The sequence below is a fragment of the Schistocerca serialis genome, chromosome 5 (genome assembly GCF_023864345.2).
Source record: "Schistocerca serialis cubense isolate TAMUIC-IGC-003099 chromosome 5, iqSchSeri2.2, whole genome shotgun sequence".
Classification (NCBI taxonomy): domain Eukaryota; kingdom Metazoa; phylum Arthropoda; class Insecta; order Orthoptera; family Acrididae; genus Schistocerca; species Schistocerca serialis.
Window position 1 is genome coordinate 483,649,051 of NC_064642.1, and position 144,179 is coordinate 483,793,229.

Below are 144,179 nucleotides of genomic sequence, written 5' to 3' on the forward strand. Positions count from 1 at the left end.
CTCGACGCTATGTTATCTGGAGAAAATAGTTTTCATACAATCTTCTGAAAATTTTTTGTTGTTACACTACATGAAAAAAGACTCTTTTCGATTACTCCTTATTTTCATTTGTTGTCTAAGAACATTCCAATTCACTCGACAACATCGTAAAAATTAACATTTAAAAAATCAGAAAAATGTTGGTATTTAACGCTCAAAAATATTTTCGAAAGCGAAAATATACTCTAAGTCCTCCTACATACATTTGCGTGTTCAACAGTACCATAATTTGAAGTAAAGTACAATGTCGCTCAATTATTCATTTATTTATGTATCACTAAGGACCTTCCAAAACATTCTAAAATATTCGAGAACTTTAAACATTACTCTATAAAACGTTAAAGAATACTCCGGGACAATGCAGAGCTCTTTGAAGCATTACAGAACCTCTAAAATATTTTGGAAGATTCGGAAACATTCGTTAATATTAAAGAATATATGTTACAGCTCTAGATCATTATAGATAGATATCAAATGTTTTCACCTGAAATAGCGAATGATACGAAAGAGACAGATGATTTCTGGTGACCTTCACAATGAACAGCGGCCACTCAATACAGTATGCACAACCACAGCACAACCGCTATAGCGAGCAACAGGGGAATGAAGAGTAGAACCAGACATATAATTTGTTTCATCGCCATTCATTAGCTTATGAATCTGGTTCTACCCTTCAATTCCCTGGCCCTGTCGTGTGCTCTAGTCGTTGCAATGAAGATATATATATATATTAAAAACATTCTTCTCAGATTAAGGCCAATGTTTGCTAAACCCCTAAGAAATCGAAAGTACTGACTGAAGACATTATATCGAGTTGGTGGTATAAACAAACTAAATTAGTAATGCGTAATAGAATCAATTTCAATAAGTTTTTGTGGTCAGAAATAATCGCATAAAATGTGTCAGACATTATTCTGATCCATTTTTGATGTTGAAGTGGAAAGGAAGAGAGAGGCCCTCTTGCTTGGGAACTGCATTACGAATTTTTCTTTTCAAAGTACTGTGCGGCATACAGGTTGGAAGAAGCATTTGTTTATGTGTCCTTGGTGTCACTCTGCTGTGCGTACATCATTGCAAGATCAGACGCAATGTTCTTGTATTCTTGTAACATATGTAAATTGAATATCTGAATACGGACAAGTGAAAACGTATCAGTGAGCGTAATAATCATTCATTTTCGATACAGTGTAGTCTCAACGTCAACAACCTGCCCGGCAGATCGTATGCAGCAAGCTTCGTGAATGTATATCCTAAATGAGAGAGAGAGAGAGAGAGAGAGAGAGAGAGAGAGAGAGAGAGAGAGAGTCGGTGAAGCCGTTGGTAGCTGAGTGGAAGATAGTACTCAGACCCAGATGCAGTGGGGCACCATCGTAAAGAAGCAATCCATGTGCGAATTACATAAGAGGTTGAATGGTTTCAAGCAAAAAGGAAGTGACTTGCAAATACGTCAATAATTCGCTCAATATTTTTAATTTCGAGGCTACAACTACGTATCTATGAACTAGAGATCGGGCAAGAATGCTATGAAGTGTATCAGTCAGCCTAAGGAAGTGAATGGATTATGATGAGGAGGAGGAGGAGGAGGAGGAGGAGGAAAAGAGGACAATGGACCCTACAGAGGTTTTTGCATATCATTTTATTATTATTATTTTCAGTGTACTCTGCTCTGGAAACTTTAAGGACGAAAGTAACTTTCGTAAGGAGTGTGAGTGTCAAGTAACATGTCTCAATGAAACTTACACCACACATAGAAAGAACCGCTACAGTATAGTACAGAAGGTAAGTAAAGGAAATACGCTATGAGACGAACAGAAATGACATTTTTTCTCAGATAGTAAATACACTGTGATCACGGTGGCTTATGATGGTGCCTTGGACAACACAAAAGGTCTTGATAAAATGTGTGATCACCACGGACGTCACTGCATGCTTTGCAACGTGCTCCCATGCTGGCCACAATGATGGTAAGGAGTTCTTTTGGTAGGGTGTTCCATCCTTCCACCAGTGAGGCTGATAACTGCTGGATGGTCATTGGTGCATGTGGACGTCCTGTAGTATGTCTTCCCAAGGTATCCCACAAGTGCTCAATGAGATGTAAGTAAGGGGAAATGGCAGGCCAGCGCATTTACCAAATATTCTGTAGTTTCGACAGCTCCTCCACCTGCACTGTTTAATGCGGTCGCGCATTGTCATCGATAAAAATGAAGTCAGGAAGAAATGCACTCCTGAAAAGAGGGACATGGGAAACGAGTATAGTGCCAAGTACAGTCTCACAATAATGTTGACCAGTGAGTCTACAGTGTTAAAGGATTTGGAGGGCAGATCACCCATGCAACAATATGCCTCCCCTTGCAATAATAGCTGGACCACCAAAAGTCTCAAGTTCGACAATGCTCCTGGGTGCATTTTGTGTTCCGACGTCTCGCCATATGACGGTACGTCCAGAATCACAATTCATACTGAATCAGTGCTCATCAGCGAAGAGCACACATCCTCGCTTTTCGTTGGTGCAGTCCCTAAGCTGGTGGCAACATCGCCGCAGATATACGGGTGTCAATAGAACACAGCATACTGATTGCTGGACAAAGAGACAACCACCATGCAATCACCGTGATACTACAGACCGAGAGACAGCGTGCCTTGCAGACCTGTTAAGTGTCATTGCAAATGTACCTGATGTTTGACGTGGGTCCCTCCTGGCCTGGCCGGCTGGAGTTGCCAAGCGGTTCTAGGCGCTCCAGTCTGGAACCGCGCGACCGCTACGGTCGCAGGTTCGAATCCTGCCTCGGGCCTGGATGTGAGTGCTATCCTTAGGTTAGTTAGGTTTAAGTAGTTCTAAGTTATAGGGGACTGATGACGCTAGAAGTTAGTGCTCCGAGTCATTTTGAATCTTCTAGCCTGTTGCACAATGTGGCGGTCGTTTGCTGCTGTAGTTGACTATGGTCGACTACGTCCTCTCCTTTGGACAACAGTGCCTGTGCTTCAGAACGCTCTCTATGCACGTGAAACATCTCTGACGGCTCCATACTCCAGGGCTACAAACGTCTTCGAACTTCCTGATGATTCTTCCCTATGTGAAGTTATCCAGATGCTGTCTCCGGGTCATGTTGTAATGTAAACACCTCCACAGTGAACTAGAGCGCAGCAAGGGTGAGGCATACCAGCGTGGCGTTTACGCAGCTGCGGTGTGCGAGAGAGTGCGCGAGCGGAAGTTGCCGAAGACGATCGAATCAGCACAGCCTAGTGATGGCAGACTGACACTTGTACGCGGCCACGTGGATGTCGGAACTTGCATTCACTTGTGCACAGGCGGCGAATTTGCAGTGTGCATGTGCGATTCGCTTCGCTTACCAAATTTGGACAAAATTTTATCGAACGACAAATAACGAACACAGATAAAAATTATTATTCGATATTCGTGCATAATAAGTGTTATTCGAAACATTATTCACTTAGACAAATAAAACATTTGTCACCTGTTAATAAGCCGGCCTCTGTGGCCGACCGGTTCTAGCCGCTTCAGTCGGGAACCCTGCTGCTGCTACGGTCGCACGTTCGAATCCTGCCTCGGTGATGGGTGTGTGTGATGTCCTTAGGTTAGTTAGATTTAAGTAGTTCCAAGTCTAGGGGACTGATGACCTCAGATGTTAAGTCCCATAGTGCTTAGAGCCATTTTAACCTGTTAATAAAAAATGTTGTAAATAATAAATAAATTTGAAGTCCAATGACGTTTATTGCTCAAATCCTCTCTCATTTTTTGAACGAATGCACTGTGTGTTGCTTTTTAATTAATGTCTTGAATAGTTCCTTTTTCCGACGTCTAATCAGAAACTTTATTTGATTTTAGAAGATTTGCTGTTGTGATACTGAATAAAATACTTTCTACACACGCAAAGAGGATATCGATGCATTATGCCTCATTAATTTGTTTTTTTTTCGTAACAGCAACATATGATATTCAGCTCCCAATCTTCTTCAGCAAATATTGAGAAATCATCCATTCCGTTGTAGTTTTTTTGCAAATAATTCATTGTGATTCCACGTCAACTTCAGTTCGCAAATTACAACAAAAATAATATTTTCTTTTTACGTCAAAATATCATTCTAAGCTCGTGTTCCTATTTATTCGCCATTTCTTTGGCTGTTAGAAGTCTGTAGTGTGTTGTTACGCTCCCTTCATAATGTTACCTAACTGTTTTTAAATTGTGGGCCCAAGATTGCTGCAGTAACTGCACTTGGTTTAGAGGGAAGTTATAATTAAACATTCGCTACTTGAGCCAGTGTAGACGGAAAACTACACTCCTGGAAATGGAAAAAAGAACACATTGACACCGGTGTGTCAGACCCACCATACTTGCTCCGGACACTGCGAGAGGGCTGTACAAGCAATGATCACACGCACGGCACAGCGGACACACCAGGAACCGCGGTGTTGGCCGTCGAATGGCGCTAGCTGCGCAGCATTTGTGCACCGCCGCCGTCAGTGTCAGGCAGTTTGCCGTGGCATACGGAGCTCCATCGCAGTCTTTAACACTGGTAGCATGCCGCGACAGCGTGGACGTGAACCGTATGTGCAGTTGACGGACTTTGAGCGAGGGCGTATAGTGGGCATGCGGGAGGCCGGGTGGACGTACCGCCGAACTGCTCAACACGTGGGGCGTGAGGTCTCCACAGTACATCGATGTTGTCGCCAGTGGTCGGCGGAAGGTGCACGTGCCCGTCGACCTGGGACCGGACCGCAGCGACGCACGGATGCACGCCAAGACCGTAGGATCCTACGCAGTGCCGTAGGGGATCGCACCGCCACTTCCCAGCAAATTAGGGACACTGTTGCTCCTGGGGTATCGGCGAGGACCATTCGCAACCGTCTCCATGAAGCTGGGCTACGGTCCCGCACACCGTTAGGCCGTCTTCCGCTCACGCCCCAACATCGTGCAGCCCGCCTCCAGTGGTGTCGCGACAGGCGTGAATGGAGGGACGAATGGAGACGTGTCGTCTTCAGCGATGAGAGTCGCTTCTGCCTTGGTGCCAATGATGGTCGTATGCGTGTTTGGCGCCGTGCAGGTGAGCGCCACAATCAGGACTGCATACGACCGAGGCACACAGGGCCAACACCCGGCATCATGGTGTGGGGAGCGATCTCCTACACTGGCCGTACACCACTGGTGATCGTCGAGGGGACACTGAATAGTGCACGGTACATCCAAACCGTCATCGAACCCATCGTTCTACCATTCCTAGACCGGCAAGGGAACTTGCTGTTCCAACAGGACAATGCACGTCCGCATGTATCCCGTGCCACCCAACGTGCTCTAGAAGGTGTAAGTCAACTACCCTGGCCAGCAAGATCTCTGGATCTGTCCCCCATTGAGCATGTTTGGGACTGGATGAAGCGTCGTCTCACGCGGTCTGCACGTCCAGCACGAACGCTGGTCCAACTGAGGCGCCAGGTGGAAATGGCATGGCAAGCCGTTCCACAGGACTACATCCAGCATCTCTACGATCGTCTCCATGGGAGAATAGCAGCCTGCATTGCTGCGAAAGGTGGATATACACTGTACTAGTGCCGACATTGTGCATGCTCTGTTGCCTGTGTCTATGTGCCTGTGGTTCTGTCAGTGTGATCATGTGATGTATCTGACCCCAGGAATGTGTCAATAAAGTTTCCCCTTCCTGGGACAATGAATTCACGGTGTTCTTATTTCAATTTCCAGGAGTGTATTTACCCAAGTTTATACTAATTATGTTCAGACTATGTGCTGCAGGATTTTCGCTGTTAATAGTCTTAGTAATATGATTTGTCGTTAGGACGCGATAATGTTTGCGTTGAAACCAAAGCTGTGACAAGGGTACTGCGGAACTATTGACGCCAGTATGGGAGGACACTAGTGGAAGAAACGGGCATGAGGTGGTTCAAAAACTTTGAAGAAACATCTAGTTTCAAAGATCTTCTTCAAAGTTGACATCTCCCTGCATCTCAAGTACGTGTTAACAGGGCGCAAGTTTCACTTCAATACGTGTCCCGAAAATCAATGCACTATTCATTATGTAAACTGCAGGAAGCAACATCAACTGTCCGTAAGGTTTTATGTTGGCAGTTACGCCTTTTAGAGTACAACGTGCAAAAATCCAAGCATTGCAGCTAAGCAATCGTCCTCTGCGGTACGAATTCGCGCTCCATGCTGGCCCTCATAGATACTGATGATGATTGCCTAAAAAAAATTCTTTTTTTCAGATGAAGAAACGGTCCACATTTGTGGACACGTGAATCACCGCAACATAGCATTTGGGAGACCAAAAACTCACTCAACACACGGGAACATATCCTTGAGTTCCTGAAACTTAATATTTGATGAGCCCTGACGCTCAGTAGGGTCATAGGCCCATTTTTCTTTGCAGCGAAAACTATAACGAGATACGTTTACTTGGGAATGTTCGAACAGCTCCTGCTACCACAGATTGTAGAGTTGCAGCCGATCATCATTTTCCAGCATGGTGGTGCACCCCACACTTGAATTAGAACAAGTGGGATGTGGTGAATGACACGTTTCCAGAGAGGTCGATGGGCCATGATGGTCCCATCGCATGGCGCAGCGCTCTCCCTATGTCACGCCATCATACTTATTTTTGTGGGGTTACGTCAGTGATCGCGCGCACGCAACACCCTGCTAATGACAATGCTACCCTTCGTGCACGAATCAACAAAGCAATCAGAACTGTAGACGCTGCAGTATCGATCCGTACATGGGCGTCACTCGAGGTCTTTTCAAAACATTTCGATCATCAACTTCATTCTCCAAGGGTGAAAATAGATTGTCGGCGCCCACCTACATAGTAAAATAAGAGAAATCGGAGCTCTGTCGGAAAGACTTAATTGTTAGTCTTTCCCGTTGGCTCTTCGAAAGTGGAACGGTCGATAAATATCTTGAAGGTGGTTCGATGAACTCTCTGCCACGTACTTAATTGTGAATTGCAGACTATTCATGCAGACGTAGATGTACGTAGATCGCGGTGACGCGCTATGAACGACGGGTGGGGTACACACTGAAATTCTGGCATAACAGAAAAGAGCTTTGAGAGTTGTTAAATGTTTTACAACAAACCATGATCCTCCATCAATAATAATTTCCAAGTTGTGGTTATCTGAAATGATAGCAGGACATTACCGATATCCTCTGTACTGAATTAAGATACATACAAAGAGGTACAGATCACTATGATAACAGAGAAACTTAATGATTAGCAAACTTATCAAACCCACAGTTAATGTAAGTGAGCTGGAAAGAGTGTCAATCGTATTATTACAGCAAATCAACATGTTTGACTAGTTATGGACCAAATAACTGCAAAATACCAGGCTATGCACGCATCTAGAAGGAAATATTTCATGTAGTCTAGCATAAAATCCCAACAGATTGCATACTTCAAGTTCACTGAAAACTACATAATAAATGTAGAATGTGTAGTAGTATACAGATAGTAGAGAAAGGAAATTTGCCGTAGGAAGAAAATGTAGAGAATGTAAGCACAGCAGGGTGATGGAATACATGGAATACACAGTAACTATGAATACATGGTAAGTGGTAATAAGATTGATTCTTATAAGGAAAGTCAATAACATCGCGTAAGCTGGAAACAAATAAAGGGCTACGTGATTGTACGTCATCAATACAACCAATCTGAAATACGTATAACATCAGCTCTAGGAAATAGTGTACTGTGGCTTTCAAGACATCGTTGTTTACAGATGGGTAGCTACGTCTAAATTGTCAGGAAGCATATTGAAAAGCTAAATGCAGGTAGCCAAGGGTTGAAGTGTGATGATATATTATTAAAATCAGCAGTCTTGATTGTATAAAAACTACGAAGCATATAGTAATAGCAAGTGCAACTGCAAAACACTTGACACGTGTGAAAACGTTTGTACAGAACATCTGCTTGAAGTAATGCAGAGGTACTAAGTACAGCAACACAACTACGTATTAGATAACAGATCTCACGCTCATAAAGTGCTCACTTAACAAAAATAAAAAAAATACCATTCATACAGTACGTACTACTGCAGTTCCCCATTACTGACGAGAGAAAATTCCACTTCGTAGATTGTCGACGCGCTTTTTGGTTAACATGTGGCTCCACCAGAGCATGACATTTGAGAAAAGGAGTCCTCAATGCCCAATGAGGCTACCAAGGTGAACGTATTTGCCTTCTAAAACATTATTGATCTCAGGAAATATTTAACTGAAATGGGACTAGCGGTCCGCAACTTGACGTGCACACTGTAATAACTCAGCAAACACAGACTGCCACACAACCTTAGGAGGAGTTTAATTTTGTTGACGTCCGTGAAACCTACGTCATCCTGAAATATTACTAGCAGAAACAGTAAGACGTTCGCCATCTTTGAGTACAGTGTCTAGAAAGGACGCAGTATTTAGGCATAAACAATGCTACATACATTTAAATCACCACTACGTGGAGCTGTGAAACGTTTTGTATTCCTCTGTAAGGTATTCGGAGTGATGCCAGTATCCTACAGCCCACCTGAGGAGAAATTTAAAGTATCCATACCTGCAAAAATTTACAGCCTTGCTTTAAGCTTAATATTTCTCTTCGTGGCTATTAATTCCGTCTTTGTAGTTATGCCCTCCGCATATAGGGGTGTTTTTGACATAGCGAAGTATGGTGATGCAGTCAACTTAGGTTTTGGTACTGCAGCTGCAGTAGTTTCAATCGCTCTTTGTACTACACTGAAACAGTGTATAGTAGACTCTGTACAGGAAAAACTGGCAGCAGTAAGCGATTTTTTGCACCAAAAGAATAAGAAAGAATGGGAATTCTTCAACATATTTCTCTCAGTCGAACTGATAATTCTAGTTGTGTTTTGGTCTGCTTTCTATGGCTTTATACTGTTCTTACTTGCTGATCAGACAGGCTTAGGATTCTTACTACTGACATTCATCATGCATATTATCCGAACGCTAGTTGTCCTACAGTTCTGCAATTTTAATATAGTTTTAGCAAGGAGATTTAGAGCACTAAATGAATGGTTGATCTCTTCATTCAGCACAGATAACGAGAGAAGTCTTGATGCAGGAATTCTGCAAACACTTAAATATTTCCAATTTGACAACAGCAACAACTCATTAACTTTTTTTGGTGGTAGTAACTTTGTTACACAACGTCATGTTAAGGAGGAGACGCTGAAGGGATTGGGAAAAACTGATTATGTCGGAACTGTCATGCATCTTACGAGCGTCAGATTGGCGCATATGACGTTATGTGATATTTGTAATACCATGAGCAACTCTTACGGCGTCCAGAATCTTCTCGAGGTTGTGAGCTGCTTTGTGGGCACAATCATACATCTATACTTGGCGTTCGTCAGTGTGCTGAACATCAGAGACGTCTGGCCTGGACAGCAGAAATGGCTGGTGGTTGCCATGTACAGCACGTGGAGCCTGTACCAGGGTGTCCGCGTAGGCCTGGTAGCGTGGTCTGTCAGCGCCGTGGTGGGGGAGGCAGCACGCACAAGGCGCTTGGCCCTGAAGCTGCAGCTGCTGACCCGGGACAGAGGCGGCCGAGCGCAGCTGCAGGTGTTGGCCACACAGGTGTACCGCATCTGTCCCCTCTACACCGCCGCCGGGTTCTTCAAGCTGGACCTGGCGCTGCTCTACACGTTTTGTGGTGGCGTCACCGCTTACCTCGTCATCCTGGTGCAGTTCAGCGTGTCTGGTGCCTACCAGCAAGTCATTCCTACTAACATGACGACTTCTGTTGATTGTTAAGGATAGTCGTGATTCAGCGTTTCACTTATATGTATGTCACTATTTTTAATGTCAATGAATTATGCAGAGCACAGTAATGAAAGATTTTATCATTCTCTCTAGATCTACGACAAATGATTGCTATATTGATTCATTTTGAGATTAAAGTTCACTCTTCTGTCTATGTTTGTTCGCAAATATGTTTGTTCCACCTTGAGCAAACACAACATTTTTCTTCTTTTTACCCAAAGATGATTTACTGAAGCTACAGCATCATCAGTTGTTTTTCATTTTCTTTCTGTTGAACAACAGGAAAATTTCTCTTTGCTACTTGTACATATAGAGCTGCAGTTTTTAAGAAGTTTTCATAAATTCAAAAACAGGGGACTTTTTCTTTTAACTTAATTCAACTAAGTATCACGAAAACGATGCATCGTATGACAAAATGTTCTAGGTGAAGAGTTAATGTTACTAAATGTGACATCTGTTTGTGCTACACTACTGCCTACACTATGCTTGTCCATCCTCTTTTAGAATACTGCTGCGTAGTGTGGGATCCTTACCAGATAGGACTGACGGAGTTCATCGAAAAAGTTCAAATAAAGGCAGCACGGATTGATTTATCGCGAAATATGGGAGAGAGTGTCACAGAAATGATACAGGATTTGGGCTGGAAATCACTAAAAGAAAGGCGGTTTTCGCTGCGATGGAATCTTCTCACGAAATTCCAATCACCAACTTTCTCCTCCGAATGCGAAAATATTTTGTTGACACCGGCCTACATAGGGAGGAACGAGCACCACGATAAAAAAAAGGAAAAATCAGAGCTCGTACGGAAAGAAACAGGTGTTCATTCTTTCCACGCGCTATACGAGATTGGAATAATAGAAAACTGTGAAGGTGGTTCGATGAACCTTCTGTCAGGCACTTGAATGTAATTTGCAGAGTATCCATGTAGATGTAGATGTAAAAATGACCACCACCTAATCACCCTTCCTGCGCGGGTGGAGTCAAATTTGTGTTTTGAAACTGAACCCCTACCCTACACTTTAATTACTTTAAAAAAACATGTATGATATATTCAATCATTATTTCCTATTTGTAGTAGATGGCGCTGTAATCGGTATATACCAAATGTGCCTGTTTTTCCATTAAGAACCGGCGCTTTTCATTCAACGTTTCATATACAATGTAAGTGTAAAACGTTGTGTTCTGACGGTTGATACTGATATTCAAACGTTACTTGAGTGTTGCAAATGTGACTGTACAATACAAATAATATGGTTAGACATTGACATTGCTAACAACTAAGCTATTTGTATGATAGCATAGTTTTCTTTTACCCTCGGACTCGATAGTAGCGACTCCCCAAAGTATCGGAATGTTTGATTTCAGTTGCCATCCGAACCTCACCATCGAGGAGACTGATTTCTTTGTGATTCCACCAGGCTACCAGCGGAAACAAACCACAACCACTGAAATAAGATAAACTGTCCATGACATGATGGTGGCAGGCGCACCTGCCTTGGATACTCACCGATTTCAAGCATCCAAATTGTGAGAGGTCAGTGGACTCACCGATAACATGCATCTCGACGTAACCAGAAAATTACTACACCTATGTCCTTGTGTCTTGGATCACGCTAAACGTAGTCTCTAACCAGACATTTAAACAGCTAAGCTTATTGTTTTGTACAACTAAATTTGAATCACTAAAGTAAACTTCTAACATAAACATCAACCGTTAGAACACAAAGATTTACATTTTCATCGAAATTGAAATGTAGAATCAAGTGCGTCGATTGTTAATTGCAAAACAGCACATTCTATATTTGTCAATTACAGTGCCATCTATCACGAATGGAAAACAATGGTTTGAACATAATGTATGTAGTTTTAGGCGTAGAATCCGAATGTGCATTAGAAAGGGGGGTTCCTCATTTGAAAATACAAAGTTGGCCCCACCCATACAGAAGAGGTGGTTAGAAGGTGGCCAGTTGTAGGACAGATGGATGTCTCCTTTACTAACACTGACTTTCCACCTAGAACATTTTTTCGTATGATGCGTATTTTCGAGGTATTTAGTTGTCTCATGTTTACAGCTTGGAATGTTAGACTGTTGTGGTTAACATTGTATTATATGTCTAAGATTGTGTGTCTGTGTTTTGTGTCTCCGTATGCAATGTTTTCACTTATGTGTGTTCCTATTGACGTTGCTGTAAATTCAGCGAAATATGGTTGAGCGAAAACAACAAAATTTGTGTTTTCTATGGAAGACCGTGCATCTGCAAAAACCCATGTGCGCTCGTTACTTCTAAATAATATGCTAATTTTACAAGGCACAGAAGTTAATATCTATGCCTATACAAAGTAGAAACACAAAATATCAAAAATCTAAAACGTCGCTGATAAATTAATTCTATGAAGCTTCGATGCCGCTAGCTGTTTCTTTTTTGTTTTCTGCTTCAAATAAGGTATAACTAAATTAAACCGTATTTAAATTTCTCGCAATTTAATTATAGTGATGGTATTTACAGTAAAAGTATATTACATCATTATGTAATAGGTATTTATTTTTTGATTCGTGAGAAAATTATAATTGTTTAGTCATGCCAAGAACAGTGCTACAAACATATTGTGTGTTCTTATTTTATTTAAGTAAAGAAGTAATTCATCACTAGCGTGACACATAACAACTTTATTTACATTCAAACTGTGAAATGTTTGTGTACTAATCTTCTACTCTCATGTAACAAATACCCAAATGTAAAAGAATGTCATGTAAGTAAAATTCATAGATACTTATAACGATAATTCTCTTCTAGAACTGGATTTCCTCAGTTCGTTTTTAAATTTAAGTGTACCACTGAAAGTGCTGGTATTAAAACCATTCTTAAACGAGACAGAGCAAATTATTGCAAACCAGTGCCTCTAGGAATATCGTCTCAGCTTTCATGTATGTTTGTCAGTTTTGACGTAGTAAAGAAATTCCACTAAGGGCAGCAATTTAACTCCAGAGTTTCTAATTATAGATGCACAACAATTGATTTCCTTCTCGCTAAAGATGCAGAGTTCAATAGCCATACGCTACAAGGGAAGCAATAATCAGGCAAGCAGGGCAGACTGCTCTACAAGTCTGTTGTCAGCAGTACGGCACCAGCCAGCTGGAAGTGGGGAAGAGGGATTTCCCATTGGGAATATCTGGAAGGGGCATTCACCTGACGCACAACTGGTGTGAGTATGAACATATTAATTTCTCTTCATAGACATGTAATTGATAGAAAAGTTATGCTGTTGCTTGAACGTAAAGGTTGTTCCAACATATCACCAAATGTTTATGGGAAGCAACCAAACTACTACCCACATAAAAAAAAGTGTTATGCACTTCTAGTCATAAGGGAAGGGATAGATTTGACGTGGTTAACTGTGATTTCAATGCATTGAGGAATATATTCGTACGTTAGGGGTGCTAGATTCATTTCGTTAACAGCTGCACAATATAGCAATGCAAGGGCTCAACTCGACCTACTATAGTGTATAAACAGGATGGTCAATACGGCTGTAAGGAAACGTCCCCTCATCTTCGCCCTTAAGCATATCTTCGCTTTTTCTTGTTGCACTATCGACAATGATGTTGATTACAGTACACCAACCCATATCGGTGATATCTTTCCAACCCTTTCGTTTGTGGGGGCGTTGTTGGTTATCACATAGTGCCAAACGCCTGTGCTTGTTTGAGAGAGTCTTGGCAGGATGCAGCACCTTCTGGAAGTGCTGACTGGAAGACTTAAACGTCAAACAATTTCCTAGAAGTGAAGAGAATCTAGACATGTAGCTGGTGTGAGAGTGGGGATACCATAAATTTTCTGGGTGCTGTACATATATAAATGACAACTTTACTATTTGTCTGAAATGCGCATATGTCGCAGTGTAAATTTGGTGTTATTCTGGGCTATTTTCGTAAACGGGTCCTGTTAGGACATGAATTTCCAAGCACACAAACTGAGACATAATGAAAGCACCTACAACAACAACAAGAGCGACCGTTAACTATTTCTGTGATACTTTGTGATTTCCAGAAAGGACTGATATGTAATGGACAGGCTGTCCTGTTAGGATCACTAGGAAGTATGTATCCCATGTTATTCTGGGAAGCATTGCAAAAGATTCCTATAGTGCATCCAGAGGAAGACTTGGCTGTTATTTACATAGACATGAGATGTCAGTATAACACTGAAAACCTTTTAGCTGCACTTGCGAGGGTGAGCCACTATCCACACATCTTGCTGAGAGTGATACGATATGCAAACATGTCGCTTGATTGCAGTTGCAAATGCTGTGTGTCATCGCGCCAGCAATGGTGCCAAGGCGAACACGTGTTTCGACAGGTATTTCTCAGGTGTCAAGTATGAAAGGGATGCCACAGCCTCATCCTTGCAGGACCCAAACTGACACTTGCACATGGTTAGGCAGCAGATGGCCGCATAGTCACTTTGCGGGGGCCGCCAGTGCACCCCGACTCCTGTCAATGTGTGCAGTGGTGTTCTGTGCGGTCCATTAGAGAGTGACAATCGAAAGATTTTTACCAGTTTAATTATGTGTGATAGGTGTTTCATGCCAGTATTCCTTGTGTGATCAGAGTAAAAAAGAAGAGTGACTGATTTAATTACTTCTTACAAGATCTGCATTTTTGCAAACAGCAGATAATGGTGAGCAAGAGAAATATAAACCCACAAACTGAGTTTTTTACAAATAAACAATATATCCGTGAATTTGCCTTTGTGAGATTCTTCCTCTCCACCACAGGGCCGCCAATTTCCAGGTATATGAGGGGTGGGGGGGAGAGGGGAGGGGGGAATGAAGTGGTGGTGAGGGGGAATCGATTTCCTGAAAAATTCTTTAAATAAATAGATAAACTATATTCTATACACTGCCTTAAGCCCCATAAATTGTTTAAATAAACAATATTTCACACATTGTCTAAATTCTTTAAACAATATTCTGTACACTGCAATCGATTTCCTGACAAATTCTTTAACTAAATAAATAAACTTTATTTCATACACTGCCATAAATAATTAAGCAATGGCTCTGAGCACTATGGGACTTAACTTCTGAGGTCATCAGTCCCCTAGAACTTAGAACTACTTAAACCTAACTAACCCAAAGACATCACACATATGCATGCCTGAGGCAGGATTCGAACCTGCGACCCTAGCAGTCTCGCTGTTCCAGACTGTGGCGCCTAGAACCGCTCGGCCACAATTAAGCAATGTTCTGTACATTGTCTAACTGACTCTTTTCGCGCCAGTTTCCAGGGGGGGGGGGAGGATTTTTACCACAGGGGGAGGGGTTAATTAATTTATCTATTTAATTGTTGTCAACCTAACTGATAAGAGTGAGAGGGGCTATTCCAATAACTCAGACCTGAAAGTGTGCCTGTAACAGCGAGGGGGAAGGGTGGGTTGGTGGAGGGGAGAGTGGGATGGGGGAGAACAATAGGTTAAGGATCTTTCAATCAAAAGAAAGGATCCTTTCAGCAGAACAATAGGTTAATGACCTGTTAACCAAAGGAGAACGATAGGTTTTCCCCTGAGTGCATACCTGACCCTGATGTAGGCAACCCGCAATGTGGGGTGATGCTCCTGTTGCCCAACTACTCAGGTGTTTTCAGTCAGCACTTGTGGAAAGTGCTGAATCCCGCCAAGTCTCTCCCAAAGAAATGTTGTAAGGCACAGGCGGCTGGCACTATGTGATAACCAACAGCCCTCCTGTGGACGAAAGGGTGGAAAGACATATTTGATGGTGTACTATAATAAACATCGCAGTCGCATATGTTACACAGAATGTGTGAGGATCTGCTTAGGGGAGGCGATGACAGGACATTTTGTATATCCTTGATGTTACAGCCGTATTGCTCGTCCTGCTTGTACTCTATAGTTGATCCAACTAAACCCTTGCATTGGTACATTGTGCAGGTGTTTACGAAATGAATTTACCACCCTTTATGATCGGACGTACTTGTCAATGCGCTGAAATCACAAATCCCCCTGTCAAATATATCGCCCCCTTACGGACAGACAAACGTAATTTTCTTACAAGAAGAGTAGTCCGATCACTTCCTAGAGACGTCTGGTAATATGCCGGAACACTAACCACTGTTGCTTTACGTTGAAACGGTAAAACAGTCCCGACAAGCAGCTTGATTATAATTTATAAGTGCACAACGTCCGAAAAATTATGGTATGTCCACACTCACATCAGCTGGGTGTCGTTTCGCTTGGCCTGCCATAGCTTCCGTGTAGCAAAACCCTTTCGTTACGTCGTCGTTATCACATATTTGTCGAGAAATAAAGGGCGTATTTACAATCAAAAAGCTCTCGCGTCTTTTGTCTTACATACGGTCTTGAACGATAGTCGCGTATGATAGAGGAAGAACTGCTATCCCAGCAAAGTCACAGTCCCCTGCTAATACACTCGAAATCCCATTATGTTGCGACAGCGGTGTTTCATTAATTAGAAGGCCGTGTAGCCGTCTATCATAGCTGGTTATATAGAGAGCTATCACAACGAGAAAAAATAGCAGACTAACTTTCAGGGAGAAATTCACAACGACGCAGATACTCGTGCTCAAATATTTTTTATCACTGGTACTGCTTCTAGTGATCTGTAGTCAATGACGCAAAGAAACACTAATAGGTGTCTTCGGTTACTTCAGATACAATAATTACATTTATTTACATTCAGCTCCAACGCCCACGGATCCTCAGACCTACGCAAATCGCTGTTGCTTACCTGTGTCACAACCCTGCTACAGATAGGAGCCTACATTTAAATACATATTCCACAAACCACTGCACAGCGTGACTACACCGTAGCAGTATGATCGATTTCTTCGCTCGTTTTCCAGTCACACACGAAATGATCGAGTACAAATGAAAATCTTTATGCCTCAGTATATACCGTAACCTCTTCTATCATTCATTGGTTCTAATGACCAATAAAACCCTAGAGCTGCAACCGTAGCAAACGACAAGTGCACAAAGAAAATCTGATAATCTGTCATTCATCATTATGAATGATTGTAAATATGTTCCTGTAGGCGTCCTAGTCTTTTTTATCGTGGTTCTATGATTATTACGCTAGAAATACGACAGTGTAATGGTGTCAGAGTGTTCGTTGACAGCATAATGTTTCTTGAGAAATACATCACCTTTTTTCCAAATGGAGCATATCTTCATAATACGAATCTAACAGTGTCACAGAGTTTCCAATACCCTACCCATTGAATTATTTACTTTGGTGCAACAACCTCACACCTCCACCCATAATTCGGAGGTACTGCAAGAATAGAGGGAGATTCGGAGCTTAATAACAGCTTGGCTCATACAGTTATCGTACATCGAGAACCAATTAACGAACAAGTACAAGCTGGACCAAATCAATGTTAATGTTTCGTCCAGCAACAGTGGCCATCTTACTACCTCTTACACTTCGATCTGAATTGTAGCGCCAAAGTCTCTAGGTGACTTACCAACGGGATTAGCGGCCACTAGCCTCCTAAACCTTCACTGTTTAGCAGCTGGTCCAGCCCCCCCCCCCCCCCTCCCCCCCCCCCCCGGCCCCCTTAAAAGTCCATACAAATGAATATGAGACTGACATATTCTTCTGCTTCAGCTCAACGACTTGCCAGTTGGTAGTGATTGGGTTGACATCCTTAAGATTCCGGCAAATGAATTCGAACTCTACGAATGCATTCTACTGCAGCTCTTCGAGATACTTACTGTTAGGCACTTTACAGCAGTTAACGTCTCCGGTAACAGTGTACGGAATTTCTTGTGCTATTAATGCCTACTACATTTAGTTACGTTTGCTTCAACAACCAACTCCACCACAGATACGCCACCTACTTGCAGACAACTCTATCACCTACGAACATCCCACATCTAAAACAAATACACCACAAATAGCTGTACAGTGCATGGTAGATGGTTCATCCCACCAGTATTATCTGTTACCCTTCTATCCCAATCCCACACGCTGATTGAATAAAAAATGGGATTTCAAGAGTATTAGCAGGGAACTGTGACTTTAATTGGGATATCAGTTCTTCCTGCTCAAGGATATGCGACCATCGTTCAAGACTGTATGTAACATAAAAGACGTTTTGATTGTAATTACGACGCCCTTTATTCCTTCACAAGTATGTGATAATGACGATGTGGTGACAGGGTAGCTATGGTAGACTGTGCAAAACGACAACCAGCTGGTGGGAGTTTGAACATAAAGTAAGTTTTTCGGTTGCTATACACATACAAACGATAACTGCACTGCTTGTATGAAATGTGTATGTGTTGGTGTGCAAAATTAGTATGGCCAGTGTCCCGACATGTGCAAAGAAAATGATGTGAGTCGGAAGTGAACAGACTATGTTAAATCATGAGGAATGTATAGATTCTCAGATTTTTATGTGGAAATTGTGATATCAACGCACGTCGAGCTGTAGAGATATGAAAGATTTTACTTGAAAAAGTTATGTCCAGACGTAAGAAGCATATAGATTTACGTGGGAAATTGATATTTCCAGAGTAATAGTCGTCGTGAGGATGTATTTCCAATACCTCGCTCGTTGTCAAATATCAGCAGATTGACTATGCAATCATAATGTTTAATTGTAATTACATTGTTAAATATGTGGCTGGTTTTCTAGGACGCCTGCAGACGACTAAACTTAGTGTCTTAGCACATGGCGGAGGCAGCCAGTGGCCGGAACGAATGTACATTTTTGGCTTAATCCGCGAACGGCCACTGAGGCTCACAAACCAGTCAGGAAGGCCACTAGGGTGCAGTTGACCTAGCGATGTTGCCCTCTGGGTGGGTGAATACAGAACTAATATTCAGAAGATCTTGGGCACTCTCAGCAATCGCTTGTGTTGCTATTATTCTCCTATTTTTAAGTCTGTATTTGAGAAGATCCATTATGGCGGGTGGTTAATCTGGACTGTTATTCACCTAACAGCAACGTAAATGCTATGATATTCCAGGAAACCATTGAAAACCCATGAAATTCTGGAAATTTTCGTATGCAACACAATGATTTCAGCGTAGTGGTGTCACAAATATCGTCATTTTTGCTGTAAAATCGGATACTGCAGTTGATATCAGCTTCGAGATCCTGTTATTAATTCGCGATTGACGAATCATTTCAAATTAACAGATCACAGAAAGAAAATATTCGCATAATCCCAGAGTTTGTAGAAGTTCGCAACTCGTTGCAGAAACCATGACAGTAAGCAGACTCGACCGGAAATAGTACCGTTAGTGGACGCCTTTGAGCCAAAGTAATAGTCATGATTTGTACACCAGTTCGGAGAGTGATCGATGTCTGCAGAGGCCGCCCCAATCGCTTACCAGGCCAACACGTGCCTTGTGACTGTTGGTTACAGTGGACGATCATTCAGCCTCGCGGGGGATGCCTAGCACTGCTACCATACCCCATATGGTGCACATGCTTCTGTTTTCTGGATCCACGGAATGTGTCTTTGAGGTGTACGTATGAATGTGTGGAGGTTGATAGCTATATGGATGCTGCAGAAGAGATAATTATGTATGGTGCACGATATGAACTGCGTTTACTACAGTGGTATGGTATGGTGGTACAATCGTTTGTGGTTATACAGCTGGTTGGAGATTGGTTTCATGCCAAGAAATTCAAGCTTTCCCCGACAGTAGCAGAGCGATGTAATTGACTAAATGTCTTTGACCATGGTTCCCGTATTTCATGATCTTTAAACCACTTTTGCAGGGCATAACTGTAAGTGCAATATGATTGCAGTATGCTTTTTTTCGATGTGTACGAAAATAATTTTCCCCTGAAATTCTCGTTATTTGTCTATCTGCAGAAAGTATTGGATAGTGCTTCCACACCAGCTGCAGTGAGTAAATTCAGTACGAACCAATCAGGATTCTCCATTCACTTGAAGTTCTGTGATCAGTGAGTCAAAAGACGTTCTTTGTTGGGGCATAGGTGTCTCTACAGACTGCTTTGAACAAGAGGGGGCAGAACGAGGCACCTACAGAAAGTTCAGTGACATCAGATGGTCACGTATTCTTTAAGTGTTCACAGACAAGTCCAGGTAGACCAGTCTCCTCTGGTTCGGACAGGTGGAATGTTGTCCCCCACCTGTCATGGCTTTAGACCATCTGCACACCAACAGTTGTAGGAAATCGAAAATTCATGGAAAACTCCAGCCATTTTTCTCACCTGCAAGACAGTGTTTCGAATTCTGTGAGAATCTTATACATCAGATCTGCTGTGTGTCTTTTTTTTTTTTTTTTTTTTTTTATTATCTGCTGTGGGTTTTGAAATACACCACCAACTTTTAGATATGTAATTAGTTTCATTTCCCCAAGTGTGCTTAGCCACCAGTTGGGTTTGCCATTGTAGAATATTGCTTCAGAAAGTGAGTAAAATAAGTGCCTTAACATCCCTAACTCCAGCAGCGAAAATAAACTAAGCTCACTCAAGGGTTCAGAAAAGTGGTGAGCACTACAGTATCTGTAGGACACTGAAATTTTTTTCTCTCTCACAGTGTCTCCAAATCAGCACCTTAAATTCGAAAACTGGGAAGCGGTGGGTGGCAGAAAGTGGTGGCTGGTTGTAGGACAGTTTTGAGCACACTTTAGTGACAGTATTGTTGCTTAGGGCAGTCTCTCTTTAAACTTAGAGACGAACATAGATACGCATAATCGGAAAAAGTGGCGGGTGTGGGGTGGCAGAATGTGTGGGTGGGAGGTGCTAGAATTTGGAGGACATTTCACCAGCAGGATAACATCACCAAAATATATAAATACACTACGTCATTCCTCTCCTGTAGCTCAGCACAGACTTAGTCTTTTCCCACTAATCCACAAGTGGGGGAGGCGGTGGATGGGGGAGGTTGCTGTCAAAGTGTGGAGGAGCGGTGGGGAGTTAGATTAGTGGAGGGAGCCCAATTGAAGATAGTCCAATTGAACTATTTCCCACCAAAATAATTTCTTGTCATTTCGAGAGGGGGTGAGGGGGCGTGTGACATCAAGAGGGAGGGGGGACCCAGCGGCCAACATGTAAATTTATTTGTCCTCACAACCCCTTTGTTCCACTACTGATCAGAAGTCTTAGCTTTCATTTGGTAAATTGTGATATTTCATGCCTATTTATTTGGTTGAGTAACCAATGTCTGTACAGACCACTGATGTCTAGAAGTTTTGATGAGTGCGTAGTTGACTAATGGATATCTAGCCATATGGGCACTATAGTTGCAAGAGTTAAATTCCACTGTTTTTTATGTTTCTGGCAGTATCATTGCTGATCTGCACTTCTAGTACGGAATAATGCGACTGAGGAGGAACATAATGAGAATAATTCTAGTATCTTGTACATAGTAGGCACAGCCTTTGAGATTTTCATCACATATTCACTTTCCGATACTGAGAAGGAACAATAGAGAACAGCCTTGTACACTGGAACACTTTTTAAACTTCGATGCCTAGCCAAACCACGTAAAAAAAGTGAAATATATTTCCTACTCCATTTTTAAATAGCGGCGTTCATTTTTTCCCCTATTAAATCCTTTTAATTTTTTTTAATTGCAAAAAATACTCCTGAAAAGTAAGTTTTATTCAAACGTGAAAAATCGTTCAAAGATTCATCATGATAATATTTGATTAAATGTAATATTCATCTAGTTGATGATGTTCGAGTTGCATAGGCCCCTTATCGTCTTTCGTCGCATAATATGGTAATTTTGAGGCAGAAGATCAGTTATGTTGCAGAAACGGGAAATTAGTCCTTCCACTTCATCATATGCTTCACGAATATTCCTTGTCCATAAGGCGCAGGGACAGGACTATAGGCCGGTATTTACTTACAGGGTTTCAAGCAAGCAGGTCACTTAGGAATCAGTCCCCTTGCATGATCTCCACAACTGTTTTGCTTGGTTTTCTTGGGATTGTTGCTTCACAGAGCTCGACTTGAGTCAAGCCTACTACCAGATTCCCTTGACCGAAGAATCTAAGCATGTCACTGCCTTTTGCGTGGACTGGAATCTGTATGAGTTTAATAAAGTGCCGTTCGGGGTGGCAACTGTAACCCCTGTTCTTTCTCCTTTATTGGATCGTGTCTTGCGGGATTTGAAATTTGCGTGTGTTTGCAGCTACTTTGATGATGTTGTTGTTTACGGTCGTTTGTTCGAGGACCACCTTTCTAACCTTGTTCGGGTGTTGTCCAGATTTCATTCTGCTTCGTTAATAGTGAAGCCGTCATGGATCACCCTCGCCAGGCGGCAGGCGCCAGATCTCATTTTTTGGATCACCTCGTTTCAGGTGATGGCATCAGTATCGACCAGGAAATAACAATCGATCTGGAAAACATTTCCTCCATCTAGTGGTAATAAGTGTGTTGGTCAGGATTATTGGAATGGCTAGTTAATTTCGTAAATTTATTCCCAGTTTTGCACAATCTGCAGCTTCTCTTAATAATTCGCGCAGGTAGGGAGAGAGCTTTGTATGGAGGGAAAGTTAGCAGCGTGCGTGTGAGGCTATGAAGATCCCTATCGCTAATCCTCCGGTGTTGGCTGCGCCTGATTTCGTCAAGAAGTTTATTGTCCAGACTGATGCTTCGAAGGCTAGGGTCGCCGCGGTTCTTCTCCAGGAGAGTCTGGATGAAAGACGTCCTTTAGCTTTTGCCTGGAGGAGACTGATGGGTTCCCAACTTAGATATTTGGTGTATGAGTCTGAGTGCTTAACCTTTTCTTTCGCTCTTGAAATTTTATCTTCAACATAGAGAATTTAGAAGCCGACAATCAAGCTTTGAGCTGAGTTTTGGCTAGAAGCAGGAAAACTGGTAGGATTGCGAGATAGACTGTCTGCATATCAGCCTCCTGTTTCAAGATATGCCACATTAAAGGCTCCGACAACCAGGTGGGAAGATGCGCTTAGTCGCACGTTTGAAGAGGAGGATCCAGGAACCGAACGTGAAACTGGGGACCCTCATGATATTGTGTGTGGTGAGTTAGCCGAAGTACCGCAATTGTTTGGCAGTCTTAACGTCAGACAGGACTCACTGGAAGGCAATTGTTGTCTTGACAGTGTGTTCCTAAGTAGGGAAGATGCGCTTAGTCGCACGTTTGAAGAGGAGGATCCAGGAACCGAACGTGAAACTGGGGACCCTCATGATATTGTGTGTGGTGTGTTAGCCGAAGTACCGCAATTGTTTGGCAGTCTTAACGTCAGACAGGACTCACTGGAAGGCAATTGTTGTCTTGACAGTGTGTTCCTAAGTATTTGTTAAAGGACTGGACTTTGTGTAAAAAAGTAGGTGAATTCGATAAGCCAAGGATTTGTCTCCCTATTGAGTTAGTTCCCTCCCGCTTTAATCATTTCCGTAATTCTGTGGTGGGTGGGCATTTAGGTCTTTACAAAACCTTGGCGAAGGCACATACTCACCTCACGCGGCCTCCGTTGTAGGATATTCGCCATTCGGTTAATGAGTGAATGTAAACTGAACACCCGCCCAACAAGTTGCTGCATCCTGTGTTTAACTCTTTATCGATTTTGTAGAACCCCTTCCCTGTACTAAGAGGTGCAACCCTTAATCGTAGAACTCGGTGGTCACGAGACAGTAAATTTCAGAGGGATTGATTTCATTATGGGCGCTACAGACTGGTTTTCCAGATTAAGTTGTGTAAGTTTTCTGTGGATTACAGTAAAATTGATTAAGCACGCCATTTGCTCAACAACACATCACAAAATAAATTTGGATAACACAAATATATATTTTAAAGAACGTTACACTTTGTGACAGCCCTGACAAGTAGTTCGCTTTGTGAGTTCTTTGATATTAAAGCAGTCAGATATATATTTTCTGTTATTTCAACCACTCTGTAGCGATAATTGTAATTAAAAGTAATTAGATTTCCATGGCGCAACTTAATTTACTAACTTGTACAAAATTTTATGCACAGTTCATCCGCATTTTTATGCTCTGCCTTGTTTTCCATTGATTTCATTTTAGGGGAGAGTGGGGCAAATTGATACTTGGGCAAGTTGATACAGATGGGACTGTGAGCTAATACACATGCGCAGGGCGGACATGAGTGAGTAGAGGCTGTTGTTTATCGCGACGCAGTGCACACGGCGTCCAGCTGTCGACAGAGTACTCTACGCGTTTTTATTGTTTAAATTGTGTTTTCATGAGTAGAAAGTAATTGTTGGCTAGTGTGTTTGAGTTGGCGTACCAGCAAGAGGATATTCTTCAGAAAGTTCACTGTTGGCACTGTTAAACGCCTGTTTCTTGGTAAGAATTTCATGATAGTTTCATCTTTCTAGACTTTATATTTTAGAGGCTTAAGTTTGACTTAAGAGACACTTATTCAATGGGGCAAGTTGATACGCGTAGCTGAGGCAAATTGATACAGTGTATCAACGTACCCCAATATTGTAACAATTAGAGTTTTGTCTTTTCTTACAGAAACATGGTGCGGAATTACACCAGGAAGACAGATCGAGGGAAAGTCCGAATGAGAGCTTTGAAAAAGCCTATAAAGCAGTCAAGACCAAAACCATGTCTTTACGGGAAGCAGCTGTAGCCTTCGAGATCGACAAAATGACATTATTTAGATTTGAAAGAAAAAAAGATGAATAGCAAGGTCAAACGGTAACAATGGGGTATGCCAAAGCAAGACAAATTTTTCCAGACCAATTAGAATCTCAACTCTTCTAAAATCTACTACGGACTTACACCACAAAACATCAATGTTTTAGCTTACGAACTTGCTGTAGCTAATAGGAATATCATTACATTGCCTGATTCATGGATTAACCATAAAATGGCTACAAAGGACTGGTTTAGCTTATTTATGAACAGACTGTCAATCAGGGAGCCTGAGGCTACGAGCCTTAGTCGCGCTACCAGTTTTAATAAAGCCAATGTTGATCTATTTTTTGACAATTTGAAGAGTACTTTAGATAAATAGAAATTTGAACCTAAGGATACTTGGAATGTCGACGAGGCCGGTGTGCAAACAGTTCAGAGACCAAACAAAATCGTTGCTCAGAAAGGAGTACGCCAAGTAGGGAAAGCTACGTCAGCGGGAAGGGGGCAGACTGTCACTATGGTATTGGCTGTCAGTGCCATCGGCAACTCAGTTCCTCCGATGTTCGTACTTCCAAGAGTATTCTTCAAGGATCACTTCATCATTAACGGACCACCAGGATGTATTGGAACTTCCTACCCATCCGGATGGATCACATCTGAATCGTTTTTGAAGTTCATTAAACATTTTCACGGCCACGTAAGATCTACCAAGGGCAATCAATCCTTGTTGGTTTTGGATAACCATGAATCACATTTATCTATTGAAGTGCTCAACTTCTGCAAAGAAAATGGTATCGTCATGTTGTCGTTTCCCCCGCACACTTCCCACCGCCTGCAACCGCTTGACAGGTCAGTTTATGGTCCTTTCAAGAAATTTTACTTCGCTTCAGTCGACGACTGGATGATCAACAATCCAGGGAAAACTGTAACAATCTACGACATTCCTGGCATAGTAAAGATGGCACTACCTAGAGCAATAAATCCTACAAATATTATATCTGGATTTCAAGCAACAGGAATCGCGCCATACAACAGAGAAGTGTTTACTGATGATGACTTCTTGTCCAGCGCAGTCACGTATAGAGAGACGACTTCACAAGACAGCACTGTCAAGACTTCTCAGGCTGGGACAAGCAACGCTGATGGTCTACAGTCCAAAGTGAACCGAACTGAGACTACAACTGCAGTTCCATCTACAAGTAAAGATGTTTCTCTAGGTGTATTCACTGGAAGACCTCAAGACATCAGCCCCTACCCTAAATCCGGAGAGCGAAAAAATATCAAAAAAGGGAAGAAACCTTTAAAATCCGCTATCCTTACTAGCACACCAGTAAAGGAGAGACTGGAAGAGGAAGCCAAAGAAAAGTAAGCTAAAATGATAGCCAAGTCAGAAAACGCCAAAAAAAGGCTTTTTAAAGTGATAGAGAGTCAGAATAAGGAGAAGAACAAGATGAAGAAAAAGAGATGCATCCCAAAGAATAAAATGAAGGTTGCATCAGAGTCTGAGAAAGAGAACGACGCCTTGTGTCTCATATGTTTGGAGCCATTTTCCGAATCCAAGCCAGGTCAGGACTGGATACAGTGCATGTCTTGAAAAGAATGGGCCCATATAGAATCTGGTAAAGACTGTAAGATGTACATTTGTATTCACTGTACATCTGACTTTGTAATCAGTGATTCTGAGTAGGTTATGGACACAATCTCATGATCTGTGTGTTTCAGATTAGTTAATAATATGTCTTACGTTACCTTTGTACTATATTCTGCTTAATAAATGTTTTCGATTATCTATTGAGTGATTATTTGCTACCTTAATGTCAATTAGCTTATTATTTATACATTTATATCAACTTGCCTCTCGCTAGTATCAACTTGCCCCCCTATGGGGAACATTGATACACTTTGCAGCATTAAGCAAATATTTTAATTTTGGGAGATATATGTGGTTAATCAAAGAGTCAATACCATAGAAAAGTGCACAACTAATTGAAGTATAATATCATGATTTTCCCAATTAAAACAAAAAATGTAAAAAATAAAATCTAAAATTTGTCTCAACATGCCTCGCTCTCCCCTACAATAATTTTTGTCTTTGGCTTTGTTCCCTGTATTTCATATACGATGCCGCGCAAAACTGTCAATTTCCGGCTCGTAATCTCATAATTAAAGATGCCGAAATGGACGCTTCTATGATTTTTGACAACAATGTTGGCAATGTTGAGAATGATAGTGACTATTCTGCGGTGCAACAGTTGCAAAGTACCAGAGAAAACGAGTGTTCCGTTTCCAAAAATAATGTACATTTTCCTGACACTATAATTTCACACAGTAATTTGACTAGTAATTAAACGCTAAATTCCGGTATTGCAGACGCCGCTGATCTGCACATGGCTGATGTGCACAATTCAAAATTTGATTGTTTACTGAATGAGATCAGTGAGTTACCTATTTTTCACACAATTAATCAGATTGCTAACAGTATGTCAGAGGAAACAATAGTGGACAGTAGTGGTAAGTCTGTTCTCAAAAACCTGTCAGATTTTACTAACGGTAATCGTGCAGATAATGCTACAAACGAGACGTCTATGCTTGTTAATGATGTCTCCACACCACATAACACAACACAGGTAACACCCGACGAATCAACTGAAAAGAATACGGAAGCGATGCTTCATGGTTAAACAGAACAATAAATCTGATTAGCTCAACGAACAATTTTCCACAATACGTGACGAGCTTATATCGTACACAGAAATGACGGATAACCTGTTCAAACAGGTAGGTACAGATATTAAGGGCAGTGAAAAACGTTTTTGTGATAAAATTGAAGCGCTAGCCAGGCAGTGCGCAGACAGCACCAAATCCTTGAGAGATGACGTTAATGCAATAAAGCAAATTTTAAAAAGATGAACAAAACTGCACCCAAACTACAGAAGCAGGTCGACGCTTAGGATTCAAATAATTCCACGCACATTCTTACGCTCACGGAAAGATGTGATGATCTATCGGCAAGATTAGAAACACTTGAAAATCGAAACGAAAGTAGATCAGACGCCACAGCTCCCATTCCGTTCACAGAATCTCAAGAATATCAGTACATGCAGCAAAGATTAAACCAGCTTGTTGCACATAACAGTTCACTACATACGAAAGTTAACAGTTTACATCAGGAAGCAGACTTTGTCAGAATATTTTCTCCACGTTATCAGTTTCAAACAAACGTGCCACAGCAATAGTCACCTACTTTTCAGCCTCACAATCATACGAGCAGACTACGAAGAGTGCATAACTTTTATACAAGTCGGTCATCTCACAATCAGTTTTTTTAACGCCGCCGAACCCTCTCAAAATCTACAACACGAGGGTTTCGACTATAATCATTTCCTATCTGTAAAAAAATTCAAGGTATTTAGAAATAACCGCACAGATCTGCATCCCCTTGATTGGGTGCAGCAATTTTCATTTTTGCTGCCGCCGAACTGGCCAGTGACACACAAGCTCGGATTAATCTGTAGCTTTTTAGAGGGACAACCTTCGATGCATATGAGACCCATAGCAAGGCAACGTCACTCCGTCTAAGACTATCAAAATGCTGTTTATTGGTCGGAAACGATTCAACGAGACATTAAAGACCAGCTAATTGGTTTACCCAATTTTGAACACTCCAGTTTTCAAACTATCACCCACTTTTTTGAATATATGGTTCAACAAAACCAGTACCTGACCGAACCGCATAGTATCTCAAAACATCCACGATCATTACGAATTTCCCTTCTCACCGGACAGCAAAAGGAAAGCATTTCAGTTTTCAGGGACTTATTTTAGAAATTCAACAGGGACTTATTAGAAATTCAACAATCGGACTACTCTTTGGACAATAAGAACTTTTACAACGAGCAATCCCGTCCATTCCATAGCAAAATAAATAAAAGATTTGGTACCGATAACGATTTTCATGGACATGCTAACAAGAGACAACATTCTGATAACCAGTGTATTCAGCAGCAGCAACTATATCAGAGTTTCGACACCAACAATCACAGTTTCCTGCCGCAATTCTTGCCGTAGCCGCAGCAGCTTGGAAATGTTGTTGTTGTTGTGCTCTTCAGTCCTGAGACTGGTTTGATGCAGCTCTCCATGCCACTCTATCCTGTGCAAGCTTCTTCATCTGCCAGTGCCTACTGCAACCTACATCGTTCTGAATCTGTTTAGTGTCTTCATCTCTTGGTCTCCCTCTGTTATTTTTACCCTACACGCTGCTCTCCAATACTAAATTGGTGATCCCTTGACGCCGCAGAATATGTCCTACTACCGATCCCTTCTTCTAGTCAAGTTGTGCCACAAATTTCTCTTCTCTCCAATTCTATTCAATACCTCCTCATTAGTTATGTGATCTACCCATGAAATCTTCAGCCACCTTCCGTAGCACCACATTTCGAAAGCTTCTATTCTCTTCTTGTCTAAACTATTTATCGTCCACGTTTCACTTCCATACATGGCTACAAATACTTTCAGAAACGACTTCCCGACACTTAAATCTATACTCGATGTTAACAAATAGCTCTTCTTCAGAAACACTTTCCTTTCCATGGCCAGTCTACATTTTATATCCTCTCTACTTCGACCATCATGAGTTATTTTGCTCGCCAGATAGCAAAACTGATTTACTACTCTAAGCGTCTCATTTCCTAATCTAATTCCTGTAGCACCACCCGATTTAATTCGACTACATTCTATTATCCTCGTTTTGCTTTTGTTGACGTTCATCTTATACCCCCCTTTCAAGACACTGTCCATTCCGTTCAGCTGCTCTTACAGGTTCTTTGCTGTCTCCGACAGAATTACAGTGTCATCGGCGAATCTCAAAGTTTTTATTACTTCTCCATGGATTTTAATACCTACTCCGAATTTTTCTTTTGTTTCCTTTACTGCTTGCTCAATATACAAATCAAATAATAACGGGAATAGGCTACAACCCTGTCTCACTCCCTTCCCAACCACTGCTTCCCTTTCATGTCCCTCGGCTCTTATAACTGCCATTTGGTTTCTGTACAAATTGTAAATGGCCTTTCGCTCCCTGTATTTTACCCCTGCCACCTATAGAATTTGAAAGAGAGTATTCCAATCAACACTGTTTAAAGCTTTCTCTAAGTCTACAAATGCTATAAACGTAGCTTCGCCTTCCCTTAATCTATTCTCTAAGATAAGTCGTAGGGTCAGTATTGCCTCACGTGTTCCAACATTTCTACGGAATCCAAACTGATCTTCCACAAGGTCGGCTCCTACCAGTTTTTCCATTCTTCTGTAAAGAATTCGTCTTAGTATTTTGCAGCCGTGGGTTATTAAACTGACACTTCGGTAATTTTCACATCTGTCAGCACCTGCTTTCTTTGGGATTGGAATTATTATATGCTTCTTGAAGTCTGAGGGTATTTCGCCTGTCTCATACATCTTGCTCACCAGATGGTAGAGTTTTGTCATGGCTGGCTCTCCCAAGGCAATCAGTAGTACTAATGGAATGTTGTCTACTCCCAGGGCCCTGTTTCGACTTAGGTCTTTCAGTGCTCTGTGAAACTCTTCACGCAGTGTCATATCTCCCATTTCATCTTCTTCTATTTCCATAATATTGTCCTCAAGAACATCGCCCTTGTATAGACCCTCTATATACTCCTTCCACCTTTCGGCTTTCCCTTCTTTCCTTAGAACTGGGTTTCCATCTGAGCTCTTGATACTGATGCAAGTGGTTCTTTTTTCTCCGAAGGCCTCTTTAAATTTCCTGTAGGCAGTGATACATGCTTCTACATCCTTACATTTGTCCTCTAGCCAACGCTGCTTAGCCATTTTGCACTTCCTGTCGATCTCATATTTGAGACGTTTGTATTCCTTTTTGCCTGCTTCATTTACTGCATTTTTGTATTTTCTCCATTCCTCAATTAAATTCAATATTTCTTCTGTTACCCAAGGATTTCTATTAGCCCTCGTCTTTTTACCTACTCGATCCTCTGCTGCTTTCACTGTTTCATCTCTCAAAGCTACCCATTCTTCTTCTGCTGTATTTCTTTTCCCCATTCTTGTTAATCGTTCGCTAATGCTCTCCCTGAAACTCTGTACAACCTCTGGTTCTTTCAGTTTATCCAGGTCCCATCTCCTTAAATTCCCACCTTTTTGCAGTTTCTTCAGTTTTAATCTACAGTTCATAACCAATAGATTGTGGTCAGAGTCCACATATGCCCCTGGAAATGTCTTACAATTTAAAACCTGGTTCCTAAATCTCTGACTTACCATTATATAATCTATCTGAAACCTGTCAGTATCTCCAGGCTTCTTCCATGTATACAACCTTCTTTTATGATTCTTAAACCAAGTGTTAGCTATGATTAAGTAATGCTCCGTGAAAAATTCTACCAGGCGGCTTCCTCTTTCATTCCTTAACCCCATTCCATATTCACCTACTACGTTTCCTTCTCTTCCTTTTCCTACTATCGAATTCCAGTCACCCATGACTATTAAATTTTCGTCTTCTTTCACTATCTGAATAATATCTTTTATCTCATCATACATTTGGAACTATCCAACAACAATATAGTCGACAAGCCCAACCGAAGGACAATGTGCCACCGCCCAGCTTCACCACTACAGCCCAGTCCAGAAATTTTACGCAACCGCTACCCACAAAAACCAATGGTCACAGTCACATCGAAACTATCAACAGCAAAGAAATTTTCACCACAAGCATGAAGGGAATAATCACCAGTTCAATCGTAATTTTGGCAACAGCAACCTTCATCACAATCAGCCCCAGCAGTCTCAGCATATTCTTAATGAACCTAATGTTCGTTTCCATCCACCGCGGCATTCTGCAGACCAAAACACCCGTACAGTACATATAACTCACCCATCACAGCAATCTTCTGCCACTAATCAGTCCAATAGTAATGCATGACTAAAATCTACCGACAATGTTCCATTGGGAAAAGTGCAATGCGATTCTTCTACTCATAATAGTGTTCAGCAAAACGTCATAACCTTCGACGATATTAGGGACACATTATTACAAGAGAGACACCAATCCCAAAGAATATTTTTTATCCGGTTATTGAAATTAAAATTGGTTTGTATTTATTTTCTGCAGTGATAGACTCTGGTTCACCAGTAACAGTGGTAAATGAAACAGCATTTCAAACATGTAACGGCGACAGTACCTGTCCCACTTTTCCACTCAGTAAAATGAAAGTTCGAGGCGCAATCTCTAACAATGGAGTAGATGTGACTCTGCAAACCCACCTGTCTTTTATACTTGCTGATCACACATATCACGGTAATTTCTGGATCGTTCCTCTCTTAACAACCGACGTCATCCTTGGTATGGATTTCCTTGTCGAACATGACGCTGTTATCAACTTTTAGAAGTCATTGCTTATACTGAAATCCGATACGCAACAACTGTCACTTTTCAGAATACTTTGTCAGCTGAGGAGCAAGACATTAACAGAGTAGAGGTCATTTCATCATCTAAAAGTACTAATTGGCATACAACACTCTTTAGAGACACGTATTTCCAAAGTAACAATATCACTGAGGAAGTAGATTATGATATTGTGCAGACGATCAACAGTAAGGTTATTGAATGTAAAGCTTCGAACGACGAAGAACTCCGACAGTTGCAGGATATTCTTTTACAGCACTCTGAAGAATTTAACAATGTACCAGGAACTATGTCCTGTTTTGTTTACGAATTTCAAGCACAACCGCATGATACATTCAAGGCAAAACATTATTCCTTTCCGTTTACCTACAGAGATCAAGTGAAGCAAGAACTTAAGACTACGTTAGACCAAGGTACCATTGAACCAGCCATTAGTCAGTGTATTAACACTCTACACGTTGTTAAAAAGAAAGATGGCTCACTTCGTCTTGTGTTGGATTCACGTCAGATCAACGGAATCATCGCTACTGAAACCGATCGTTCGCAAACGCTGGAAGAGCTCTAACAAAAATTTCATGGAACATCAATCTATTCTAGTCTGGACCTAAAATTTGGATTCTGGAAAATCCAACTGCATCCTAATTGCAGAAAATACACATCTTTCCTTTGTTTCGCTAACTGCTATCAATTTTGTAAATTGCCTTTTGGTTTAACAATTAGGTCCGCTGCTTTCATCCGTGCGATGAATACTGTTCTTCCAAATGAATTAAAGGACAGGGTCACCACTTAACATTGACGACATTCTAATTGCTGAACGATCTTGGCCGGAACATAATTCTGTTGTTCGCATGCTATTGCAAACTTTTCTTACAGAAGGTATTAACGTGAACCTCAGTAAATCTCATTTTGGCAAGACTTTCAATAAATTTATAGGTCACGTAATTTCGGCTGACGGCATTACGCCCGATCCCGACAAACTACAAGCCGTCCGTGACATTACAATTCCGTCTACCAAAAATCAACTTCGCAGCTTCCTCGGTTTGATCATTTTTTTTCGCTGTTTCATACACCACTCTGCTATAGATACCCCTAGATGTGTATCTTACTTAACGCCACCCTTCTGTCACATCCTGACCCGCCAAAGAATTGTTCGATTGCTACAGACAGCTCCAAAACTGCTCTTGGTGTCCATGTATTACAAGAAAAAGAGGAAAATGGTACAAATGTTAAAAAGAACATCGCGTTTGCTGGTCACATCCTCATATCGGCTGAAAAAAATTATTCTATAACCGAACTCGAAAAATTATATGTTGTTTCGGCTTTCACGAAATTTCGTCACTTTCTACATGGCAGACACACAACAGTATACACAGATCACAGAGCTATTCAATTTCTTTTATCAGCTAAATTCACACATGACAGACTCAGTCGTTGGAAACTTTATTTACAGGAATTTGATTTTACTATTGGCCACATCGCATGGACCCAGAATGCTGTAGCAAATGCACTTTCTCGCTCACTGTGCAGTAACCAGCAAGAAATCGCCACTAATTTCTGTCTATTTTCAACTTTCTCTATATTAAACAGGTAGCTTTCGAAAATTTTATTTCAGCATCGTTAAAAGACATCTCCAGAGAGCAGAGCAAAGAAGACGTCTGGAGAGAAACCAAACTTCTGTGGCGTGACAAGAGCCAGGCAACGATCAGAAATTACTACACCGCGCACAATAATATTTTGTTTCGCCACGCTCGCCCTGACAGCGATAATTGGACTCTCTGCATACTTGAAGAACTAGTCAATAAATTAATCTGGTATACACACTTGAGTTACGCCCATTATGTTGCTCGCAAATAATTTTTAGTACAACGACATAACTGTTATTTCACAAACATGGAAAAGCGTATTCCACAAACTAATGAAGATTTCTGTCACATTTTCGTTGCTGTAGAACTAACTTCGAAATTTGTATCTTTCACTTCGTTATGAAAAGCCACTGCTACAACTGTTTCTAAAGCTTTTACTAAACATTATTTTGCTCGTGTTGGACATGTTCATAAGGTAATCTCCGACAATGGACCGCAATTTCAATCAGTAATATGAAAACGCACATTGCAAGCGAGAAATATTACACCCATTTTTATCTCCAGAAACCATGCTTCTTCCAACCCTTCAGTGCTCATCATGAAAGAGATTGGAAAACTTTGTCGTATTCATTGTCACAAAAAATATATTGATTGGGACAAGCACATTTCAGATTTTCAGGACGTCATCAATTCAAAACCAAACGACTGTATCAAGCTTTCGCCTCATCTTGTGTTGAAAAATATAAATCCACCTAGCAAAATTCGTGGAATTGTTTGTTTTCCCTCTACAAGAAGATAACGTCACGATGAAATTATAGACATAACACTTAATAATATAAAGCGGACAGCACAAAGCCGCAAATGTCAACAAAAACAAGTGAGTAACCTCCAGGAATTTCGCATAGGCCAGAGTGTGTTGGTACGCACTCACTACCAATCCAACAGAGGAAAACTTTTATATTCTGGACCTTTTAGGATACGTAATATTCTCCATCCCAATGTGGTTCACATTGAACGAGTATATCGTGAGGCAGTCATCACATCAGCAACGCCAAGCACAATAATTTCTCCTTTATTTTATTTCACGTAGCTAGATAGAATTTTGTTGATCACACACCACACCTTGTAGCTTTGTATAAATCTTTGTTCCTATTTTCCAGGAACTCTGCTAACTACCGAATTTTTTTTTACAGATGTACGTATTTACATTGCCAGCTTTTATATGTGCTTATTCTGATTTACATATGAGTGTACATAATAATATGATGCAACACAGATCTTTTTACCTGATGAATTTCCCATGCTTTTACAAATTCTGTTGGTATCTTGTCTTCATGATTCCTTGAATATTCAGCATTTTGTTAGGTGGCGACGAGCCAGGTAGGGAGAATCTTGCAGATCTGTTCTCTTACCGTAAGTATCGGCCTTGCACATTTTTCTGTTTTCATACAGGTGTGCATGAAAGCAACAACTGAAAGAGACAACATTTATTTTGACATGAGTCCAGCAGATCACATTTCTTGGGTGGTCTGACCACTGCAAACTGTAACTCAAACACTGTATATAATACGAATTTGTGTTCTTTTTGTATATAGCCTCTATATCTTATGTTCATTTATTTCTGATGCTATTTGTCTTTACTGATACTATGAAATGTGCTATTTTAATGATGCTATGCTACTTCACTTTGCCATTATTGCACACCCTAGGCAAGATAGTACTATTACTTACATTTATGTTATTGCCTGATGAATTATTATTACATTTTTGTTAGATTAGTCATTCCCTGTAATTTATAATGTTGTCATGTTTCAATTATGCTCAGTCTTGTGCTCTAATTTGCTATTTCTCTTGTACTTGATGATGTCACTAGTTTACCGGCTTTCACCTATGTAGATTTAAGAAAGCAATGTACCCTGTAACTCATGTCCGTAATACGTACTCATCCATTTTGTATATTTTGGAGAAGCAATGTACCAAGTCTCATTGTATTAAAATGAGACATCATGCTCGTAAATAGAGCACGTGAAAGTGCAGGAAATGCAGCACATAGAAAGCACGACATAAGCAGCTTATATGGAATTAAACACCATTGACACTTCTCAACCTGTTTCCTGGAAGGTCTTTATAAACATTTTCCTGTTAGTGTACTAGGTAAATTAGACAGACTGCCTATAAAGATTTAGGATTAAGAATATTTTTCCTCTGCATGTTGTGTTAGGTATAAGAGTATTGTTAGATAAGTGTTCATGCTCTGAGCTGCAATAATTTTTTTGAGTAATGATGGAATGTTGATGTGAAATGAGTGTTCACGCCATGAGCTGCACTCCAGTAATGAGGATTATATTGATATTTATGATTTTTCTATAATGTTATTCTGTGATGTTAACATATATTTTGTGTATGTTGTGTCCTTTCTAAAAAAATCTATCTTACGTTGTGCCACATAATTGGAGGTGAGTGTGGGAAACTGTCACAGAAGCTTTACACCTAAAAAATTTTTGTTCACCATTACTTATGAGATTGGTTATGATACTGCCTTCTTATGTTAGCATGCATGACTACCTTTTTCTGTTTCGAGATTAATAATCACATTTACAGGTTCCACTATTTCTGCCATTCACCCTCATCTTCGTATATTTAACTCTTGATTTCTTGGAATATGTTACATTTATCTAGTCACTAAGGTATACTGCATCTTGTACCCCTGTCTTTTTGCTTACTTATACTATAACCACATTTTTTCTTTGATTTGGTCACAGTGGTTCTTGACTCAAGACGAATGACGATTGACTGTTATCATTTTCTTTACAGATAAAGTGCACTGCCCTTACCAAGCATTCCCATATCCTTTCCTATAAATATGCACATTGTTAGAGATATAGGTCATTTCATACATAGTTTTATGACTCCCCAAGGGTGTTACACAACCAATAAATATTGTGTCTTTACTCACATGGTACCATTCCTTGATTCTATGATTCTATTTGTCTAATATGTACTCATACAGGCCATACAGAGCAATACTTTTATATAATACTGCTCTTTATGCATTTGTTCTTGTAAAGGCCATCTCGACTTACGTATTCTTATTATGAATTATGCATAGGTCTCTGAGTGCCATATAAAGTTATAGGTAAAAGAAATTTTATCATACTTTCTAAGCATTGATATTTATGCTGTGTAAAACTAGGCCACCTTGAGCCAGAAAAATGTTTTCTGTCGCGTTAGCAATCAGAATTTATTTAATGTAAAACCAGGACACTGTGTGCCTCAAAGAAGATTTTGTCACTTTTTTGTTATTAAGGTCAGCAATTATATCTTTGTAAAACTTGGCCACTTTGAGCCCCAAACTGATGTCTGTAACATTTTATAGCCACTAAGATCAGCTTTATGTAAGTAGGAAAGCAACTTGGCACCTCTGATTGACATTTTCTGTTCAACTGTTTTAGATATTAAGATTAGCGTGTATTTCATGAACTAAGGCACTAGGAGCCCCAGTCATTTTATAGCTATTGGGATCATCATTTATATGTGTAGGAAGGCTACATGGAGCTTCTGATTGATATTTTCTCTATAGTTATTTTAGTTATTAAGATGTGCATGTATTCTAAGTAGAAGGCCACCTGGAGCCATTCTATTCATAATTTTACTGTTAGGTTTTCTTAAATAATTATGTCACAATATTGCATAAACAAGACCAGCGAGAGCCAACATTCTAATTTTTATGACACTTCAAGAGGAGATTGTGTAAGCATTTATGTCAAATGGACATTGGGTGCTGGGAACTTTAAATTTACGCTATAAATTTAGGTAGCTATGTACTCATGCATACTCTGTAACGGCCACTTGTAGCCAGCCTATGACCTTCCATTAATATGTACACTTTATATAATGGCCACATGGAGCCATATCATGCGTATTTCTTATTACCTTCTTAAATATTTTGTCAGGATGTTTACTATGTAAAATGAGCTTGTGATCATCTCACTATTTTTCTAATATACCTAACCACTGCTATTCGCATTATGATAGGTATATAGGCCACTGTAGGTCATTATGAAGGATTATCCATTACCATTAATATTGCCTTGCCTTGTTTGCTTAAATCTTTATGTCTTGTTTATTTAGCATGTGTGTTAGTACTGATATACTAACAGACAGACTGATGCCACATTTCTTGTGAATTATTATACTTACAGGCAGAGTGTTGCCACACTTCTCATTATACTGTAAAATATTGACGTGTTTTAATGTACAGCACTACAGCTTACTCCAGTTCATGATTTTATTACGATACTGCATCTTTACTGTTCACTGTTTTCACAGTTATTAGAAGTTTTCATGTTGTAAAACTCAGTGTAGGCTGATTTAGAACTTATATAGACCTTTTGCTCCATTTATTAGGATATGTTCCTCTACCTTACCTGTCTTACTGCTTCACACCTTCCATCATCCAATTTCCTCCCTATACTCATGGCATTTCAGCTATTGGATATCAGCATTCATACTTCAATATGACTATGCAGGATATGGATGGATGAAGAATCTTCAATTTCAAATGTAGTGATGATGATGACTATCACAATATTGATGTACTGAGAATACGGAGAGCAACCAACTTTGGGTGTTTATAAATATGGTGCCAGGTACCAACTGTACTTTTGTACTGGAATGAGACTATGGTGAGTTGTTTAGCTATTTTTGGACACTGGACCAACCTACTACGGCTAATGCTCAGATGTGATACTGCAAAGAGTTGTACTTTATAATGCAGCCACGTCTTCATAGTTATAAGCTTCAATCATGCAACAACCTTTCCTTAACGATTTTCCCATTATTTTCTTGACAATTAGGGATATACTTTACTCTTAGTATTACTAATGTTATGCATCTTCTAGCAAAATTATTTTAGAACATTTTGTATAGGAATGATCAGAGTTTACATTTGCTACTCATGCACCAGAGCACCAGCTTGCATGACAGCTCAATGATTTGTACTGTCTTCAGGATTATATTCTAATGAGTGTATAATACCAATTATTCAGATTGTAAGTTCTGATGTAAAAAAATAATTTGCCCTATATTTGGTATCCATTGAACATCCAAACCATATGGCAAATTTAACAAACCTTGCTGGAAGGTTATGTGAGGGATCCATTTATATGTGGAGCCCAATTTTGTAATATAACTTCATGAAAAATGACATGAAATGGCTATCACATGTAGAAGAGATTGTATCTTTGACACCACTGAACCAAGGATGTTGCCTGAGTGGCAGAATCGATAGTAAGTAGGGGCGAGAGAAGCACAGTAACAGGAGCAGTTGCCATTGCACTCTGTTAAAAGTAGGATGTAAGACTTTAAGCAGGTGGCTAGCTGTGAGAATTTAGCTATTGGCGTATGGATGCAGCGTGATACAGTTTTTGTATATTTAGTTTGAAGTATGTAGCAGTGCAATGTGGATTTTGCTAATTATAATAGTACCATCCCTTGAATGTAGGAACCAAGTATCTTCCATCAGATTTAATGTATAGATTGATTAGGTATGCCTGATTTGTAATTTTGTGTGTTTTGTAATCCTGATACAGACAAGTTAAATTTTGGAATCTGTTTTGTTGAATGATGTTAGACTTTGTCATGTAACAATCCAAGTGTGTTTAATTACATCAGTAAGTGAGAACTGTAGAACAGTTGAGAAGTTCACTGATTTTGAAGTTAATGTAAAATGATTCATGTTAGATTCTGTTAAGGAGAAACTTCATTTTGAATACAATTTTTGAACTGAATCATTTGGTCTTAGCATATCCTGTTATCATTACCTCATCCTCTTCCATGTCGTATTTGTTTAAACCCGATGAGTATTTTTTTAAAGAAAAGATTTCTCAATCAGAGTCAGTAAAATAGTAATGTGCCATAAACAGAAAAGTATTTATGTTTGTAACAGTTGCAATGCAGGCAGCATTACCCAGTGCTAAGCCAAGACTCAAAATTATCACTCTAAATTTGCAAGGTTATTCATTTATCAACTAATCTACTGACATTATTTGTATGAGGCTATTTTACAGCCGGCATTGCACGTCACTGAGCAAAGATTAAATATTTTGTATGCCCACTGTGGAGAGAACAGAATACCAAGATTTTATGTGTTGTGACTCAATATCAAAGATAAATGTAGTTCATTGTTTATTTGCATAGGGAATCAGTTTATTTCACAGGATCATAGAACTCACTGCTCCAGAGACTGAGTAAATTTCAGAGTGATTGATTTCATTATAAGCATTACATACTGGTTTCTCAGATTAAGTTGTTTAATTTTTGTTTGGATTACAGTAAAACTGATTAAACACACCATTTGCTCAACAACACGTCACACAGTAAATTTGGATAACAGATTTATTTTTTAAAGAACGTTACACTTAGATATTAATAAAGAACGTTACAAAGCTTATCGTATGGTACCATATGAATCACTTGCATAATGGGTCAGATTTACGGTTCCAGTTTTATGGCACCAGATGATAAGCTTGTTAATACGAAAATAGCATATGTGGCCTGAAGATGATACTATTGAGTTGCCGAAACTGGTAGCATTTGATATATAAAATAAAATAACCCAGAATATACGGCTGTTGGTAAAGTTCTTTGAATCGAGAAAGCATCCCACTTGTCACTTCACATCGACCTGCTTTTTTTTTGTTGATGAATTTGGTCAGCTGTGGGCCGCATACAACTTAAGACTGGACGTAGTGTTCCTTTTTCTTCCTTTCTTCCTAGTACTTCTTCATTTTCTCTATAACCGCAATCTCTTTGGTCGATGTTTTGGCTTATCTTCTTCATACATTATGTTTTCTGTTAGTAGCCTGAAGTGATTCTTGTCACGTATTATTTCTCCTGTAACACCTACTTTGTTTGTGTCTTTCTTCAGTGCTTGTATCCACCCTAGAGATTTCTTCAGTTTGTTAATCCAATCAAAAATTTTCTTTGTAATCTGCTCATCTTCCTTTCTTTTTAAATGTCCATACAATTTTAACCATATCTTCCTCACTGTGTTTGTGATATTTCTGTATTTTTATATATTCTCTTTTTAATCCTTATATTTTTATTTTTCTCTCAGGACATAGCATTTTTCTTAGTATTTTCCTCTCTTTTTTTCTAGTCTGCCTTTCTTATTCAATGTTAGGCACTCTGATCCATATGTTGTTTCTGTCCTAATAAATCGATTATAATGTCTAATCCTTGCTTGGATTGATGTTGATTTCTTATTGTAGTACTTCTGTGTTAATTTATATGCGAATTCAAAGTTGTTTACTCTTTATTCGTTGTATTTTCCAGTCCGTTGGCGTGGGTCCATTTTCTGGTATTTAAATTTCTCAACTCTTTTAGTTTTTTTATAATTGGTTTTCATAAATTTTTCTCTATTGTCGTTGTATCATACATATTCGGCTTTCTCATAAGATATTTTTAGCCCAGTCTTTTCAACAGTTTCGTGTAATAGATCAAGTATAACAGTTGTGTCTCTTCAGTTTTCAGTTATCAGTGATATATCATCCGCAAAGGATAAAGATATTACTTCAGATTTATTTCTTTGTCCCATGTGTATACCTTCTATGCCTCTGTTTTCCCGATGTGTTTTCCCCTGTTTTTACTATTTTATCTGAAACCAGGTTCAAAAGAATTGGGGACAGTCCATCTCCTGCCCTGTTATGTGAGATCCTTACCGGATAGGATCGACGGAGTACACCGAGAAGGTTAAAAGGAGTACAGCACGGTTTGTATTATCGCGAAATAGGGGAGAGGGTATCACTGAAATGATACATGATTTTAGGTGGACATTATTAACACAAATAAGGGAAATCAGAGCTCACAGGGAAAGATAAAGGTGTTCGTTTTTTCCGCGTGCTGTACGCGATTGGAATAATAAAGAAAAATTGTGAAGATGGTTCGATGAACCCTCTGCTAGGCTCTTAAATGTGATTTGCAGAGTATCCGTGTAGATGTAGATGCGGCCATCATGCATAAATGTCATTCCAAACACTCGTCCAGTCAAGGGTTAAAGTTAATCTTCATTCTATCCACGCCCCTGACGGTTCTTCTTCATGTTCTCCATGAAACTGGATGAGTGAAGGAGAGTTGGATGGTTTGTTATTGAATGACATCTTTGTTTTTAGGGTGGCACAGCCAGTAAACATTTTCTTGGCCTGGCTCTTTTACTTAGGCCACAGTTTTATAACTAATCTCAGATGCACAATTAGTAGAGAGATAGGTCTCTTGCTTTGATTGGCTACATCACCACGTACTGAATGACAGCAACTTAATGTAGTTACAGTTTACTCAAGAACTGCAAGTCATTAATTAATGTAGGATTTTCATTAAAAATTGAGTTTGGCATGCTGATTTGTGAATTAGAGTATGTTCAGGCACAGGATAACATTAGAGCTGCCACCATGACGTCTCTCTTCTTCTCCACTAGCATGGTAATGGGTATTCTATGAAGTTTTATCAAAAATTTATTTACAGATTTATATATGCTTACATTACAATAGTTATAGTACAATTTATCATAATTTAATTGCTATGGTACAAATCGATATTAGAGTTGCAATTTATAAAACTTCTACAATTTCACCATGAACATAAATTTTCATGTCTTGCAAAACAGAAAAAAAGTTTCAACGACAGTGACATCGTTGGGGTAAGGAGATATGTTCTAAACTGACATTCAGCTAAGTTCTAATTGAAATGCAAAAAACCTACTTACACTTTACGAATTGGTACTAAATATCCCACAAACAAGAACTTACACAGTGGATTACAAGTAAGGTACAAGTATTACAATCATCATCGAAAAGTTATGCTAGGTAGGAATATTAGCAGTGGTACATTCAGAGAGAATGTGAACATAACAAGTAATAAGACAATGGAAACATATCACTGAGACATAATCAAGCAGCAGTTTCTTACAACTTGAATAGTTAACAATTTCAATAAAAGATTCTCATACAGGCTCACTTTACACGGCCATCTCGCGCTAAACTCACGTAATTGATGTAGTTTTATGTGTAAATGACTGTACAACAATGAACAGGTGTTTCTAACATGTTAGTATTAGCCTGAAGTACAAACAATTTTAATGAGTGTGTGAAAGGATGAGACTGATAAAGCAAGGAAGCAACAACAGCAGGAAAGTTACTGCAAAGCGATTACTGTTGTTGCAGAGATCACCTTGGCACGTGCCACAGTATATAATAGTGTTTTGTGGATTCTCTCTGGAAACAGCTTCACAGGGATTCGGCTCCTCAGACGTTTCTGGTATACATCTTCGCAATAACAACTTCGCGTCACCGTGTATAATATCTATGAAAACAAAATAGTACCATATGAAAGTAGCTTTCTGAGTAAAGAAATATCTGAAAGCGCATTAAAAAGCACATGGAAATCATTGTATGAGGTCACTGACTGGTTTGGTTTTTTTTCTCTTCTTTCCTTTTTTTTTTAAAAAAAAATTCAGTGTGAAATGATGGCTGTATGCCACTCATCATGAATCTTTTTAGTCTTAATCTACTACAACATTTCATGAATATATCCCAACCACATACATAGTACATATTCAGAAATTCTGCTATTTGGGATATAAGAAGTTGTCAAGTAGAAATGCTTTCAATTTGTTTTTTTAAACACACATCATCAACCACCATCTTTAATTCACAACATAATTGGTCACATATTTTTATAGTTGCATGCCCTGCTTCTTTCCGTGTAAGAGTAGGGTTAAATTTACGATAGTGGGGCTATTTCTGTGCCTCATGGTACATTTACAAATGGTAAAGGCGAAATACGGCTGAAAGCAAGGGGAAACTACAGCCGTAATTTTTCCCGAGGGCATGCAGCTTTACTGTATGATTAAATGATGATGGCGTCCTCTTGGGTAAAATATTCCGGAGGTAAAATAGTCCCCCATTCGGACCTCCGGGCGGGGACTACTCAAGAGGACGTCGTTATCAGGAGAGAGAAAACTGGCGTTCTACGGATCGGAGCGTGGAATGTCAGATCCCTTAATTGGGCAGGTAGGTTAGAAAATTTAAAAAGGGAAATGGATAGGTTGAAGTTAGATATAGTGGGAATTAGTGAAGTTCGGTGGCAGGAGGAACAAGACTTCTGGTCAGGTGACTACAGGGTTATAAACACAAAATCAAATAGGGGTAATGCAGGAGTAGGTTTAATAATGAATAGGAAAATAGGAATGCGGGTAAGCTACTACAAACATCATAGTGAACGCATTATTGTGGCCAAGATAGATACGAAGACCACACCTACTACAGTAGAGCAGGTTTATATGCCAACTAGCTCTGCAGATGACGAAGAAATTGAAGAAATGTATGATGAAATAAAAGAAATTATTCAGATTGTGAAGGGAGACGAAAATTTAATAGTCATGGGTGACAGGAATTCGAGTGTAGGAAAAGGGAGAGAAGGAAACATAGTAGGTGATTATGGATTGGGGGACAGAAATGAAAGAGGAAGCCGCCTGGTAGAATTTTGCACAGAGCACAACATAATCATAACTAACACTTGGTTTAAGAATCATGAAAGAAGGTTGTATACATTGAAGAACCCTGGAGATACTAAAAGGTATCAGATAGATTATATAATGGTAAGACAGAGATTTAGGAAACAGGTTTTAAATTGTAAGACATTTCCAGGGGCAGATGTGGACTCTGACCACAATCTCTTGGTTATGACCTGTAGATTAAAAATGAAGAAACTGCTAAAAGGTGGGAATTTAAGGAGATGGGACCTGGATAAACTGAAAGAACCAGAGGTTGTACAGAGTTTCAGGGAGAGCATAAGGGAACAATTGACAGGAATGGGGGAAAGAAATACAGTAGAAGAAGAATGAGTAGCTTTGAGGGATGAAGTAGCGAAGGCAGCAGAGGATCAAGTAGGTAAAAAGACGAGGGCTAGTAGAAATCCTTGGGTAACAGAAGAAATATTGAATTTAATTGATGAAAGGAGAAAATATAAAAATGCAGTAAATGAAGCAGGCAAAAAGGAATACAAACATCTCAAAAATGAGATCTACAGGAAGTGCAAAATGGCTGAGCAGGGATGGCTAGAGGACAAATGTAAGGATGTAGAGGCCTATCTCACTAGGGGTAAGATAGATACTGCCTACAGGAAAATTAAGGAGACCTTTGGAGATAAGAGAACGACTTGTATGAATATCAAGAGCTCAGATGGAAACCCAGTTCTAAGCAAAGAAGGGAAAGCAGAAAGGTGGAAGGAGTATATAGAGGGTTTATACAAGGGCGATGTACTTGAGGACAATATTATGGAAATGGAAGAGGATGTAGATGAAGATGAAATGGGAGATATGATACTGCGTGAAGACTTTGACAAAGCACTGAAAGACCTGAGTCGAAACAAGGCCCCCGGAGTCGACAACATTCCATTGGAACTACTGACGGCCTTGGGAGAGCCAGTCATGACAAAACTCTACCATCTGGTGAGCAAGATGTATGAAACAGGCGAGATACGGACAGACTTCAAGAAGAATATAATAATTCCAATCACAAAGAAAGCAGGTGTTGACAGATGTGAAAATTACCGAACTATCAGTTTAACAAGTCACAGCTGCAAAATACTAACACGAAGTCTTTACAGACGAATGTAAAAACTAGTAGAAGCCAACCTCGGGGAAGATCAGTTTGGATTCCGTAGAAACACTGGAACACGTGAGGCAATACTGACCTTACGACTTAACTTAGAAGAAAGATTAAGGAAAGGCAAACCTACGTTTCTAGCATTTGTAGACTTAGAGAAAGCTTTTGACAATGTTGACTGGAATACTCTCTTTCAAATTCTAAAGGTGGCAGGGGTAAAATACAGGGAGCGAAAGGCTATTTACAATTTGTACAGAAGCCAGATGGCAGTTATAAGAGTCGAGGGACATGAAAGGGAAGCAGTGGTTGGGAAGGGAGTAAGACAGGGTTGTAGCCTGTCCCCGATGTTGTTCAATCTGTATATTGAGCAAGCAGTAAAGGAAACAAAAGAAAAATTCGGAGTCGGTATTAAAATTCATGGAGAAGAAATAAAAACTTTGAGGTTCGCCAATGACATTGTAATTCTGTCAGAGACAGCAAAGGACTTGGAAGAGCAGTTGAATGGAATGGACAGTGTCTTGAAAGGAGGATATAAGATGAATATCAACAAAAGCAAAACAAGGATAATGGAATGTAGTCTAATTAAGTTGGGTGATGCTGAGGGAATTAGATAGGGAAATGAGGCACTTAAAATAGTAAAGGAGTTTTGCTATTTGGGGAGCAAAATAACTGATGATGGTCGAAGTAGAGAGGATATAAAATGTAGGCTGGCAATTGCAAGGAAAGCGTTTCTGAAGAAGAGAAATTTGTTAACATCCAGTATTGATTTAAGTGTCAGGAAGTCATTTCTGAAAGTATTTGTATGGGGTGTAGCCATGTATGGAAGTGAAACATGGACGATAAATAGTTTGGACAAGAAGAGAATAGAAGCTTTCGAAATGTGGTGCTACAGAAGAATGCTGAAGATTAGATGGGTAGATCACATAACTAATGAGGAAGTATTGAATAGGATTGGGGAGAAGAGAAGTTTGTGGCACAACTTGACCAGAAGAAGGGATCGGTTGGTAGGACATGTTCTGAGGCATCAATGGATCACCAATTTAGTATTGGAGGGCAGCGTGGAGGGTAAAAATCGTAGAGGGAGACCAAGAGATGAATACACTAAGCAGATTCAGAAGGATGTAGGTTGCAGTAGGTACTGGGAGATGAAAAAGCTTGCGCAGGATAAATGGAGAGCTGCATCAAACCAGTCTCAGGACTGAAGACCACAACAACAACAACAAAGGCGAAATCTATGTATAAGATTTAGAAGCAGCGCCAGGACGGAATTAAGCCACAGCTCGCTTGCCAAAGCCCCTGCAAATACAGCAAAGTCAGCAGAGGCGCCACTTCTGCAGTCGACGATTCTATGAGTCGAAGTGTGGGGACGTCACGTAACCATGGCGGGTTGATCGACCTGCTGCCGGTTATGCTACGCCCGGTCATCGCCCCGATGCCTGTTGCGGGCTTTCTATTAATAATGACTGAAATGGTGTGATGTGGTGTGGCTCTCAGCTACGTACCCTCAGACTCAGAGTTGAAATATTAAAAGTTTTGCTGGTTTCGTTGTCTAGGGGCTGGGATACGTAGTTGCCGCAGAACAAGCCAAATACTGCTGAGTCTACAGTATACAATATGAATATACACATGAATCGAATGGTCATAGGTTCTTATCACTCGGCAATTGCGAATGTAATGTAGAAATTTATAAATGAAAGATTGTAGTTAAGTAAAATCTGCAGATACTATCTTAAGGACGTTAAATGATGAGTACGGTAGTACAAGTAGTTCTGAGAATGTGGTATATTTCTGCAAAGACTTATTGGTGTCGATGGTCCAGCAATTAAATAAAATATACGTTAAATAACAGGGAAACAATAGATTCCTACTGCTCGTAATTAGTAATGAACAACAATATAGCTCCCAAGATATTCACTTCTAAACGCATACTACGTCTTCACTGTAGAAAACACCGAAATCACACAAGTCCACAAGTCTGCACTCCGAAGTACGAGGCGTGTTTTTTAAGTAAGTACCGTTTTGAAATTTAAAAAAAGACGTGCAAAGATATCGCAATAATTTTATTTTTACATGAAAGCCTGTACCTTAATCTACGCACTGACGCCATTACTGTCTGTTTCTTCCTTGTTTACGTTGTGTACTCAGTGTTCAAGATGCTTACGGTAATCGTGAGAGCCGCCGACTGTGAAGTACGGGCTGTTATAAGATTTCTTAGTGATAAAGGCCTAAGAGCGTTCGATATTCATCGTGAGATCTGTGCAGTTTACGTAGAGAACATTATGAGTGATGGAATGGTAAGAAAGAGGGTGAGAGCATTTAAAGATGGCCGAACAAATGTGCATGATGAACAACGGAGTGGGCGTCCTTCGGTCGTTAATGAAAGTTTGCTGCAGGAAGTGGACAATAAGGTGAGAGAAGACAGACGCTTTACGATTTCCTCCTTGCGGGATGACTTTCCTAAAGTTTCTCATAGCGTTTTGTACGGCTTTGTGACCGAGCACTTGAATAACCGAAAATTGTGCGCACGTTGGGTACCGAAAATGTTGACGGATGTGCACAAAACCAAACGTTTAGACAATGCATTGACTTTCCTTGAGCGATATCACAACGGCGATAATGATTTATTAAGCCAAATTGTTACGGGCGATGAAAAATGGGTGGCCTACGTCACACCAGAATCAAAGCAACAGTCCATGAAAGTTGAGCAAGGGCATCGTTTTGCTGCAAGACAATGTCCGTCCGCATGTGGCGAATCAGACCAAAGATCTCATCACATCTTTTCGATGGGAAACTCTAGATCATCCTCCATACAGCCCCGATCTTGCGCCCAGTGACTACCATCTGCTTCTGCACTTCAAGAGACACTCTCCAAGTCTCTCTTGCGACTGCGAGTTCGTCGCGCCGTACTGTCCCGCACTTCCCGTGTCCTGTGCCATACTGTCTCTCGCACTGCACCCTTCCGAACTCCTCTCGTGTCCTCTCCCGTACTCCATGCTCCTCCCCCACTTTCATACAGTCTCTCTGTTAACGAACGCTGTGACTGTCTAGAGCACTCCCGTCGTATCTTCAAGCCAACGCACACCCACAAACATATTAAAACACATTCGAAATACTGGATTTACATTTAAATAACTTTAAATTAAATAAATATTTCTACGGCTGAACCATAAACACGCTCTAACACAGATTATTAAATACATAAACAAATTAAATAAATATATATCAAAGTAATAGCAAGCGAAAGTAGGCCAGTAGCCTAATTTCTCTGTGCTTTATAAAACACAGTAAATATTTGACCAATTTCTTCACGAATAGCATATATCGGATATAAACCAAGACATAGATGAATAAATATGTTTATAATCATGTACTATTCAAGTTACATGCCTGTAATTCATACCAATTTCGGTTTACACTAACAGCGTTCTAAAGACATGTCGATTGACAAAATCGGATGAACAATTTAGATTTTGGAAATCCATTGCTGGTGTTGCTTGTATAATTTACAGTAGATATTAAACTTTAAACTAAGAAAGATATTGAAAATCTGATTACACCATCAGAATCGTCATGCAAATAATGGTAATGTACATGTTTCTTTTTGAGATATCATGATTCATCTGGCTACTATTAATTTCTATACTAACTGTGAAAAGTCTACCCTTACAGTTTCACAAAGTCCGCCATCTTTGGCTCTCCTGGCGTATCTCCTTCATCGACACAGCATCACCATGGAATTCCGACCATGCCTAACGTTCGGCACCACGTGGCCGCCGACGAGCCGCGGCCCACCAAGAGGCCCCAGTGCGGCCACGCCAACTCCAAACATAGAATATTTCCAGGGCGCCTCAACTAGCCTGTTACCTCACACAGTCCTTTAGACACAACCCTGAATCAAGGCTGTCTCACAACAGTCAGCACTGACCAACAGTTTGGTCGGATGGTTGATTTGCGGGACGGGATGAAACAGTGAGGTCATTGGTCCTATCAGATTAGGGAAGATGAGGAAGGACGTCAGCTATGCCCTTTCAAAGGAACCATCCCAGCATTTGCTGACCAGTAGGTTCTAAACCACAAGGTCCTGTCAGTTATCATTCAACAATTATGTGACGCCCAATCTGTATCAATTGGAGCTATTGTCGTAAGACTGCAGCTGCCGGGCCGTGGACGGCGACCCTGTCTGTCTGCCGAGGCCGTGCTGCTGACACTGTACCAGCTGCCTGCAATTGCTCTTCAGCATCGATCCAGACTTCGACCACGGGCAACATCATTGCCTTGTAGCTGGGACACCACACCCTTTCACTAGAATGGTCAATCTCGCCAGCCACGTCCACCACTGGAAGCCACGACAGGCACTTGCCTTCTGTTGTCAGCACGATAATGGCACACTGGAGATAATAACACAGCACGCTGTCTCTCGAGCAGCACATATCCACTGTATCCTTTGCTACCTTTCCTGCCCCTAATATACCAGAATAGTACAAGACGACAGAAATGCACTCAAATATCTGTATGAGTTGGCTGGAGTGGTCAAAGACTTATTGTGTTCATCCTCATGCCTGCCCACAGCCCCTCCAAACTAGCTGCATAGAGGAGTCCGAGCTGCGTAAATTAGTAAAGGATTAATAAAGAAGTTTTTGGTCCTCATCAGGTCCTTCCTCTGTTGCTGCTCGTCCATCCCATCTTTGGCAGAACGACGCCCATGGCCACCGAAACCTTTCTCCTGTGCAGAGGGGTACCTAGTTTAAAATCATACCTAATTCTTCAAAACAAAATTGAGTCAACGTATTGTTAGGCTGTTGTTAGCATGCCATTATTTTAAGCGGTTGCCTCGTTACATACAAGAATAGACACCAGGCGTTGTCCTGACGGCACAAATCTGTGCAATGAACATTTTGGATCTATGTGTGGAATTCCACATAAGATTATTTCGTATGGCATCAGTGAATACAAGTAAGCAAAGCAAGCTAATCATGCTTCGATCACCAAAATAAGCCAATCACAGAGAGGAAATGTTGGGGAACTCAGTCATTCTCGAAGATTTGCGACATGTAATCTCTAAATCAAGTTCTGATAAAAATGCAGACTCAAAAATTTTTAGCACTCAGTTTTACGAATTTCTTCATCCCTATGCTGTGTTGTCATTGATTATGATATGTTTCCCCTTGTAGAGAATTGTTTGTATTCATTTATGGGTTTGTATTTATTATGACTCCAACCACAGCACAAAAATCATTAGATGTAATATATTTTTACTTTGTAATTAACTATCAAATCTTCAAAAGGGTTGTGACACTAAACCTGTCTCATGCAGATTTGCTATTATGGCAGCAGAAAACAGCTCAGTTCCAGATTCTTGGTTATTAATGGAGTTATGAGAATGCAGTGCAATTATTTTCATGATTCTCTGTTCAGTATTCCTCTAGGTGAAACGGAATGCAAATATCTTTGTAGGAGCAAATTAGAAAGGAGGTATTTCACCTCTGAAACGGAGATATTAAACCTCACATACAGCATGGTATACTACAGCTGTTTTAATGGGTCAAAAGTAGCTTGAGGTGAAAAAGTTATCACTTCACGCTGTACACGGCAAGAAAAACAATGGTCCAAGAAGTGAACCCTGAGAAACGCCATTAGCAATGCATTAATGGAGAACAAAGCCTGGCAGCCAACAGAGGTTGTTGAAAGGAAGCATGTCAATAAGGAAAAGGCTTGCTGTCACTGATGAAGTGAGATGTGACAGCTTCCTTTGATGAAGCAATTGGACTCTGTGGAAGTAAAATTAAGTAGTTCACATGATGAACTGACAGTCCAACATGGTACTAATTCTATTATATGTGTACATTTCTTAAAAGAATGTAAGTTATCGCTACATTTTTTGTGAAGAAATTGGAATTTTGGAACTGACTGTTGGATTTACAAATTTGTCATAATCCGCACCTAGTTGCTGTCTTCCAGTCAGGCCGATGGATCACAGGTGACTGTGGGGATGTGGGACATATATTACTGCAAACGTTGAAGATACGTATATCGTTTAGTGCCAAGAGTCATTTCATACAGATATAGGCTTCCAGAATGAGATTTTCACCCTGCAGCGGAGTATGCGCTGATATGAAACTTCCTGGCAGATTAAAACTGTATGCCGGACCTAGACTGGAACTTGGGACTGTTGCCTTTCGCGGGCATGTGCTCTGCCAACTGAGCTACCCAAGCGCGACTCACGCCCCGTCCTCACAGCATAACTTCTGCTAGTACCTCGTCTCCTTCCTTCCAAACTTCACAGAAGCTCTCCCAGGAAACCTTGCAGAACTAGCACTTCCAAAAGAAAGGATTATGCAGAAACATGGCTTGAGTCGTGCTTGGGTAGCTCAGATGGTAGAGCACTTTCCAGCGAAATGCAAAGGTCCCTAGTTCAAGTCTCGGTCTGACACACATTTTTAATCTGCCAGGAAGGTTCGGAAATAGGCTTTCTGTAAAGATCGCAATATACATCAAAATTGTAAACTGATTATTATGACATATATAAACTGGTCTTCATAATTATAGGAACTAAATAAAAACAACATATGAATTAATGTTAAATTAATTATCACTGTACAAAATATTTCAGTTACTATTTTTCCCTGAAGTAGTCTGTGTATTTTCAGCCACCAAATAAAATCAGTGTCAGAACATTATACTGGTGGCTTTCTGCTTGAATGATATCATATTATTTTTTGCCAACGAAGGCGATTTATTATAAAGTAAGCCGCCTAGATGTTTCACTCTGCCGGCCGGGATGGCCGAGCGGTTCTAGGCGCTACAGTCCGGAGCCGCGCGACCGCTACGGTCGCAGGTTCGAATCCTACCTCGGGCATGGATGTGTGTGATGTCCTTAGGTTAGTTAGGTTTAAGTAGTTCTCAGTTCTAGGGGACCGATGACCTTAGAAGTTAAGTCCCATAGTGCATTTTTTTTTTGTTTCACTCTGACACATTATGAACAGTACTCAAAAAGGATTAATTATCACTTAAAAATAATGTTACACAATTAATTTTCGGTTTGTATGCAGGTGCATATCTACAATACTGGTACACATTGAATTCCATTTGCAGCAGTATGCAGTACGCCGTTAGAACAGTGAAAACAGAATCATACAATCTACTTTCATCTTACAACCGACAAGCGCCATTTTCTTTTGACTCCACTAGTGACATATTGTGGAACAGTAGAGCGGAGATTTCAATGAGTACCAGAACTGCAGATGTTAGCTGCAAAGGAAGAATAAATGAACTATGTAACGTCATTATTGGTGGTGATAATTAAAATTTTACGGTTATCCCTTGCATTTAGGCGATCTCCGGATTTACTACTAGCACATGTGTGTTCATCCACCATATCTTCATTTCTTTCAAGCAGATAGAAAGTCTTATTCGAAAATGAAATGCTCCATGATGTAATTATATGAATGGAGTAGGCGAAATCCCAGTTCATTGAAAATTGGTTTTGTGATTGCATGTGATGGGGCCTTCACTATTTGCTTTTGCATGAGAAATACTTTACGTGGGTTCTTCACTAGAAAGGGATACAATATGAAATGAGAGCATTCATCTTAGTGAAGTAAATAATTCTTGTAATAGTCAAGTCACACCTTTCACTGAGCAGTCAAAATGCATAGCTCAATTTACTTAGCAGTTTTTGTATGCAAATATTTCACTGTAATGTGTTGCCTGCCCACAGCACAAGAAATTTAATCTCTGTGCAGTAGCTTTATTTTCATTGACTGTAGGTTCTTCGTCACTGGGTAGAAGATCATATGAGGTGTTTCATCTGTTTTGAGCCAAAGCTTATGACAATAGAGCCAGTGCAGGAGGCTGTCACTGTTGTCAACTAAGTCAGTTCTCATCTGCTGTGGAGAAATATTCAGAGCAAGGAGGTTTGTATCATCAGCATATCATTCAGAAACTGTTAATGTTAAGTTTTCTAGTTTTCTGTTTGAATCTAGAGAAGTGGGCGTTGGATTGATTCTTTTCGGACTCCTGGGGTGACTGGTATCATATCTGAATGAAATTTTCTTCCACCGCATGTTAATTCTATTAACAGCCCTCTGATTGATAGGTATGATGAAATCACTCATTGCAGTCCTCCAATACATTACAATCTGCTACTTTGCTGAGTGCAGAGAGTTGGTGACTTGATCAGTAGTCTTTGGGGAGTCAATAAAATGCTCAGAATCATAGTGTCTGTTATTAAATGAATGTATTATATGAGCAGTAAATGAGAAGAGAGTTTTATCAATACATTTGTTTATCCAAAAATTAAACTACTGGTAGACTGGGAGATGAGGGGGCTGTATGAATGAGTGGTTTCAGCAATCTCAGGCATCTATCAATAACAACTACTAGGATCATGGTTTAGTGTTTCTCAACACATTGCTGTGCGCTCTTTCTTGTAGTAGTATTTGTTGGTGTTACTGTTCTATCACGTGGTAGACCCTTTTCTCCTCTTTCTTCATCCTTATATAGCTGAGAGAACAAAATTTGCAATTCTATAGTGCTTTATAAAATATACTTACCAGTACTGTAGTGGTGAGGAATTCCACAACGATAATGGTATAAATTCACACCGAAAAATTCCAACTATCATTTTATGCATCACCTCTTCCAATCGAGACGTCAAGTTCCCGACCAGTCGATTTATTGTTTCCAATAGTGGTACTGCGAGCATACACATCAATCCAACCCCTCCTCAGAATGTTTAAGGACGTAACATACAACTAAGTTGAAATTTAAAATTCTCAGCTACCTCCGACGTAATCAACTGCCTACCAAACGATGTGACTGTGCCATTATCCGCCAATAGGAGGCAAGGGAAATAAAAGTCTGAAAATGTTTGGAAACCGGCAATTTGGGGTTTCTAATCCCGTCTAATATACCACTCCTAGTATCCTCCAGTAGGATGCAAGGAAAAACCGTCCCACACAGAGGATATCCATTTAATTAATTAATTAATCCATCGGCCTGGTAGAGTGAAGGAATATTAGCAAGACGTCCACAGCTGGTGGTTTACCAGATATTCGCTATATTGTTCAAGACAAAAGAACAGTGATTTACCAGATATTCACTACTTTGTTCCGGACAAAAGGAGGGTTAGTGTGGCACATGAGAGACACTCACTGGGTTGTAGTATTTGTTACGTTCTACTTACAAATGTAAGTAATACACCAAATGAAAGAGCATCTCAAACAGTTTTTATCTGTATACCTGTGCGCAATGGTAAGAGTATGGATGACAAACAGTGACTGAGAAATGTGTTGAACTAATGCGAGTCTTTCACGCTTAGCCCCAACAAACATCCCTGCGGAAAGTTTATGGGCCTGTATTTTTCGGTGAATCAACTGTAACTGATGTTCCTTATCTTGATGTACTACAAATATGTATGGCCCGTGCCTCTATGGGAAGAAGCTGAACAACACATCTTTATTTGGGAGCAAGATGGTGCGCCGCCTCACTGGCATAACTCAGTACAGGACTGGTTAAACGACGTTGTATCCGACCGGTGGATTGGGCGCAAGGGGCCGGTTGACACAGCATTTTATGCACGATATCCACGTTCACACACGATCTGACGCGAGCATGTGTATGTGCCTCCGATACCAGCTGATCCATTCGACTTTAGAAACAGTGTTATCGCAACTGTTACTGCTGACACACTGATCAAGGTTTCGGAACAGCTCGCCTATCGACTCGATGTGTGACAGGTGTTCACACTTAATAATTGTCTGAAAATTGTTTGTCTTTCTCTTTTATTTAGTTCATTATTTATAACTGTAAGAAGTTTGTAATACGTGCTACAAAGCCTTAAAACCAGTATATTCATTTTGAAACACGCTGTATATGTGGCGATATGGAACAACAGTCATCAGTTAAAGGAACGCACACATGTGCCACTCCTATTTACAAACATCTCGCTATTGACCAAAAGGGAAAGTAGCGAAACCTTAGAGTCGTCATTGTCAAACTATTATGAAAATTAATAGGTAGGAGCAGTAGCACTAAAAGGGCACATTGAAAGTGGGGTCAGTTCAAAACCTGCTAACTAAAAGTCGACAACTAATCGAAGCTTACATGACATAAGAGCTGAGGCGCATTTTAAATAATGAAAGATGGGTAAATTTTAAATTAGTAGGGACACAAATAATGACGCGGCAGAATAATGGACCATAGTCACAGGAAAAAATGAGAAACATGCAAAGTTCTGTTGAAAGAGGACCATTTTACAGCTATGTAAAATGAACTGGGTGGACCTTGCAGACCTCACAATAGGAAACAAGCATATGCTTTATATTCCGTAAGCCTAATTAAGGGCCACAAAAGTAATGGCGAAAAACACTGATTCAGTTAAGAAATATGCATGTATGGCGTAAAATAATTAGAAACCAGAAAGAGAAGGAAGTGAGGCTGGACGCTGCTTTAAAAAAGAAAAGTTATTCAGCAGGACTGTGTGCTTAAGCGCAGTTTTCGCTTTCAAAATGCCAGACGGATCACGGTAAATGCTGCTTAAGCATGCAGTCCTGCTGAATAACTTTTCGTTTTTGAAACAGCGCCCAGCCTCATTTCCTTCTCCTTCTGGTTTCTGATTATTGTACGCCATACACGCATATTTCTTAACTGAATCAGTTTTCCGCCATTATTTTTGTGGTCCTCAGTTTGGCTTACCGTATATATGGCATATGCATGTTTACTGTTGTGAGGTCTGCAAGGTCCACCCAGTTCATTTTACAGAGCTATAAAATGGTCCTCTTTCAATAGAAATTTGCACGCTTATCATTTTATCCTATGACTAAGGCGCATTATTGTGTTGCATCATTGTCTGTGTCCCTACTAATTTAAAATTTGCCTATCTTTCGTGATGTAAAATGCGCCTCAGGTCATATCTCATGTAAGCCTCGATTAATTGTCGACTTTTAGTTAGCAGGTTTTAAATTTACCCCACAATTAATGTGTCCTTTTAGAGTTATTGCTCCTAGCTATTAATTGGCATAATAGTTTGACAGTGTGGACTGTAAGGTTTCGATACTTTCCCTTTTGGTCAGTAGCGAGATGCTTGTAAATAGGAGTGGCAAATCTGTATGTTCTTTTATCTGAGACTGTGGCGTGTTGTTCCATGTCGCCACATAGATATATCTCCACTTAAAAAGCTGCATGCCACTCGTGTAAAGGGAAAAGCGTCATTGTGTCTTACGGTTTATGCATAAATTTTATGTTGCTGCTTCCACTCAGTTTTACTATAGTTTTGTACTGCCCTGTTCCACATGTACTTTAACCATGCATAATGCTCTTTTAACGTTTCTCAAGTAATTTTTTTACGTAATGTTTCTTTCTTTATTCTTCATTTTAAATGTTAAACACCAATTCAAATTGTTATCGGCCGGTCTAGAGGCCCCTCATTCTTTTCCCCGTCAACAGATGGCAGTACTTTTGCCACTCTGGTTTACCAGTTTGCTTCCTCCTTCGCTCCCGTTACTCCATGCTCTGCGCTCGTTGGTATCACACCGTGTCTTGCACTCATCCACCGTGGCGCTCGGTGTCACAGCACCAAGTGCAAGTGTCCTGCTGTTCTTTCCATGTTTCTTTACCCAGGCAGTCGCCCATAGTACTGTCTGGTGTCTCTTTGGCATTGACTTAGGTTTCACAGCACCTAGCCCATCCAGCGGTTTTTAAATGTTTTTAAATTTTTTATGGATTTTTTTGTTTCTTATGTGTGCTGTTGCGCGTAAAAATTATCTCTCGTCTCTTTCTATTTTCAGTACGACACTTGAAGATGGGCGTATAAGAGCCTGAAATCGATCGTGTGTTAAACAAAAGAACCTTACAACTGTAGCTGTATTTTCAATCTCTGGCAAAAGAGAACAATAGGTTAAGGGCTGACATGGAGTAGAACTATTTTTGTGCCCCTTTGTATATATGCTTGCCTCAGATGTGGACAACCTGTACTAACAGAACATGCTTGTGCTGTCATTGCCCTACACAACAGAGTCAAATGAACATATAATTTAACAAAACAAAAGACATTTACGTTGATATATTTTCATTATTTTTTTCAGAGGTATATCTTACCAATGGAAAATGTAATTTCGAATTCAAACTTTCCATGATTATAAATTTCAACTAATACAAGGACTTCGTAATTTGATGCATTGCTTATTTCAGATTTATAAAGCTGACAACAGTTTTTGGTTTTGAGATCTTTCAGAAAGTCTCAACTAACAAACCAGTCATTAAAATTGGGAAAAAATATGCATTTAACACATACAGATCTCTGTTTTGTTGTCTCCGAGATCCTGTTTGACAGCTGTACAATTTCGTAAAATGGATGGAGGGAATGGGTAAAACAAAAGTAATAATACATAAAAAGTAGTATTATTGCTAAGTTTTAACTAAAGATATATGCCTTATTGTAAAATTGAGGTTACTGAAAAAATCGTTAACGCAAACTTTGAGCTACCTTGTACTTAAATATTATGTATTATTCATAAGTTCTTATTTTAGTCATGAAAAGAAAAAAGGAAAAAATAGTGCATATGCATTGAACAGATATGCGCTATTTAAATAATAGTAACGTAGAAAAAGTACCTTTATAAATGACCTTAATGCAGACAGGTTTCGCTTTAATCCGGACACCTTCACTGAAGACGTAGTCAGTTATATAATCACAGTTCTCAGTCTTATATGGATGGGTGTCACATGTTTCATCAAAGAGAGAATGACACCTATAACAGTGCAGTCCATCTCCTGCAAAACGAAGAGAATACAGTTAAATAATGTCTGTGCAGTGCTTATCATTCTTTAATGTCAAACTTTAAAGCAATATTGTTATCCAAATAAGAAGATAAATCGTGATTTAAAAGCAGGTTGATATCAACGTCACTAAAAAAAGCTTGTTGTAGCAAATGTCTTCAAATTATTGGAAAAACTATAAGGGGCCATGGAAACAAATCCTTTCTATTAAACTAGGCCCAAGAGTTCAACTGCACAGAAAGCCATTAGGAGGATACCGAATGAATTTTCAGTCTGCAGCGGAGTGTGGGCTGATATGAAACTTCCTGGAAGATTAAAGCAGTGTGCCGGACCGAAACTCTAATTCGGGACCTTTGCCTTTCGCGGGTGCTCTACAACTTGAGCTACCAAAGCACCAGTCATGATCCGCGCTGACAGCTTCCCTTCCGTCAGTATCTCATCTACTACCTTTCAAAGTTCACAGAAGCCCACCTGCGAACCTTGCAAGACTGGCTCTCCTAGAAGATTCGGAGATATGGCTTAGCCACAGCATGGGTGATTGCTTCCAGAATGACTTTTCACTCTACTAGTCTTTCAAGGTCTGCAGAAGAGTTTCTGTGAAGTTTGGACGGTAGAACATTAGGTACTGGCGGAAGTGAAGCTGTGAGTGTGGGTCGGGAGTCGTGCTTGGGTAGCTCAGGCGGTAGAGCACTTGCCCACGAAAGGTATTGGTACCGACTTCGATTATCGGTCCGGCAGACAGTTTTAATCTGCCAGGAAGTTTCATATCAGCGCACATTCCGCTGCAGAGTGAAAATTCATTCTGGAAACAAGCTCCAGGGTGTTGCTACAGTGCTAACCAAAGTCCCCCATCATTCCACATTACATAGTGCAGAAATGGTGGAACGATACACTAGAGTAACTGCCATAAACAGTCAGGATCTAGCATTTTAGAGCCAAAGAATTGTTGCTGAGAGTGACTGATGGAATTCAATGCCAGTGATGGCGAATCATAGTGGGAGCTGGATTGAATACTGTCTGTGGTTCGTGACACTTCACCTGTCACGATAGGGTCCATTACGTAAAATTGTTACGGGTAGCAATTCGTGTGGGTGTCAATTTCCCAACTTTAATCCCTGTTTTAAAACCTCTGAAGTAATTGTGACTTACCATTCTTGGACGTCTTAGTCAGAAGCAGAGCTGATGGTACACTGGGACACAGCGTCTATCGCAAATCAACTCATACACAGCTATATTTGCAGGCTACAAGTTGCCATCATTCTGCGCAACGCGGTAGTGTCCTATGCTCTTTGGTGCGTAGAGCACATGTAGTCTCAGATGCTGACAGTCTACCTGGTGAGCTAAAACACCTGAGAACGGTATTCCAAGAGAATGGCTATTCCGATAGGCAGATACGCCATGCATTCCGTTCCAAGCAAACTCAAAGCAGGGATGTAAATGAAGTAACAGAGGCACCCACTGCAACAGCGTTCTTTGCCCTATTTTGGCGGCATGTGTTCGAGGATAGAAAGAATCCTCAAAAAGCACGACGTCAAGAGTGTTTTTCGGCCACCAGCAAATCTGAGGAATTTATTGTTCTCGGTCAAAGACGACCTTGGCCTCAGGAAGCGTGGCGTGTATAAAATCCCATGCCAATATGGAAAATCTTATACTGGACAGACATGCCGAACCGTGCAAGAACGTTGCGTCGAACATCATCGTCATACGCGCCTGGGGCAACCTGATAAATCAGGGGTAGTGGAGCATTGCCTGGACACGGGTCATCGTATGCTTTACGAACAGACGGAAATTTTATCCCCAGCGTCATCTTTCTGGGATTGCGTTATTAAGGACGCCATACATATCCGCACGGCGGACAATCTTATCAACAGGGATGCAGGTTTTCATCTGAGCGCCGCCTGGAATCTAGCACTGGCTGCCATTAAATCAAAAACAGTGAAAACGAGAACTTCCGTTTCCTCAAGTGACGCAGGAGCGCCCGCAGCACTGTTATTGCCCATAGCGCACGCGCGGGTGGCGTTTCTGCGGCTCCCAGCAGGGGGCACCAAGAGCGCCGCTTTCCTCCAACTTACGAGCGTCATCTTGCGCACGCGTATTGCCTGCTCCCGTCATGATAAATTCCGAGGCCGCCGCGCGATTATCATCAGTCGCCCGTTGCAGCAGTGACAGCAGCAGCTACCACCACCTGATGATGTCGAGCAGTTGCATCGAAGAAATATTGTGCGATTTACACAGTACGATCCGGCGGCAAACCCGAGAAGCGTATTTGCTCTGAAGTAGTTACAGTAGCGCTGTCCTTGTTGAGTATGTAGGGCTGCCCCCTGCATATTCGGGCGTCCACATTTACATGTATGTTTCGCTAGCCAGGTGAGGCCGCTGCCTCATCTAGGAGATTATTTGTAAACAGAAGAGACAAGATAATGCCTACACGCAAGCCGCCAGCAGTCACCACAGCGTCCGGGGGCGCCAGTCTCGCCTCTACGTGGTGTGTAAGTCACCACACACACCACTGCAGTCGCGGGCACTAATTTTCTTCCACACGGTCACATGCTCAAGTGATATTAAGCATGTATCCTTCCGCAAGCGTGTACTTGTGTCGGCGTTCCGTCCACGGAGAGCTGGTTAAGTCCTGAGCTCCGATCCACCAACAACCGCCTCATGCCTCCGCTGCGGACAACGCCTGCTGCTGCCACTTCGCTGGCCGCCACCGTGCCGTGTCGCCCTCTTCCTGAGCCACGTCCGACGCCGCGTTTCCGTCAGCCGCTCCGAGGGCACCGGTCCGTTCTGTTTGTTGTGACTGCCCACGTCTCATTCCCTTGTGGGACCTTGTAGTTATCAGTAGACTGACTACGAGCTCTCAGACTCATAGGACGGTGTCGTCACAGCACCTACTGCTTGTCAGGAGGCTGTCTGCGAGTTATCAGCCTCATGGGACAGTGTCGTTGTTAATCTTCTCTCCTCCTCAATACACTGCTGTTCTCCAGTAACGTAGACAGTTTAGTTTAGTAATATCATGTTTCGCAGATCATTTTAACGATTGTTTTATCGATATGATGTGGAAAAAGTCAGATTACAAGATATATATACACACATGAACAGTGCTAATATTAATATCATTGAAATTTCTAGTTCTACACATGCAACAGCATTTAGAGGTAGAATTTTTTTTCCAGTTCTGAAACAGAAACTCGTCCATGGTATAAAAGGAGTTGTCCAAAAGAAATGATTTTAAGGTAGATTTAAAACTTGATCTGCTACCTGTCAGACACTTTATGTTGTTGGGCAAATGATCAAAGATTTTTGTTGCTGAATAATGTACTTCTTTTTCAGCAACTGACAGCTTCAATAACAGATAGTAAAGGTCATTTTTCTCTCTAGTGTTGTACATGTGAACATCACTGTTCTTCGCGAACTGAGATGGATTATTTGTAACGAATTTCATTAGCGTATATATGTACTCTGACGGTGCAGATAAAATACCTAACTCCTTGAATAGGTGCCTACATTACGTCCTTGGATGAAAACCATCAATTATTCTCACTGTTCTCTTTCGTGCTATCAATACTTTGTGTCTAAGTGGTGAGTCACCCCAGAAAACTATTCCATAAGACATTATTGAGTGGAAATGTGCAAAGTACGTTAAGAGGCTGATCTGTTTATTACCAAGACTAACGAGTATACGAAGATCAAAAGTAGCTGAACTTAATTGTTTGAGCTCAGTAATATGCTTCTTCCAGTTCAAGTTATCATCAATGTGAACACCCAAAAATTTGGGGAAATCTACCTTGTTAACTGAGCCCTGTTCATATGCTACATCAATTGTCAATATGACTCTATTCGGTGTACAGAACTGGATATAGTGAGTTTTTCAAACTTAAGGGGGAGTCCATTTTCTGAGAACCACTTAATAATTCTGTGAAAGTCATCCAAAACAATATCTTCAGCTGTTCTTCTGGAATGGGATTTATTATAACACTCATGTCATCTGCAAAAAGTACTGGTTCTGCTTGCTGAACGTTAAGTGAGAGGTCATTCACATGAATAAGGAACAGCAGAGGACCAAAAATTGAACCCTGTGGGACTCCCTTTGTAATAACTCCCCATTCACTAGAATTTACCACCCTCCCAACATTATTTGAGTTATTTAGAACAGCTTTTTGCTTTCTTTTCGTTAAGTATGATTCAAATCAGTTGTATGTGTAGCCTTCAATTCCGTAAAACCTGAGTTTTTCTAAGAGTGTAACATGATCCACACAGTCAAATGCCTTGGAAAGATCACAAAAAATGCTAACTGGGGATAATTTGTTATATAGGGCTTGTACTATTTGACGGGTAAATGTGTAGATAACATTCTCAGTCGAGTAACCCTTCCGGAATCTGAACTGTGACATGCTGAGTACATTATTTTCACTTAAATGTGTGACTGCTCTTGAATGCATAACTTTTTCGAATATTTTAGAAAATGAAGTTAGCAATGAGATTGGTCTATAATTATTCAAGTCACTCTTGTCCCCTTTCTTATGAAGAGGTTTGACAATTGCGTATTTCAGTCTGTCTGGAAAAATTCCCTGTGTCAGCGAAGCATTACATATATCACCAAGCACCCCACATATCTGTTAGAGACTCCATCAACACCACATGAGCCATTGTTTTTCAGCATATTTATAATTCCCTTAATTTCAGTGGGGGGTGTTGGTGCTATTTCTAAAGGCCTAAAGTCCTGGGAATGACATTTTTAACACATTTTCTTGCTTCTTCAACTGAACCCTTTAATTCTATTTTTGCTGCTACATACAGAAAATGATTGTTAAAAATACTTGCAACTTATGAATTATCACTCATAACATCATTGTTTCACTTTATTGATATGGTATACTGTGCAATGTGAGGCTGCCCCGTCTCCTGTTTGACAATATTCCATATAGTTTTAATCTTATTATCTGCATTATTAATTTCTGTCAGAATACATAAGCTTCTCGATTTCTTAATGACTTTCCTTAAAATATTACAGTATCTTTTGCAGTAAGCAAGTAATGTCCTGAATAAATATTTCCCTCTTCCTCTTACACAATATCTTAATTTTCTTGGTAATCCATGGCTTACTTGACTTTGTAATGTTTTTTTGGGGGGGGGGGGGGGGTATGTTTCAGGAAAGCAGCTCTCAAATATTGAGACAAATGTACGGTGGAATAAACATATATTTACACACTTGTAGTTAGAGACAATCATTAGATTTACTCCTGGTATACAATACTTTTTTTACAAATAACTTAGTAAATAATGTAATGCCACACTGTTCACTCATATCTCACTATCACTCACTGCACACACTATACACACATTGTTTTATAACACTTCACTCACTACACACACACACACACACACACACACACACACACACACACACACACACACACACACACACACACACACATGCACACATACACAAACACACACATTACTATAGAAGTATATTGCAGTAGCAAGTCACAAGCACATGCTTCATGGATCTGATCTACACGAAAACTATTTGTTTCAATATTTTTGACTTTGTGTCAAGTTTTTATATAAGTAGCAACTCCACCTTTTTCCATGTTGACTCTACATGAATAAGATACTAATCTGTAATCCCTTAAATTTAACTTCTCCATCCCTGTGGTTACACAGTATTCAGAGAGACACAAAACATCTATACCTTCAGAATTTACCTCATTTTCTAGGCATACAAAAAGCTCAACTACCTTATTCTTCAATCCTCTAATGTTCTGATGAAACACACAAGTTTTATTTCTTTGGATACTGCTGCAGACATTATGGCACTGTTCTATTTTATCCCTTTCCATGCTCTCTATCTGTAACCTGACTCTAGCCTAAAAAATGTGTCCCTCTGACTCCAGTAATCACAGGTATTTTGTCTTGTGTGCATGTGCACCCCCTTACACTTTCTGCAAGAAGATCAACTAATCTATCCTTCCCACTCCTATTTAGGTGCAAGTCATGACTAGTGTAATACCTCCCAATTGCATCAAAAGGAACAGCACAGGTATGAGATTTAGTTTCTGCCAACAGATAACCCCCTCCCCCCCCCCCCCCAACCAGCTCTCTGTTAACACAGTTAACAGCTGTATTAACCCAGGGCTGGTCATGGCGCTGTAAAACATCCACAAGCCCCGCAAGAGCGTGAGCTGTTGCTCTTCCTATTACATCTAGGTCACACCTAACACTATAGTCCGAATTGCTAGCCAGGGCGTTTCCTGCTCCTCCTACTATAGGAACATAGTCCTCACCATCAAAATCTTTGCACAAGGCCCCTAGGCTTTCTGTAACCTAGCTCTAAGCTTAGCACCAGGTTCCACAATGATTGTGAACTGGTACTCGACTTGTAAACTATCCTGTAGCAACTGGCCTACACCTCTCCCATGACTGCTACCTAACAGCAGGACTCTTGTCTTTCTGCTTGACTTTACTCCCGACCTAGCATTGCAATTGTTACTACGAGTCTGCTGCACCCTACTTTGCTCAAAAACTGTTCGAGGCTCTTCTGCTTCAGGTAATAAATCAAACTGATTGCTCACTGGAATCTGAAAAATGATTTCTGAGGTTTTCTCCTTCCGACTACGACTTATTACCTGTTCCCGGCTCCCATTGTCTCGTTCTCCCTTCAACCTATCTAATTCGAAGTACGCCATTTCTAATTCAGCCTGAAGGGCACCAATCTTTCTTCCCTGTTCCACGATTTTCTTGTCACGGCTACATAATATACAACTCCATTGGCGAGCCTCATCTGGCACTATAACAGCTTCCCCGCTATAATTACCCCAGTGAAACACCAACCCACAATCCTGACATTTCACTCCCGTGTTCACTAACCTACAACAACATCCACATTTGTCACACATGACGGCAGAATAAGCAATACAAATTACACTACAAACAATTCTGCTACACCAAGGAATAATTATTAGGAAGGAACTTACCTTCTGGTGAGATGAATAGAGAACTTCTGGACGTCAGGGGAATGTAGCAGCAAGCGAATGTAAACAGCATGAAGTTAATTGCCGGCGTAGGTTATAGTGGCGGAAATCATGAAACGAGTAAGAAACTGAAGAGGCTCGATATGTTCTAAAGACAAATTGAACAGGCGCTATCACTGAATTATGTATAAATACTCTAATGGAAACAGAAACACCATTTAACGACTTTACTGCAAATTGACGTTCCCCTTGGAATGTGAACACAATACGGAAAATTAACTGTACGGAAGTATAGAAACACAGAAAACACAAACCGAATGCAAACTACACACGCACGATACTCTTCACAATAAAGCTACACAGACACTACCCGGAAATTATTGAATAATCACATAACTTGCTGCGGACGATAACGAAAACAAACCCACGCCAGCAACTTGCACTCTAGAACAGTTATCTTTTCACGAAAACTACGCAAGTAAAAGCGAAACTTTCAATATATAGATCACAATACATATTAATTTACTTATTTAAGCTACGATGTTGCCTTAATAAATTGTTTTTCCCCAAGTAAACACTTATATTTAAAAGGGCACTGAGTAAACACTCACGCCTGCTCCAAAGAGCTTTATGTAATGAGTTGCATCTACAGTCGTTAATGTGAGGTAACCTATTTGCCTGAGTACTGAGAGTGAGGGTAATATGAAGCGGTGTAGCACACAATTTTGACTTTGCGATCAGTTGGGTTCCCCGCTACGTCGGCAACCCCGTCCAGGAGGCAATGTTCGCTAAGCTGCTGTCGTCGCCCCGCCTGCGGCTAGGCTTTCGCCACGCATGCGCCTCGACTGCGGGAAACGCGTCCCGGTTTCCGCATGTCATGAGGGGCTGCTTGCGCAGTTCGCAGAAACGTGCGGTTTACGCGCAGCCTGTGACCAACAGCGACATTATTCTCAGAGGTTGTCTTTAGCTTAGTTAATATTATAAACAGTGATACTGCAAAGCATATGTATCACTTCAGCGAGTCTTGCTCCTGTAGGAGAGGATAGAACAGTCCTCACCAGTTGTGTAGGGAAGACATTGGATAGTTAAACCCCCTTGTGTGGATGTTAGATCGTTCGCCTCCACTCTACAGGATACGCCTAAGTAGCTGGCTTTCTTGTGCAGGCTTCGTCTAATAGGCTGACATTGAGAAGACCTATACTGCATGGAAGCATAATACCCTCAGGCACCTCTATGAATGGAGCTCCTGACAATGTCCTCCTACCCTTATACGTATTTCCTCTCCAGACTGAATTTTCAATATCGAACCGGTGATATCTAATTGCGTCAACCGTAAGCATTGCTACTCTGAGTGTTCAGTATTTGTGGACGAGTCTTTGGTGGTTTGTTTCTCTTCGAATCTTTCAGAAATCCAATAAACACAACTAACAGTTAGAAGGTACGAAGAATGGACGGGAAGAAAAGATTTTAAATTTTTTATATTGGAACACGTGAGGCAATACTGACCCTACGACTTATCTTAGAAGCTAGATTAAGGAAAGGCAAACCTACGTTTCTAGCATTTGTAGACTTACAGAAAGCTTTTGACAATTTGAATACTCTTTTTCAAATTCTGAAGGTGACAGGGGTAAAACACTGGGAGCGAAAGACTATTTACAATTTGTACAGAAACCAGGTGGCATTTATAAGAGTCGAGGGACACGAAAGGGAAGCAGTGGTTGGGAAGGAAGTGAGACAGAGTTGTAGCCTCTGCCCGATGTTATTTAATCTGTATATTGAGCAAGCAGTGAAGGAAACAAACGAAAAATTCGGAGTAGGTATTAAAATTCATGGAGAAGAAATAAAAACTTTGAGTTTCGCCGATGACATTGTAATTCTGTCAGAGACAGCAAAGGATTTGGAAGAGCAGTTGAACGGAATGGATAGTGTCTTGAAAGGAGGATATAAGATGAACATAAACAAAAGCAAAACGAGGATAATGGAATGAAGTCGGGTGATGCTGAGGGAATTAGATTAGGAAATGAGACACTTAAAGTAGTAAAGGAGTTTTGCTATTTGGCGAGCAAAAAAACTGATGATGGTCGGAGTAGAGAGGATATAAAATGTAGACTGGCAATGGCAAGGAAAGCATTTCTGAAGAAGAGAAATTTGTTAACATCGAGTATAGATTTAAGTGTCAGGAAGTTATTTCTGAAAGTATTTGTATGGAGTGTAGCCATGTATGGAAGTGAAAAGTGGGTGATAAATAGTTTGGACAAGAAGAGAATAGAAACTTTTGAAATGTCGTGCTACAGAAGAATGCTGAAGATTAGATGGGTAGATCACATAACTAATGAGGAGGTATTGAATAGAATTGGGGAGAAGAGGAGCTTGTGGCACAACTTGACTAGAAGAAGGGATCGGTTGGTAGGACATGTTCTGCAAGGGATCACCAATTTAGTATTGGAGGGCAGTGTGGAGGGTAAAAATCGTAGAGGGAGACCAAGAGACGAATACACTAAGCAGATTCAGAAGGATGTAAGTTGCAGTAGTTACTGGGAGATGAAGAAGCTTGCACAAGATAGAGTAGCATGGAGAGCTGCATCAAACCAGTCTCAGGACTGAAGACCACAACAACAACAACAACAATGAGAAACCTGCGCGTGTCACTTCTAACTGATCCGGCTTTGCTTTTAACGATCCAGAACGGATAATGATGGACACTTCATAATTTTAAAGATACGTGATTTATTGACAAATTATACAGTAAACAGATCCTAACACAAGTATTAAAATTATTGTATGTAAAACTGGATGTAAAGTCCAGTATTTAATAAGGCTAATACCTGTATTAAAAAATTGTCTTCTGTGTGAATTGTTAATCAGTTGTGTGCAACTATTTTGGCTGTGGTTGTCCTAGTTTTAGAGTTATCTGCAATTTTAAAGAAACAGCAACATTTCTAGGCCTTACACCTGATTTTAAGCTTTTCTGCTTGCCACGACTTATGAAACTGGAGGCATAATCCCTAAAAGCGCTAAGTATTTTGAAGTGCATGTGTTACGGTTCATGGGGAGCAGACCAAGTCTGTAGGCTCAGGATTTACAGAGACTTCATTCGATCCCGAACTGATTCAAATGGTTCAAATGGCTTTGAGCACTATGCGACTTAACTTCTGAGGTCATCAGTCGCCTAGAACTTAGAACTAATTAAACTTAACTAACCTAAGGACATCACACACATCCATGCTCGACGCAGGATTCGAACCTGCTACCGTAGCGGTCGCTCGGCTCCAGACTGTAGCGCCTAGAACCGCTCGGCCACACCGGCCGACCCCCGAACTGATAATGGGTGCATAGTGTGTGGGTCAGCAAGACCCTTCTGGTTAAGAAATGTTGGACTTGGCACACCACTATGGAGTCTATCTGGCCATTTGCACCTTTAGGACTAGTCCTGTTCTGGAGCTCCGTCCTAAGCCTGGTGAGCCTTAATATCAAAAGACGGCTCCCTACATACAAAACAATATCCACGTGAAGGAGCCTGAATACCATATCTTTGTGTGCTCGTGCACCAGTGAAGAGATTTTCCAACAGTCGACTGCAAATAACAAGGCCCTCTTGGCGTTCACAAGAAGTTATGCTTCTTAGAAGCAGATGTGGCTGGTTTTCAAGTTTTACACTAATGTTAGAGGAAATATCCTTCTTCTCTTGTTAAGATGGTCCAGACCACTCATAATTTTGGTAAATGTTAAAGAAAAATGCATCCCAGAATTTACTTTAATGTCCTTACTTTGTAACATTTTCGACATATGCAGGTGCTAATGTCAGCAGTTTTGACGTCTACAGTATAATGATGATACGTTGATAATAGATTTATTTTTTGGTCTCATAGTTCAAACAGTATCTATGAGCAACTTCTGCATCATAGCTTCATATACCCTATCAAAACATAATATTTACCACAGAGAAGGAGAACTATGGTTGTTTGTTGGTTTTGCATGCCTTAAGGTGACGTAAATTGACAGTACTCTCAGACGTCGATGTATTAAAAGATCACTCACATGGCTCCGTATTTACGAACAGTTACCACCACCAGATGCAGACGACTGGCGTCCTCGTGATTCTGACCGACTGAGGCCACATCGTCTTAGATGCAGTAGTCTCCAGATGGAGCTGAAACATGAGCAGACTGTCTTACTACGTAATGGATTTTCGTCTCTTCTTATACAGACGGTGCTACAGACGTGTCAACAACAGAACTAAGGAGAGCAACAGAACTAGGGAGAGTACGAGAGCGTCATGTGACAGATTAGCTGCAATACCATTGAAGGTTACAATATCTGTGTTTTTTTATAGAGTGTCTATCCTTACAGTACAATGTACTTCAGACATGCATGCATGTCTGAAGAAACATAAGCTGTAACTGACGATTCACGCATGTGTGAAGGACACTGTATTGTGAACATACAGGCACTGTATAAAAAAAATACAGATATTGTAACCATAAATGATGTATTAGTGCCTCGACAGGCTAAAATTGCGATATAATATTTGTCTCCTTTTGCAGAAATCATGAACTGTGCGTGTATAAGGCTTTTGACTACGTGGCTTGTGGAAGTTTGGATCGGTCATGGAGGTATGCTCGAATAACTCAAGTTGTTAACGGGATCGCTCACGATAAGTGGGAAATCCGGTTTCGTGACCGATGTTAGACACTGTCTTGTATGAGGGACAACGGCGGTCAGACGTAAACATTTTGAACAATAACCGCTTGGCTGCTTTTGTGCATAATTTCCTTAACGACACATGGAAGTTTACTGAGGACCAGTTTCGTAGCCTAGTAGCCACATCATCAGGTTTAATACGATGAATCATAGCATTAAAGTTGCAACTTTTGAAGATTTCTTGCGTTATTTACTCATAGACGAGGAATGTTCGTTCCCATCCATGTTGCATCTTTAATGCCATGGTTCACCATATTTAACCTGATGATGTGGCTTCTAGGCTACGGAACATGTCGTTAAATAATTTTTATATTTCGCAAACTGCTAATGTCAGTGCATTGTCCGGGATGCAGTCTGGTTCGTGACAGCTGCAATGTATTGGAAATGTTTACGTGAAAATAAGGTGAGTACTGAGGAAACTTCATGTCAGGCGCTATTCAGTTACAATCTCTCGGGCGGAGCCACCTCAGGGAATATACACTGATCAGCCAGGACGTTATGAGCACCTATCTAACAGCCCGTATGTCCGATTTTGGCACGGATAACACTGGCGACACGTCGTTGCATGCAAGTAATGAGGCCTTGGTAGATCGTTGCACACACAAGTCGCCTAATTCCCGTAAATTCCGAGAAGGGGGTCGATGAGTCTGACGCCACGTTCAGTCACGTCTCAGATGTGTTCTATCGGGTTCTAATCTAGGGATTTGGGAGAGGGGGGGTGCGAATAACAATTGGAACTCGCCACTGTGTTCCTCGAACCACTCTATCACACTCCTGGCCTGTGACATGGTGCAATATCTTCTTGTAAAATACCACTGCCATTGGGGAAACGATCATTATAAAGAGGTGAACGTGGTCTGCAACCAGTGTACGACACTCCTTGGCCGACATGTATGCCGTCTAGAAGGTTCAAAATAGTTCAAATGGCTCTGAGTACTATGCGACTTAACTTCTGAGGTCATCAGTCGCCTAGAATTTAGAACTAATTAAACCTAACTAACCTAAGGACATCACACACATCCATGGCCGAGGTAGGATTCTAACCTGCGAGCGTAGCAGTCGCTCGGCTCCAGACTGTAGCACCTAGAACCGCACGGCCACTCCGACCGGCTTTGAAGGTTCCCCAGAGTATAATGGGGCCGCCGCCAGCATATCTCTGTGCTGCATTATAGGTGTCAAGGGAATGTTCCTCAGGAAGATGACAGATTCGTGCCCTCCAATTGGCATCATGAAGGAGGTATTGCGATTCATCAGACCGTACAAAGTTCTGCCGCTACATCAACGTCCACTGCCGATTGTCAAGTGGCCATTTCACTTATAGTTGCCGATGTCACAATGTTAACACTGACAGATGCTTGTGTCGTCGGCTGCGAAGGCGTATCGTTAGCTGTATTCGGTGGACTGAGGGTTCACACAGAATTGTGCTGTGCCTAGCATTGAAGTCTGACGTTAGTTCCGCAACGCTTCGCTTATTGTCTTGATTTACCTGTTTACCCAGCCTACGACGTCCGGCATTTGTTATGAGCGATAGCTTTCCACCCCACGGCGTCTGGAAGTGGTTTCACCTTGGTTTTGCAACATGTTGAAGACACTCACCACAGCACTCCTCGACCACCCGACAAATCCTACAGTTTCGGAAACGCTCGTGCCGAGCGTCCCGACCATGGAAATCTGCCCTCGGTCAAACTCAGCTCGATCGCGCCCCATCCCCATACTACATACTGACAGGACGTTCACTGAAACTACATGCACCGTGTGTGTATCTGACTAGCAGTGTTTCCTCGCCAAGTGACGGTGCTATCACGTGGACGGGTTTGTGTAGATAGTAGGTATCCTTAAATAGTGGATTACAGACTTCAAATTATCAGGAGCATTTCGAACATTTCCCATATGAACATTCAGATAATGACGATCAACGTTTCTGGAACTGTTGATATCGAGTGACGTTTGGAAGTTCCTTGAAATGATGGTTAGTACCTTAAAACAGAGGTTTTAAGACGTGGTTTCTAGAGAGTGCAGCCCTTACAGGCCTCCCTAAGCCTTAGTCTCCTCCGCCTAGCTGTCTACGTCATGGCAGAGCGATTCTAGGCGCTTCAGTCTTGGAACCGCGCGACCGCTACGGTCGCAGGTTCGAATCCTGCCTTGGGCATGGATCAGTGTGATGTCCTTAGGTTAGTTAGGTTTAAGTAGTTCTAAGTTCTAGGGGACTGATGACCTCAGATGTTAAGTCCTACAGTGCTCAGAGCTATTTGAACAATTTTTTTGTCTACGTTACGTCTATGTCATGACGACGTCACAAGCAGAACTTTGGAGCCGCCGTACCTTATTTCGTACTTATCGGTTGAGGACTACATGAGATGGGTTGGAGGAGGAGGAGATTAGTGTTTAACGGCCTGTCGACAACAGGGTCATTAGAGACGAAGCACAAGCTCGGATTAGGAAAGAACGGGGAAGGAAATCGCCGTGCGCTTTCAAAGGAAGGACCGCAGCACTCGTCTGAAGCGATTTAGGGAAATCACGTAAAACCTAAACCTGAATGGCCAGACGCGGATTTAATCCGTCGTCCTCCAGAATGCGAGTCCAGTGTGCTAATCACTGCGCCAACTCGCTCGATGGTGCGTTGTGTATGAGGGCTGTCCTAGAAGTACCTTTATGTTCCCTTTTCATCTCTAAACACATTTCCCAGCAAAGTTCAATAGCTTCAATAGCCATTTATCGTGAGAACTGATAATCTCTGCAAAATAGCCATCAAGTACTAACCTCCTCCTCTTCATTTTTGGCAAATCTTTTACCATAATTTCCCCAAGTTTGGAAACAGAAAACTAGAGAGGGGGTTAAGTTTGGACAACAGGGTGCTCGAGGTATCAACTGGAAATTATCAATTTTACCCATGATGATAGTGGATATGTAAACTAATGCATTTTCTTTAGGGAGCAAAACTTCCTTTTTCGCTAAATGTGGCTCTTTTTACTTGAATTCATCGCTCAAAGGCGGCAATAAGGGAGCATTATACTCATCACTGATTTTTTCCTGAAGATAATCGGCGAAAGTTAACCCACATAACCGCAAAACACTGACGCCATGAGCTCGCCTGCAGATGAAGCAGCCTTCACCTTGTTTGGTGCCATTCTCCCCCTTCAAAACATGAGATCGACTGCAGATGGAGCTGTCTTCACCTTGTTTGGTGCCATTCTCCCCCTTCAAAACATGAGCTCACCTGCAGATGGAGCTGTCTTCACCTTGTTTGGTGACAATTCTCCCATTTCAAAACATGAGCTCGTCTGCAGATGGAACTGTCTTCACATTTTTTGGCGCCAGTTCTCCCCCTTCAAAACATGAGATGGTCTGCAGATGTAACTGTCTTCACCGTCTTTAGTGCCAAATTTGCTCTCTTAAACGTGATCTCACCTGCAGATGGAACTGTCTTCATCTTCTTTTGTGCCAGTTCTCCCCTTTCAAAACATGAGCTCAGCTGCAGATGTAACTGTCTTCACCTTCTTTGGTGTCAATTCCCCCCTTTCAAAACATGAGCTCGCCTGCGGATGGAACTGTTTTCACTTTCTTTGGTGCCAATTCTTCAAAAAATGAGCTTGCTTGCAGATGGAACTGTTTTCATCTTCTTTGGTGTCAGTTCTTCCCTTTCCAAACATGAGCTCGTCTGCAGATGGAACTGTCTTCAACTTGTTTGGTGCCAGTTATATCCCTTCAAAATATGAGATCGTCTGCAGATCGAACTGTCTTCACCTTCTTTGGTACCAAATCTCCACTCTCAAAACATGATCTCGCCTCAGATGGACCTGTCTTCATTTTATTTGGTGCCAATTCTCCCGTTTCAAAACATGACCTCACCTGCAGATGGAACTGCCTTCTTTCGTGCCAATTCTCCACTTTGTCTGCTGTTCTGACTGTCCCTTCCTCCGAGATGTGAAGTGATGAACCCATGTTCCGTAATATCGTTATTAACTGACATAAAAAGTGACATTATTCCATTGAAACATCGCCAAAACTTAACGGAAATACCCTCACGACGCTGTTTTTCTTCCATTTTGAGTAAACGCAGCACCTAGCTTGCACACAGCTTTCCCACGTCCAAAGTTTTAGTCAGTATGTGACGTACAGCACTTTATGAATTGACTACGATTTGTGCTTGCTTGCAGAATTTCAGTCGACGGTCACGCTACATCATTTTCTTTGCAATTTCTTCTATGGTCACCTGATTTAGTCGACCACTGCAATGTTCCGGCAGCTCGTACGGTTTCAGTCTGTAGTAATACGGTTCTTTATTTAGTTGGAAAATGATTGCTCTTTAACAAAAGTAAGGGAAAGAAGCGTGGAAGCGCCACAGGGGATCATGTTAGCAGCCACGGGTCGGTAGCCGCAAATATGGCAACAGGCAGGTTACAGTAACAGACACATTAGTGGGTTACGCAGCTAGGATAGCCGAGCTGAGCAGTAAGCACGCAGCGAGTGGGCATCTGTTACCACACTGGAGCGAGTCTCTTGTTTTGCCAACGTGACTAGGCGGTAGGTTTTAGTGAACCAAATGGGCACTGGAGAAATGTAAATAAATCTTGATTTTAAGGCAGGTGCACATGTCATTGACGGAAGCCAGCAATAGCAAGACAACACCAGAGCGACGCCGGACAGCGACATGACTGGGCTGCGCCTGTCGTCCGCATCAACACGCCTCTCGCTTAGTAGTATACCTCCAAAGGTGTCCACTCACAAAATTTGTTAAGTGCAAAGCCAGAACTTGCTCACGAAACTAAAAAAAAAAAATGTCTCGAGGAACCTTTCGAAAAGGTCGATGATCATAGCTCATCCGATGAATACAAAGAAGAAAAAAATTGCAAAATTAGAATTGTTAATATCCTGAAGGCTCACTCCACGTGAAAAAAGGATGCCAAAGGTTAAAAAAATGGAATATTTATCCCAATGGAAAGAGGAAATGAGAAATGGAGGCAATCAATTTGATAATTGCGCAGCAATCAATCCTTCGACATATGATCGTTTCGTTGAAGCCTGAGAGAATTATCAATAAGTGACTTATCGGAATTTACACCAGTGGGCTTTAGCAGTATCACAACAATTCACAGCTTTAGCGTTCAAAGCCTCCGACAGCTAGGTTCATAAATCCAAAACTAAAAACATGACATTTGTCAACGAAAAGTAACTAAATCTGTTTCAAAAAAAGAAACAGCAGTCATCGAACAAACCTTGACGGCTCTAGACAGTTTTCGAACCCAGACATTCAAACTGATCCGAATTTCAACAAAGATTTTGTAACCAACACTGACCTGAGAGGCAGAACATTGAAAAACATTTACAAATTAGTTTATCTTCCTATTGTTACGACTCTCTACGGAAATACTTCAGTTTCAGTTGTTTTCTCTTTCCAGGATGTCAGTATTAGTCGGTGTAATACAGGACTGGTTGGCGAAGGAAACAAAAGTATTTTTATCAAAAGGCGCAATACGATTAAAGTAAATGTAAATGTCGTGCGACTAAGGCCTCCCGTCGGGTAGACTGATCGCCAGGTGCAAGTCTTTCGATTTGACGCCACTTCGGCGACTTGCGCGTCGATGGGGGTGAAATGATAATGATAACAATAACACAACACCCAGTCCGTGAGCGGAGAAAATCTCCGACCCAGCCGGGAATCGAATCCGGGCCCTGAGAATTGACGTTCCATCGCGCTGACCACTTTTTTTAAATCTCATTTTGTTTGGGGTGGACGTATCATGATGCTTGTTTAAATTCGTCGGTGATCGATTAACTCAATTTTTTTATTTCAGAGGGCAGCTAACCCCCACTCAACTACCGGGGAAGGACACGAATAAAGTGATGCATACATATCCCTCTCGGTATGCTCTTACTCTGTCTGGAAAAGTCCTATCTCAAATACTTGTTTGTTTACAAGAAGCAACCGGTAATTTTCGCCCCCAATTCTAAAAACAGTAAATCAGTATCGGTGAAAATATAAAACTGTCTTAATAACGTCTTCTAAGCTAGCGGCAGGACTGTATACTGACTTCCTGAACCGTGTTTATAGTCTTATGTAGGAAAAGAAAAGTTTGTATTAATTATTCAGTCTAGGGATGGGCAGGCAAAGTCTGAATTATTTGAAGAAATCTTTCAGGATGATGATATATCAGCCACATGTAAAATTAAAGTGATAACTCCAAAATTTACTCCTATTGTTCAGTGCTGCAACGTCTATATTTACAGACAGGTAAAAAATCGAATAAAGGGTGCACAAAATTGCGCTTATCTAACTGAAAATGATTGAGAAATAAATTTCCCTGAAGACTGTATAAAAATACAATCAACAGTGCATCATCAACTGCCACCGCCAATTTTTACTGAGGAGAAGTTTTCACGAATATTAACGAAGTACATTTTCCAACAGATCCATTAAAAAGAGGTTGTTCGTGTGAACAATCGTCCTTCATAAACTGTGCAAGAAGCGAAAATAGTTTTCTATTTTCATTGTTTTTATGATAATTATTATTCTGGTGCTCGTAAGTAAAACACGAAATAGACAAATAAAGTTGATATTGTAAAAAAATTATATTATTACAATCCTTCCCGAAATTTTGTTGCAGCTGTAATTAAAAGATTATTATTTAATATCAGTAGGCTATTGAAAACACCCGCTGTGCAGTTCAGTTTTTGCTTGTCCGTTTACTGTGACTCTGTAATATTCATACTGTCCTTTGTTTCTTTCTTCTGCTGGCAAAGAATGCCTTACATTGATACATTCTGGCAGAACCATTTTTCTTATCACATCTTTTCCACCGATACACACTGAAAGTATTTGTACCTGAGTTCAAGCAGTACCAGTTCGAAGGATTCCCCATCGGGACTGAAGCATTTCTTGCTCCCTCTGCACCTAGGTAGTACATTTTGTTCAAATTCAAATGGCTCTGAGCAGTATGGGACTTAACTTCTGAGGTCATCAGTCCCCTAGAACTTATAACTACTTAAACCTAACTAACCGAAGGACATCACACACATCCATGCCCGAGGCAGGATTCGAACGAGTTTTTTAGTATTTAGAGCTGGAATCAGTCAATATTTCATGAGTCCGCCGCATCTCTTATCTTCTGTAATAGATTGAAAATAGGTTTCCCGTTCATTTTCTGGAATGTGGTTATTAAGATGCCTTAATTGTGTGCCACCCTTTGCCTCTGGGCCACTTGCTGCATTTTACAATTATTTTATGGCCTTATTTGAAATTTCAGAAGTAAAGATAATCAGATGCTAACCATCATAAACAGTCCCTGAAAATAAACCGAAAATAAACACTCAATATTGTCTGTTTTCGAGGAAGTCACTGAGAAATGAGCAGGTAGCCGTCTTTTTCCACGCTAACCCCGAAGTCCTAATGCTCCACCACGCAGTACATTTACCTATCTCCGGACAGTCATCCATAGTTCTGTGGTAGTTCATGTCATGTAATTTCTCAATATCGAGTACGGTTCTAATATATATGTGATGCTTCGCAGCCGCCAGCGCTTACCATTATTTTCAATCAGAATCGGGTAGCTCTGTCAGGGGTTGTTTCTGATGGTTAGCATCTGATTATCTTTACTTCTGAAATTTCAAATATGACCACAAAATAATTGTAAAATGCAGCAAGTGGCCCAGAGGCAATGGGTGGCACACAATTAAGGCATCTTAATAGTCACATTTCAGGAAATGAACGGAAAACCTATTTTAAATCTATTACAGAGGATAAGAGACGCGGCGGACTCATGAAATATTGACTGATTCCAGCTCTAAATGCTAAAAAACTCGTTCGAATCCTGCCTCGGGCATGGATGTGAGTGATGTCCTTAGGTTAGTTAGGTTTAAGTAGTTCTAAGTTCTAGGGGACTGATGACCACAGCAGTTAAGTCCCATAGTGCTCAGAGCCAATTCTTCTTCACTTTCACTGAGGGCAGTAACGGCATTAGCCGTTCTGTGTCGTTGAACCAAGTGGACATGGTTCACTGTCGGAGAAGCTGTACTGAAGATATTTTTGGGAACACTTGACCTCACTGACTCCGAACGATAGAATAACGACGGTCACTGTGCTATGTGACTCGTAGAGAACACCCAGGGAGTTCTTAACAACAAAACAATTCAATAACTCATCTAGAGGACAATTTGCTTGTCAATAGCCAACACATCGGGACAGTAGCCATTGCATAAATGGAACAGGCAGAGGGGTTCAAAACCTTTGTTGACAGTAGTTCGTAGCTGGTGCATGGGAAGTCAGTCAGTATCACCGCCATATTGGGAATAACTAAAGCTGCACAAATTATTCTCTATAACACACTTGCGTCTCAGATACATGTCAATTAATTAGGACTGCAACATAAACTCACCTAGTCTGATGTCTGTCGAAGTATTTCTAAACGTCTTAAGTAATATTACCACTCATCTAACAGCTCCGTTGCAAATGCTTTATCGAGTTAGAGAATCTCTTGCTCCACTATCACGTCACAGTTATTCAGTAACTGTCTCTGCATAATAATAAACACAGTGTAAGAATGCGTTTACCCATCACTTGTTGCAAGTGCCTTTGAATGTTTCTAGTTGAACACGTTCACTGTAGCATAGAAAGTCCTGTGTAAACACACCTGTTGTCAAACTCATGATTTTTTAATCATTAGTAATGATCGTCAGACGCACTCAACATTGTTGAAGTACCTCCAGTGCTGCTTTCATGCTAAGAAATACCTTTGTCCTGATATGTTTTTTGAGATGGGAACCCATAGCTGTGAAATTGCTCTCCAGTTAGTCGTAATTTACAAACTGCCATGCTCCCTGGTAGTAACTACAGCGCAAGGTCCAGTATTTATCTTCGTCAGCAATAGTCAGCCGTACACCATACTTACACCACTAACCACGACCGTGATTTGCTATGACCATATTCTTCTTATTAAGTCTTACCACTTCACCGTAACCGAGAATGGTCTATTGTTTAATAGTCCACAGTGTGATATATTGACACCTACTGTTAATCTTCCAACTCAGCTGGAACATACTTTCGGTATAACCACACAGTCCCTTTTTTCTTTACCTGCCTGATTTTCCATTTGAGCTCCATCACCAGGATAAATGGTCAGTGCTGCCCAAACTTACTAATACCCATCTGCTCCAGCCAACAGATCGGTTAATAGCTGATGAAATTGAACAACTCAGTTTTCACTCTTACTGGGGACTGGCACTAACAATACTACATTTCACAGAACACACACTGACTCTATTTATACACTCATATCCAATCTCTTACTAGTAACAATCGTGGGAAACAAGTACAAGAAGGGCTATTGTAAGTGATTCCTAAACTCGCCTAAAGAAGTTGTCCTGCACCGCAACCGGTCGGTGGTTATCGTGAATACAGATCACATGCACATGAAATGTGTAGCTTCAACCATTACCACATACCTAGCAGGTAAGACTCAGTTATCCATATGCCTCTTATTGCGCATTTTGTTAGAAGTCCTATGCCTTAAGATCAAGTCACAACGTGAGCTGCTGCAAAACTGCAGGTATTCCAACTGGAATGTAGTACATACGGTAAATTTCATGTACATTTGTTGCAATGAAAGAACTATACATTGTTGTAAGCTTATTATTCTCTTATTATATTTGTTTAACTATTATGGGTGACACAACAGCGTTCTATGGTTACTGCATTTAGCAGACCAATCTCAGAACAACTGAAGACGAAATTACGATTGAGCATCGTAGGAAATTGTAACGTTAAGCATATATAGGCGATTTACTTTGCTGTCTAATATTGGTAGGAGGTAAGGAGATGAATTTTTTTGTATGACCGTACTCTTAGCTGGGAGGCACAGGGTTTGGTAGGGCCAGCCTGACCGAACATTGGTTGGCCTGTGTACAATGGCTGTCAGCATAGTATGGATGGATGTAGGTAAATCACGGTATGGGGAATTTGGACAGTAGTCGGTCACTTGAAAGAAGAGACTATGCACGAGCAATGAATGAGTGTCACGCAATATGAAAGATGGCTTAATAGAGCACTTAGAAATTCGATAATAATAAAGCAAATCAGCGATCCCAAATAATTTAGACGCATCTACTGGCACCAAAATATTGTATTTCTTTAATGTGGGAAGTAGTCAAGTTGAGTCAGATTATGTTTGTGGAACTTAAGAACGACGGGGTTTTGGCGGGGATGGCCTTCAGCCAATGGAAAAGCAGACAGTGATGGAACACCACTGGAGTCAAGTGAAGATGGACACTTTTTGAGTGAAGAGCAGAAGGTAGTGATTCTGCACAATTTTCGTTTAGATCTTGAAGAAGATTTTATGTGGAGTTCCTCTGTGGTATCATTTGGTATTTTATCATTTGGTGATAGATTCTGTGTGGTGAACGGCTGATACAATATTCTAACTTTTTCCGGTTGGATTATGGAACTGAAAGTAGATGGATTATGTGTTTCTACTCATCATCTAACGTGTGTTAATTTGCGAAGCATCATACTGAACTCTGAAGTATTTTGAACTGGTGAATATTTCGTGTGTTGTGGTCACGAAATGGAATTAGTTTACGTTCATCTTGGATGACTATTTGGCTTAGGGATGCTGCTATTATTCTTGTAATGCTCTCAAAGCAACTTTACTGCGTTTGATTAGGTTTTTTCTGTTTCTAGTTTAATTTGATATTGTAATACCACTTTCCATTTATTTGAGATATAGTTTCTTAAATAAACATAATACAACATAATTTTCTGTAATGCATTGTAACAACAGACATTATAACAGAACCCTTTTTATTAAATTATTCATTTCTTTTATTTTATATTTCTGTGTGTATTACTTATTCGCAATTCTGTCCAATGCATACACTACAGATTATTACGCTGAAGAGCCAAAGTGTAGAGTCCCCACAAGCAGGCAGAAGTGTCGCACAACGATGTGGCATGGACTCGACAAATGTCTGAATTAGTGCTGGAGGAAACTGTCACCGTGAATCCTCCCGGGGTTGTCTATAAATCCGTAAGATGGCGAATGGGTGGAGATCTCTTCTGAACAGCACGTTGCAAGAATACATCCCAGATGTGCTCAATAATGTTCATGAGTGGGGAGTCTGGGGGCCAGCGGAAGTGCTTAAATTCACAACAGTGTTCCTGGAGCCACTCTGTAGGAATTCTGGACGTGTGGGATGTCGCACTGCCCTGCAGAAATTACCCAAGTCCTTTGGAATGCACAATAGACGTAAATGGATGCAGGTGATCATACAGGATGCTTACGTATATGTCACCTGTCAGAGTCCTATATGAACGTATCAGAGGTCCCATAACACTCCAAATGCACGCACACCACGCCATTACAGAGCCTTCACCAGCATGAACAGTCTCCTGTTCACATGCAGGTCCATGGATCATGAGGTTTTCTCCATACCCGTACGCGTCCATCCACTCAATACAATTTGCTACGAGACTCGTCAGACCAGGCAACATCAACAGTCCAATGTCGGTGTTGACGGGCCCAGGAAAGGCGTAAAGGTTTGTGTCGTGCAGTCGTCATGGGTACATGAGTGGGCCTTCGGTTCCGAAAGCCCTCATCGTTGAATGATTTGCGCGCTGATACTTGTTGATGTCCTGCCTTTGCCAGTTTCTTTGGCGCATCAGTGTATTTGCAGGGAGTTAGCTTCTGGGCATGAAATCAGACGTTTGCAGCTCTCCCCCATGACAATATCGAGCTTTTTCTTTTAAACAGGCCTGTGTATTGTCCAGTTACCAATGGCGTGAGCAAATACTGTTCATATTTTATTTTGCTCATTTATTTAATGAAAATTGTTACTCATCCACCTCTTTGATTATAATGTTAATGTTAGAATGCAGTACCACCACACTCTCAAACTGTAGGTTCCCGCAAACACCTTCGTTTTCCTACATTTATTTATTTCTGTTTATATTGCTCAAGTTCCTTATGTATTCTGTAGTTGCACTGATAACTGTCTCTTTAATTGGTTCTGTATCACTCCTCCTGATGCTGCCTTGTCTAGTACTAATTTAATTTTATTTTATTAGTTTTGTTTATTAATAGAAATTGCTATGTAGGCATGCTATTCCCATTTTGTGCTAAAGGTTTTCCTGTCTACTCTATTGTTATTTATGTACTGTTCCGTTTTTACTTTTTCATTGCAAAGATGTTACTTACTGTATGTTTCTACTTCAGTCTAGATGTGTTACTTCTCTTCCAATGTTGTTTGCTAACATTTAACTTCTTTGGTGATATACACAGTGAATGTCTGAAGATGGCCTAGTAAGCCGCAAACCGGTTAACAATAAAAGTAATATTGTAGGACAAAAGCAAACTGGTGCTTTTCATTTATTAAATCACAATTGGTTAGCTTGTATGGACTGCTGGTTCAGAGCAACTACTCAGCAGAAAATCGATAGGGAACGTCGCAAAATGAGCTATTATTGTAATTGCCTTAGATAGGAAACAGGAGATAGTGAAAAAGGAGAAAAAAAGGACGTGTGATTACTTTGGAACCAGAAAGTAGTATAGGTCTCAGTGTTCATGCAAATGTTTCCATAGTTTCCGTTTGTCTCGCCAGAGAAAATACTAATCAAATCAAATGACTCCAAGCACTATGGTACTTAATGTCTCAAATCAAATGACTCCAAGCACTATGGGACTTAACGTCTGAGGTCATCAGTCCCCTAGGCTTAGAATTACGTAAACCTAACTAACCTAAGGACACGACACACATCCATACCCGAGGCAGGATTCGGACCTGCGACCGTAGCAGCAGCGCGGTTTCGGTCTGAAGCGCCTAGAACCGCTCTGCCACAGCGGCCGGCGAAAATACTGAAGAGGCCATCCTAGCCTCATTGTGGATAATTATGAATTATTCTGAACAACTGCTAAAAATGATCTGTAACACAGGCTTAACTAACAGCATTCCACATTGTTCACAAACTTTTCTTAGAATCCAATGTCACAATCACGACTTTGGAAATTATGTGTTAAAACAAATAGGATCTTGACCCTGTCATAGCTCTCAGCTCAGTGAACTAAAGTATCTTTTATCATTCCTTATTTTCATTTACTCTTGATTTCATTTGTTCATTTTAATACTGCTTAGCTACCTGATGTGTAGGTGAGTAAAATATCCAAAATATTGCTGACTGTGGTTTACGCTGCAGTTTCAATACAAAAAATTTATTCGCACATCAATCAAGCTTTTCATTATAAGAAACTCTTGTGACAAAACTGGAAGTTACATTTTATTTTAGCGGTTATTTTAAGTTTGTTTCAAAATATGAAATCTATCATAGTGCTCTTCCCACATCAATCAATGCATATTTATTCTGCCTAACCCACCGAAAGCAGAAAACATGAAATACATAATATAATGTAACATCATTTCAGTTTTCAGGTTAACCGCTTTAAATTGTTTTACAATTTTTTATTAGATCTTCAGCAGTTTTCTAACATGAAAATGAGCATTACTCTTCTGCCTAATCAGTTCAATGTCATTAACTTACTAAAGATATTTAAATGACATGCGTTTTCTTAGTAAAAACTGAAATATTTGGAAAGAGGTGTGCGAAAGGTTCTCTCTAGATTATCTCCCTTCCTTTAAATTGGTACTATTGTTTCAGTAAATAAGTCCACCCTATTGTATCACAAGCTTTCTACACATCCTCTAATGGCTGTTGCAAGCGCTTAACCACCGAGCGAGGTGACGCAGTGGTTAGGACATTGGACTCACATTCGCGGGGACGACGGTTCAAAACCACGTCCGGCCACCCTGATTTAGGTTTTCCGTGATTTCTCTAAATTGCTTCAGGCAGATGCCGATCCCCGACGTTTGGTCCCCTACCCTATGTCAACCAACCAACCAGACGCTTAACCACAACTGTCATTCGTGATATCCTGCTGCTGTGAGATACACTGCCACTTCAGTGCAGTTCCAATACCATGGATCTCCGTGGACCATGTACGCCATCTCAGGAGCACAGCGACAGCTATTCAGTCCAGTCACGCCAAATTGAAGCATTTTTTTGTTATACCTATGATTTTTTGAAATATCGATTGTAAATTACATCTTGAAAGAGGTGAGTATTTCTGACCATTAGCAAAAACCACATAAACATATGAAAACCTCCAGACAATGTCATCGCCTCTTCCACGTAAAGTGAATGGGTTATACAGGCCACCTCCCGTTTGGATTGCTAACAGGAGTAATTCATTGCCAGGTGAATGACAATGTAGAATTTTCTTTCACATTCCGTATTACTGTCTGTAGTAGTACGCTTTCCATGGTCTACGCGTCAGGTAGGGTCGCAGAAAGCCCAAACTTCGGCTAGCAGTGTCCTCAACAACCTATTGAAGGCATGGGAGAAAAGTTATGTGTGGCGCCAAGACGTGACCAGTGTGTGAGGTGAATGTCGTATCGTTCCGAGATCGCAGTGCCACGCCAAATTTGCCAACGTGAATCGATACCACAGACATTCCCGAGGACTTGGTGAATTCTGCAACTACCAGTGGAAGGGACTCCTGAACACCATATAACCCTACCACTACTATTGTTAATTTAGTGCGCTTTTAAATAAATAACAGAAAACCCTGTCACTATGTTGCTACATGTAATCGTTTTACTAAATTTAGATTAGTTTCTAAATAAACTACACTATGGAAGGATAGTCTGTTAATAGGAAAAGCTTATCAGAAGAGTTACCCTTCTTATAGGATTTGACCGTGTGTTGTTTCTAATGGATAAGTAAATCAGAGTATTCAATTCCTTTCTTAATATATTACCCAGCGGTTAGAAAGAAACGCAGGATGAATAGTATTATATTGAAGCAAGGACAACTCAGTTGAAAGATCATTTCGTGGATTAAAATATGTGCTAACGGTCGCCAGCCTATAGAGGCAATGGAACAGTGAAGTACTGGAAAACCAGAAGTATGAATTTTGCCTACTTTCTTGCTACGTTTAAGTCGCTTCTTCAAATAAATTTATTCCACGTAAACAATGTTGGTGCAGATACTGGAATTATTTGAGTACTACACCCTTATACATCACGTTTTTGACAGAAAAAAGACCAGTAGATAAGCTAAAGGAAGCTAAAAAAAATTGGCCACGGCGGACCTTTAGAAAATAATTTTTCATAACTTTTATTGTTTATTTATTTATTTACACTTCAAGTTCCGTAGAATCAAATTGAGGAGCAAATCTCCAAGGTCATGGAACGTGTCAGTACATGAAATTACAACATGAAGGTAATAACAGATAAAAATAAAATGTTTATGAACCCGAAAAAAGTCAATCCATAAGCACTCAACAATACCACAAGAATCAGCTTAATTTTTCAAGGAACTCCTTGACAGAATAGAAGGAGTAACCCATAAGGAAACTCTTCAGTTTCGTTTTGAATGCACGTGGATTACTGCAAAGATTTCTAATTCGAATGGTAGCTTATTGAAAATGGATGCAGCAATATACTGTACACCCGTATGCACAGTTTCTCTATCCAGATGCAGATTTGATTTCTGTCGAGAATTAACTGAGTAAAAGTTGCTTATTCTTGGGAATAAGTTAATATTGTTAACAAGAAATGACAGTAAGGAATACATATATTGAGTGGCCAATGTCAAAATACCAAGACTCGTGAACAGGGGTAGACAAGAGGTTCGTAAACTTACAACACTTATTGCCCGAATCACCCATTTCTGAGCCAATAATATGCATTTAGTATGAGGAGAGTTACCCCAGAATATAATTCCATACGACATAAGAGAATGAAAATAAGCAAAGTAGACTTTTTTGTGTCGAACGATCACTCATATGAGATACTGTTCGAGTAGTAAAAATAGCATCATTAAGTGTTGGAATAAGATCCTGAACGTGGGCTTTCCACGACAGTTTACTATCTATCTGAACACCTGGAAATTTGAACTGTTCAGTTCCACTAATCTTATGCACATTCTATGAAATGAAAACATAAGGTTTTGTTGAATTGTGTTTTACGAACTGTAAAACCTGAGACTTACTATGATTTTGCGTTAGTTTCTTTTCTACAAGCCATGAACTTAGGTCATGTACTGCACTATTTTAAACTGAGCCAATGTTGCACATAACATCCTTAACTACCAAGCTAGTGTCATCAGCAACCAGAAATATTTTAGAGTTACTCGTAATACTAGCGGGCATATCATTTATATAAATAAGGAACAGGAGTGGTCCCAACACTGATCCCTGGGACACCCCCCACTTGACCGTACTCCACTCAGACCCCAAATCAGAGCCATTCTCAACATTGTGAATAATGACCTTTTGCTGTCTGTTGCTAAAGTAAGAGGAGAACCAATTGTGAGCTACTCCCTGAATTCTGTAATGATCCAACTTCTGGAGCAATATTTTCTGATCAACAGAAGCAAACGCCTTAGTTAAATTTAAAAAAAAATATGCCTAGCGTTCGAAACCTTTTGTTTAAATCGCCAGTACCTCACAGAGAAAAGAGAATATCGCATTTTCAGTTGTTAAGCGACTTCTAAAGCCAAACTGTACATTAGATAGCAAATCGTGTGATCAATTATCCTTACATACACAACTTTTTCATTAGCTTTAGCAAGCACAGATTGCATAAAGATAGGTCTAAAATTGTCTACATTATCCCTTTCTCCCTTTTCATAAAGCGGCTTTACTACTGAATACTTTAATCGTTCAGGAAACTTACCATTCCTAAAGGAAAAATTACAAATACGGCTAAATATAGGGCTAACATGTGCATCACAGTACTTTAATATTCTGCCAGGCACTCCATCATAACCATGAGAATCCTTAGTCTTCAGTGATTTAAGTACTGACTCAATCTACCCCTTGTCTGTATCACAGAGGAGTATTTCAGACATAAATCTCGGAAAGGCATATGCCAACAGAGTTATATTACTCCCTGTAGAGTATTTTTTTTTTACTTCGCTAGCAATGCACAGAAAATGATTGTTTAATACTGTACATATATCTGATTTAACAGTAACAGAAATATTTTTAATGCAAACTAACTTTATATTGTTGACCTTGTGCTGCTGACCAGACATTTCCTTCATAGCTGACCATATGGTTTTAATTTTATCCTGAGAATTAACTGTTCTCTTTGCATACCACATACTTAAGCACCTTACAATACCGTTTGCAGCTTTATTGTGACCACTTGTAACATTTTGATATAATACCCACTTTGTTCTACATTATATCCTTATTCCACTAGTCAGCCACCCAGGCTGTCTATTACTGCTAGTACCCCGTTTAGAACGTTCTAATGGAAAGCAAATCTAAAAGAGCATGAGAAATGTGTTAAGAAAAGCATTATATTTATCTATGTAATCGGTGCTATAAACACCATGCCACTATTGTTCCTTGACAAGGTTTAAGAAACTCTCTATTGCTGTTGGATTAACTTTCCTACATAGTCTGTAATTACATGTGACGTTTGTTTGAGTACAAATGCTTTTTAGTGTTGAAACTTGTACATCATGGTCTTAAAGGCCATTCTACATCTACATCTACATCCATACTCCGCAAGCCACCTGACGGTGTGTGGCGGAGGGTACCTTGAGTACCTCTATCGGTTCTCCCTTCTATTCCAGTCTCGTATTGTTCGTGGAAAGGAGGATTGTCGGTATGCTTCTGTGTGGGCTCTAATCTCTCTGATTTTATCTTCATGGTATCTTGGCGAGATATACGTAGGAGGGAGCAATATTCTGCTTTACTCTTCGGTGGAGGTATGTTCTCGAAACTTCAACAAAAGCCCGTACCGAGCTACTGAGCGTCTCTCCTGCAGAGTCTTCCACTGGAGTTTATCTATCATCTCCGTAACTCTTTCGCGATTACTAAATGATCCTGTAACGAAGCGCGCTGCTCTCCGTTGGATCTTCTCTATATCTTCTATCAAACCTATCTGGTACGGATCCCACACTGCTGAGCAGTATTCAAGCAGTGTGCGAACAAGCGTACTGTAACCTACTTCCTTTGTTTTCGGATTGCATTTCCTTACGATTCTTCCAATGAATCTCAGTCTGGCATCTGCTTTACCGACGATCAACATTATATGATCATTCCATTTTAAATCACTCCTAATGCGTACTCCCAGATAATTTATGGTATTAACTGCTTCCAGTTGCTGACCTGCTATTTTGTAGCTAAATGATAAATGATCTATCTTTCTGTGTATTCGCAGCACATTACACTTGTCTACATTGAGATTCAATTGCCATTCCCTGCACCATGCGTCAATTCGCTGCAGATCCTCCTGCAATTCAGTACAATTTTCCATTGTTACAACCTCTCGATACACCACAGCATCATCCGCAAAAAGCCTCAGTGAACTTCCGATGTCATCCACAAGGTCATTTATGTATATTGTGAATAGCAACGGTCCTATGACACTCCCCTGCGGCACACCTGAAATCACTCTCACTTCGGAAGACCTCTCTCCATTGAGAATGACATGCTGCGTCCTGTTATCTAGGAACTCCTCAATCCAATCACACAATTGGTCTGATAGTCCATATGCTCTTACTTTGTTCATTAAACGACTGTGGGGAACTGTATCGAACGCCTTGCGGAAGTCAAGAAACACGGCATCTACCTGTGAACCCGTATCTATGGCCCTCTGAGTCTCGTGGACGAATAGCGCGAGCTGGGTTTCACATGACCGTCTTTTTCGAAACCCATGCTGATTCCTACAGAGTAGATTTCTAGTCTCCAGAAAAGTCATTATACTCGAACACAATACGTGTTCCAAAATTCTACAACTGATCGACGTTAGAGATATAGGTCTATAGTTCTGCACATCTGCTCGACGTCTCTTCTTGAAAACGGGGATGACCTGTGCCCTTTTCCAATCCTTTGAAACGCTACGCTCTTCTAGAGACCTACGGTACACCGCTGCAAGAAGGGGGGCAAGTTCCTTCGCGTACTCTGTGTAAAATTGAACTGGTATCCCATCAGGTCCAGAGGCCTTTCCTCTTTTGAGCGATTTTAATTGTTTCTCTATCCCTCGGTCGTCTATTTCGATATCTACCATTTTGTCATCTGTGCGACAATCTAGAGAAGGAACTACAGTGCAATCTTCCCCTGTGAAACAACTTCGGAAAAAGACATTTAGTATTTCGGCCTTTAGTCTGTCATCCTCTGTTTCAGTACCATTTTGGTCACAGAGTGTCTGGACATTTTGTTTTGATCCACCTACCGCTTTGACATAAGACCAAAATTTCTTAGGATTTTCTGCCAAGTCAGTACATAGAACTTTACTTTCGAATTCATTGAACGCCTTTCGCATAGCCCTCCTCACACTACATTTCGCATCGCGTAATTTTTGTTTGTCTGCAAGGCTTTGGCTATGTTTATGTTTGCTGTGAAGTTCCCTTTGCTTCCGCAGCAGTTTTCTAACTCTGTTGTTGTACCACGGTGGCTCTTTTCCATCTCTTACGATCTTGCTTGGCACATACTCATCTAACGCATTATGTACGACGGTTTTGAACTTTGTCCACTGATCCTCAACACTATCTGTACTTGAGACAAAACTTTTGTGTTGAGCCAACAGGCACTCTGAAATCTGCTTTTTGTCACTTTTTCTAAACAGAAAAATCTTCCTACCCTTTTTAATATTCCTATTTACGGCTGAAATCATCGATGCCGTAACCGCTTTATGATCGCTGATTCCCTGTTCTGCGTTAACTTTTTCAAATAGTTCGGGTCTGTTTGTCACCAGAAGGTCTAATATGTTATCGCCACGAGTCGGTTCTCTGTTTAACTGCTCAAGGTAGTTTTCGGATAAAGCACTTAAACAAATTTCACTGGATTCTTTGTCCCTGCCACTCGTTATGAACGTCTGAGTCTCCCAGTCTATATCCGGCAAATTGAAATCTCCACCCAGAACTATAACATGGTGGGGAAATCTACTCAAAATATTTTCCAAATTATCCTTCAGGTGCTCAGCCACAACAGCTGCTGAGCCAGGGGGCCTATAGAGACATCCAATTACCATGTCTGAGCCTGCTTTAACCGTGACCTTCACCCAAATCATTTCACATTTCGGATCTCCGTCAATTTCCTTCGATACTATTTCACTTCTTATCGCTATAAACACGCCTCCCCCTTCACTGTCCAGCCTGTCTCTGCGGTATACATTCCAATCTGAGTTTAGGATTTCATTACTATTTACATCTGGTTTCAGCCAACTTTCTGTCCCTAGTACTATATGGGCGTTGTGACCGTTTATTAATGAGAGCAGTTCTGGGACCTTTCTGTAGACGCCCCTGCAGTTTACTATTAGCACATTAATATTGTTATTCCCTGTTGCATTTTGCCTACTCCTACCTTGCTGCGTCTCAGGAGGCGTCTTGTCGGGCCTAGGGAGGGGATTCTCTAACCTAAAAAACCCCCATGTGCACTCCACACGTACTCCGCTACCCTTGTAGCCGCTTCCGGCGTGTAGTGCACGCCTGACCTATTCAGGGGGACCCTACATTTCTCCACCCGATAGCGGAGGTCGAGAAATTTGCACCCCAGATCTCCGCAGAATCGTCTGAGCCTCTGGTTTAAGCCTTCCACTCGGCTCCAAACCAGAGGACCGCGATCGGTTCTGGGAATGATACTACAAATAGTTAGCTCTGATTTCACCCCGCGAGCGAGGCTTTCCGCCTTCACCAATTCCGCCAACCGCCTGTACGAACTGAGGATGACCCCTGAACCCAGACGGCAGGAGTCATTGGTGCCGACATGAGAAACAATTTGCAGTCGGGTGCACCCAGTGCTCTCTATCGCCGCCGTCAGAGCCTCCTCCACATCTCGGATGAGACCCCCTGGCAAGCAGACAGAGTGAACACTGGCCTTCTTCCCCGACCTTCCCGCTATTTCCCTAAGGGGCTCCATCACCCGCCTAACGTTGGAGCTCCCAATAACGCTTTTACTAACAGAATGTCCATCTAGTAATGAGGAATGAATAAAGATATTGTCTATGGCTGTGCTACTGTTCCCCTGCACCCTAGTTGGAAACAAACACAGTCTGCATCAGATCATATAAATTTAGAAGGTATATCAACATCATTTTTGTTGTTCCATCATACACGAAATTAATATTGAAGTCACCACATATAACTAACTTCCGGTACTTTCTACAAAGTGAATCAAGAGCCCTCTCTAGCTTGAGCAGAAATGCTCTGAAGAGTTAGGGGATTTAAAAACAACAACAATTAGAAATTTAGTTTCACTAAATTCAACTGCCCCTGCACAACATTCAAATATCTGTTCAGTGCAGTGCCGTGATACGTCTACGGACTCATATTGAATACTGTTTTTTTACGTATATAGCCACTCCCCCATCCCGCAAAGAACTCCTTGAAGAACATCCAGCTAATCTGTGTGCTGGTAATGAAAGCCTCTGAATTGTCAAATTATGTAAATGGTGCTCTGATATACCAATAATTTCAGAGTCAACGTCTTTAAGCAGTTCACTAACTTTATGTCTAATACCCCTCATATTGTGATGAAATATGCTAATTCCTTCCCTACTTGGAAACATTACATCTTCTGAAGGTGAACTGTTACTTAGAGGGACTTCGTTTAAGCAGGTATACCCATCAGCTGACTTCAGTATAAAAAAGTTGCACCTCTAACATCAACTACTACAGGAATTTTTCCATGAGTGATCCCACCACCACGCAGTACACTGCCACCTATAAGGTTTGCCAGCATCCCCTTCCCATATCTATTGGGGTGCAGGCAAAGCCTACTGAAACCTTATGTGCTGACAGAGCAAACTAGCACCACTGAAATGTGATCCATGCCCTCTGCCATCAGTGCCCACTCCAGCCCCATGTTAACGCGCCTAACAGCCGCATTAACATGAGGCCGATCATGACGCTGAATCAGTTGCACGAAATGCACATTAGTGCCACCAGTTTGAGTAGCTATCTTTACCAGGTCACCACCTACATCATATTCCACGTCCCTATCAAGACTGCTCCCTGCTCCACCCACTATCACTACCTGATCCTCCTTTGTAAAATTCCTACATAACTCCCCTATGCTGTCAGTCACCTGAGCGAACCCTACAATAGGCTTCACAATGCTGGTGACCTGGTACTCACTCCCCAACACTTCCTGCAGCTGCTGGCCCACACCTCTACCGTGCAAACTACCTAGCAGCAGAACCTTCTTTTTTCTGTTTGACTTTGCAACTAACCTAGGCCTCCTAACTGCCGAGGACTGCTGGATGTTCCCTACATCTACAACCACAAGAGGCTCCTCTCTACTCAACTCTGACAGTTGGTCAGATCTATCGCATGTGCGCAAAGTATAACTGTCTGAATACCTCCTCCTCCTAGCATCCTTCTTGTTAACTGCCAGTTCCCATTCCCCACCACACTTGGCCCTCCTCAACCTATCTAGTTCTCCTTTGTGCGTTGTAACTGCACCTGAATGGCACAGATTTTACATTCCTTCTCCTCTATCAACTTATTTCAACTACAGATTCTGCATTCCCAGGAGAGGATCTCGCTAGAATGCCCACTGGCTTCCCGACTAGATTCCTCCCAACGAAAATACTTTGAACAAACTCCAGACCGTAATCCACTACTCACAGACGTACGACAGATCCCACACTTTTCACTCACGATAAAATTTTACAGTTACTGAAGAAAACTATACGTCTATGTTACCTAAGTTCAGTTATACCAATAGAAATATTTGTAGAACTAACAATAGCGCTCTCGAAATTCTCTGTGTACTAGAAAGCAACTACTTGTATTAATACCAACAAACTTAGACACTAAAATGCTTAGATACTAAAGCACACTACTTTTACACTATACTAAAAATTGCATCTAGATATATAACACTAATAATGATACAGTGCAACAGTGCAATCCAGTTGCATTACAGCTACAAGAATACATATGATGTCATGATATGTGACTAGTTGTGTTATCATCATGGCTCAATAGAGTGTGCTGTGTAGCAGAGAACTGTTTACAGGTACAGTAAAAGCTGTTTTTTTTTCTTTTTGTAACAATTACTGTTAGTTCAGTATACATATTGCAGAAAGAGAGCTACATCATTTCCCATGGAACCACAATAATATCTATAATGGAATCAAACACATATTAGAAACTATGGAGAAAATGTTGATCTGTTGTATACAGAAAATATAGTACCACTATGCGACAATTTTAGACCTAAGAAAATTATAAGAGTTTAGATATACCATAAACACATAATGTTATAGCAATACCTCCCTCTCAGCGCAGCACCAGCCTCATGCTGAGGTCAATATAGTGTCAGGTATACAAGAGCTCACCCCAGTTCGCGACGTCTTCGGAAAGAGTTAGCACCAGAGTGTAGGATCAAAGTTTCTGATGAACACCTTGTACTTTAGTAAGTTTGGAACGTTGTACCTCAAGGGAGCAGCGTGTCAAGTAATGCTTTGCTAGTCAATGAACTTTTAAATTATACAGCAATCATGTGGCGAAGAAGTATGTCAAAGTCAAGTTGATCTTTTATTCATTTATGATAAATAGTGAACGAATATGTCAAGTGTTCTGGTCTGATGAGCCATCCTCTAGGGCAGTCAAAGAAACCCACAGTTACAGCCAGACGAAAGCATTTTCTTTTGGTCTTAATAGTGAAGAGGCTACGATACCTCTGTTTCCTGTTCAGATAACACGCACCTCACCTTCCTGGTCTTATCCTAAATTCGGTTCGACCCCTTAGATGAGTGGTCAGCACTTCCGATCGCCTCGCAGTGGACCCGGGTTTCATTCGTGGCGGGGTCGGAGATTTTCTCTGCCTGGGAGTGAGTGTTGAGTTGTCCCCATCATCATTTCATCGACACGCAAGTCACCCAGTGTGGCGTCAGCTGAAAAGACCTGCAACTTGGCGGCCAACCTTGCCCAGCTGGGGACTCCTAGCCATCAGTATTATACTTTCATTTTTTCTAATTTTGATCGACCAGAATATCTCCACCAAGTGGGTGGTGGGATGTACGCCATCCTCTGGCACATCCCTAGGAAACCGGATGTCGAATGTATTCATATCAAGCTTTTACCTATTAATGGTGATTTGTTACTTCTAAATTCCTGTGGACAACAACATACTTAATTCCTAACGATTCTTGCATACTTAGCCCTTACACACTGGAACAGGAGAATAGTGGAATCAACTTCATTCAGGTGGATGAAGCTTGTGGATCAGATGCGTGATACGAAAGTAGCTAAAAGGAGTCACAGATTCGGAGTGACCCGAGAACCACATGGATTGATGGATTCTCGAAGGACGTGAAGGTAGTGAGTTATACAGGACGAGATACGCGAGTGGAACCTCATAACCGGTGGGCAACTGTTTTAAGAGACTGAGGTTCACAATGACCTGTATTGTGAAAGAGAAGAAGTCGCCGAGATGATCTCTTCCGTTGTTGTTTGGCGCTTGAATATCGTGCTTCGTCCAGATCGCGTAACGCTCTTGCAATGAATCGAGTGGATGCGGGCGGCGTGTTCTCTGAGGTCATGGCTGAGCCAGCGAGCGCAGGCCTCTTTATCTCTGTGCGGCGGCAGCTGACCGCCGCGCCCGTTGAGCGTAGGAGCCGAGCAGTGCGTCACAGTCAACGCGGAAGAAAACCAGCTGCGCAAAGAAACCCTGCCGAGCTGCGGCCGGCGGGCATGCAGGGGAATTCTGCCGAAGGCTGCCGATTGTCCAGAAATGCGCCAGTAGAGACTGGAGATTAGGTGGGGAGCTGTGCATCGCAGTTGGCACGTAGCAAGTGTTGTCGTAGCAGGGCTGGCCGCGCACCGTGATAGCCAAATAGACAGCTGCTTACAGAAGCTCTGGGGGGCAGCGGCCGGCAGCCGGTCAATGGAACTCTCACATTAACCCAGACGTTATAAATTTTGTTTCTACACCACTGGCCATTAAAACTGCTACATCACTAAGGTGACGTGCTACAGACGCGAAATTTAACCGATAGGAAGAAGATGCTGTGATATGCAAACGATTAGCTTTTCAGAGCATTCACACAAGGTTGGCGCTGGTGGCGACATATACAACGTGCTGGCATGAGGAAAGATTCCAACCGATTTCTCATACACAAACGGCAGTTGACCGGCGTTGCCTGGTGACACGCTGTTGTGATGCCTCGTATAAGGAGGAGAAATGCGTACAGTCACGTTTCCGACTGTGATAAAGGTCGGATTGTAGCCTATCACGATTGCGCTTTATCGTATCGCGACATTGCTGCTCACCTTGGTCGAGATGCAATGACTGTTAGCAGAATATGGAATCGGGTGGTTCAAGAGGGTAATACGGAACGCCGTGCTGGATCCCAACGGCCTCGTATCACTAGCAGTCGAGATGACAGGCATCTTATTCGCATGGCTGTAACGGATCGGATTGTTTTGAAAAGGCACTAATGCCTGCTAGCTTTTTTGATTTGTTCTTGGTCAAGTGGTAAAGAAATGACTCTTAATGGTTGAAGTAATCAATAAAGAAATTGTAAATTGCAACTCGACAGAAACCAACTAATTTTGCCTCGTTCCCCAACTGGGGGTTTTCCTTGATTAATCGTAACACCCGTCTCAGTAATAGGGTCTATTTATGTTCCTGCCTTTTTCCAATTAACCTATGAGAGTTATTTCATGGGACTCCTAGAAGAACAATGACCATCATCTTACCAGCTGACAAAATGGTCTTTGCCTTCTCCAGTGGTCTTACACCAGGCCCTTGTCCATTGTTGTGACTGCCGTATTACTCTTGTGTGTAATGATACATCCAGGTTTCATCAACAGTCACAAATACGTAGGTGCAAAAAGTATTGCGGTTTCCGACTAATCATCGCCAGCCGCAGTGTGAAATGTGTGGGACGCGCTTTTAGTCGACTGTGAGCAATCGCGGCATCCACCTCATACCCACCTTCTACGTCGCTAATTCACCGTGCAAAATACCACGCACTCTCTCAGTTGAAATGCCTACAGCCTCAGCAGTCTTACGAATTTCTGTCTGGCGGTCTTATATTACCATATTACGGATTTTGTCAATGGTTTCTTTTGTGGCGACCTCAACTGGACGCCCGAAGCGCGCTTTGTTTTCGGTGCTTGTCAGATTAAATTCATTAATCCAAAAGTAAACATTCTTCAGAGATTATGCAGAGACCACGTGAACTTATTCAGTTCTGTTTTGGTTTCTGCAGCAATCCAACCCTCCCAATGAAAATGTTTAACAACATCACGAAACTCGGTATTCTCCATTTTCAGTCGCAGTCGATACACAGGCGATCATGGTTATAATTACTGTAGCATAGTACTGTACTGAGCTCAATCTATCGCTTCAAAAAAGTCATACAGTCGGTAAAAATGACTTTTTACTTAAACTGCTGACTTGACGCGTTTCGTATTTATTTCCATCATCAGATATCCAACTGCACAGAGGGTCATAGGATACTAGTGTAACTAGGTGTGTGTGTAACATAGGCTGACAGACTACTACTGTCAACAGAGACTCTCTGGGCAACAGTGAGGGTGTCCTACGAATTCCACAACGCTAGCACCAGGTTATATACAATGATAGCGATTAATTTGGAGTACATTAGAACTATGAAACATGCATCTATTTTTGTATAAGTTGCAAAAAAAATTGCCACTATTACACTCCAACTCACGTACCCAGGGAGCTAGATTACTTCCAACGAAGATGAGATGAATAGGATTTCTAACAGGATCATCAGACAGGACTAAATATTTTTACCTGGAAGGAAAGTGTGGAACGAATGGAACAAACATCGATTTCAAAGATGGTCGTACAATACAGATCCAAAATAAATATCGACACAGGACGCCCATTTAAAAGATGGAACTGGGGTCAGAACAGGTCGGAGGGATAATCTGTGAAAGGCAGAAGAAGAAGAAGAAGAAGAAAAAGAGCAAGAAAACTTATTTATGTTTACCCTACCGCACTTCTCACCCTGTAAACTTTTACGGCAAAGTAGCTTCAGTACAAAAAATTTTAGACTCTTTTGCCGTCTGCCAAGAGGCAATCAGAGAAAGAATACTGGAAAGGTTTGAGAAAGGACGGAGAAAGTATTTGCTCATGGCTTTTGAGAAGATATCGTAGTGAACAACCATAACTTGGTACATTGTATAGTGTTTTCCTGTTTATCCACGCTAGGCAAATAAAATTTTGCTACTTTATTCGTCCCACTACTGTATAATGTCTCGAAATCAAAAAAGAAAGTAATCGATTCAGACCTTTGAGAGCGATACCTTGCTTACTTTTCTTCCACCGTCCGTGTTTGGGCAAAATAGGATACCATGTCTACCAACGTTTTGTTTACAATCAGTAGCAGATGGTTTGTGAATTGAAATCGACAACGGAACGAAGCGCGTAGCAAGCCGTCACTCACCTGGGCGCACGATGGCAGCGACCACCAGCAGCGCAGCCGATAAATGGAGGGCGGAGGTGTTACGAGTCATGTCAAAGGTTTAGGAGCGTCCCGTCACTCCAACGGATGAGAACTGTCTGCCCGTATATTTTCTACAGGCCAGTAGGCCGTTGGCGGCATGCCAGGAACTTGAAGATAAGGTAGTGGGTATGTAGCTTTGCTACAAATTACGCAATAAAAACACGTGACTCATTCTTCTGCGAATGACCAATGTACAATGCAACACAAATCAGCAGCTGCGATCGTCTGAGATGCTTCACTGTCCACGACAGTATTAAAAGTTTATATTTCGTTGCCCTCATATTCATTTCATAAAATGATGTGTGCATTGTATGCACACAGTGTAGAAAAAAGTGGTCCAACTGAAACATTCACATTTCTTTACGTACTACACGAATATGTAATAAAAAAATGGGGGTTCCTATTTTAAAAAATGCAGTTGATATCTGTTTGACCTATGGCAGCGTCATCTAGCGGGCCAACCACATCGCCATCTGGCTTATCCCTTCAAGCTAGACAAGTTGCGTTCATTGTAGTCTTTTGGTTTGACGCTTATTTCGTGAGATATCTGGGCCGGTCACGATCAATGGACCACCCTGTATATACTGAGAGGCAATGTCAAAATACCCAGACTCGTGAACAGGGGTCGACAAGAGGTTCGTGAACTTACAACACTTATTGCCCGAACTACCCGTTTCTGAGCCAAAAATATCCTTTTAGAAAGGGAAAAATTACCCAAAAATATAATACGATACGACATAAGCGAATGAAAATAAGCAAATTAGACTAATTTTCGTGTAGAGCGATCATTCATTTCTGATACCATTCGAATAGTAAAAATGGCAGTATTGAGTCTTTGAACAAGATGCTGAACGGGGGTTTTCCAAGACAGTTTACTACATTTCTGAACACCTGGAAACTTGAACTGTTTAGTTTCACTAATCATAAGCCAGTTCTGTGAAATTGAAACATCAGGTTTCGTTGAATTGTGTGTTATAAACTGTAAAAACTGAGTCTTCCTGTGATTTAGCATTACTTTATTTTCTACACGCCGTGAACTTAGGTCATGTACTGTACTATTTGAAACCGAGCCAATGTTTCACACAACATCCTTTACTGCCGAGCTAGTGTCATGAGTGAATAGAAATATTTTAGAGTTACCAGTAATACTAAAGGACATATCATTTATACGAGTAAGGAACAAGAGTTGCCCCAACACTGATCCCTAGGGCACCCCACCCTTGACTGTATCCCAGTCAGACCCCACATAACAGCCATTCTCGACAATGTGAATAATGACCTTTTGCTGTCTGTTGCTAAAGTAAGAGGTGAACCAATTGTGAGCTACTCCCTGTATTCTGTGATGGTCCAAGTTCTGGAGATGTAGTTTGTGATCAACACAATCAAACGCCTCAGTTAAATAAAAAAATACGCCTAGCATTCGAAACCTTTTGTTTTGCCCATCCAGTACCCCACAGAGAAATGAGAATATAGCACTATCAGTTGTTCATCGACTTTTAAAGCCGAACTGTACTTTTGATAGCAAATCCTGTGATGTAAAATGATCAATTTGATCAATTATCCTTACATACACAGCCTTTTCAATGACTTTTGCAAACACTGATGGCATAGAAATGGATCTAAAATTACCTACATTATTCCTTTCTTCCTTTTTATAAAGCGACTTTACTGCTAGATACTTTAATCACTCAGGAAACTGACCATTCCTAAAGGAAAAATTACAAATATGGCTAAATACAGGGCTAATACGTACAGCACAGTACTTTAATATTCTGCTAGGCACTCCATCATAACCATGAGACTCCTTAGTCTTAAGTGATTTAATTATTGACTCAATCTCCCTCTTGTCTGTATCACAGAGGAGTATTCCAGACATCAATCTCGGAAAGGCATTTGCCAAGAAAGTTATATGATTTCCTGTAGAAACTAAATTTTAATTTAATTCAACAGCAATGCTCAGAAAACGGTTGTTGAACACTGCACATATATTTGATTTATCAGTAACAGATATATTTTTACTACGAACTGACTTTATATGGTCGGCCTTGTGCTGCTGACCAGACACTTCCTTCACATCTGACCTTATGGTTTTAATTTTATCCTACGAATTAGCTATTTTATTTGCATACCACATACTCTTTACCTTCCTAATAACATTTTTAAGCACCTTACAATACCATACCTTGCAATACTGTTTGTAATGGGTTACTGTAGCTTGATTGTGACTACTTCAAACATTTTGATATAATTCGCACTTTGTTCTACAAGATATCCTTATCCAACTAGTCAGGCATCCCGGCTTCTTGTTACCGGTAGTATCCCGTTTAGAACATTCTAATGGAAGGCAACTCTCAAAGAGCATAAGAAATGTGTTAAGTAAAGTATTTTATTTATCATCTATGTTATTGGTACTATAAACATCCTGCCACTCTTTTTCCTTGACAAGGTTTAAAAACTCTCTATTGCTATTGGATTTACTTTCCTACATAGTTTGTAATTAAAAATAACATTAGTTTGAGCACAAAAGCCTTTTAGTGTTAAAATTTGTGCATCATGGTCTGAAATGCCATTCACTCTTTCACTAACAGAATGCCCATGTAGTAACTAAGAATGGATAAAAATATTGTCTATGGCTGTCCTACTGTTCCCCTGCAGCCAAGTTGGAAAAAACACAGTCTGAATCAGATCACACGAATTTAGGAGATCTACCAACATTCCTTTTCTTGCACCATCATATACGAAATTAATATTGAAGTCACCACATATAACTAATTTCTGGTACTTCCTACAAAGTGAATCAAGAGCCCTCTCTAGCTTGAGCAGAAATGCTCTGAAGTCGGAGTTAGGGGGCCTATAAACAACAACAATTAGTAGTTTAGTTTCACTATATTCAACTGTCCCTGCACAACATTCACATATCTGTTCAGTTCAGTGTCGTGATACGTCTATGGACTCAAATGCAATGTTGATTTTTAGGTACATAGCCACTCCCCCAACCTGCAAGGGACTCCTTGAGAAACAGCCAGCAGATGTGTATCCTGGCAAAGGAAGCCTTTGAATTGTCAAATTATTTAAGTAATATCTCTTATATTTTGATGAAACATGCCAATTCCTTCTCTACTTGGAAACCTTACATCCTCTGAAGGTGAGCCGTTAGTTAGAGGAACATCCTTCAGACCTATCAGCTGACTTCAATCTAAAAAAGGTATAGCTCTAACACCAACTACTAGATGAATTTTTCCATGAGTGATTCCACCGCCACCCACTACACTGTCGCCTATAAGCTTAGCCAGCCTCCCCTTCCCATACTTGCTGAGGTGTAGGCCATGCCTAGTGAAACCCGATCCACTGATAGACCCAGCTGGCACCACCGAAATGTGACCCATGCCCTCTGCCAACGGCGCCCTCCCAAGCCCCATGTTAACGCGCCTAACAGCCGCACTAAGGTTGGGTCGATCATGACACTGAAACAGTTGCACCAAATGCACATTACTGCCACTAGTTTGAGTAGCTTTCTTTTCTAGGCCAACACCTACATCATATTCCCAATCCCTATCAAGATTGTTCCCTGCTCCACCCACTATCACTACTTGATCCTCCTTTGTAAAACTCCTAAATAACTTCCCTATACTGTGACTCACTTGAGCCAACCCTGCACTAGGCTTCACAACGCTGGTGACCTGGTACTCACTCTCCAACATTTCCTGCAACTGCTGGCCCACACCTCTACCGTGAGAACTGCCTAGCAGCAGAACCTTCTTGTTTCTGCTAGACTTGGCAACTAACCTAGGCCTCCTAATTGCTGATGACTGCTGGATGTTCCCTACATCTACAGCTGCACGAGGCTCCTCTCCACTCAACTCTGACAGTTGGTCAAATCTACTGCATATGTGCAGTACTCACAAACCTATGACAGAGCCCCCACTTCTCACTCATGGTAAAATTTTACAGTTACTGATAAAAACTATATGTCTACTTTACCAAAGTTAAGTTAGACCTGTAGAACTATTTATGGAACTAACAAGAATGATCTCGAAATTCTCTGCCTACTAAGAAAGCAACTACTTGTTTTAATACTACTACACCACAGCTAATACCAATACCAACAAAACTTCACAAAATTATTAGCTAAAACCAAAAAATTCAAATGACCACTGGAACACTAAACGAAGTTAAAAGACTGAATGAAAATTTCACTGAAATATTTCATTAGAAACTACAAGAAACGTCTGTTGAAAACTAAAGGACGAAATTTTCTAAACAACTTCAACGCACAGAAAACTCTAAAAAACACAGCGAGCGATCGGTTCCAAAAGTTTGTAAAATCGTTATTTCACCACAAACCGAACGAAACATCGCTGAAAACTATTAAATTTAGTAACCGTATAACAGTGCACAAATACGTTTGTCAGTACTTAGCTTTATAACCACTATAGCTGCAGTGCAGTGCACGCCGCAAAATGTCTTCCGCCACTACCTCTACCTGAGTATAACAGAGATAGTGGCGGAGTATGGCAAGGAACACATGTTTTACGTGCGGCAGACTCTGGGAAAACTCACATTGTGTCTACTGACAACTACACAGAAATTTTAATATATTCATTTGAGGACACAGTAGTTTGAGGTGTAAGCAGACTCAGAGACAACCTACATGCATTATGCCCACAGACACCCAAACCGATTGTAGTGTGACACTCCTTTTCATAGTCAAATAAAGATACGAAACACAAGTAAACCTTGTTAGATAGCAAAAAAATTCATGATAAAATCACAAAAATATTGAAGTTGTATCTCTTTGTGAAAACAGGTTCTCGTAATTGACATACAAGATCAGAAGTCTCATATATGACGAAACAAAACGAATGAGTTATACTGAACAAGTTATATAGATTTAAGTATTAAATGTTCATCATATGAACAGGCACATAAGCTCAGCGCCGAGTAAATGACTCAGAATATGTATGGGCACAATGATTACAAAAGTGAGGCAATCTTGTTGAAGTACCATTGTTATATTATTTCCAGGACAACCACACTATGGCAAACGAGCAGTACACAAATACATTTTCTGATGCTACAGTATACAGAGTACCATGAAGCACTTGTTTTGATGCATAACGTGCAAGATGTGTGATATATAACATATATGAATGACATCCAGATTTATCCAATGATGTCAATGGAGACTTATTACGAAAATGTTACAATTAATAGTGGTCCCAGCTTTGTTATGTACTTGGTAATTACATGTAATTCATATTATCATACAAATAGAAAATTATCATTCCTTGAACGTACATTACCAGCCTTGGTGGCCGAGCAGTACTAGGCGCTACAGTCTGGAACTGCGCGACCGCTATGGTCGCAGGTTCGAATCCTGCCTCGGGCATGGATGTGTGTGATGTCCTTAGGTTAGTTAGATTTAAGTAGTTCTAAGTTCTGGGGGACTGATGACCTCAGAAGTTAAGTCCCATAGTGCTCAGAGCCATTTGAACCATGTTTGAACGTGTATTCAGCTACACGGTAAGAATTGCAGATAAACAACCAAAATATGAAGTTCATATAATCTAATTTCTGTGGCACATATTTAAAAGAAATACGTGTAAGTATACACGTAATTTCTTGATATACATTACAAAAGACTAGAGATCAACTAAACCTGTGTTGGATTTAGTAAAGAATACAATCTCTTATTACTGCCTAATAATTTCAGTTTTCATGATTTATTACACATTTAATGATTGAATATTGGGTTACTGATTATCATAAGTTCTTACTTTTTATTACAGCATAAATATTTAATTTCTGAAAAATCATAATAATGTTAACTTAACAAGGTCAATGTTGTCAGATCTCAAATGTGTGTGGAGTCGGAATTGTATTGCCGTAAGTAGTTAATCACACATGCATAATAAATGCATCATTCAAGAGATGTATCTTATAAACAAATTAGTAATTACATAATTTATCCTCAGATACAACATGAAAAATTTTTTTTCTTAAACTGTTCACTAGAAGCTGAAAGAAATGGTTTATTAACCCAAAATAAAGCAAACAACATCTCTTGAGCTTCAGAATTGTTCACTGACAAGGAAAAAATTATCTTCTTACAATCATAAACTTACTGTTCTCGAGTTGGTACTACATCACTACTGTAGCAGAAGCTACATCTTCATTCATCATTCATTCATTCATTCACCATAAGAGAAATTCAGAAAGAAAATTGTTTAGACAGAAAAACGCTGAAGTACTGAAGTAACTTATTTTACACAATTATTTACAACATGCATAAAAATGTAGCTGATCAACTTGCATCAAAGTCTAAAAATACTACAATCTGAAAAGAAAAAATATGTGAAAATGCAAAACGTATTTATATAAAAGTCGTTCATCAATGTTTTTAACATGACTGAGTCTTCTGGAATGTGTAACACTCCGTAACAGACCATTGCAACACATGCATTGTTGGAATGTAATTCACTCACCGCGTATGTGACGCTCTGATATGGAAATACAGATTAGTTCATTTAAAAGCATATAGTTCGAAGTTTTTATTACTTCCATATCAGAGAAAAATTCAATTATGACCACGGCACACGCAAGAAATGAAGTACTGAAAATATAAACGCAATAAACAGAGAAACAAAATTTTTTAACTGAGACAGTTTTACTCCAGACCTCCGCCAAGGTAGAAAATTCATTTCATACATACATCAATAATCAAGCATCAGAGACAAAATATCTTTGTAAACCTGTTCATGCTCATTATTCGACAGATACATCCACATATCGACGCTCATCTCCAAATAGGTGAAAAGAAAATGTATCATCTGCAGGCACTGGTGTTTCACACAGGTAAAAGCTTGGTTTTTTGTGGAGCTTAGAATGGATATAGCAAGTATGATCGGTTTCTCAATCTGTAATTCGTGTTATTTCCCTAATTGACAGCACTTTCACGTCATAACATGTCTCGTCAGTTTCAACATAACTTCAGTAGTGCTGTTCTCGTAGGAATTCATTCATGACAAAAAAATCTCTCTTAAAAATATCACTGTGATTCAATGTTCGAACAAGGTGTGCACAAACTGAACCTCCATGTACCTAGTACAGCTGTGGGTCGCTTCGTTTAAAGAGTGTACATTCCTTACCTTGTCCTGTTCCATAAACAGTTGCAAAAAATCACTTCTTCACTAAATCATATCTAATGCCTCGTATGTCTTCTTTAAAACAACTTCTTTCATTAGCCATCAGCATAACGCCCCACAAATCATAATCCAGTTCACATAATATACCATAATTGCACCAATAATATACCATAGTTACACTACAATGAATAACATCATAACGTTCACACTGCAGTACTTAATCAAAATTAGTCATCATATTCCATATCTAGATGGCGCTGTATTTTCTAGATGCATCATGTGTGTGTATACAACACTGATGTACTTCCTACATAGTAGAACAAGCATTAATAACAAATGTTCCTAGTTAAACTTCTGCCCATCAGAAATTCGTTTCTCAATTCATAACCACTCGTACACAGTCTCTTGTCCAAAATCAAGTCAGCAAGTTGTCTATACCTCTAAAATTCATAATCTACTTCACTAAATGTCATCTATGCATTTTCCTCTAAAATGACAGTTTTCTCTTTGGTAAAGATAAAACAAGAATTCACAAGTTGCCATAAGTCACTAGAAACTTCATTACATGTGCAAACTATCTTCCTGGAGAAAAAAATGATTATCTGAGAACAGCAAAACCAAGTCTACTTTGTTGTACCAAGATCTCAACAGAAAAGTTTCAAACTCAGAAATAAGAGAACGTATTAACTTTCAATCAGATACTTCACCAGTAAACTCAAAATAATACCGGCTGAATACAATTTGTTGGCAGATGGCTTACGATTTTATATTGTGAAAAAATGGATGCAAAATCATTGTCTACTTCTTCTGTATTATCAACCTGTGAGGCTAGGCTTAACAAATTCAGAGAACTTATCTTCAGACAACACAAATCAAAAATAGTAATGTTTTATAAAATTCCTATTAAGTAGGTTACAAGTGAAAAATACATTAACCGATATACAAATTAGTTGAAGAGCATGACACAGTGCTGAAAGCTAAAGTAAGAAAATGCAGTGTAACATCTCGGGCACCTATGCTCTCCATGGTATACGTTTATCAAAGTACAGTAGGCACTACAGGGTAATATTCTTTGTATACCTTAATGTTTGATATATGGTGAAGACTAGTGATTTATGTGTGCATGTGTTTTCAAGTTCCACAGTACGTGCTTGTACGGTTCAGTGTATGCGAAAAGCAACTCTGTACCCCAAGGAAAACTTGCTACTTGAAGACTTTCCTTTATGAGCTAAACGATGCAATTCAAGCAAGACTTTTTGACCAACTATAAGTTCTTGATGTTCACTCGTCGGTTTGTGATGTTACAAAATAGAAGTGATGTTGCTATTCAATGGAAAGTTGGAAATTGAGATTTAGCTTACTGTTTTATCAATCGCAATTGGTGTAAGAATCATGGATTGACCATTGTCATAAAATATTGCATTATGAGATGTGAATAGTTTCTACTTGCAGTTTCGCGTGGCTTGAGGAAGTCTCAACTAGCTTGCTATTGATTAAGAAATTGCGTTATCGTCTTTCTAATTACTTCATGATCGTAGATACGATCATACCCGGTTGTGAAGTTATTGTTATGACAAAACAATTTCCTAAGGGACCAGAAAGTTCTTAAGGGCGCAAAAACAACTGTAACATCACACAAAAGAGAAATTCGATATTAAAGCTGATGCAAGAAGACGATAAAACAGTTTTCTTTTTATCAATGTAACACGCACATTAGACTGCTGATCTTGGTGTCTGTAATATTAGCAAAATGCATAATTAAAATGAAAATAATACTGAGGAGATAATAGGAATGAGCACTGCTAAATGATTCAGTATTCCCAGAACAAATATTTATTATAACTAAAACATATATCGTACCTTAAGCTTAATACAACAACGACGGTAGATTTTTATGTCCGTATCATGTCCATTTAGCGCTCTTTTATATAGCCATTGTCTTCTTTGAGTCGCTCGTGCGTCGTCACGGTAAGTTATAACAGTTCTTTACACTTCACTCAACTCAGACATACACGTTTTTATACATTTAGTAAAAATTAGATCAGACTGCCACAAATCTGCGTCCGTCTTACTTCAGAAAAACAGTACAAGTCTTTTTAGCGCTGAAGGCTTCATTTGTTCTCCAGCGAACAAAATAGTGAAGGATCGTATATCTATCCGTATTTTTCTGTTTTTATTGCCGCCCAAAGACGACAAATTACATCACTAGAAAATTCCACCGTCGCTATGCGACGCCTCATTATACATTAATCATTATTTACAAACAAGTATTTGCCTTCTGGCTGAAAGTATTAACTACTCGTATTTGCTGTTTTAATGAAGTCAAAAATAGCGAATATCTCATTGCCTCCCATGAGGAGAGAGGGAATGCCGAAGGATTACCTCGATCCTCATGTCCTCATGAGATATTCGTGATTTTTGGTGTGACATTTACATAACGTTACTGGCGTACAAAGTACATAAATTGAAATCACATTTATAAACATATATCAGATATTTATCATTTTTCAAAATAAAGTTTTTCATTCTTTGTTCATCAGTCACTTCATTCCATAATACCAAGATTAACATTTATGTGCATATTTAAGTTTGGTCCATATTTGCTTATAACAATAAGTGAACGTTCATTTCGCACTTCAGGGGATAGAATTCAGGAATTACTTTCTCTTGAGCTTAACAACTAATACATGAGTACAGTGAGTGCTTATTTTCACTAAACTAGAGTGGACAATGTTCGAGCATCTGTTGACTCCTTGTGGTTCAATTACAGTTTAATAACGTAGCAGTACACTTCGTGATGCTTTCACTTTCTGTGTTAGCTGTCTACGGCGTTCATTATGCAGTACATCTGTCCTTTCCACTGTGGTGCCAGGAATTCATGCGGCTTCCCGGGTTTTTATTTACAATATGAAACAGAAGAAGTGGAAAATTATTAGTATAACTTATAACCTATTGGATACATTTGTTAAGGATCTGGACTGGTCTGGAGTTTAGGGTCTTCCTATAGTGCACATTCATTTTCTTTGTCCATCAAGAGACAGGATTATAATTCATTTTAGCAGTGTTCAGGAGTGCCGGTATTAATGGCTTTAAGGTCTGAGTAATCTAACAATCTACTTCTCACTCATCTTAACTTCAACACAAGAAAATCGCTTAATTTACATATGAAGATGTAGCCACACAAGTGTACAAATGTCTTTCCTCCAGTATGTACGATGGAAGTCATGGCGGTTAGCAGTTTAAAGTTTGGATTGTTTCGTCACCCACACGTCAGCCACTCACAGCGGCTGCACAGTGTTGCGTGGGCTCCAACACTCAGTATCCGTTCGCGCTCGGGCTGTAACAGAGCTGGTGGTCGTCGAGTGCTCCTTTTTTTTTTTGTGAACTTCGTATCACACGAGTGCATCGATACAAACACCTCGCGCGCGTTTTCCATCGGAGGAGCCAGACACTGAAGCTGCCTCCATACTTCTCTGTCAACTGCCTCCCATGAGGCTCACAGGTAAGTGACGACGAATGTTTTAGCTGTCGCTGCACTTAGAACAACACTGAACTTTGCGTTGCACCTGTTGTCGTAGCCTTGACTTCTTTTTTTACACTTGCAGTACAACACTACCACTAGTATACAGTGAACAGTTATTTTTATTATGCACGTCGCACTTTAGTGTGCATCTTCACACAGCATTCGTGCTTAGTTCCTTCGCCGATGGAGTTCATTTACAAAACAATCAATTTTGCACGTTTCCTCCACTGGTATAGAAAGACTTATATTCTACTATTTACAAAATATCACTTACGAGCTAATATTTACAATTAATGGTCACTCCTTTTGTTAAGTCCAGTGAACAACTGCTTTATGAATGGACTCTTTATATCTCAAGATTTGCTTTCACTAGTGAACCTAAAAATATTCTTTCAAACTTTCTTTTAAGTGCTCATCTCCTCATTATGAAAACTACAGGTTTCGCAACACTCGTTGCATTTATTCTTTAGTGCACCCAAGATCATTTTCTACTGCCACGCAGCATATCTACTACTTAACGAGTACGCATTTAACGCTGAATCTTTTTTTTTTTTGTGCTTGCCAAATTTTTTTTTTTTTTTATAAATTTGAGGGCAGACTGGATAACAATAGGTCTCCCTCTTCGCTTCATGTACTCAGCAATCGTTCTCTGTTAAAAAAAAATAGGGTAACGCGTGTCTACTATTTTTCGCATGAATGGAATTACCGACAGTTCACTGGGTTTACGCAACCGGTCCATAAAAAACATTACCAAAGCTAGCGAAGTTCATCACGCTACATGTCTCATTTCTCATAAGCACTGCTTTGCCTCGAAGCACACGTGCCTTTTACAAGTCGACCCTTGGTCTGGGTTAATGAACAAGGATCAAAAGGAACGGGCACAAGGAAAATGGATTTCATAAGAGTATTGTCTTAGGAGACATTTTTCCAATAAAATCTGCATGTAAATAAAATTATCTTAATAAACATAGGCACATATATAAACTTCAACCTCCTTCCTTACAGCATGCTTTGCTACTTCTACGTCTTACTCAGGTTATAGTCAATATTAAGTTTAAATATCACTGCATTGCTTGTTCTTTAGATTAGCCTTCAATTAGGGTATTGAATGGTCGCTAGATTACACTACAAATCTTCTGAAGATCTTTACTTGGACTTATTTATGATACAGGGGGCTTGCTGTGTGGTTATTTAGTACCTCGATTCTACTGAAATCAATTCGTCAGCTAACATTCCTCATATACTCTTTACATTGGGCTCAGATCACAGGGAAATAGTATACTTTCATAGCAATTAATGGCCTCGTGGAGTACGTAGGCTACATTATTGATGCTTCATGGTTTGCCTCCATTTGTACTGTATTTCACCTTACTTAGTTTACTACAGCTTATTGTCTCCTTGCGTGAACACATGCGGGTTACCACTTGTTTTTCCATTTAACAGCACGCTTTAACTGAACTTTAAGCTATTTCTTCTACTCCTGTCCACTGTCTGGAGTGTTTGAACATGTACCTTTTTTTTTTTCTTTTTAAGCAGGTAATTTGGGCTTTTACAACAGAACTTCAAGTACTTACATTACTAAAAATAAATCTATCTTCTTGTACCTTGAGAGAAGTGCTTATTTACGCATCCTTCTCCATTTCTCATTTACATATTTATATAGCTCCGGGCAATCGCCTCACAAGCACTTTTTTTTTCTTAATACTAACTTAAAATTAAATTGAAATTCTTGGTGCAACCCCAATTTCCTGCTTCAGCTTGTTGAAGAAATATCAGTTCAATGTCCATCACTATAAACAATTTTTCCATACATAGCATTTAATACTTAAAGTTTACATGTAGTAGCCGTTACCATGTAGTCAGTGCGCTGTTCAACACAATACTTATCATTAACAGTTCACACAAGGAAATTTCCAGTACGCAAGAAGCAAGAAACCGAAACAGATTCTATCTGCAGTTGAGGCTGCGTCTGTAAACTAACTCTCTGTTTCAATGGACCAATCGCTCCCAATATGGAGCAGCCCTGAATCGGCAATGAGAAAACTTTTGAAACAGAAGACACCTGTCTGAAGAGACATGATGACATGACATTGATGTTTGCTCCTGTATCAACAATGGCTGTGACAGGAATGTTGGCAATAGAAATCTTAATCGAAGCCTGGACCTGTTCATCATAAATGTCATTAATATCTTGAACTTCTTTGTCACGTGCAAGGTCATCTCGTAAGTCGGTTTCATGGTCGTACCGTATCGCATTAACATACTCAGAATCAGAGTATTCGTTAGTACTCCCACTGGAACCGGCAGCGACCTCTTGGAGGCTGAAAGGCGCTGCCTCTAATTTTCCGCAGGATGTTTAACCTGTTTGTCATTCATGGCCTTAAGTGTTTGTTCCGTTTCATATTGGTGCTGGTTATGTGGTACAAATGCCGGTGTAAAGGGGTCAAATCCACTGGGTGCATTCACTTGTGAATAGAATACTTGAGAAGGCTGATGTCGCCCGATCTTTTGGTTGCCGGCAAAACCATTTCCTTGTGAAGGAAAGTTCGCATTTGGTGCCATTTGAAAATTGTTCCGCGGTCCTCTATCCTGTGAATAGTTGTTCTTATGTTGTGCTGGGTGGCCTCCGCCTTGCCCATGCCACTTGCTATATTTCGACCTATAACTTTGATTGTACACTGGCCCATTTGAAAAATTACCACTAGTTTGTGGAGAATTTCCATACTGCTCAGGCGCAGAATTAAAGGGTGGGTTTCCGTACTGATGTTGTTCCTGGTGGTTGTAAATTGGGTGGTATCTCTGCTGATTACTGTAATTGGTTTTATGCTTCCATTTAAAGTTATTGCCATTTGCGTTTTCATAACGGCTGGCAGGTTGGCAACAGCGGTCGCAGTAGCTCGCTCTCTCCTTCGGCGCATTGTTGTCCGCGTGCGATGCATTCTGCTGGCTGCCAGGGAAGAATTTGCCGCTGCCAACCTTGGAGCGCACATCCTCGCTAATTAAATCTAAGGAATCCAGCACAGAAAGGAATGCATCCGTGTCTTCTTCGGACACATTTACTAGTTTCTCTCTAATAGACACAGGGAGTTTGCTTTTGAGAATCATAATTACGTCCTTGGAAGAAATCGGAGAATCCCAGAATTTAATTTTTGCTAGATACTTCTCGAAGTATCGCCGGAGACTTCCATGCTTCTCATTGAAAATTTCCGCACCATACACCTCCTTCCTTAATCTTTGCTGTACCCCATTACTCCAAAATTTTGCCAAGAACATTTTCTCAAACTCTTCATAATTCCTACACGTGTCTACCATTTCCGTTCCCCATAATGCTGCATCACCAGAAATAAAGCCAGTGACGAACTGAATACGCTGTCTGTCTGTCCAGCTCCTGGGAAATATGCCGGAAAAATTCTTTAGGAACACGATGGGGTGTATTTCTCGCTTCTGCGGATGAAAAACAGGAAAAGTGCGATGCTTAATCACACTTTCCTCTTGCATTAAACTCACGATTGTGGGCGAATCATTTATTTTCCCTACTCGGGACTCAACAGGACTGTTGTTTTGCATGTAATCAGGCGGTGAACAATAAGGAGTTGACTGACATTCGTCACCGTCTAAAGAGTTGTTCCCTATAGTTTGCGTATGCGTGTGCGGATTTTCTACACAGTTTCTCAGCATTCTGACTTCGTCCACTACTTGCTGCTTCCACTCGGGAAGCTCCCGTGTAAGTGTCCTCCGAATCTGTCCCAATTCAGAAACCACTGTGTCTCCAGACTTACCAGGAGCAGCTAAGATTTCATAAGTTACATCCTTGACAGTCTCCCTAAGCTCCTCCCTGACCTTCTTTTCGATAAAAATATCTTTACCCTTTATCCATTCACCGTAGTGTTCCGACAATGCCTCCGTGTGTGCTTTCACAGTGCTCTTAACCTGTTCTTCAATATTGATTGAGTCTATCTGCCTCGACAGATCCTCCACTACACCTTCAATGTCAGATACTGCATTTCTAACTGAGTTTATTTCTTTGGTAGCTGCCTGAATTTTTGTGTTTAATGTTCCAGATACTTCAGCTATTTCACTTTTCACCTGTTTCTGCATTTTCTGAATTTGATCACTGATCTTAGTTTGCACCTCACCCAAATGAGTATTTAATTCAGCCGTAATTTCTTTATGCAGATCTGTTTTGATTGTGCCTAGCTGTGTTTTTAATGATTCGCTTACAGCATCTAATCGGGCGTTAACAGTCTCATTTTGTGTTTTTATAGTCTCATTTTGTGTTTTTACTGATTCGCTTACAGCATCTAATCGGGCGTTAACAGTCTCATTTTGTGTTTTTATAGTCTCATTTACTGCGTCAAACTGTTGTTTCAGCATTTCCATTAACGCACAGAGGTCATTTGTAGCTGCAGCGGGAAAAATTTGGACTTTAGGGTCACTTTCCCCTGTTACAGACATGGTTAGTTCAGTTTCCACACGGGAACCTACCGTTCGCGATCGTAAAGGGTATGGAATACTATTAACGTCTTCACTCCCGTCTCCTGTTGTCACCTGTCTCTGTTTACTATCTGCCATTTTCGTTAGTAAATCACGTGCTACGCAAGGCTTTCGTCGTTTGTCAGTGACGTGGTGAGTCCGCTAAGAGCACCGCTCTCGCGTGAGCAACAAATGAAATTCTATCTTGCGAGAAGACAAGATGGAACCTAAACGTTTCAGACAAATGAATGAAGATGCTCTTCACTGCAAATTGCACACACTATCCACCATGTTGAAAATGTAATACAGCTATACTAACAATGGGGAGAAATAATTTCTATTATCAGACTACGAAGAATTTTACTTTGAAAGATAAAATAAAGCAGATTTTCTATAGCGGGAAGGAGATAGAAAGGATGTGGATCGACTTGGAAAAGCAACGTTGCTACTGAAGCACTACACTGCGTATGCAAAATTCTGACTTACTTTTTGATGGCTTGGTTTGCACTAGGTTGTCTCAGCAAATTCGCGTCTCTTTTCTTTTCCTTTCTCTCGATAATTAAACTGCGTTATCGACCAGCGTATTTTCTGTCTTACTCACAGAGAGATGATGTGTACATGAAACGAGAGAACATTTATTAACACAAGCACATAGAAAATTTTCCAAGAATTTGAACTAATTTTTGGTCAAGTCCCTGTTCGGGCGCCAAGTGTGATGTTACAAAATAGAAGTGATGTTGCTATTCAATGGAAAGTTGGAAATTGAGATTTAGCTTACTGTTTTATCAATCGCAATTGGCGTAAGAATCATGGATTGACCATTGTCATAAAATATTGCATTATGAGATGTGAATAGTTTCTACTTGCAGTTTCGCGTGGCTTGAGGAAGTCTCACCTAGCGTGCTATTGATTAAGAAATTGCGTTATCGTCTTTCTAATTACTTCATGATCGTAGATACGATCATACCCGGTTGTGAAGTTATTGTTATGACAAAACAATTTCCTAAGGGACCAGAAAGTTCTTAAGGGCGCAAAAACAACTGTAACATCACACAAAAGAGAAATTCGATATTAAAGCTGATGCAAGAAGACGATAAAACAGTTTTCTTTTTATCAATGTAACACGCACATTAGACTGCTGATCTTGGTGTCTGTAATATTAGCAAAATGCATAATTAAAATGAAAATAATACTGAGGAGATAATAGGAATGAGCACTGCTAAATGATTCAGTATTCCCAGAACAAATATTTATTATAACTAAAACATATATCGTACCTTAAGCTTAATACAACAATGACGGTAGATTTTTATGTCCGTATCATGTCCATTTAGCGCTCTTTTATATAGCCATTGTCTTCTTTGAGTCGCTCGTGCGTCGTCACGGTAAGTTATAACAGTTCTTTACACTTCACTCAACTCAGACATACACGTTTTTATACATTTAGTAAAAATTAGATCAGACTGCCACAAATCTGCGTCCGTCTTACTTCAGAAAAACAGTACAAGTCTTTTTAGCGCTGAAGGCTTCATTTGTTCTCCAGCGAACAAAATAGTGAAGGATCGTATATCTATCCGTATTTTTCTGTTTTTATTGCCGCCCAAAGACGACAAATTACATCACTAGAAAATTCCACCGTCGCTATGCGACGCCTCATTATACATTAATCATTATTTACAAACAAGTATTTGCCTTCTGGCTGAAAGTATTAACTACTCGTATTTGCTGTTTTAATGAAGTCAAAAATAGCGAATATCTCATTGCCTCCCATGAGGAGAGAGGGAATGCCGAAGGATTACCTCGATCCTCATGTCCTCATGAGATATTCGTGATTTTTGGTGTGACATTTACATAACGTTACTGGCGTACAAAGTACATAAATTGAAATCACATTTATAAACATATATCAGATATTTATCATTTTTCAAAATAAAGTTTTTCATTCTTTGTTCATCAGTCACTTCATTCCATAATACCAAGATTAACATTTATGTGCATATTTAAGTTTGGTCCATATTTGCTTATAACAATAAGTGAACGTTCATTTCGCACTTCAGGGGATAGAATTCAGGAATTACTTTCTCTTGAGCTTAACAACTAATACATGAGTACAGTGAGTGCTTATTTTCACTAAACTAGAGTGGACAATGTTCGAGCATCTGTTGACTCCTTGTGGTTCAATTACAGTTTAATAACGTAGCAGTACACTTCGTGATGCTTTCACTTTCTGTGTTAGCTGTCTACGGCGTTCATTATGCAGTACATCTGTCCTTTCCACTGTGGTGCCAGGAATTCATGCGGCTTCCCGGGTTTTTATTTACAATATGAAACAGAAGAAGTGGAAAATTATTAGTATAACTTATAACCTATTGGATACATTTGTTAAGGATCTGGACTGGTCTGGAGTTTAGGGTCTTCCTATAGTGCACATTCATTTTCTTTGTCCATCAAGAGACAGGATTATAATTCATTTTAGCAGTGTTCAGGAGTGCCGGTATTAATGGCTTTAAGGTCTGAGTAATCTAACAATCTACTTCTCACTCATCTTAACTTCAACACAAGAAAATCGCTTAATTTACATATGAAGATGTAGCCACACAAGTGTACAAATGTCTTTCCTCCAGTATGTACGATGGAAGTCATGGCGGTTAGCAGTTTAAAGTTTGGATTGTTTCGTCACCCACACGTCAGCCACTCACAGCGGCTGCACAGTGTTGCGTGGGCTCCAACACTCAGTATCCGTTCGCGCTCGGGCTGTAACAGAGCTGGTGGTCGTCGAGTGCTCCTTTTTTTTTTTGTGAACTTCGTATCACACGAGTGCATCGATACAAACACCTCGCGCGCGTTTTCCATCGGAGGAGCCAGACACTGAAGCTGCCTCCATACTTCTCTGTCAACTGCCTCCCATGAGGCTCACAGGTAAGTGACGACGAATGTTTTAGCTGTCGCTGCACTTAGAACAACACTGAACTTTGCGTTGCACCTGTTGTCGTAGCCTTGACTTCTTTTTTTACACTTGCAGTACAACACTACCACTAGTATACAGTGAACAGTTATTTTTATTATGCACGTCGCACTTTAGTGTGCATCTTCACACAGCATTCGTGCTTAGTTCCTTCGCCGATGGAGTTCATTTACAAAACAATCAATTTTGCACGTTTCCTCCACTGGTATAGAAAGACTTATATTCTACTATTTACAAAATATCACTTACGAGCTAATATTTACAATTAATGGTCACTCCTTTTGTTAAGTCCAGTGAACAACTGCTTTATGAATGGACTCTTTATATCTCAAGATTTGCTTTCACTAGTGAACCTAAAAATATTCTTTCAAACTTTCTTTTAAGTGCTCATCTCCTCATTATGAAAACTACAGGTTTCGCAACACTCGTTGCATTTATTCTTTAGTGCACCCAAGATCATTTTCTACTGCCACGCAGCATATCTACTACTTAACGAGTACGCATTTAACGCTGAATCTTTTTTTTTTTTGTGCTTGCCAAATTTTTTTTTTTTTTTTATAAATTTGAGGGCAGACTGGATAACAATAGGTCTCCCTCTTCGCTTCATGTACTCAGCAATCGTTCTCTGTTAAAAAAAAATAGGGTAACGCGTGTCTACTATTTTTCGCATGAATGGAATTACCGACAGTTCACTGGGTTTACGCAACCGGTCCATAAAAAACATTACCAAAGCTAGCGAAGTTCATCACGCTACATGTCTCATTTCTCATAAGCACTGCTTTGCCTCGAAGCACACGTGCCTTTTACAAGTCGACCCTTGGTCTGGGTTAATGAACAAGGATCAAAAGGAACGGGCACAAGGAAAATGGATTTCATAAGAGTATTGTCTTAGGAGACATTTTTCCAATAAAATCTGCATGTAAATAAAATTATCTTAATAAACATAGGCACATATATAAACTTCAACCTCCTTCCTTACAGCATGCTTTGCTACTTCTACGTCTTACTCAGGTTATAGTCAATATTAAGTTTAAATATCACTGCATTGCTTGTTCTTTAGATTAGCCTTCAATTAGGGTATTGAATGGTCGCTAGATTACACTACAAATCTTCTGAAGATCTTTACTTGGACTTATTTATGATACAGGGGGCTTGCTGTGTGGTTATTTAGTACCTCGATTCTACTGAAATCAATTCGTCAGCTAACATTCCTCATATACTCTTTACATTGGGCTCAGATCACAGGGAAATAGTATACTTTCATAGCAATTAATGGCCTCGTGGAGTACGTAGGCTACATTATTGATGCTTCATGGTTTGCCTCCATTTGTACTGTATTTCACCTTACTTAGTTTACTACAGCTTATTGTCTCCTTGCGTGAACACATGCGGGTTACCACTTGTTTTTCCATTTAACAGCACGCTTTAACTGAACTTTAAGCTATTTCTTCTACTCCTGTCCACTGTCTGGAGTGTTTGAACATGTACCTTTTTTTTTTTCTTTTTAAGCAGGTAATTTGGGCTTTTACAACAGAACTTCAAGTACTTACATTACTAAAAATAAATCTATCTTCTTGTACCTTGAGAGAAGTGCTTATTTACGCATCCTTCTCCATTTCTCATTTACATATTTATATAGCTCCGGGCAATCGCCTCACAAGCACTTTTTTTTTCTTAATACTAACTTAAAATTAAATTGAAATTCTTGGTGCAACCCCAATTTCCTGCTTCAGCTTGTTGAAGAAATATCAGTTCAATGTCCATCACTATAAACAATTTTTCCATACATAGCATTTAATACTTAAAGTTTACATGTAGTAGCCGTTACCATGTAGTCAGTGCGCTGTTCAACACAATACTTATCATTAACAGTTCACACAAGGAAATTTCCAGTACGCAAGAAGCAAGAAACCGAAACAGATTCTATCTGCAGTTGAGGCTGCGTCTGTAAACTAACTCTCTGTTTCAATGGACCAATCGCTCCCAATATGGAGCAGCCCTGAATCGGCAATGAGAAAACTTTTGAAACAGAAGACACCTGTCTGAAGAGACATGATGACATGACATTGATGTTTGCTCCTGTATCAACAATGGCTGTGACAGGAATGTTGGCAATAGAAATCTTAATCGAAGCCTGGACCTGTTCATCATAAATGTCATTAATATCTTGAACTTCTTTGTCACGTGCAAGGTCATCTCGTAAGTCGGTTTCATGGTCGTACCGTATCGCATTAACATACTCAGAATCAGAGTATTCGTTAGTACTCCCACTGGAACCGGCAGCGACCTCTTGGAGGCTGAAAGGCGCTGCCTCTAATTTTCCGCAGGATGTTTAACCTGTTTGTCATTCATGGCCTTAAGTGTTTGTTCCGTTTCATATTGGTGCTGGTTATGTGGTACAAATGCCGGTGTAAAGGGGTCAAATCCACTGGGTGCATTCACTTGTGAATAGAATACTTGAGAAGGCTGATGTCGCCCGATCTTTTGGTTGCCGGCAAAACCATTTCCTTGTGAAGGAAAGTTCGCATTTGGTGCCATTTGAAAATTGTTCCGCGGTCCTCTATCCTGTGAATAGTTGTTCTTATGTTGTGCTGGGTGGCCTCCGCCTTGCCCATGCCACTTGCTATATTTCGACCTATAACTTTGATTGTACACTGGCCCATTTGAAAAATTACCACTAGTTTGTGGAGAATTTCCATACTGCTCAGGCGCAGAATTAAAGGGTGGGTTTCCGTACTGATGTTGTTCCTGGTGGTTGTAAATTGGGTGGTATCTCTGCTGATTACTGTAATTGGTTTTATGCTTCCATTTAAAGTTATTGCCATTTGCGTTTTCATAACGGCTGGCAGGTTGGCAACAGCGGTCGCAGTAGCTCGCTCTCTCCTTCGGCGCATTGTTGTCCGCGTGCGATGCATTCTGCTGGCTGCCAGGGAAGAATTTGCCGCTGCCAACCTTGGAGCGCACATCCTCGCTAATTAAATCTAAGGAATCCAGCACAGAAAGGAATGCATCCGTGTCTTCTTCGGACACATTTACTAGTTTCTCTCTAATAGACACAGGGAGTTTGCTTTTGAGAATCATAATTACGTCCTTGGAAGAAATCGGAGAATCCCAGAATTTAATTTTTGCTAGATACTTCTCGAAGTATCGCCGGAGACTTCCATGCTTCTCATTGAAAATTTCCGCACCATACACCTCCTTCCTTAATCTTTGCTGTACCCCATTACTCCAAAATTTTGCCAAGAACATTTTCTCAAACTCTTCATAATTCCTACACGTGTCTACCATTTCCGTTCCCCATAATGCTGCATCACCAGAAATAAAGCCAGTGACGAACTGAATACGCTGTCTGTCTGTCCAGCTCCTGGGAAATATGCCGGAAAAATTCTTTAGGAACACGATGGGGTGTATTTCTCGCTTCTGCGGATGAAAAACAGGAAAAGTGCGATGCTTAATCACACTTTCCTCTTGCATTAAACTCACGATTGTGGGCGAATCATTTATTTTCCCTACTCGGGACTCAACAGGACTGTTGTTTTGCATGTAATCAGGCGGTGAACAATAAGGAGTTGACTGACATTCGTCACCGTCTAAAGAGTTGTTCCCTATAGTTTGCGTATGCGTGTGCGGATTTTCTACACAGTTTCTCAGCATTCTGACTTCGTCCACTACTTGCTGCTTCCACTCGGGAAGTTCCCGTGTAAGTGTCCTCCGAATCTGTCCCAATTCAGAAACCACTGTGTCTCCAGACTTACCAGGAGCAGCTAAGATTTCATAAGTTACATCCTTGACAGTCTCCCTAAGCTCCTCCCTGACCTTCTTTTCGATAAAAATATCTTTACCCTTTATCCATTCACCGTAGTGTTCCGACAATGCCTCCGTGTGTGCTTTCACAGTGCTCTTAACCTGTTCTTCAATATTGATTGAGTCTATCTGCCTCGACAGATCCTCCACTACACCTTCAATGTCAGATACTGCATTTCTAACTGAGTTTATTTCTTTGGTAGCTGCCTGAATTTTTGTGTTTAATGTTCCAGATACTTCAGCTATTTCACTTTTCACCTGTTTCTGCATTTTCTGAATTTGATCACTGATCTTAGTTTGCACCTCACCCAAATGAGTATTTAATTCAGCCGTAATTTCTTTATGCAGATCTGTTTTGATTGTGCCTAGCTGTGTTTTTAATGATTCGCTTACAGCATCTAATCGGGCGTTAACAGTCTCATTTTGTGTTTTTATAGTCTCATTTTGTGTTTTTACTGATTCGCTTACAGCATCTAATCGGGCGTTAACAGTCTCATTTTGTGTTTTTATAGTCTCATTTACTGCGTCAAACTGTTGTTTCAGCATTTCCATTAACGCACAGAGGTCATTTGTAGCTGCAGCAGGAAAAATTTGGACTTTAGGGTCACTTTCCCCTGTTACAGACATGGTTAGTTCAGTTTCCACACGGGAACCTACCGTTCGCGATCGTAAAGGGTATGGAATACTATTAACGTCTTCACTCCCGTCTCCTGTTGTCACCTGTCTCTGTTTACTATCTGCCATTTTCGTTAGTAAATCACGTGCTACGCAAGGCTTTCGTCGTTTGTCAGTGACGTGGTGAGTCCGCTAAGAGCACCGCTCTCGCGTGAGCAACAAATGAAATTCTATCTTGCGAGAAGACAAGATGGAACCTAAACGTTTCAGACAAATGAATGAAGATGCTCTTCACTGCAAATTGCACACACTATCCACCATGTTGAAAATGTAATACAGCTATACTAACAATGGGGAGAAATAATTTCTATTATCAGACTACGAAGAATTTTACTTTGAAAGATAAAATAAAGCAGATTTTCTATAGCGGGAAGGAGATAGAAAGGATGTGGATCGACTTGGAAAAGCAACGTTGCTACTGAAGCACTACACTGCGTATGCAAAATTCTGACTTACTTTTTGATGGCTTGGTTTGCACTAGGTTGTCTCAGCAAATTCGCGTCTCTTTTCTTTTCCTTTCTCTCGATAATTAAACTGCGTTATCGACCAGCGTATTTTCTGTCTTACTCACAGAGAGATGATGTGTACATGAAACGAGAGAACATTTATTAACACAAGCACATAGAAAATTTTCCAAGAATTTGAACTAATTTTTGGTCAAGTCCCTGTTCGGGCGCCAAGTGTGATGTTACAAAATAGAAGTGATGTTGCTATTCAATGGAAAGTTGGAAATTGAGATTTAGCTTACTGTTTTATCAATCGCAATTGGCGTAAGAATCATGGATTGACCATTGTCATAAAATATTGCATTATGAGATGTGAATAGTTTCTACTTGCAGTTTCGCGTGGCTTGAGGAAGTCTCACCTAGCGTGCTATTGATTAAGAAATTGCGTTATCGTCTTTCTAATTACTTCATGATCGTAGATACGATCATACCCGGTTGTGAAGTTATTGTTATGACAAAACAATTTCCTAAGGGACCAGAAAGTTCTTAAGGGCGCAAAAACAACTGTAACATCACACAAAAGAGAAATTCGATATTAAAGCTGATGCAAGAAGACGATAAAACAGTTTTCTTTTTATCAATGTAACACGCACATTAGACTGCTGATCTTGGTGTCTGTAATATTAGCAAAATGCATAATTAAAATGAAAATAATACTGAGGAGATAATAGGAATGAGCACTGCTAAATGATTCAGTATTCCCAGAACAAATATTTATTATAACTAAAACATATATCGTACCTTAAGCTTAATACAACAATGACGGTAGATTTTTATGTCCGTATCATGTCCATTTAGCGCTCTTTTATATAGCCATTGTCTTCTTTGAGTCGCTCGTGCGTCGTCACGGTAAGTTATAACAGTTCTTTACACTTCACTCAACTCAGACATACACGTTTTTATACATTTAGTAAAAATTAGATCAGACTGCCACAAATCTGCGTCCGTCTTACTTCAGAAAAACAGTACAAGTCTTTTTAGCGCTGAAGGCTTCATTTGTTCTCCAGCGAACAAAATAGTGAAGGATCGTATATCTATCCGTATTTTTCTGTTTTTATTGCCGCCCAAAGACGACAAATTACATCACTAGAAAATTCCACCGTCGCTATGCGACGCCTCATTATACATTAATCATTATTTACAAACAAGTATTTGCCTTCTGGCTGAAAGTATTAACTACTCGTATTTGCTGTTTTAATGAAGTCAAAAATAGCGAATATCTCAGGTTCTGTAGATTCTCCCGTTTCTTTGCGTCTTTCTTGATGTTTCCCAATACCAAATTCATTATTTCACAGTGTCTTAAACGTCGTTGTGTAGGGAAGGGTATTAATTGTGTTATACGATCTTCTGGTGGTTTATTCTTTAATACAAGGAGTGGGGGGCAAGTTGTAGAGTCACTTGGTAGTTAGTTAATGATGTTTTGAAAATCCAGCAAGTGCAAATCCCAGTTTCTGTGTTGGCGACAGCAATACAGTCTGCAATGTTCGCAGGGCGATGCTTTCATAACGCGATCAGAAGGGTTACACGATAGCATATAACGTGATATAAATATTGGTTTAATGTTTCTCTTTCTCAGAAATTTTAGCCATGTATTAGTACGAGATTGTGGGCCATTATCAAAAATAACTTAGTCAATATGCCCTACTGCTTTCAGATAATTCTTTATGATTGCTATAAAACAGATTTTACAGTCGCTTTCCGTGCGAGTGTTGATGACATTAGTTTAGAGGTAAGCTAAATAGCTACAAAAAGAAATGAATGATCATGTTCAGATTTAGTAATTGGACCGAAAATTCCCTCAGTTTCAGAGGAATGACAGGAAATAGTGATGTTCTATGCATGACGGTAGGTGGTTTTGCCTTTTGGCACAGTTTGCATTTTGCCAGGAATGTACGAATTGGCTTTTACATATTCTTGAAGTAACTGGTATCCAGTAATTTCTGAAGACAATTCTTAGCACCGAAGCGTGCATAACTGAGATGTGTGTACCAAATGAATTTGTTGACGAGTTCGTGTGGGATACACAGAACCCAAATAGAACTGTCAGGACATCTGCGTCAGAATGAGATGTTGTTACGTAAAAGGTGAAACTGTCTTATCGCAGTATTTGATTTGTTAAACCGTTCCTCTTTTATGTCCTTCCAGATTGGTTCTTTATCCTGTTCATGAGGAACATCACATAATGAAGATGAAGTTAATTTTTCTGAACACTGAATGTAAATCACAGTGAAACTGAATTCCTGTTTTAACAGAGTCCAACGTTTCATCGATCATGATTTAATTTAGCTGTCTTAAGAGACAGAAATGCCCGACGATCTGTACATGCCTTAGTGTGTTTACCTAGTAGAAAGTAATGAAATTTATCAAAGGGCTACACTATGTCTTAAGGCTTCTAGCTCGCTGACGGGATAGTTACGTTCAGCTTTGGTTAAGACTTGGCTACAGGAAGCTACACTGTGTGATAATCCCATTTTCTGCAACTTCTTGAAACAAGTGTACATCAAGATCAGATTTGGATCCATCTGTCGAAAGACAAAAATCAAGAGATAAATCAGCATCTGATAATATGGGTGCATTAAGGAGTGCAGTTTTCGTATCGTGTTTCGAGCGATCTTTTGTTATCTCAGACCAGTAAGCGGACAAGGATGTGTGATAAAAATGACCGTACGAGTGACATTGACGTGCTATCGGTCTCATTCTTGTCGCAGGTTCTCCTTCGAGGTAAATGGAAATGAAATGAAGTTTGTGACCGACTGGCCATGTTGGTAGCAAAGGATAGTCAAATTGTTTTAATCTCTCCGTTGGGTGTATCTCATTGCTAGCACAGTAAAAGATTTTAAATTTCCTAACTGTGGGAAATATATGTGGTCAAATCCATCGTTTTTCTGAACCGATGAGTTTTTCTTTCATAACGTAACTCTCATTCCAGTCCAGGCACCGTCCCGTAAGGTAATGTAACAACGCGTCACCGCACCTAGGCCATGATGCGTGAGAGAATTGTGTGTCTTTCATTCCAAACGTTGTCATCCAGTCAAGTAAGTTGCTTCGCCTCTGCGACATGTCGCGAAGAGCATGACCCACTGTTATCAGCCAGTACCAATCTCCTGCAGGTTGTCACGTTTCGTAAGCAATGGCTGAGAATTATACGGTAATTTAGGGGAATTCTTGCCTGTAAATGTGGTAGAAGTCGGGTGGGAGAGGGGGGGGGGGGGGGTGCAGGAACGAAGCTTTGAGAGCGCGTTCCGTGTAACGTAGGCGCTCTGTCTCGTCACGGAGGCAGAGGTGTTTGCTCCAGCTTTGATTCAGTACACTTCCTGATTTTCGAGTAAGTTTCACAGTTTGTGTATGCGCTGACACTGATCCTTCTACTTCACAAATGTCAGCAGAGCAGATTAGGAGAGCTTATCCCGTTTCCCCAGCAGTCTCCTAGATAATTTTTTGGTGTCCTCCAAAGCGTTAACAGCACATTCAGTATGTATCTGACCTACTAGTAAGCCACCCTTTGCTTAAACTTTACAAGAATTAATGTTCGTTCGCCAGTAACTGAACATCACTCATATCGAACTTTATTGTTAAACGCAGAGTTGCTTTGCGTTCCCAAACTTAATTGTTCTACAACAGATCCTGACTAGGCGATCTTTAAATAAAAAATGTAATCAGCCCTTTGGTCATCTAATTCATTGTCCTGTGACGCAGTTCTCATTGCAAAACAGATGTTCTCACTTTCGAACATTCAGATTTATTGACAGAGATTAAAATTTGACACCTTTGATTAATGTCGAATGAGCATTGTACTCATTCATATAGCATCTGAGTGCTGTGTAAGCAAACAGATTTATTTACGCGTGTTACTTGTAATTCGTTTATTTGATTTGTAACGAGCATTTCGCTCACTCTTTCAGCATCTTTGTGTTGGTAAATGTGGTAAGTGGATAGCACACACCACTGCCGATCACCAGAACGACAGAATCATACGTAACATAAATATTTCATGGCAACCCTTATCCAGGATTCTAATTACTATAATTGTCTGACACTTCGCAGATAGAACACCATAGCCAGACGTATCTTAGATTGCAAAACATTTTGTAGCCATTATTTGCGATCCCAGTTTCGCTTGCTTTATTATTCCAGAGCTACAACCTTGCTAGTGCAGACTGTAATTTATTTGATTTTCTTTTTTGGGGGTTTTATTTGTGATATGTTGCGCTTGAAGAATTATTTCTTTGGCATGTGAGGATTTTTGTGAATTTAGGGTATTTACATGCATGAAATTAATTAGTATTTTCGACTGATCGCTAAACAGTACGTTCTCGATCCTCGCTGATTAAAGTGGAGAAAGCTAATCGAAAGCGTTCTAGAGAAGCTACAAAGATCACTAGAGAGTATAGTTCAGTAGTATCAAAGGCGTTCGGTACAGAATGTTACGAGAGACAGGCGGCAGTAGCAGTTACTTTGCCTTGTTCACTCAAGTACGAGCAGCCCTTGCGGCTCGCCATCTTATTTACAACTATTCATGACGTCGCCTTTCCAGCTTAGATTTTTTAAATGTGACTTGTAAGTACTGCATCCCTTCCCAGTCAGTATAAACTTTAAATTTATTAATGTTTTATATACCTAATATATTTTAGAATAGTTTAATTCTGAAGATGACGCTCATAGTAGCGTCGAAACCTGGTCAATTTTGACTTAATATTTGTGACCGAGGGCTTATTTGTTCTAATATCATCAGAGATCCGTTTTTCAACGCAAAAGGCACCCTTCTGAACTGATTATGTCTCCACAGTGTAGCAAAAGCTATCTTCGGCCAGTCTTCTGAAATCACTTCTAGCTGATGGTATCTACTATTATAGCCCATAGTCGACAAATATTTGCACTGTCCCAGACTGTATACAGTTATCATAATGTTTGGCAAAGAGTAGACGTCTGTTACATTCTTGACAGTCAGATGTCGATAATCGCAACAAAACCTGTATTTTAATCACGCATCCATTGTTTTTTTTTATGCATGACGAAACTTTCTGCACCTTCTGGGCTATTACTTTTCTCAATAAGCCCTTGGCTGATGGTTAATGAACTCATCTGGTATGAGCTGTAACTATCTCAGTTCTCCACGTGGTATGCAGTACATTGATGATTCGCCCTCCATTGGTGTACGATGCCGCGTAATACGTGTCGCTGACGAGTCGCTTGAAAAAAAAATCTTTAAACTCCAGCAGTAAATGCTTCTTACCATTTTCTTTCAGATGCTTCCCCTTTCTTCATGATGCAGTTTCAGTGGCGTCTGGCAACTGGATGTGGCCAACACTTCTCTTGTCCTTCTCATTCTCATCCAGGGTATCCACGCTAGCGATTAACAACCCTTTCCTTAACTTCTAATCTTCAGCGCTAAAATGATCTATTAATAGGTAACACTTTTTCCCATTCATCTCTTACACGTGTAAAATACATCATTTCACGAAAAAACTTGTTGGATCCAATACGTCATTTCCTTCTAATGGTACCACCACACGCAATTTAGATGTTCAGATGCGTGTGAAATCTTATGTGACTTAACTGTTAAGGTCATCAGTTCCTAAGCTTACACACTACTTAACCTAAATTATCCTAAGAACAAACACACACACCCACGCCAGAGGGAGGACTCGAACCTCCACCGGTACCCGCCGCACAGTCCATGACCACGCAATTTACCTATGGGTCAGTTAGACTCAACATTACCCCAAAGCGTCTTCCCTTGAGTACATAGTTATGTGAATCGAGTTGGAGTACATTTGTTCGCGGCTTGATATGTTTGTCACAAATTATAGACATTCCCATGCTGGCAATAGTTTCGCCTAACTGAAATATCGTTCCGTTAAGCTCTACTGTGTGTTGCCAAAGGTCGATTTTTGCACAATGGTGATGTAATAAATCCAGCCCTAGAATCAAATCATAGTCCTCACTTATGTGTGGCTCAATTTCTACACTTTGACTGAATGGCACTGCACCCAAACAAAAATCTATGTCACAGTGGACATACGATGATGAATTTCGCAAACACTAGCATCCTCTGCCACCAGACTCTGATCATTCTTGCTTGCCTCTATGTCAACAGCTGCATGAACACACTGTAGAAGTCTGCCAACAACCAACGTCAAAACCCAACAACTACATGCATCTGCAGTGTAAAAATATGCTACTCCCTTACCACAGTGGAGACAGTATCAAAACGCAACAACAGTGGGGCTAACTGTCTCGTGGAATGTGTATTACGGTGGGTGCTCGTTGGTGTGTTATGGTGGTGCTCATTTGACTGATCTGTATGCACTCTTCATAATAGCAAACTGGTTTATCGATTTACTGCAATGTAGGTCGTAGGTTCGGACGTCATCAGTGAATCGTGTCATTGTTATACTTTAACATTGAATTTTAATTCCACTCATGAACATTCTTGCTAAAAAGATGACGCCTGTCACTCTGACACCACTTGTGAAGAGCGCCAACTAAAGGGATGTCCTTGTTGACGCTACCATAGGGTGTCTGTAGATGGGTGTAATTGGCTGGACACTTGGTGGCACCAGTCTACTAATACTCAATACTCTTTATTATTCCATCTTAATACAGGCCAGTACAGGTTGGCAGAGACATGACAGAGGAATTACTCTGCCTCGACTATTGTTGACGCCCAGGATTGCTGACAGAGTGTTGCATTGGCCAGTTATGGCCCTCATGATGCAGTCTCCTCCACCAGCGGCGAGTCTTCACGCTCATTGCCCCTGCAAGGCGTATGTGCTGAAGCAGCATGCACCTTGCCCCACCTCCCTCTATTGCTTGAAGGTGGTAGACCAGTGACATAGCAGTCAGTGACCCACTGTCTCGTGCTGGTGGTCAGCGAGCTGCTACCCTGGAACAGCTTAAGGCAGGTGCCCCAGTATAGATGTGAACTGTGGTTCTCAATCAGGATCCCATATAGTGGCCAGTTGACACAGCTCCCATGGTGGTAAAGATGTAGTGTTGACAGAAGCGATTGTAGTGCAGACTTCTTTGGTGTAGGTATATTTTGTTCTGAGCTGTGGGTATATGTTCTGTGCTACGCCTTTTGGTACATACATTAAACACTTCAGCCGCCGTCATTGTGGAAAGGCTCATGACACATTACTACTAAGTATATTTCTGTGCTGTAACGGCTATGTTACGTTTCACAAAGCACAACATCCACAGTCACCTGCTGCTCGTGCTGCTACAATCTCCTTTTAACTTCATAGTTGTATGTCCAAATATGACTGCTGTTGTACAGATGTAAATTTTTCCTTGAGGATTGTTGTTTCTAATATTTCCGTTTTCTTACAATGATATTTAAGAGCTATGCATTGACTTGAGCAGAGGAACTTCGGTTTCACTACGATTTCCTGATGCACTGTTTTTGCATTTATTGAGATGCACCTTTTATTGTAATTATTTTTTGTACTTCTGTTCAACTTCATTGGTCTCTCTTTTCATTTCTGGTAGACTACTGTGCTCAATTTTCATAAATTACCTGTACTTCATTCCCGAATATTTGTACCATTTCTGTTTGAACAACTAATTTTCCCCCATGGCTTCACCAACATATACATTCAACGTATATACTGAACTCCTACGCATGTCCACCTCTTCCTCCCTCTGTCTGTCAATCTCATCCACCAACCTCTCTCTGTCTCTTTTCTTTATCTCCTCGTCCCATTCTCCTCCACCCCCTCTGAGAATATCATCCTGCCCCACCCTCTTATCATATACCGATACCCTCTCATTTTTCATCACCAACACCCTCTCTTCGTTTTTCACCAGTTCACTACCCATCACCAGCTTACACTGCCTCATGCACTTCCCCCTCAAGCTCCCCTCTCCATGTCCGTTACGTCTTGGGCCAATGTCTGTCCGTCCCTCCTCTATTCATGTCTTCAACGTGTAGCCTCTTCAGTGTAGTTAAAAAAACAGTTCGATACTACTCCCACAACATGCCAGACATGTAGCGTAGGTTACACACCAGGGGCCTGAAGATAATGTATTTGCCCCTGATACGCAGGTCGCTATAAAAAGGTAAATAGAATAGGCCCTTAGTTTTCCAACATAACGTGCAAGTCATGGTCAGCAGCCTACATTTTGGGGCCTGGGAAACTGTTTCTTATCCCTGATATGTAGGCTCCACTGGAAAGCACGCTGATCTGGCAGGCCAATACTGTTCCCACAGAACATGCCTATCGTGTACAGAAGCATGTATTTCAGGGACTGGGAAATACGTTATGGTCCTTATCTCCGCTCTTATCCGAACTGGGTACCGATAGTTTTGGGGTAGCGTCGTGGACTAGTTATCAAAACATCCTCAGTCTCAGGTTCGAAACCCATCAAGGCTGAAATTCTGATTAATAATCAGCACTGGTGGCTGAAGGCTTCCAGCTGATAAGTCATCCTCATTCTGCTAAAGGCCTTGCCAAACAGGGTGGAGGAGTCGACAGAGAGTCCTTGGGATGTGAAACTGTCCCTAAAGGAGGAAGAATCAGCGATGATAAATGGTTTGAAGATGCAGAAGTCAGTGGAAACCACTACATTAAAGACGCATAACGTATATCTACAATGTAATTGAAAAAGTGTCATGATGACCTCCTAGTTGACAAAGGGTTCCATAATAGTCCCCCACTCGGATCTCCAGGAGGGGACTGCCAAGGGGGAGGTGACCAGGAGAAAAACATTCGATAACCGACGAAAAGATAACGTTCCACGAGTCGGAGAGTGGAACGTCAGAAGCTTGAACAAGATAGGGAAGCTAGAAAACCTCAAAAGGGAAACGCAAAGGCTCAGTCTAGATATAGTAGGCGTCAGTAAAGTGAAATGGAAAGTATACGCTAATGTCAACAGAGTTTGTGTTACTGTGAATAGTTCATTGATAGGGTTGTTCTTATCAGAATCGACAGCAAAGCAACACCGACGTCACAAGCTGAAGATGAAGAGTTAGAGAAAGCGTATGAGGGTATTGAAAGGGTACTACAGCACTTCAAGAGAGATGAAAATCTAATAGTCATGGGGGACTGGAACGTAGTTGTAGGGGTAGGAGTAGAAGAAAATGTTACGGGAGAATATGGGCTTGGGATAGGCAATGAGAGAGGAGACACACTAACTTAGTTCCGTAATAAATTTGATCTTGTTATAGCGAATAACCTGTTCAAGAATGTCGAGAAAAGGAGGTACACTTGGCAAAAGCTGGGTGATACAGGAAGATTTAATTTAGATTACATCAAAGTAAGACAGGGATTCAGGAATCAGACAGATACTGTATTGTAATGCGTACCCAGGAGGAGATGTAGACTCAGATCACAATTAAGTAGTGATGAAGAGTAAGCTGAAGTTCAAGAGATTAGTGCAGAAGAATCAATTCGCAAAGAAATGGGACACAGAAATACTAAGGAATGACGAGATACGCTCTAAGTTCTCTAAGGCAGTAAGGAACTACTTATTAAGCAGTATACTTGAAGAGGAACAGACTCCTCTAAAAAGGGTAATCACAGAAGTTCAAAAGAAAAACATAGGCATAAAGAAGTTAACTGCGAAGAAACCATGGATAACAGAAGAAACACCTCAGTTGATCGATGAAACAAGGAAGCACAAAAATACAGGGGGAAACTCAGGAATACACAAATACAAGCCGCCAAAGAACGAAATAAATAGGTGTATGAAAGCTAATGCGAAATGGCTACATGAAAAATGTAAAGAAATCAAAAACAAATTATTGTTATAAGGACTGACTCAGCATACAGGAAAGTCAAAACAAACTTCATTAAAATTAAAAGCAAGGGTAATAATATTAAGAGTGCAACGGGAATTTCACTGTTAAATGAAGAGAGCGCATAGGTGGAAAGAGTTCATTGAAGGCCCCTATGAGGGGGAAGACTGGTCTGATGTGATAGAAGAAGGAGCAGGAGTCGATTTAGAAGGTAGGCCTATAGGGTATCCGGTATTAGAAACAAAATTTAAGACAGTTTTGGAGGACTTGAATAAGGGAGAAGGGATCGACAATATTCCACCAGAATTCCTAAAATCCTTGGGGGACGGGGTGTTGAAAGTAGGAGTCTAGCGACATACCATCTGACTTTCGGAAAAATATCATCCACACAATTCCGAAAGGAACAAGAGCTGACAAGTGCGAGAATTACTGCACAATCAGCTTAACAAGTCATGCATTCAAGCTGCTGACAAGATAATACACGGAAGCATGGAAAAGAAAATCAGTTTGGCTTTAGCAAAGATAAACGCAAAAGAGAATTCTGACGTTGCGGTTGATAGTGGAAGCAACAATTAATAAAAATCATCCACGTTCATAAGATTTGGCGATCTGGAGAAAATGTTCGACAGTGAAAAATGGTACAAGATGTTCGAAATTCTGAGAAAAATAGGGGTACTCTATAGGAAGAGACGGGTAACATACAGTACGTACAAGAGCCAAAAGGGAATGTTAAGACTGTACGACCAATAACGAAGTGCTAAGTTTATAAAGGATGTAAGAGAGGGATCTAGTCTGTCGCCCCTAATGTTAAATCTGTACATCGAAGAAGCAATGATAGAAAGAAAAGATTGGTTCAAGAGTGGAATTACGTAAAATTCAATGTTAAAGGATATCAACGACACGATTCACTGATGACGTTGCTATCCTGAGTGATAGTGAAGAAGAATTACGTGATATGCTGAATGGAATGAACAATCTAAATGTGCGGAATATAGTTTGACAGTAAATAGAAGAAAGACGAAAGTAATGAGAAGTACCAGAAATGAGAACAGCGAGAAAGTTAACACCGAGACTGATGGTCACGAAGTTGATGAAATTAAGGAATTCTACAACCCCCCCCATGAACCATGGACCTTGCCGTTGGTGGGGAGGCTTGCGTGCCTCAGCGATACAGATAGCCGTACCGTAGGTGCAACCACAACGGAGGGATATCTGTTGAGAGGCCAGACAAACGTGTGGTTCCTGAAGAGGGGCAGATGCCTTTTCAGTAGTTGCAAGGGCAACAGTCTGGATGATTGACTGATCTGGCCTTGTAACAATAACCAAAACGGCCTTGCTGTGCTGGTACTGCGAACGGCTGAAAGCAAGGGGAAACTACAGCCGTAATTTTTCCCGAGGGCATGCAGCTTTACTGTATGATTACATGATGATGGCGTCCTCTTGGGTAAAATATTCCGGAGGTAAAATAGTCCCCCATTCGGATCTCCGGGCGGGGACTACTCACGAGGATGTCGTTATCAGGAGAAAGAAAACTGGCATTCTACGGATCGGAGCGTGGAATGTCAGATCCCTTAATCGGGCAGGTAGGTCAGAAAATTTAAAAAGGGAAATGGATAGGTTGAAGTTAGATATAGTAAGAATTAGTGAAGTTCGGTGGCAGGAGGAACAAGACTTCTGGTCAGGTGACTACAGGGTTATAAACACAAAATCAAATAGGGGTAATGCAGGAGTAGGTTTAATAATGAATAGGAAAATAGGAATGAGGGTAAGCTACTACAAACAGCATAGTGAACGCATTATTGTGGCCAAGATAGATACGAAGCCCACACCTACTACAGTAGTACAAGTTTATATGCCAACTAGCTCTGCAGATGACGAAGAAATTGAAGAAATGTATGATGAAATAAAAGAAATTATTCAGATTGTGAAGGGAGACGAAACTTTAATAGTCATGGGTGACTGGAATTCGAGTGTAGGAAAAGGGAGAGAAGGAAACATAGTAGGTGAATATGGATTGGGGGACAGAAATGAAAGAGGAAGCCGCCTGGTAGAATTTTGCACAGAGCACAACATAATCATAACTAACACTTGGTTTAAGAATCATGAAAGAAGGTTGTATACATGGAAGAACCCTGGAGATACTAAGAGGTATCAGATAGATTATATAATGGTAAGACAGAGATTTAGGAACCAGGTTTTAAATTGTAAGACATTTCAAGGGGCAGATGTGGACTCTGACCACAATCTACTGGTTATGACCTGCAGATTAAAACTGAAGAAACTGCAAAAAGGTGGGAATTTAAGGAGATGGGACCTGGATAAACTAAAAGAACCAGAGGTTGTACAGAGATTCAGGGAGAGCATAAGGGAGCAATTGACAGGAGTGGGGGAAATAAATACAGTAGAAGAAGAATGGGTAGCTTTGAGGGATGAAGTAGTGAAGGCAGCAGAGGATCAAGTAGGTAAAACGACGAGGGCTAGTAGAAATCCTTGGGTAACAGAAGAAATATTGAATTTAATTGATGAAAGGAGAAAATATAAAAATGCAGTAAGTGAAACAGGCAAAAAGGAATACAAACGTCTCAAAAATGAGATCGACAGGAAGTGCAAAATGGCTAAGCAGGGATGGCTAGAGGACAAATTTAAGGATGTAGAGGCCTATCTCACTAGGGGTAAGATAGATACCGCCTACAGGAAAATTAAAGAGACCTTTGGAGATAAGAGAACGACTTGTATGAATATCAAGAGCTCAGATGGAAACCCAGTTCTAAGCAAAGAAGGGAAAGCAGAAAGGTGGAAGGAGTATATAGAGGGTCTATACAAGGGCGATGTACTTGAGGACAATATTATGGAAATGGAAGAGGATGTAGATAAAGATGAAATGGGAGATACGATACTGCGTGAAGAGTTTGACAGAGCACTGAAAGACCTGAGTCGAAACAAGGCCCCAGGAGTAGACAACATTCCATTGGAACTACTGACGGCCGTGGGAGAGCCAGTCCTGACAAAACTCTACCATCTGGTGAGCAAGATGTATGAAACAGGCGAAATACCCTCAGACTTCAAGAAGAATATAATAATTCCAATCCCAAAGAAAGCAGGTGTTGACAGATGTGAAAATTACCGAACTATCAGCTTAATAAGTCACAGCTGCAAAATACTAACACGAATTCTTTACAGACGAATGGAAAAACTAGTAGAAGCCAACCTCGGGGAAGATCAGTTTGGATTCCGAAGAAACACTGGAACACGTGAGGCAATACTGACCTTACGACTTATCTTAGAAGAAAGATTAAGGAAAGGCAAACCTACGTTTCTAGCATTTGTAGACTTAGAGAAAGCTTTTGACAATGTTGACTGGAATACTCTCTTTCAAATTCTAAAGGTGGCAGGGGTAAAATACAGGGAGCGAAAGGCTATTTACAATCTGTACAGAAACCAGATGGCAGTTATAAGAGTCGAGGGACATGAAAGGGAAGCAGTGGTTGGGAAGGGAGTAAGACAGGGTTGTAGCCTGTCCCCGATGTTGTTCAATCTGTATATTGAGCAAGCAGTAAAGGAAACAAAAGAAAAATTCGGAGTAGGTATTAAAATTCATGGAGAAGTAATAAAAACTTTGAGGTTCGCCGATGACATTGTAATTCTGTCAGAGACAGCAAAGGACTTGGAAGAACAGTTGAATGGAATGGACAGTGTCTTGAAAGGAGGATATAAGATGAACATCAACAAAAGCAAAACAAGGATAATGGAATGTAGTCTAATTAAGTCGGGTGATGCTGAGGGAATTAGATTAGGAAATGAGGCACTTAAAGTAGTAAAGGAGTTTTGCTATTTGGGGAGCAAAATAACTGATGATGGTCGAAGTAGAGAGGATATAAAATGTAGGCTGGCAATGGCAAGGAAAGCGTTCCTGAAGAAGAGAAATTTGTTAACATCCAGTATTGATTTAAGTGTCAGGAAGTCATTTCTGAAAGTATTCGTATGGAGTGTAGCCATGTATGGAAGTGAAACATGGACGATAAATAGTTTGGACAAGAAGAGAATAGAAGCTTTCGAAATGTGGTGCTACAGAAGAATGCTGAAGATTAGATGGGTAGATCACATAACTAATGAGGAAGTATTGAATAGGATTGGGGAGAAGAGAAGTTTGTGGCACAACTTGACCAGAAGAAGGGATCGGTTGGTAGGACATGTTCTGAGGCATCAAGGGATCACCAATTTAGTATTGGAGGGCAGTGTGGAGGGTAAAAATCGTAGGGGGAGACCAAGAGATGAATACACTAAGCAGATTCAGAAGGATGTAGGTTGCAGTAGGTACTGGGAGATGAAAAAGCTTGCACAGGATAGAGTAGCATGGAGAGCTGCATCAAACCAGTCTCAGGACTGAAGACCACAACAACAACATACAACCTAGGGAGAAAAGAACTATGACGGACTGAGTAAGGAGGACATCAAAAGCAACCTGGCACTGGCAAAATGGGCATTCCTGACTAAGAGGAGTCTACTAGTATCAAAAATTGGCCTTTATTTGAGGAGGTAGTTATTGAGAAAATACGTCTGGGTTACAGCATTGTATGGTAGTGAAACAGGAATCGTGGGAAAACGGTAACAGAAGAGAATGTAAGCCTCTGAGATGTCGTGCTGCAGACGAATGTTGAAAATTTGGCGGACTGATAAGGTAAGGACTGATAAAGTAAGGAATGTGGAGGTTCTGCGCAGAATCGAAGAGAAAAGGAATATGTCGAAAATAGTGACAAGGAGAAGGGACAGGATGATACAACGTCTGTTAAAACATCGGAGAATGCTTTCCATGGTACTAGAGGGAGCTGTAGAAGGCAAAACCTGTAGAGGAAGACAGAGATTGGAATACATCCAGCATATAATTCAGGATCTAGGCTGCAAGTGCTACTCCGAGATAAAGAGGTTGAGGCAGGGGAGGAAACCAGTCATAAGACTGACGATAAAAAAAAAAATCGAACCAGGCTGTTATAAACCTCACAGTGGTGATAACAGTGAGGCTTGCTGTTTCTGTGGGTAGCATGGTTAAAATCAATCTAAGAGCTTGGAAAGGCATCCCACGCATACACACATGCACTCTGTTTTATGTATATAACAGACGAAAGTCTGATGTTTTATACTAGCCTTCAATTTTATTTTAGCTGCAGAGGTTTTTGAACATTCTCCAGACTGAGATAGTACCCACGATTCATGTGTTGGAGCTCTGAACGCCTATATACGTCTTTGCCTAAAGAGTGGTCACCTCATGACAGGTTCAGATGTGTTTCACGTGGAAAAGTTTTGTCCATGGAACTGACGTGATTGATAGATTCCATGTAATCAAAACGAAACAGTACTGAATCATTTGCAGCAAACAAGAAAAGAAAATCATTATCTTTGGAATGCACACATAATATTATCAATGACTACGGCTAAAATATTTAAAATGTGAATTGGCACAGAAGTCTGATGAACCGCGTTCAACAGTTAGAAAACTATAAAAAGTAAAATAAAAATCTCGTAGCTATAATAAATGCTCTGTCTTTGAAATCAAGTATCATTCGTAAACGTGACGATATTGTCGCTCAGACGGAAAAAATCTTAAAATTATGGTGTGGGGAGACAGCCAAAGAAGCCCGATTAAAAGCGGGTTTCCCGACTAAAAAGGTCGGTGTAATTCGCATAGCACCGCAGAAAGTGGAGCGACGGCAAGAGCTGATAAAGAGACTGCGTCACTTTATCCAGTGAAACTCATGGCAATGATAGGAGCAGGTGGCTACTAACCAAACTTGATTCATTGTAGATGACGAGGTGACGAAAGTCGTGGGATATCTCCTAATATCGTGTTGGGCAGCATTTTCCCAGGAATAGCACAGAAATTCGACGTGATATGGACTCAAAAGGTCGTTGGAAGTTCCTCGTAGAAATATTGAGTCACACTGCCTCTATAGCCATCGACAATTGTGGGAGCGTTACCGAAGCAGGATTTTTGTTTCACAATCCAATAAATTTCGACGGGATTTGCATCGGACGATCTGACTGGCCAAATAATTTGCTCGAATTGCCTGAATGTCCCTCAAACCAATCGTCAAGAATCGTGGCTCAGTGAGCTGGCGTATTGTCATCCATAAAAATTCCATCCCGTTTGGGAACAGAAGTCCGTGTATAGCTGCAAATGATCTCGAAGTAGCCGAACATAAACATTTCCAGTCATCGATCGGTTTAGTTGGACAAGAGGACCCAGTCCATTCCATTTACACACAGCCCATACCGTTATGGGAACACCACAAGCTAGCACATTTTGACAACTCGGGTTCAAGGTTTCATGGGGTCTGCGCCACCCTACCATCAGCTCTTACCAACTGTAGTCGGAACTCTACCGACCAGACTACTGTTTTCCAGTCCTCCTGGATCCAACTGATATGGTCACGAGCCCAATAGAAGCGCTGCAGGTGATGTCGTGCTGCTAGCAAAGGCACTCGTGTCAGTCATCTGCTGCCGTAGACCATAAATACCAAATTTCGCCGCACTGTGCACGTGATACGTTCGTAGTACGTCCCTCAATAATTTCAGCGGTTATTTCACCCAGTGTAGGTTGTCTGTGTTGCCACCGAGTACAAATAGCTGAAATTTCATTTATTCCACCACAGAAACCCAGAAGGAACTAGCACCAGATCCTAATCAAATTTATAACGTGACTGAAGAAATGGTATGTCTTGCCCGACAATTAAATTTAAAGATGGATACTGACAACTTTCTAGAACTATTGGATTTACACAATGAGGAGACAACAACCGATCAGCTTACAGGTGCGCGTGAACGTGAGTAAAACATTGAACAACCTGATTATTTGGACCTAGTTCATTATGAATGTCGAAGGATGGCTGCAAGCTTGACGGCGGGCCTCAGTTCAACTTAAAAACGGTTACAAAGTTTAAAAAAATGGACCTGAACGAAATGCACATTTCTGCTAGAAAACAGGGAGTGCAAAATTTTTTAGCGTGCGACCAGAAAATTTTGCGTAGCAAGGAAAAAATTTCACTCGTCTGACGATATTGTTCGATTTTGTGAAGACTTCTACGTCACAATAACTTCGGTTTACTTTGTTTCAGTGCATAGTACTACTTCTTAATGTAGTTTATTGCATTGTTGAACATATTATCGAACATTTTTCTTCTAGGATACATTGTTTTCTTTAGCCTTTGGCACCAATTTCAACATAATTTATAAATGTTCATATGCAAAATTGAACCGCCACTTACGCGAATTCGGCTTGTTGTCACTTAGTCCCATATGTGCTTAAGTCCAGGGTGTTATCATACAAGATTTTACTTTTACTTTTCATCACAAATTAATACCACTTTTTTTCCTAATACACAGTTGCAGAGGATTCCTGATAAGCAGTCAGGTTCTGTTAAATCTTTGCTTATTTTAAATGGATCAGAAATGTAGTACATTACTACATTTGTGGCTATTTGTGTAAGAGTTTCATCGATGTGGCTCACTAATTTATTTCTAACACCAAAATCTTGGTTTACTATGACTTCACTTTCCCTATAAACACCGTCTAACGCCTTCACGAACCAACAAATGCTACAGCAAACTGTAATCCTTGACATACAATAGATCTCAACCTGTATATTCGTACCGATCAGGATCTGCCTTTCCAACACACCCTTGACATTCGTTTGGTTGTCGATCAAGAGTTTCTTTAGTTTTGTTGGCATTACTTTAGAAACCTCTGGTTGGAGAGATATATCTCTAGAGTTACTTACCTCTCCTTTGTCACATTTCTTTTGCAGAAGATGTATTGGTGGAACTAAATATCATTCTCAAAACTTTTTTGTTATACCATTTCTTACAAAACAACTTGTAGATCTTACATAAGCTTTGATAGTGAAGTTTGCAATAGTTCAATTTTTATGGACTCACCCACATTGACTCCGTTATTTTTGGGAGTTTTAACTGCTTTTCTGATTTATTCGATTGTTATTATGATACCTTCTTCATTATAAGCTTTTTAATTTGAAGCCTTTTATTTGGTCTAACACCTGCTCCTTTAATCAAAAAATAAATGAGGTATTTGTCATTCTATAAAGGAACACAACTTACTACAGACAGAGTTGACAAATTTTAATTAACTGATCCTTTCATGGCTGAAAATAAGTTTTTCCAGTGTTATTTGTGCCACATAAGCTACAAATTATCCATACGAAATTATATACGTTAATTTCATTCCAAAATTAAAATAATAATAGCAGATTACAGCTACAAAAATCGAACATGACCTTTTGACGTCTCTGTTTCTGTTTCATTGTTCTTCTGAAATTGATTAAATGCTTTACTGAGTTGTTAAGGTCTGAAACACTGGACAAAAGACTTGTTTACCGTGGACATACTCATTACCTAGGTCTTTGTTTTCGGTATAATGACAATAGATAAATCAATGCTGCTTTACGTCTCACACTACATCAGAGTTGTGTTTCACTTTGTACATGTACGAGCTGACACTCCATAGGTCGCAGTTTGGAGATAACGAATGATGCATGCGCTCCATAGGCTATTTAGTGAAATTCGGATTTTTCTGTACTTTAGTAAAATATTTGGTTGTGCTCCAGTTTTCATCAATAAAGAAAATATGCGAGTTGTGCTGTCTAGGAAGGCCAAATTTTACAGTTTGTCTGTTGCCTTGGCGTTCTTCCTCTGTGCTGTTTATGAAATGAAATTAAAACTTGAAAAATTATTGTGGTCGCCAGACCGATTTACGATGTACTGTTATGTATGTAGGATGATTTTCACTACAAGTGCAACCTTGATGTCTATGATATTCAGCTGTACATTGAAACAACAAGATGTTGACACTTTTTCCTTGAAACTTGTTTCTATTGACACATTCTTGTATAACAGAGCACATGCAGAGAACTTGCATTTGAAATCTCTTCACAAATGGACGACAATTCCATTGACCATTTATTGGACGCTTATGTACGGTTGGATTATTTGGAATATGCGAAATTCATTAACTTCTGTGACATTAATGCGTACGTTTTTCGCACATTCGTTGACGAATTTCGTAGTGCTGCAGTTTATTACTTTCAACATGATGTCGAGAAGATGGTTTGGACAACTGAATACGTATTTACTGCAGTTATTCAGTATGTGTACGGAAGATGACCTCAATATCAGGATTACAGAAAAATTACAGGCTTCTTCAGTAAAGGAAGATCTACACCGTGACACCCAAGTAGTCATCAAGCCAGTTCATACATATAGAATCTCAATACTTCCTGAAGTTGAAATACATTTAAATAGACCACAGCGGAATACGTCAATTCATGTCGAAATACTATTGACGCAGAACAGTTGCGCGTTACTCAGAAAGATACGCCAAGTGTACTGCGTTCTTTATCAATTTGTAAAAACTGTAAACAGTGCTTATGGCGTACAAAATCTGATGCAAGTATCCACCTTTCTTGTATGTATTGTTGTCGACATTTATGGAATTGCTGTCAACTTGCATAGTTTAAGCAATGCTCTGCATAGAGACCTTATAATAAAAAGCATAATTTATTTATCTCTCTGGACTGGCTTGATGGTTTGGCGGATCGTCGGCATATCTTACAGCTGCGAGATGGTTATTCAGGAGGCGAGACGCACACAGCTGCTGGTCACCAAACTTCAGATGCTGTCACTGCCTGCTAGCAGTGGTGTTCAGGAAGAGCTGCAGCTGTTTGGCGAACAGCTGGCGGGAAGTCCACTCCACTACAGCGCAGCTGGGTTCTGCACATTGGACCTGTCGTTGCTGAAGAGCATCGTGGCGGCTGTCACCACCTATCTTGTTATTCTCATACAGTTCTCTCTTGCTGACACTAATGTGCCGCTACTATAGCAAGGAATACGTTTTACTGAAAAACAGATTATCACTACGTTCTTACATATGTTCTTGTAATGTAATATTTTTGAATCCAAAACCACCTTTTAGAATTTTGACGTTGTACACGAAAGCATGCTGCCAATAGATCTACATTAAAGTAAACTGACATATCTGATAAAACGTGATATCAAGAATCAAACAGTTCTTTTCTGTATACATAACTGTTGTTTCGAGTGACACGTTTCTACACTCTTTCATTTGGTGATGGATTTTTCTTGGTGCAACGGTTTTCAAGTTTCCTATCGCACGAATTTGGAGCTCGTTTCATAACTGAGAAGTACATTCCTGTTTACCCCTTACATGGAATTCGTAATACACTCAGTAATGAATTAGAAATCATGTCACTAGAAATACCAAGAAATAACAAAATATGTAGCCATCTAAAATCTGATTGTTATAAGAATGATGGAAGGGAGATGGACACACAGTAATTTATAAGTTCCTGATTTTAAAATAGTACCAAACTATTCTCGTTGTTGCCTGGTCACAAATCTGTGTAAATAAAGTTGTTATCTGAATCTCATACATTATCATAATCATTTCTTCAATTATCGGTGGTACCAGATGTCCTGACATTATTTTTTGGCACAACACCTGTAATCCAAGGAATTCGCCAGTCTTCCTCGATACAGTGCTGTTATTTACCTCCAATGTGATATGAGTGCGTGAAAAATTTATGCTGCTATTAAAAATTAAAAGGAAAAGCCACCATAACTGATAAAAACAATGTCAGAAAAATTATTTACTTTAAACATAACACAAACTTCTATGGTCCTTCATTCCATTTCCTGAAGGGACAGAATCGGCTGGTGAAAAGCTTATTTTTGTACTGTTTGGACAGCATTAACTTGTAAATTTAGTAAAGGAGAATAAAGATAACTATGCTCAAATTACATGTTTCATTGTTGTTCTTAGGTAATTCAAAATCTGTCTGATGCATTACATGACACCCTTTCAATTTGTAAACTATGAGCTGCATCAAAGATTTCGAGTACTAAAATGGCGCCATGTTGATAACACTGTCTTATTGGTTTTCCTCCCCTCCCATCTCATATTACTTGACTATATATTTCTAATTTCAGTATATGCACCTGTTTTGTTATATAAATGTGCTTTTACATTTAGGAGCCGCCCTTTGGAGTACAGTATGTGTGAGGAATGATGCTGCACCAATTCTGGTGATCTGATTCCTATCACTGAAGCTGACTACAATTTTTGGGCTGGGAAGAAGGAGACGATGAAACAGAGTATCAAGGAGTAACTTAACTCAGAAATCATAACAGGAATTATAATTAAAGTTTGGTATATTAATGCATGGATCGGACTTTTCCGAGGTGAATTAGAAGAATGAAATGTACTTAGAAAATGTACCAATTGATTCTGGGTACATGCTAAAGAGCTTTGGAATATTGTAAAGACATGCATAACATTTCCCTCCATAGAAATTGGGGTTTCAGATGTTTTAAGAATGGAGATCATAATGCATGTCATCGAAGGATGACATTTATAAGTATGAATGAGTCTATAATGCCGGCTATTTATAGGTTCAGAAAATTTTCTCTTAGCCAAAGAATGTCTATGAGAGATCTTATGAATCATCACTAGTACGAAATCCCTGTCAACTATAAAAGCTACGAAACAAAAAAGCACAAGTGTAACTGTTCTGTGTGTGGTAGTGTGACTCAACATACATGTATCTGGCATGGTTCTTCCTCAATACGACACGATATTTTAAACACCATTTACAATGAACTAATTGAAAAACCAGAAATACTACGATTGCACATAGAAACCAGAATTACAAGTGTAACACATGAACACGAGCCAGATGCTTTGGTGACTGAGCCTGTGACCAAGAGGCATTGTCATTAAAGAAATGTGAAATAATTTTTTTACCTCAATATATATTGACGAAAAATACACTGTGATCATTGCAACATTTTCCATCTATGCATTACACCAACCGAACAGCATCTACTCTCTCGACCAACAGAACAACAACTGCACTCGACATCCCCTGAACTACTACTGCTCTCGACATCCTCTCAACAAGTACTGCCCACGGCAACCTCTGAATTACTACTGCTCTCGAAATCCTCCCAACAAATACTGCCAGTGGAGGCGGCGGAATAATAATATTTGGCGCAATCGCTGGCGCTGTGACTCAGTGTAGCCACCATTCATATGCCCTTCCTCCAAGGGCTAGAATTTGGTGGCATTTTGCAAGCATTGGTGGTGAAAATACCACCAAATTCGTCCAAAAAACACAGACAAAAATAAAAAATGATATTAATAAGTAAATATTACATAATTAAATAAGTTTTGGCTTTGCACTGACCCTTCAATAACCTAATATATAAAAAGGCAGTAAGGAATACAAATGCTTACATACATGTGATTTTACATAATATTTTATGCAAGTATCATTTCTCAGAGTAGTTAAACAGTTCAATCAATGGCACCAGCAATGACGAATAGGAGCAGGTAAGATCCTCATAACATTTCATAAACAGTAAATACACAATAAATCAGTTTACACTAATATTCACATAAAATCTTTTCAATAGTTCAATAAACAAGTAGCACTCCTCAGAGTAGTTGACAGTTTCAATAGCAGCACCCAGCAATGGTCAACAGGTGCAAATAGAAGTCCCATAACATTTTACAAACAGTATTTGAACAGCTCCAACAGTGGCACCCAGCAATGTTGAACAGGTGCAGACAGCAACAAGTGACATCATCTCAGTAGCAGCAGTTCCATCAGTGGCACCCAGTAATGTTGAACAGGTGCAGACAGCAACAAGTGACATTATCTCAGTAGCAGCAGTTCCACCAGTGGCACCCAGCAATGTTGAACAGTTGCAGACAGCAACAAATGACATCATCTCAGTAGAAGCAGTTCCATCAGTGGCACACAATAATGTTGAACAGGCTCAGACAGCAACAAGTGACATTATCTCAGTAGCAGCAGTTCCATCAGTGGCACCCATCAATGTTGAGCAGTTGCAGACAGCAACAAGTGACATCATCTCAGTAGAAGCAGGTCCATCAGCGGCACCTAGTAATGTTGAACAAGTACAGGTAACAGTCCATAATATTCACTATCAATAATTAAACAGTTCTTCAGAGTTCATCAGCAGAAATTGAACGTTTCCAAGTGGTATCCACTAATGTTAATAAGTGTAAGCACGAACAACAGTTTGAATGCACACACAATTGCTTTTACAAAATTATTATCAATGCTCTTACACTAAACATACAAATTATAATAAACACACAAATGATATCAAATAACTGTCATATTAACTATTACAAATACAAAAATATCAGTAAACCTATAATATTTATGGGTGTCAGTGCAAGCCACAACAAACAAGTAAAGTAATATTTAGGAGGTAGGTCGGTACCAATTATTTGGGATTAGGAAAGGAAAACACACAAAACACACTCACTCATCTTTCATCCACATATTAAGTACTACTGTGCAATTGAATAGTGTTAACCGTGTAAATGTAATTCTTTCAAAATTTGATGCTCAACATGTGTATCAAGTAGTAGTGGCAGCAGTGTATAATAGCCAATAATAGTTAGTCAACGTCACAGTCATCATGTCAAGACCAATGTTTGGCAAGCCAAATCAAAATGTACGGTTGCTTAACAACTGTCAGTGTGCCAAGATATGCAAATACTTCCTCTGTCCAAAAAAAAGTATATACTGCTTATTGATTTAACAAAGAGTGTGTGTAGACCACCTTCCTTCCACTAGAGTGTTCTAGTCTGACATCTTCATCCTTCTTGTTCCATATAAACCAACAAAAAAAAAAAAAATGCTCCTCACTTACTTCACCTCTTATCCACCAAAACTCCAATAATCGTCAGCATCACATAATCTCAATACTTCAATAATACCTCTTCAATACGTCGATACATATAAACCTTATCACCAATATCATTTACCTTACCTCTTGTCCACCAAAACTCCAATAATCATCAACATCACACAGACTCAATACTTCAATAATACCTCTTCAATACGTCGATACATATAAACCTCATCACCAATATCATTTCAGTTCCGTAACAACTCTTTCCTCTAGTCAGTCTCCTCGAACAAGTACAGATAAAATCGTAGTGCAAACTTCAATTCATCATCCCATACAATCCGAAGACACAGTGTCCACACACAGCCTCTGTGTGATCCACCTGAGCCAAATCTTCTACTTATTATGAATTACAAAATACATTTTGGTTACCTTGTCCATCATAAAATAAAAGAAATGCATAAATGACCTCTAACAGCCTACAGTTTGAATAAATTTCAGTAAGTAGGTGCCAGTACGCAGTGTGAATGATCACATAAGA

The 144,179-nt window shown here is 40.3% G+C and overlaps 1 protein-coding gene across 2 annotated transcripts; it reads right to left on the reverse strand.

The window, feature by feature from the left end:
• Positions 1-41,947: 41,947 nt before the first annotated feature.
• On the reverse strand, positions 41,948-97,117 carry LOC126480937 (uncharacterized). 2 transcript variants are annotated; one of them, XM_050104352.1, is made up of 3 exons: positions 96,997-97,117; positions 57,726-57,884; positions 41,948-42,807 (listed from the first exon to the last, which is right to left on the reverse strand). In XM_050104352.1, the coding sequence occupies exons 1-3, from the start codon at positions 97,064-97,066 to the stop codon at positions 42,581-42,583; spliced, it is 456 nt and encodes a 151-aa protein (XP_049960309.1). In that variant the 5' UTR covers positions 97,067-97,117; the 3' UTR covers positions 41,948-42,580. The 2 variants fall into 2 exon arrangements, with proteins under 2 accessions (XP_049960309.1, XP_049960310.1); XM_050104353.1 differs by lacking the exon at positions 96,997-97,117 and adding an exon at positions 64,868-64,981.
• Positions 97,118-144,179: the final 47,062 nt, after the last annotated feature.

Bases quoted from the DNA above. Each gene is read 5' to 3' on its own strand.
- LOC126480937 (XM_050104352.1), bottom strand. From the start codon at position 97,066: ATGACTCGTAACACCTCCGCCCTCCATTTATCGGCTGCGCTGCTGGTG. The intron at 57,885-96,996 runs GTGAGTGACGGC...TTCGTTTTGCAG, and splicing joins CGCTGCCATCGTGCGCCCAG to GAGATGGACTGCACTGTTAT. The intron at 42,808-57,725 runs GTACTTTTTCTA...TTGTTTTCATAG, and splicing joins CATTAAGGTCATTTATAAAG to ATATTATACACGGTGACGCG.